The sequence below is a fragment of the Uloborus diversus genome, chromosome 9, assembly GCF_026930045.1.
Source record: "Uloborus diversus isolate 005 chromosome 9, Udiv.v.3.1, whole genome shotgun sequence".
NCBI lineage: Eukaryota > Metazoa > Arthropoda > Arachnida > Araneae > Uloboridae > Uloborus > Uloborus diversus.
In genome coordinates, this window is record NC_072739.1 from 63,442,013 (window position 1) to 63,571,880 (window position 129,868).

The 129,868-nt window shown below is 32.9% G+C and overlaps 5 protein-coding genes across 6 annotated transcripts; 2 read left to right on the forward strand and 3 right to left on the reverse strand.

Moving 5' to 3' along the window:
* Positions 1-421: 421 nt before the first annotated feature.
* On the reverse strand, positions 422-37,665 carry LOC129229549 (sorting nexin-25-like). The gene is made up of 22 exons (XM_054863872.1): positions 37,226-37,665; positions 35,770-35,988; positions 34,560-34,732; positions 30,914-31,045; positions 26,321-26,493; positions 25,056-25,242; positions 22,063-22,136; positions 21,376-21,452; positions 20,503-20,720; positions 19,604-19,643; positions 19,360-19,479; positions 18,885-19,032; positions 18,070-18,260; positions 16,973-17,104; positions 13,559-13,711; positions 11,796-11,903; positions 11,395-11,531; positions 9,216-9,287; positions 8,340-8,480; positions 7,824-8,005; positions 5,564-5,664; positions 422-673 (listed from the first exon to the last, which is right to left on the reverse strand). The coding sequence occupies exons 1-22, from the start codon at positions 37,241-37,243 to the stop codon at positions 611-613; spliced, it is 2,859 nt and encodes a 952-aa protein (XP_054719847.1). The 5' UTR covers positions 37,244-37,665; the 3' UTR covers positions 422-610.
* A 234-nt stretch (positions 37,666-37,899) lies between these two features.
* On the forward strand, positions 37,900-44,389 carry LOC129229644 (ran GTPase-activating protein 1-like). The gene is made up of 2 exons (XM_054863997.1): positions 37,900-39,051; positions 43,311-44,389. The coding sequence occupies exons 1-2, from the start codon at positions 37,962-37,964 to the stop codon at positions 43,964-43,966; spliced, it is 1,746 nt and encodes a 581-aa protein (XP_054719972.1). The 5' UTR covers positions 37,900-37,961; the 3' UTR covers positions 43,967-44,389.
* Positions 44,390-45,127: 738 nt separating this feature from the next.
* On the reverse strand, positions 45,128-47,059 carry LOC129230275 (piggyBac transposable element-derived protein 3-like). The gene is made up of 2 exons (XM_054864675.1): positions 46,871-47,059; positions 45,128-46,567 (listed from the first exon to the last, which is right to left on the reverse strand). The coding sequence occupies exons 1-2, from the start codon at positions 47,057-47,059 to the stop codon at positions 45,128-45,130; spliced, it is 1,629 nt and encodes a 542-aa protein (XP_054720650.1).
* A 7,608-nt stretch (positions 47,060-54,667) lies between these two features.
* LOC129229946 (WASH complex subunit 2-like) lies at positions 54,668-120,048 on the reverse strand. 2 transcript variants are annotated; one of them, XM_054864330.1, is made up of 27 exons: positions 119,805-120,048; positions 114,724-114,828; positions 114,486-114,578; positions 113,174-113,245; positions 110,539-110,595; positions 103,744-103,911; positions 102,007-102,100; positions 101,710-101,777; positions 94,321-94,636; positions 93,647-93,744; positions 93,397-93,499; positions 92,490-92,602; positions 90,180-90,352; positions 89,980-90,061; positions 87,046-87,114; positions 82,357-82,491; positions 78,527-78,616; positions 77,968-78,075; positions 73,924-74,043; positions 73,757-73,834; positions 71,193-71,327; positions 69,978-70,049; positions 69,786-69,884; positions 67,334-67,835; positions 65,012-65,055; positions 60,168-60,333; positions 54,668-54,840 (listed from the first exon to the last, which is right to left on the reverse strand). In XM_054864330.1, exons 1-27 carry the CDS (start codon positions 119,805-119,807, stop codon positions 54,692-54,694), a joined length of 3,312 nt encoding a protein of 1,103 aa, XP_054720305.1. In that variant the 5' UTR covers positions 119,808-120,048; the 3' UTR covers positions 54,668-54,691. The 2 variants fall into 2 exon arrangements, with proteins under 2 accessions (XP_054720305.1, XP_054720303.1); XM_054864328.1 differs by having other exon boundaries at positions 71,193-71,330; positions 119,805-120,021.
* A 7,201-nt stretch (positions 120,049-127,249) lies between these two features.
* LOC129229947 (major heat shock 70 kDa protein Ba-like) lies at positions 127,250-129,585 on the forward strand. The gene has a single exon (XM_054864331.1). It carries the CDS (start codon positions 127,435-127,437, stop codon positions 129,349-129,351), a length of 1,917 nt encoding a protein of 638 aa, XP_054720306.1. The 5' UTR covers positions 127,250-127,434; the 3' UTR covers positions 129,352-129,585.
* The last annotated feature ends 283 nt before the right edge of the window (positions 129,586-129,868 follow it).

Here is a 129,868-nt window from a genome sequence, read left to right on the forward strand (position 1 = left end):
TTGCTTTACAATCAGCTTTGGGATGGTACTCCTGTGAAGTTATTTTCCCCAATGAATTTTATTCTCAGTTCATCGGGAAACAGGTTAATGGACGGAAATTTAGAAGCATGTGTTCTTGTAAAAACAGTGAATTATCAACCAAATGTTTCAAACCTTACAGGGTTAATAAAACATCAATGAAGCCATTAAAATTATTAAGGTAAATTGGTATATTTACATTTGACTTCCATTTGTATTATGTTTTCATTTTTTGTTTTCGAAGATAATATCTAATCAAATATAGAAATTATTTAACCAAATGTTTATTTTTTTTTTATGAAACCCACTTAAAAAAACGTTGCCAACCACTGCTGTGCAGTAAGCCTGATATATATACATGTGTGTGTACGTGCAAGAGATAAACAATGCAGACACTAAGAATGGTGTAATATTTTATTTTTAGCTATGATTTTGGCTTATCAACTGCACTTATATAAAACAATAACATTTTGAACAAACATGAAACACTTATTCATATAAATTTTATCTAAAACATATATATATGAAATTGGAGAAAACTATGTATATCACAAATATATATATAAGCTCTATTATCATTGTCCATTTATCTTTAGAATATTGCTTTTTTCTTCAACTCTGGAGCATATTCATAGAGGAATGCTTCAAAAATTCTCTGGAATAAATAAATCTTGTTTAAATAATGAAACAAATGCGCAAAAAATAAGCAATGGCTAAAATTATTTCATACCTATATATATAAAATGCTTATGCATGGCGCAAGATGAGGCATTATTTCTTTCTCTCCGTTGGCAATGATCAGCTTTATTTATGTACGATCGTTTGTTTACATGTGCTGCAGACTCGTTTCTAGCGTTAGGATTTTGATTTTAGAATGAATGTTTTAGATCATTTGAATATAATTTACAAAGAAGAGAACAGTGGGCTTGGGAGTGCTTTGATGAAAGATATGATCACAGATCGGTCAGAATTGCTGCCGATAGACTTAGGCGTGCAAATGCACGCCATGAACCGCGAATTGCAAGTCGAGTGAGTTCTGTAAGTGTTTCCAAACATATTTGTGGAATGATCATGCACTTTACTGGAGAAAAGAGTTGAACTAACACTGAAAGAAATAAAACTGGAGAAAAATATTACTGTATCAAAAAAAAACAAAAAATGCTGATAATAACACTCATATCATACCTTGAATACCACTTATTTCATCCAATAGTAACGTACCTTTTAAATTCGTACGTAAACAGTTTCCTGTTAGATTAGCCTTCCCTATGACTATAAATAATGCACAGGGTCAAACTTTTAACAAAATTTGTTTAGATTTGACATAACCAGTTTTCAGTCATGGACATGTCATATGTAAGTCATTCAAGAGTCGGAGGTCATTCAAGAGAGGATTTGATTATTTCTCTATTGTATCTGAAAACTCAGAAATTTTCAATTGTGTATGTAGAGAAGTATTATGATTTTTTTTTTTTTTTAATCCTTTGCGAAGCTAATGTTGCTGTTGAAAGGTTTTTCCCTTAACCATAGTGCTTACAAAAAATGAAGTTCCCTACTTACTAGGGCTGCAGAGTCGGAGGAAAAATGTCTTACTCCAACTCCAGGATTTTTAGAGACTCCGACTCCTTTACCCAAAATTAGTCTTAACTCCGGCTGTGATTCCGCAAATATTGACAGAGTTGCGGATTTTGAGAGAAAAATACCAAGTCCTTTTCTTGAAATTTTAAACCTTCAAATTAAACTCCTTTACCAAAAAATCAGTTCAACTCCACAGCCCTGCTACTAACTGCAACCTGTAAATACTGAAGGGTTTTTTTTTTTCCAACCACATATTTGTATACATTATGTTATCCCACATAGACTAAATGAGTTTATTGGACAGTTCTAATTGCAAAACATGTCACTTAGTTTTGTAATGCACTGAAGTTAAGAACAATACTAATCTAACAGGAAATTGTTTACGTTTGAATTTACAAGGCACATTACTATCAGATGAAATAAGTGGTATTGGAGGTATAACATAAATATTAGTGTTATATAATAATCACTAATTTTTTTTTTTTTGTTACAATAATATTTTTCTCCAGTTTTATAATTATCAGTCTTAGGTCAACCCTTTTTCTCCAGTAAAATGCATGATTAATCCATAAATGTGTTCGGAAACACTTGCGGAATTATCTCGATTTGAAGTACACGGTGTGCATTTGTGCACCTTAGCCTATCGGTAGCATTTCTGACTGATCTGCCTTCAGATCTTTCATCTGAAGACTCCGTAGCCTATTTCGTAAATTATATTCAAGTGCTCTGAAGCCCAGTGGCTCAGTGGTAGCACTTCGTGCTTCCACGCTGCAGGTCCGGGTTTGATCTCCGGGTCCAGCATGATTGACTCAGTCGTTCATCCCTTCAGTGAGTCGATAAAATAAGTACCAAGCTTACTTGGGAACTAAACCCTGGGGGTTCCGTGTTAGGCTGACCTCTTAACCGGAACATCTGCCTAGCACCCTAGAGCCCTTGGTCAGAAGGAGTGAGATGGGTACAGTAGGCCTTAGCCCTCATGAGCTGTCGTGCCACTGTGGGTTTGGTTTTTTAGCTTTTAAAACATTCATTCTAACATTTTTTTACTAAATCATTGATTTCAGAGAATATCAAAAGTTGCTCTTTGCAACTGTTAGACATTTTAAAACATATATACACACATAGTTTGATATTTTGACACTGAACATAGTGTAATTAATGACCATGAAATGTTTTTAAGCTGCTTAGTCTTTACAGTGTGTAAACATTGTAGGGTTTTTTCACTGCAATTTCTTTTGCATTCAGTAAATGTAGAAAAGAAAAATTATATTATATTTGTAATTTTAGTACAAAAATGTTCCCTTGCATACTTCTCTCAAAACATAATGAAATTGCAAACTTAGGCATGTCAAAGTAATTGTCCCCTTTAAATGTACGAAAATCAAAAGTGTTATGAGATTCATATAAAAAAACACTACCCTTTTTTTTAATACGAATAAAGCTAGACTAGTATTTTGGTGACCGGTGAGCGAGCTCGGATCGCGAAGCGATCCGAAGGAACTGCGTAAGCAGTTCCGGGGTTTGGCGAACGTTAGCGAGCAGGGGGCGACAGCCCCCTAGTTTTTTTTAATGCATCAGCCTCCGGGATTTAATTTTTGGAGGTAAGATAACTGGGGAATCTTCATATAAAATGCTAAGTACTCACATAACCTGATGTTTCTTAAAATAAACTGCAATTCAACAAAATTTGCTAATAATATTTTTTATCCTATGAAATATTTTTAAATTATGGGCAAAGTGCAGGGCTGAATTTGCACTTGTTTTTATTCAATGAGCTTTTAGAAATAAGACTGTAAGTGGTGGAGCTCATCGGTACTGTGCTCCAAAGCTCACGAGTATATCGATTCTGAAATTGATGAATAGCAATTTTCTTTTGTAAGAGAAATATTTACATTAGTGGCATACTTTGGAATATAATGGAAAACTTTTTTCTATCACTCAATAGTTTTCTCTACCCGTAAGAGCAAAGCAGCAAGGTTTTAGTTTCTTCCTCAAGTTCTATCCCTATTTTTTAGATATTCCTATAATTTTGCTTATCAAATTTCTCTTTTTTGTAATCAGTGTTGTTTCTAGTTGAAACATCTCTTTTTTGTCATCAATGTTGCTTCTAGTTGAAACATAAGAAAGCAAAAAATATATTTCTTTTTTTCTCTCTGATGCCAAATCAAAAACATATTGATTAATTTAATTATGGTATTAAAATAATGTGTTTTTGTCCTAATAAAGCTGCCTGGGTTCGGAATTGAACCGTATTCTTGCAGCCTGCTTGTTAACACTAGAACCGCAGATGGGGTCATTTTGACCCAAAAGCAATTTTGTTTCCGATTTCCTCAAAAAGTTACGAACAAAATTGAAAAAAAATTCGTGACTTTTCCTTTTTTTATACCAATAATAATCTGTGAAATTATGATACGTTAAATACTTACCACTTTTTTGATTTTAATACTTATACCTAAAACCGCGAAATGGGTCATTTTGTCCCCATTGTAATCACAAGCACTAAAGTTGCAGTTCAACGTTTCCTAGAATAGGAAAAGCTTTTTCAGTTCTCTCTTCATTTCTCAGATGAAGGCAGAACAATACTTCAAGGTCAGTAAATTGTTACTGATAACAGAAATGCAGGGGGGAGGGCGTCTGCAGTAGTAGTAACAAGTGTTGCAGACGCCCCCCCCCCCCTCCCCTAACGTTATCGTTCCTTGTGGGAAAAATGAGTCTGGTTAGTGTATTCAAGGAATGTTTTCTTTCTGATGTTTTTTGTTTCAGCATAGAAGGGAAAGTGGTGAACTAGCGCACATCCGGTTCTTTATGACTTCACAACTGGTTGTTCGCATTGCCTTGGATAGTTTGATTGTACCAGTCTGTTCGATTTTTTGGCGCCTTGTTTACACAGAGATAAAATTGATCTGATGTGAAAATGGCTGGAAGAAATAGGCGTAAATTAACAGTTAGCGAGGCCCTCGAATATATGCGACAATTATCGGAAAATGAATCCGAAAACGCTAATGATGAAGAAATTGTTTTCAGCGATGATGTATATGTGCCCCCAGATGAGGACAATATTTCCTCGGATGAAGATACCGTACTTAATTTTTCTGGATAATGTACTAGCAGAAAAACTACTTCTGGGAGGAAAAGACAATATATATATATAAACGAAAATAGTTGTCAAATTCAAATCCAGATGAAATAAAATCTGGAACTTTTGTTACAAATGACGAGGCCCTCGAATATATGCAACAATTATTGGAAAATGAATCCGAAAACGATAATGATGAAGAAGTTGTTTTCAGCGATGATGAATATGTGCCCCCAGATGAAGAAAATACCGTAAGAATGAAAATGCCGTATCTAATTTTTCAGGACAATGTAATAGCAGAAAAACTACTTCTGGGAGGAAATTTACACTACAAAGTGAAATGAATAAATGATTAAAGTTAATGGGAGAGAATTTTATATCTAACTATTATATTGTATAATCTTAGTATTGCTCTTGTTCATCAAAAATATTTTTTTTAACCTCTTTCTAAACATCAAAGAACCCATTTTAAGCTTTGGGTCAAATTGACCCCTGCCCGCGGTTTTAGGTATACCGAAATTTCGGCGGTTCTAGTGTTAATAAAAGATTGAATGTTCTAGCACTGAAAATTATGAGGGCTCCCCTAAAAAAACAATTAGCCACTTTTTTTCTTTTTTTAATAGTCAGAACTCAGACTAATTTCAAAGCAATTGTATTATGAATATATTTTGTGAAGAATATATGCCTGCCCTTTTCTCTCTCTTTCTTATTTATTTAATTATTTATTTATTTGTTACAAATTAAGCCCTGGCAAAGAGAAATTTTAAATACTATCCTAATAACATAAAATCTACATTCAATGTTTAAAATGAAATTTTTAACTGGCACCAATTTATCAGAACAAATTTTCAAATTTCAGTGTTTCAGTCACTTGAACACAAAAAAAGTACTCACATAAAACAACTGTTTGTTGAATGTCTTATTTTGAAGAGCTTCAAATATTTTTGACATTCCTTTCCTTGCATTCTGCTGTCCAATAAGATTGTTTAACAATTCTAGAGAAGAATTAATATTATCAAATTTGTTAGGTAATATGAGAACATGCATATGAAATTAAACATATACATTTTGAAAAGTAGTTTCACTGTCGCGAACTTCATTGAGTTGGTATACAAACATTTATTAACTCAAAAAAATGCATTTTTTAAATACTCTTATTGTCAACAGAAAATGGCTTAGTAATATACACCTGTCTCGGATTAATGTAATCCCTTTGGAACATAATGATTTTTAAACAATATGTGAATCACAAGATTTGACAAACCTGGACTACAAATACTGAGTTTAAAAACGAAATCATCAATAGAGTCGGTCCCTAGAAAAAGGGCATATGTTAGAAATTTTAAAAAATTATTTTTAATTTATTTACATATGCCTTTTTTCTAGAAACCCATTCAATTGTTGATTGTCTACAATTTGTCCGAAGAAGATCATTTACACATTTCTCATAGTCAGGTCCGGCTCCTGGGGTAGGCGGCCACCTAGGGCGGCAGATTTTTAGGGGCGGCAAATTTCGAAGGTTTTTTTTTTTAAGTATGAATATCTGTTTCAACACCATAAGATTCATTACTTCAATGCTAAAAAAAAAAAAATAAATAATTTAGAGTGTGTACCTACATGCAAAGCATAGTTCGGAATTTTCCTAGAAATTAAATTTCATTTTAGAGGCAGCAAATTGCATGATTTAAAAGTCTTTTAAAAATATTAATATCTGTTTCAATGCCATAAGATGCACTACTTTAATGTTTAAAGAGATAATTTAAAGTGTATACCAGTGCTTGGATATGTAAACCCAGTTTGGATTTTAACTAGAAACTCACTTCAATTCAAAGCACTTTACTATTATTTCTATTTTATTAATATATTATTATTTTATAATATTATTACTATTATTATTATTCATTGGGGGAGGCGGCACTTGTCAATATTGCCTAGGGCGGCAGAGCTACTAGAGCCGGCCCTGCTCGTAGTCAATGTTTTTGGTGTGCATCGCTGGGGAACACTTTTTTAAGAGGACGAAACATTTTTGATGTAAAACGTTAAAAGACATTTATTTAATGAGAACAGGTAAATGCTGAAATCATTAAACACAAGGAATAGTGGCTGCGGACATTCTAATTTAAACATTTTGCTCTGAGCGAGTGCGCAGAGACATAACCAGCAGTAAACGTGTGAAAAAGGGAACTGACTGAAATCAATGGCCGCCGTTTATCTGCCGCATCTATGGGTTTAAGTGAAAGTTCTTATTTTTCGTGGAAGTTGAGAGCTCGTATTCTTGGTAGAAGTTCAAGTTCATATTTCTACCAAAAGTCAAAGTTTATAATTATGAGTCCACCACATGTTTTTTGAAGTCATTGGAGTGGTGGTGTTTGTCATCCACGGTTAACCACTGTCAATACATTCCTTATTTTAGCATTTTTAGGAGGTATCTCAATAAAAAGGTATTCTTATCTGCCTCATCAGTTCTATGCTTCTGTTTTCCAATAACAATCTGGCACAGTTCTGTTCATGTTTAAGTGGAAACTATAGGGATATTTTGAACAATTTCCATCCATGACTCAAACTCTTGAGGTGTTATATCTAAAGAGATAAAAAGTTGCTTAGACAAAGCAGGTTCTGACCTTTTTAGCAGATATCCTACACCATGAAGTTTCTAAGTGCACCACATCTAGAATGTCAGTTTTCTTGACCACTTGTCAGTAAAATTTTGTGTGTCTTCTTCTATCTCTTCCAATATTCATCTGTCCACATTTCGTTTCAAAGAAAGAATTTTATTTCTTGAAGTGTTATTTTACATTTAAACCTATAACCTTCTGCTCATTTACCAAATGTCTCTAAAAGGGCTATTGACCACTGTCAGGTGTGTGTATCTCTATAAATTCTTGAAAAGTTTTATTTCACTTTCCTTTGTGCAGCAGCAGAGGGGGGGGGGGGAGGCTCCTCCCAAAGGAATACATTAATTTAACTATTTTATTTATTATTTTTTAATGAAATGTCTTTTTCTGAACCCATGAAACCAATTAGCAATTTTCATTTAATTACTTTGTACATACATTGTTCTTTAAAATTGATATTTAAAGCTAGGTATTTGTTTTCATTGAATTTAAATAAAATCAGTGGTTTGACACTTAAAAAAGTATATATAAATGTTTACCAGGAGTATTGTTAAGAAACATTTGCTTAGCAAGTATACGGTCCTCTCGTTTTTTCTCTTTGGTTCTCTCTTCAGCAGGATCCGCCAACTGACCACTGGGCCACATAGTATCCCGAAATAACTGCAAGTAATAGAGCAACATTGGCTCAGATAAAATCCATGATACTGTTTCTCGCAATTGTCTGAAAATAAATATAATGCACAGTTTATATTGATTTTAATTCATAACCAGATTTATTTATTTGTTTATTGAATAAAAGTTATACACTTAAGACTAATGACTGAACATAAGTCAGGAGTGCCCCCCCCCCCTTAAATACCATGAATATCCCCAAAAAAAGAAAAATTCCCCTAAAAATTTCAATGTCACAATCTGCTTCATACATGATTGCAACTGACATGGTGTAAAGTATCTTGGCAGCATGAATTATCTATGAAACTCGATACATTTTTAAAATTACTAAATCAATAAATCATCTAAATGAATAAAATATTTTCCCTACTGAAAGAACATACCTGTTGATGGTTTGACCATAGGTTATTTGAACAAATATGATTAAAGTTCGTCGTAACCAGTTGAAAACTCCTTTCAGTTCAAAAATTTCTCCAATGAGTGTGTATAATGGCTCTGCTATCGAATCTTTCTTATCATCTTTGCTATATTGTTCAAAAACAAGAAATAAAAAATTGAATATTAGTGCAATGAAAGTAATTTTGATTTTATTTCCTTAAACATTAATGCAGACTTTAAACAACTCAAGCATTTTACAGAAAATATATTACACAGTATTTATTGTATTCTTGCTTAGTAATAAAAAACATTACTAATACTTTAAGAAAAAGAAACTGAAAAGTTATACTCACATTTAAAAAAAATGTGTATATATATATATATATATATATGTGTGTGTGTGTGTGTGTGTATGTATATAAACATGTAAAAAGACAATTTTACCTAATAGTCACGACTATGGTGGGGGAGGGGGGTGGCAATAACTTAATCTAAACAGCAAAATAATTTTACTTTTACAAACTAAATTGAAATACTTCAGTTCAAGATCACAGCTTGCTCAAGCACTTTTAAATAATAGTTTTTGGGAACAATCAGTTATAATACATACTGTTTGCGTTGAAATACAACGCCATGAAGTTTAAAAAATATTTTCATAAAAAGTGAATTTACAGAATATGAACTTGCATACATAGGTTGAAACTGATGATAAAGTGAAGTTATTTTCATATGAAGTGCAAGTGAACAAAAACTCATATAATCTTTTGAAAATTATTTCAATTATTCTATTTGAACTGAATATCATAAATACTTAACTAACTTGATTACATTCTGTGTATTTTTTGTGTTGTTTTTTAAATATGTTTCAAAGCATACAATACCTGTCAGAGTCATCCAAAAACAATAGTTCATCATCTTCAGATTCATCAAACTGACCCAATGTATTTTGAACCCTATACAGAAAAAAAACTTTGAGTACATCGTGATATAAATACGACAAATTAAAATTGCTTTTGCCACATTTATTCGCAGAAAGCAAGGTTGGAAAAAAGTAATGTATCTCAGTTGGTTTAAAATCTTTAGCATGATCTGAATTTTTCCAAGCGGTGGGGGGTGGGTTGCAAAGGGTATCAAAGGGTTTACTCAAAGTAAATTATACTCCAAAAAAAAAAAAAAAACATGCCTATTTGTGTGAAAATACATTATTTAACTAAAGCCAGGAGGGAAAGGAGAAGACAATTGACCCCTGAGCTCCTAAATGACGGATTTGGTTACTGTTGCCACCTCTTCAGTAGAATGTGTTTGAACGGTGCAGCAACAAACCAAACTGAAAATGCTCTCCAGAATATGCAATACAAATTTACGTTGTACATGCAATAAATGATCGCACAATATTCTGAAGAATAAAAACAACACTTCTTATACAATATTTTATGCTGATTCTGATTTGTTTTAAAGTTAGCAGTTTATCTGCAGTTGTTCTGTAGCTGTAGCATAATTGTTAGTTTTGAGACATCAATCACACTTTTACACATTGTTTGCTCCCTTACTTTTGTTAATGATTACTGATAGGTGAAACATTCCTTTTTTGAAGTCACAATTTTTGCTAAGGGTTCATTTTGCAGCCCTAAGAGATTTTATATAAATCCTAGAACCAAAAGCATAAAGGATTATTTTAAACTTTTGAAGCTTTCTTTTTCTCAATTTATTCTCCCTAAAAGGCTTCAAAATCTTATTTATAGCTGTATAGCTGTTAGAAGTTGCGAAAAACAATAAATTTTCCAGCATCAGAATTCTGCTTTGAGCTATTTTTTATTCTAAACAGATGGCACACTTTTGAACTATTAAAAAATAAGTTAAAAATAGTTTGCTTCAATGCAGCATAAATAAGGATCAATTCTTACTTTTTGATACAATAAAGCAGCTTACAAGTCATTTTAATATATGGCTCATCGATGACAATTTTGGCATATCTCAAAAAAAAAAAAAAACGTCATTCAAGAAAATCAAGGTTTCAGGCAAGGGTTCGGCAAGTAACTTTAGCTGAGGTCCAGATACTTTTCAAAAAGTTTGATTGAAGTTCAGAAAAAAAAAACTCATTTTTTACACTAACCATTCGTGCAGAGGATGTCATATGGCTGATGAAAGCTCAATTCATGTGCTATGTGAATGTGACTTCTACTCTGCACAAAGATTTGAGCACTTGGGATACCACTACGTAGATCCCTGGGAACTGCCCAGAATTTCGGTTAGGCAACTGCTGAGATTTATTTCTGTTACTGGGCTTCTTTAGTAGTCTAAGCAGGGAGAGTACAATAGACCTATGGTCTCAGTGCTCGCGCTGGTTTCACAAGCGCCCCCCCCCCCTTTTTCATTTCATACTCTAACCATTAAAAATTTAAATCGGTCACATAATTACTTCAAATGAGTTTATTGTGTTTTTTTTTTTTTTTGATTTTCTGCAGACGAAACTGGGACTGCTCTTACTTTACTGTTCAGCACAAAGGTATTTATTTATCTTAATGGTGTACAGTTCAAGTTTGAAAAATTTTCTTCTAAAATTTGAAGCCCGCAACTGAAAACATCCGGCCCGCGAAGCTGATCCGTGTGGTCCGTTGTTTTCTTCAATGTTAATAATTGAATAGCAGGATTAGTGACAAAGGCACAAGCTTGGAGCCAAATATTCTGAAAAACATGCATTTAATAAAATAAGCATCAATTAATTGATAATAACAATTATTTGTTAGTATTTTTTTTCCTTTTCCATATTTTCCATGATATTTAGGAGAGAATGAAATATTTTGAAGTTTAATACATCTTCTGGCCCACCAAAATGAATTCAATATGATGCTTGGTCCTCGAGCAAAAAAAGGTTGGGCACCACTGGAGTAGATTATTTATACAGCACCATAAGTCAGTTGTGTTTCAAATTAACTTTGTAAGAGCTTTGAGGTAAGAAAGAGCATTAAATTTATATTTTAAATCAATAATTATTAGGGTTTTTTCAAATTTTTAAGATGAACCTTTACTATAGGCAGTGAACAGTCACAGAAAACGTACCCCTTAAAGAACTGCAACAAATTAAATTTAAATGGTTTCTTCTGAGGCCCTGAGGGATGTTTCATATATTCTGGACTTGGACTCAAGAAATCATAGAGTGCTTCACTTTTATTTAATCCATCATCTTTTGTAACAGCCTGAAAATAAAGTTGAAATTTCAAGGATTTCAAAGTGTTTTATAAATCCTGGTTCAATGTTTCAAACTTTAAAAATATAATATAATAAATAGTACATTCATGATAAAGAAAAAAATAAATAAATACATTTTTTAAAAAGCATGACAATATGCTTTTAAACATTTTAACAACATTTGAAATTTAATTTCAGTGCACGAACTGGACTTTTAAACATCATACTATTAGAATTTTAGCAAACTGAATACACAAAATAAATGAACTTACTGAAAGGAAAGTCTGTAAAGAAACTTTGGCTTTTTCTAAATAATTTCTGTCGAGACTTTTGAATCTCGGTTTTGTTGGCAAATCGATTTTTTTCAACCAAGATGCAGCCTTAAAAAATACCAACATTAAAATTTTAAACCACAAAAATGTATTTAAAAAACATCTACAATATTAAAATGTTAAACTACAATATTGTATATATATTAGTACATTGAATACCATCAATTTGAATAATTGCAAATTATGATCAGATAAAGAATGATAGGCAAACAATAAACAAAGAACAAGATTATAATGTACAAATTGGTTGAACATTCCGACAAAATTTTCCAATCAAGGAACCTTTTCATGAATTCACAGAGACTTCCCGTCAAGACTTGCCGACCCTTTCGCATTTTGTGGAAGCTTTCGGCATTTTAGTCCTATCTTCTGCCTGTTCCCCTTTAGAAAAAAAATCTCCTGCATTTTTTTCTCATACTATGGAAAAAATATATTACATAATTATAGCTGTTTCAAAGCTGCCCTCCCTGTCTAGTGGTCAGAGAAGTCTGACTGCGATGGGGAGGTCCTGGGTTCGAATCCCGGCTCGGGCATGGATGTTCTTTCTCTCTTCTGTCCTTGTCCTTCCTTTGTCTGAATGTGTTGTTATGCTGTCAATGGTTGCCTAAACGGGTCCTTATGGCATGTGTGTACTGTGAAAGTTGAACTTCACACCAAATTATGGTACAGTTAGAAAAGTGAAGCAGCGCATCCCAAATTGCACAGCCTAGCTGTCACACAACAACAACAACAACAGTTTCAAAAGTCAGAGCTGTTCATTTTTGTTTTGAAATGATGACGTCATGGTGGGTGTGAGCCTCTCAATGATGTTGTGAGCTCTGCACCAATCAAATCTTACTTTGCTCTTCAAAAGTGCTGCCAATAAATTTCTTCATTTTCGGGGCATAGTGTATCAAACAGTCCATCCAGACCAGATGTTTATTTGTAATTCTAATTCAGATTCACGAGATGTTGTTTCTTTGAAATTGATCAGGATTTTATTTAATTTCAATCATTGTATTTTATTATCTTTGTCGCTTTATTAGTTCTGAAAAATATGGATAACTTCATGGTCATTAAGAAACGTTCTGAGATAGTTATAGAAATAATTTCATCACATAGTTTAATCAAATCTCGGCATCAATGATCCCTACACTTCATTATGCAAAGTATAAATTTGTGAATTGTGAACACATGGTTGAAAGACTGAAATACACAGCCATATACACTCATTTAAACATAAAAAGATGCATGGGTCTGTATCTATCTTTGATGCTCAAAATTAAAAGAAGAGCTCAAAGTAGGGGTGCAGGCTTTTTTTTTTTTTTTTTTGCATTTTAATGTTGCTGGCCAGGTTACAATATCATGACCACTATGTGAGATTAGCGATAAATAATAGAGCTTTTAATGTTATTTAATTTAGAGGGCAGATTTATCTTTTAATCTTGTTCCCAGGCTGGTTTCCTTTTATAAAGTAACTTAAAGCGACAAAATAATATTTGACATAACCAAAAAAGTAAATAAGTTAAGACCTACCAATGCCTCAAACTTGAAGCAGAAGGATTTAAGATGCATTTGAAAAAAAAGATCCGCCAATTTTATATATTTCTTAATGTTTTGACCTAGCAACAGCCCTGCCAACCAGATATTTTCTCACACTAAGATTTTTGAATGAGTACCACTGATCCATCAATATGAAACACTATCACATCAACAATACTTACAGGAACTAATTTCTGATGAAGACTATGAAATGAGTTTAGCGTTCTTGATACGAGCCATCCAGCCATTCTATTTGTTGGCACTATGTCAGCATCACTAGCCAAATGAACTCGAATAGCAAAATATGGAACAAGTTTGTCATTTTCCTTCTTCTCCTGAAATGACAATTTTGTTACATGCATAATGTAAACATGAAATTTCAAAACTCCAACATGCATCTACAGTTAGTTTCAATTGTGATACATTTAAAACATAAATATCTACCAGGTGCTAAAACTAAGGAAAAATTTCACCTCAGATTCCCTCCATAAAAATTGTATAGGGAGTGACTACCACTCATGCAGAATAAAAAATCTTCTGCAAAAAGCAACAACTGTTGAGGATTCGAAAACAGCTGCAGAAAAAAACATGGCACATCAAGAGAAACAAAAACAGTGTGGTAATATGCAGAAGGTTTTAATGGGCAAATAATATGGTTGTATTTTTCTCCTATCTGAAAATCATGCTCTAAATACTTCAGGGGAGAGGAGTCTTCCATCCATTTATAAAATTGAGTTTTAAGTTCTGCAACATCATTCTAGTTTTATCAAAATAATAAAACAGAGTACTGAGGAAATCAAAATCCCGATAACAAAGTTATGCATTTAATTTTAATGACTACAAACTTATTCATAGATGCTAACTTCAGAATGGCTTGAAACACTTTTAGCAGCAGACAAATTGGAATTTTTTAGTAGCTTGGCAAAAGTTAAATGACAGGACCTCTACTTATTTTCATATGTAAGCAGTTTGAATTTCGCCTAATATATAGAAATTCTTATATAATGCAAAAGAGGTACCAGAGCTGAGTTTCCGCACAAATGAAGCACAGACCATTGACTAATATAAATCAATTATTAAACAATTGATGGTTTTCTTTTATCACCAAAAACAATTTATATATAAATCGTAATTTATTTCACTTTCAAAATTATCTTAACGTTTAAGCACTTGAACGAGGAAAAGTAAAAAAAGATTAAACAAATTCATCATGAGTCACATTAATACATTAAAATACCACCTATTTTTAATTCAAAAGGGGAAAATTATAAAAATATGATGCTTTTTTTTTCATTATAAGGCCTTACTTGCAAAGCCTATGATTAGGTATCAACATTCCTTTTTTAAAAAATCCAAGACCCTCCCCAGGTAAAAAAAACACAAAATTCCAAGATTCAATAAATGACAGATTTTGAGCAACTGAATTGAAACATCAAAAAATTTTAAACTATGCTTGGTTACTATTTGATTAACTGACAACAATTTGAAATATTCAATTGCACAAATGCTCAAGAATCATGCATTCAGAATCAAAAACAAGTGCAAAAAAGAAACTGCTCAATTTTATGCATGATTATTATACATCTCTAGTGCATAATATATGTTTTCAGAATTACAATTTTAGAAACATCAGGAGTTTGGTTGATTGATGCAATAATGCACTACTTTTTTCATTGAAGTTGTCGAAAATTTACTTCCTAGAAAAATAATCTAGAGTTTTTTTTTTAAAGCAGTTTTCTTTCCTACTCTTTAACAATTAAAGAAAAATTTACAAAGGCAAACTGTTATTTAGAACTATTTTTTAAAGAAAATTATACCAGCTTCCAATTACTCTTTATGCTTTTTTTTAATAACTATTTCAAAAAATGCAAAATTTATACAATTATAGATCAAAATCATTAACCACACTTTTCATTTTTTTACTTTCTTTCACGAAAGTTTATGCTTTCTTTTATCTTCAAACTTTCTCACTTTTGTTAATAATTAACCAAGTTATAAAAAATATTCCTATTTTAAAGTTACACTCCCATTTATGAAAATTGCATTATCACGAAGGACTTACGTGAGTGAGCTGAAAATTGCAGGAAATGTAAAGTAGGGCATGATATGCAAATGATTAGAATTGCAGAGGGGTAGCGCAAGCGTATGCTGAGCAGCGCCCTCTGAACCGCGGATCGAACTGAATATAAATAGATGGCTGTAGCGAGGGGTGTATGATTATCGGTGGTCATATGCTAGAGTAAACGTTAACTGAATCTTTACTATGCCTCTTCGACGAAAGAAAGAGAAATTTGAGCAAATTTCGGAGTTTGAAGGAAGCAAAATCGTCGGCCTTCGTGATGCTGGATTGGCTAAACCTGCAGTAGCCGCTCATGTGCAGCGTAACAGCAGCACAATCATGCGTGTTTGGAAGCAGTGGACTGACAAGGGTCCGACAGATTGGAAATCCGGGAGTGGACCCGAAATGTGACGTCATCTTGCGATGAGACACCTGGTGCGTATGGCGCTGACAGACCGCATAGCTTCTTCTAGACAATTACCAGCACAGTTGTCAACAGCTACAGGTGTTTCATTGTGTGCTTCATCAGTTCGGAGACGTCTGCTGCAAGGATTCCTTTATACAGAATTCCTCTTACGCAAAAGCATCACTGCCTGCAGCGCTGATTGGCAGCAGGTTGTTTTTCTGATGAATTCCGCTTCAATTTGTGGCACCATGATGGTCGAATTCGTGTTAGGCGCTATGCCGATGAACGGCACATTCCAGAGTGCATTATCGAACGCCACAATGGATGAACACCCAGAGTTATGGTCTGGGATGCCATAGCATATCATGGTCAATCACAATTGCTACGAATTGTGGCCAATTTGAACAGTACCCGAAACGTAAACGAAGTTTTACAGCCCCAAGCTCTTCCTTTTCTGCAAGGATTGCCAGGGGCTGTATTCCAGCAGGATAATGCCCGTCCACATGTCGCCAGGACTGTCAAATCCTACCTTGATTCGCAGCAGGTAATGCTTCTTCCTTGGCTTGCATATTCCCCGGATATGTCACTGATTGAACATGTGTAGGGTTTCGTTGGGCGGCGTCTCGCTCGTGATTCTCGTATTGTTGCTTCGACAGACCAACTTTGGTTGCGCATTTAAACCATATGGAATACTCTTCCGCAGGCAGATATTCAAACTTTGTTTCACTCCATGTCAAGTCATGTAGCAGCTCTTATTGCGGTACGTGGTGGCCACACAAAATACTAATTTCTATATTTTTTTATTGTTTGTTTGGTTTGAAAACTTAATCATTTATTTGTACCATTACCACTGAACTGAGTATTAAATTTCATTCAGCTATGATGCTTCCTTTATGGTGTTGAAATTTTCACAAACAGGAGTGTATATTCTTCATTACTTATGAATGTTATTTCAAAGAAGTTTGCACAGTATAGTAAACAATGAATTCAAAAATCAAATACAGGATAATCATGTTAAGTTATATAATCACTGATAATTTTGTGGATAACTGCAGTCATACATGATAAAATAAATTTCAACGCATGTTTCTTCCAAAAGAAATTCAGTTATACTTTTAAACTTTAAATTACCATTGCATCTATAATGGTCGCCTGCCAGATTCCTAAGTATTCAATCCAAAGTTCTGTTTTTTCTATGTGGTTTTCCAGCATATGCTGCTCTTGAACTAGATCCACAATCTCTTTTTCCATCATTACGATGACCTAGGAAAACAAAACACAATTAAAACAAGGATCAGTTGCATCAATTATTATCATTATTATATCACAAATAAAAAAAAAGTGCTATGATCCAGAAAACTGCACCCTGCATTATCAAATATAGATTGTCTCTAAACCATTTAAATGGGCAAAGTTTTATACAGCAGTAAGGGTAGATCCAGAAAATTTTCAAAGAGGGGGCGATTGTGTTTTACTCTTTGGAACTCCAATTTCAAAAAACTTTCAAAGGAGTGTACTAAACCCCATTGCTTACCTTTATGTAATCAAAGGGGTCATACTGTCTGTCTCCTGTGTCATTTGAAAAATATCCAGGGGAGCTCTTGAAAATATCTCTAACTTCACCTAAGATTGTGTAAAATTGAGATTTTGGAATTTCAATTTCCAAAACCGTCCTGTAGAAAGTTCCGGTAACTATCCTCAAAGCAATAAAAGATGGGCTATGATTGCATTTTCAAGACTTCAATTCCGGAAGAATTCCGGGAAAGAGCCCTCTTTCTCCTAACACCATCAAAGATTACGTAAAATTGCATTTTTGGAATTTCAATATCGAAAATATACCCGAAGAAAATTCTTGTATCTCAGCTCAAAGAGGGGGTGATAACCCCTCCCTTGCATCCCTCCTTGCAGCAGCGTGATGAATACCATGTATAGAATTAATAAGGCTATTCAGCTCTGAGTGAGATTTTGCATATTTGTGACATTGACCGGCCAATTACAACTGTACATTGCATTGATTAATGGAGATTTCTACTTGTTGAGTTGAAACTCTTTATTTTATTCGGAAACATACAACACCTAAGTTATCTGATATTGATGACATAGATATACCATTAAAATTCTACTGAATAAATTGACACTGAGCATTGCTGAAAAGTTAGTGTCTTTAAACTTACTCATAACTAATCAACTACAAATAAAACAAAGCCATAAAAAGAAAAGATTTGCACCTTTTTGTCACATTTAGGATTATTTCTTAATGCTTGCAAAGCTTGTCTCTTGTAACTGAGTTTTTCAGTAAGAATTTTTAACTGAGATCTAGCATAACTGGAATGATCAAACACAGAAACGTCAGAAGTTTCAGTCAACTTTTCAACTGGAATATCTTCTGTAGGTGTATCGATTTCTTCTTCAACATCATCTACAAAAGTTAATTATTATATTTATAAAATAAGCTTTTTGAACTTAACATTAAAAATAGCATCACATTTAAGTCATAAAATCAAGTATTTCAACAGGGGTGCCCAACTAGGGGGGTCATGGCGCAGATTGCGCCATTAAAATTTTTAGCGGGATTGATTTGAGGTGTATTTTTGTTATTTTTAGAGGGGGAGGCTCTTGCATTTGGGAGGTGAGTCTTCGCAATATTTAGGGGGTGCGTCCTTGCCCTTAGGGGAGGTGGGCACCCCTGTTTTCAATAATGCATTCCAATAGCGTAGCAACAAAAAATTTCAATAAGAGAAGAAATTGATTCCTTAATAAAATTGTTCTATTACTACAAATGAAATTATCAACATTATTTAATAAATACATCCTTTGTTGCTTTTGCTTTAAGACATAAGGAATAATCCAACTATCCAGGAAAAGGTTGAAAATAATTCTAGACACAACAATCACAAGTTTATTATACATTTACCTGAGTAATTTTTGAATGATAACTGCTTTTTCAATAAAACCAAGGTTTATTGAATGTCAAAATTATAAAAAAATAAAATGTTCACAATAAGCAATTTTTTTTTAAATATAAATCAATTAAGTCATTTACCAGGTAATTCTTGCATAAAGTCGATGCCTTGTTTTTCTACATCTCCAAGCATTTTGTGATATATATCGCTCACAATGAAAGATGCATAAAATTTTTCTTCTAAAACTTTGTAAATTTCTTCTTGTGCTTGAAAAAATGCTTCAGGGCCCTTCAAAACATTACAAACACCATATAAGATTAACAACGTTTTAACACACAAAATTAGCAGATTACTGCATACAAGTGTTTCTAAGTTACAGGGAACCCCTTTTTCAATACAAAATAGTGAGCTTTTTGATGTAAAGACAAAATGGAGTTTATTGTAACTCCGAAACAGGTGCATGCAGTAATCTGTAAATTTTGTGGGGTAAAGTGTTATTGATTACTTCCCTACACAAAGTTATTTCCAATATTAAAAAAACAAAAATAAGAACATACTATTTACTATCGGGAATTATGTAATCTATTTTAGGTTTCAAGTGTATATAAAAATTACTTTGTTGGCCATCATAAATTCTTCAATTCCTTTAAGTGTATTCTTATTCAGACGCACACCACTGGTTTGGTTATGAACATACATCTGAACAATATCATTACCCAACTTGTGCCATATTTCCTGAAACCAAGACAACAATAAAAAATAATCTACGAAACTTCTCATTTTTTGTATTAATATTAAAATTTTGCAAGTTGAAGGAAAAATAAATCAATTCAACACTTGAAACCTCAAGAAATTTTACCTTATCCGCATGTTTCATATCTTCAACTGCTTCCCAAAATCTGAAAAAGAATAAAGCATACACTAAGACTAATGAATTCTACTATACATGGAATGTAGAAAAAACTGTTTAAAAAAATGCTTAATCAAAAAGCCATAGCTTCTATGATTGCAAAACGAAACCTAGGGATACTTTTGCATCAATAAATCTCACAATAAAAAATTAATTCTGTACTTTTTTTTTTATTTTATTAAAAAAGGATTTTTTAAAAGAATCTTTCTACTAAGGAAATATATATATATATATATATATATATATATATATATATATATATTTCCTAAGTAGAAAAAATAATAAACAAAAATAATTACAAAAATTAAGATAAAAATTACTCAAATACTTGCTTTAGTATTCACCAATACTAAAATATATTTTTGTATTCTGTATGAACACTTAGTTTTCAAAAAAAGTAAATTTTCAAAAAGAAATTTTTTGAAATTTTAACTGCAGGTATTTTTCTTAGAATTCCTAAATTTTACAAATTTGTCTTTTTAGTGAGTCGCTTGACTTTTGTTAAAAATCTAGGAAATGTTCGGAAAAAGCATGAAAATTCAAGAGTCTCCTGAAAAAAAATGAATTGAGTAGAAAATTATGCTAAATCCATATACAATTCTTAAAACTCTGGACTCTTGAATCCCAAGGGACAGTACGTCATCTTTAGTCCTGACTTCGGAAAATAAACACTTCTGATACAAAGGCAGTACAATTCCAGGATAGAAAATTAAGTCAAATTTTAAATTAAAAAAAAAAAACTTTACTGAAAAAGAAATAAGAACATGCAAAAACATTTAATACAGAATTTGCATCCATAGAACTTAAGCTATTTATAATCAAACTACAATCTAAAAGGAAAATTTTACCCTAAAAGAGAATGGACTTCTTCTTTCTGCAAAAATTTAGAAAAATGACGTCGACATAGACTTGATTGCATGATGACAGACATGGACAAAACTTTCTGCCCAGGTATGTAGCTACTATCTTTAATGAGGGTATCAACACCAGCACGAGGGGAGGATACGTAATCTGGACCACCCACAGATCGCAAACGTTTTTCACACTGGCTTTTGGCAAACCTCAACTAAAATCAAAGAACTCCTTTTTAAAAAGCAAATTTTTGTAGACCAGTTAATGTTTTTATTTTAATAAATCTTATTAGAAATGGGGAAAAAAAATAATCCCATATTTAGTTGTTTAAAAAGGGAATTTAAGGCAATTTTGCAATAAACATAAAACATTTACACTGAAAGGAAATAAGATACATGCTAGAAACACACCGCCAGTTCAGTCAATTCCAGCTGAGGACTGCAGTTTCGTGCTTATTAGCACTCATCAGCCTGTCATAGGAAAGTGACTGAGCTAGAGGTGGAAAACCTCTTAAGGAAGCCAAGAGTGCCAAACAAACTGGTAGCTAATACAGAATTAATGCTAATTCTGTATTAGCTACCAGTTTGTTTGAGACTTTAGGCTTCCTTAAGAGGTTTTCCACCTCCAGCTCAGTCATTCCTATGCCAAGCTGATGAGTGCTAATAAGCACAAAACTGCAGTCCTCGGCTGGAATTGACTAAGCTGGCGATGTATTTCATGCATTTCTGCCTTAGCCCTGGTTATAGGGCAGTAACTTACTGAAGATGCATACTATTCAGAGCAAAATTGTATCATCACTATTTGTTCTACACTTGTACAAATTTCATTTTTTTTTAAAATTAAACAAACTAGTATATTTAAAATATCACCTGGTTCAAATATCGAGATAAATTCCTGGCTTGTAGTAAATCTCCTTTATTTGTCTTTTGAGGATTGAATTCTTTGTCTAACAATAAATTCAAAACATAAAAATTTAAAAAGTTGTTCATTAAATAAATGAATTATTCACTACAATAATTTAGCAATAGAAAGTAATTTTTACATAACAAACTTTTTCTCTTTTTACACTTTTGGTGTTTAAGTTACACATAGTTATAAGTATTTTTATTTGATAGAAAAAGTTTTAAAAAATAATAATAATAACAACATTGCATAAACCAGTCGGATATTTTGAAACAAAAAGTTAAGTTACTGATACGCAGAGAGGCAACATAAAAAAGTTTTCAACAAAAAAATACAAGCTTTAGTAGAAATATTACATAAATTATATCAAACAAATGAAATAAGTTACCATATCAGTTATAATTTACAGCAATACATCACATCAAAGGATGAAAATAAAATGTTTAAAAGCATTAAAAAAATTTAACCAATATTACCCCCAATTAAATAAACTTTTAACAAACAAATGGAAAAATCACACTTAAAGCTAAGAGTAAAAGCTTTCATATCTTCTCCTGAAAATAGTTGATGTCTAAAATTCATTCTTTTAAAAAAAAAAAAAAAAAACTTTGGGCAGTAAAAATTAAAGGACAAAAAAGCTGTGATTAACTCACCAGCATCCATGCCCCTAGATCTTTTTAAATTACTCATAGTTGTGGCTTGCATGATTTCCGTGACAATGTAATACCTAGAAGTTTTATAAAAATCCTTAATTTTATGACTAAAAAAATACAGCTAAATGTAAAAAAGAAATACAGTGAAATTCTTGAATTTGGTTATATATATATAATGAAATTCCTGTTACAAAGAAAAAGTTTTGTGGTTCCATAGTTGGTTGTGACAGGATTTCACTGTATTACAATGTTAAATCACCCTAATTTTCAGAGAACTGCATGCATGTATTTCAGGGTTCTAAGGAACCCCCATCAAATAAATGAGCTTATGGATGAAAAGATATGGTTTCTATTGGAATATACACTTTTCACTTTTCACTCCATGGTCCCCCATACCTATCACTGTTTGTGGTTAAACCAGTTGGATGGGACCCCAAGGACAGATACAAGGGAGGGGCGATCGCCCCTCCCTTGAGGGACCTTGCAAAGACAATTTTTACCAATTAGAAGCTCTAAAATGCAAGTGTAGGTAGGCCCTCTTTTATAACGTTAAGGAAAGAATGGGGTTCAAATCTCCCTCCCGGAAACTTTCCGAAATTGAAGTTTCAAAAAGACAATTTTAGAAGATCTTTTGCAATGTTAGGAGGAGGCGTTTAGAGATCTTTCCCTGGACATTTCACAAATTTTAAGTCTTAAAAGACGTGACTGCAGACACCTCATATAGCCTTTGGGGAGTAATGGGTTTTAGTCCTCTGGTAATTTCTCGAAACTGAAGTCTCAAAAAGTATAATTTTAGACGGTTTTTGATGATGTTAGGGGGAGGGAGTTACGAAACTTTCTCCAGAATTCTTAAGAAATCACAGCTCAAAAACGCAATTGTAGAATGCCTGAAAAGGAAAGGAAGAGGTTCCAAATTTGTCCTTGTGGGACCCTGAGGACAGTTCTGATTTTTTGATCCAGACCAGAAGCCAAGCAATCCCTGGTCCAGCACCCCCAGAGGTATTGTTTCACTTGGAGAACTTTGTGACCACGAGCATATTTAACGTTCCCCAGTCGCCATTATTGAAGACAGTGTATCTTCGACCAGCTATTATCAAACCCAGGACCCTCTGGTCACAAGTCCAATGCCTTACCCATCAGGCCACCACGGCCCTAATTGGAATACACAGGACTATAGTAACAATTTTGTTTGTAATATATAGTGGTTTTTCTATTTAAAAAAAAAAAAACCAAGAACTTTAGAATGCTAAAAATACATAACAATAATTTTTTTAGTAAGGATATGTATCACAGATGCCAATTTTAACAAGAAAACATAAAGAACCATAATGTTTATCAAAATATATGATGTGAAAGGGTTTTATGAACTGACAAGAAATCAACTAATAAAATCAAATCTTAGCATAAAACAATGTATGACATAACAAGGGAATTGTGATAAAAGGCAAATCGGCTAGTTTCCGTAGACAGCTATTAGCTATATAAAATTACAAAGACATATTCTTCATGAGTAAGCTCAACTCACTAACCTTGAGCACAAATTGTTGACAATGACATCTGTAAATTTTTGTGCTGTTTCTCATTTTCTGATTTTCCTACTTCCAATTCTATAATTTTACACACTGTCAGTCAAACTTTGCACTTCTGCATTGCATATAAATATTGGCGCTTGAATTTTAATAGTATAGAAATTTCCTTAAATGCATTCTACAGCTGAAAAATTAAATAATTGAAAACTGATTTGGTTGGGGGGGGGGACATATAGCAAACATAAAGTTAACTGCTTTATGTGTAGAGTATTTCTGAGATTCAGGAGAAACCATTCTCAAACAATGCAAATCTATTTTGGAATGTAAGTAAATTAAAATTTCAAACCTTTCTTCTGATAATAGCAACTGAACCTTTCTTCTAATAATAATTATAGATGTAAGCAATTGGTTATATTGATATAAAAAATTTAAAATATTCTTTTGTTCAATAATCATTTAAAACTAGTGAACTCCATTGAAAACATTCCGATTGTGTTATCTTCATGTAAATGGCAGCATTGGTTATATATTTTTTAAAAGGCTATTCTCAAACAAAAACAGCAGCTTTTAACTTCAAGAAAGCTGGTTTTTCTTGTGGTGTAAAACGTTAAGTTGTTTTCTTCCACTCTGAATTTTTAACATTGAAGTTTTTTATGTGTTAAGCAACTTGAAATTAAACTAAAAAGTTTACAAACAGACCTTATTTTTTTGTTTTCTGTTTTCAAGCCCAAAAAATGTTACATCATTTCCGCAGTCAAAATAAAATACATATTTTCCCAATTACTTTTGTGCTGTTAGAGTCACACAACGACAATGTACAGTAAAACAATAGTATTTTTCAGCAATAGTTTTTTCTTGGGTCTAAAGAAAATAGAAAAGATAAAAATGTTTACTTGGAGCAGTTACATATTCGCCTTTTTCAAGCAAAACAATCTTATGATAATTTTGCAATTTTTTTGGGCCAAAAGTTTTTCACTGATTGCTTATTACAAGAGTCAGAAACAACGCTTTGAAATCACAGTACTAACCCTTACAAAGAAGAAACAGCAGGGGCTAAAATTAAAGTGTGCATTTAAGCAAAAGCTAACCTCCAAAGAACAGGCAAAACTGGCTCCAGCTCTTTACCCACCCTTTGAGAGTTATAAGAATAGCAAATGGACCATTCCACGAGAAAACGGATATTTTGTCTGCACCAGACAGCTCATTTATTTCATGTGGAATAGTAATTTTGAAAAGGGCAATAAAAAAATTTTTATTTCTTAAGAATGAAATCATGAAGTCAGTTGTGATTTCGTAAGCAAGATAATTTTGTTCATTACCTTTTAAAACTGATTTTTACCAAAAAATATGAGTAGTTATGTTCCCACAAACTGCGACTTTTTCATGGAATGGCCCAAATAACTTTTGAAATTTCTAGCAGCTAATAGTGCACAAAACTACACAAAGATGATATATTTTCATCACCTCATTCGCTGAAGATCTTCAACAGTAGTGCACTCTTGAATCAATTTAATAAAGTCTTCATATGTCTCAGCATATGCATAAGTTCGACTGTGCTTTTCAGCTTGCTGTTGCTGATGCTTTAAATAGTTAATAAGTTTTGTATTGATCCAATCTGGATCACACAGCCAATCTATAACACGATCAAACACTGAAAGAAATGAGAGCAATTAAGAGAGTTAATCGAAAATGATTTTTAGGAACATAAACATAATACAGGAAGAAAATTTTACCTTGGATGTTTTGACAACATAATCAAGTTTACAAATACAAATGTATTCACCAGCAATAGGTTCTGGACGCAGTCAGTTTATTAGTCCACAGTGAAGATCAATGGCCCTCTTAAAGCTATCCAACCCTTTGCTTATTACAGCCTCTTCCAGTAAGCTGTTCCAAGTGCCCACAACGCTACTAAAGTAGTAACTTTTCCTGATTTCCAGGTTAGCCTGGGATTTGAATAGCTTAAAGCAATGACCCCTTGTCTTGCTTTCCGTGCAAAAATTCAACCCATTAACATCTTTCATTTTGATAAATTTAAACAACTGAATCATGAAGTCTGGTATCATAATCTAAATCTGAAAGTCCCCTTACTAGTCTAGTATCCCTTCTTTGAACCCTTTCCAATATTCTCCCGACTGCAAGTATTATTAGTAATGTTAAAAAAAGTGTAAAGACTAGTCTTGAATTCAAACTGCCAATGACCCTTTTAATTCAGGTTACTTACTTCCATAGTAGTTAAACATTTTAGAAATTATATATTGTAATGGATGATTCAAAGTTAGTTTTAGTCATTGTTTATACCTTTAATTTAACTAAATTACAGTGCTTACCCCCCCCCTTTCAAAATGTTCCTTAAAAGGGAAGAATCATTGCAACTATTAGTTATTCTAAGTTCTGCATTTTCAGTTTGGAACTGTTAATTTACGGAGAAAAGGGGACAAAATGATATTTTGTCCGGCATGTTTTCCATGGTGGAAACACCAGACAGCCTTGTCTATACTTAAAATTGCTCATCTTTTATTTACTAACGTGTGAGTGAAGATTATTTTGCACATTTAAGCTTTCATAAACATGTGAACAAAAAACATACACACGTCATTTGCATAATTTCTAGTCTACACTGTATCTAAAATTGTCGTGATTGGGCATCATACGAGTTTTTATGCAGTTGTACTATACTCTATCTACATTAATTTAACAAGATCTATTTGATGCACAAAATACAATACCTGCAACAGCGAAAATCTCACGAAGAAGACATCGCAAAGCATTATTGTGGCTATGTTCTGGCTCTAATAAAGTAACTAGTAGAAACTCACAAAGAAGTCTCAAATGCTCTAGTTCAGATTCTTTATCTGATAAGAACTGGTACACTTTGTAAGGTTGTATTTTCTCAGCTGGGCTGTGAAAAGTAATGATCCGACAAAATTAGCAAAGACAGTTTTGAAAAAATTTGCAAATATTTTTGAGTAACAAACTTGGATAGTACAAAATTGAATTCATTAAAATAACAAAACAAAGGTCAGCAAATGGTGGACTCCAGTCCAGATCCAAACTTTTAAAAAGTTTCATGAATGTATTAATTATTTAAGTAAATTATTCAAAAAATATTTATCTGCAGATATCAATGCCTTTGATGGGAAAGCCTTGTAAAGTTTCAAATGATGGATTTTTTTTTTTTTTTTTTGGGCTAATAAAAGAACTTCCTCCATATAAAATTTTGAATTACTAGCGAACAAAACCTTTAAACATGCACAATACTTAACCTCAAATAACTTAATTATGTCTAAATTTATATGTGGTCTCATACAAGGTGTATTTTCTTTCAGTCTTAAGCTGGACATGTTTGAAAAAGATATTGCAAGTCAAGAATTTATTCACATTCAAACAATTTGCAATCAAAAAATATTTCTGAAACATACAATTCAGTACTGAAGATGGAATTTGCAACATGATTTCTAGACTGCAGAAATACTACAATGTAACTAGAGAGGGCAAATGGAGTTTCATGCTCCGGGTACCAGATTTAAGGAGCACTAAACTAAGCAAGCATATTTTTTCCAACAAAACTAGGGGAATAAAAAGAAAATTATGTGAAGCCTACCAAAGAAAAGAGAAATAACTAAATACAGAATGAAAGTTAGCATGGGTTTAGCGTAAATAAAGCCATGGGATCAGGTCCGGATCTACATACATGCAGACCCCGAAGGAGGGGGGGGGGGCACTGAGGGACCCATGACTTAAGGGGGAGGGGAATCAATTAAAATAAGCAATATACAAATTTTAAAAGTCAAAAATATTTTTATAATGTTTTAGTAAACATTTGAGGAAAAATAGAAACTCAACGCATATTACATAAGAACAACAGTGAATCTTAATTAATAGAATAACAAAATAGGAGCCACTAAATATGAATTTCAGACAATTTTTTTTTAATAGAAAAAAGTGTTTTAGGCACAGAAAGTATTAAGAATCCCCAAAGTTTTTCCAGTTTTAAAAATTTGAAAGGTGAAAACAAAAATTTAACTGAATCAAAAGATTGAAGTTCATGCATTGTAACAGAACAACATAAAGTTATTGGAGACTTGTTTCCTTGCTGACATATCTTATAAATGAACTGAGTTTTAAAAAATAAGGATTAAAAAAACCCACCTGAAACTATCTAGAATTGCATAAACAAGTAAGTTACAAATAAGTTACAAACCTTAAAATAATAATTAATAAATTAATAAAAATATTTAAAAACAAATGAATTCAATACAAAGTATAGGTAGAAATATCAAAGCAGTCAAAAACAAATGACAACCACTCTTTTAAAAATTCATTATTTGGCGGGGGGGGGGGGGGGTGAGCAATCTAGTAGGCGGTTGAGGGACCCAAAGTTTATAGATCCGAGCCTGCATGGGATAAATGTGCCAAGAGGGAAAGGGCGGCAGGGGGCGCAGAAAAAGGCGAATTTTAATAAATATCATTTCAGGGGTTCTCAAACTGGGTGCTGCAGCACCTTGGGGAGCCATAGGTAAAAGTGAGGGGTGCCACGAAATGTCCATTGTATCCATATAAATGTGTACAATAGAGAAACCAGGGTGCAGTGGTAAAATTTTAATTCTTCAAAGGGTGCCACAAATCTGAAAAGTTTGGGAACCCCTGAGCTATATCTTATTTAGTCACCCCACTTGGAGGAATATTCTGCGAACAAAGGCACTTGAAAGTAACATTACAAAGCAACTCATATACTTTTAAATAATCTTTTCCCACAATAAAACTATAAAACTTTCAGCACGATGTCTTCCTCAACTTACTACAATGAGGAGATTAATTGTTTATCCTTCTGGTCTAAGGAAGTATTGTTAGGGCTTTCATGGCAGCTAGCCCTGTCAGATACTGCAAACTTGTTAATATGAATCCTGTATTTACAAACTTATTTTAAAAATAAAAAAATGTCAAAAAAAAAAAGGTATTCGGAAAAGATTATAAAAAGTTTACAAGAGTTTAAGAGCAAGAAAAATAAATATCATACACTTCACTTCGTTATTCACTTTTGTTTCATGTTGAAGCTGCAAAAAAAAGTAGGTAAGACATTGTTTATCTAATTGGAAGCAAGACAAATTTGTTAAATGTTACTTTTTGTTTTCTTGAAGAAAAGTATTACACAATAGTTAAGGAGATTCAAAGCTCTGAAGTCAGTCAGTTTTTTCAGGGGAAACCCAAAGATTGTTTCTTATGCAATAAATAAAACTAAAATGAAAGTATCGGCAGTTTTAATATTTTTTCCGGTTAAAAAAACTAAAAATATGCTTTAAGCACGTTACTGTGTTACATACACATATTACAACTGCTGCTAATTACAAATTCAATGTTGTATTCTAAGTTCTTAAATATAATTTTTTGCATCATTTTTAGAGTGTGATAGGGAGGGAGAGAAAAAGTCTAATGAGCACTAGAAAATGGAAGATTTTTCCTATCTAGCCAGAAAATTAGAAGATTAGTGAAAAAAAAAGGAAGAGTAGGCAGTAGGGGAAAGTCGTTTAGTATTGGACAGCAGGTAGTATCGGACAAGGGCTGCTTCTTAATTCCGCTGCCAGGGGCAGCACGTACTGGGTCAACACAGTGTGCCGTATTGGGGATGAAAGCCACAGACATCATATTGGTTCAAATCAACCATTCTTTCTGGTGTGTAAAGCTAGTTGTTTGTTTGTTGAGAGAATTGCAGTGCTCGAACTTATCTTCTGGAGCATATATTTACACATAGAGTAAGTTATATTGTTTCATTGTTATACCTTTAGACTGATAGTATATTAATCTAAGTATTATGGGCTATAAAAGTGTCTAGCTTAAGTAATAACCTAATGGTGGTTAAACAACTAGCTTTACAGTCGGGTTGCATCGAACAAACCAGTTTCGGGTTGTATCGGACAAAGTTACTGGCACCAAAATAAAATACTGACGGTGTTTTTCTTTGTCCAACAGGTTAAAATGGAAAAATAAAAACATAAATGGGATGAAACAAATATGAAAGAAGCCATTGAAAAAGTTGGACTTAATAAAATGACAATTAGAGAAGCTAGTGAAAGATATTTTGTCCCAAAAAGTACTTTTGGTGATAGGATCAAAGCTTTACGGGAAACCAAAGAAATGGTCATGAAGCCTATCTTAGGAACTCACTAAGTTTTCCCAAGAGCATTCACAGATGATCAAGAAAAAATACTTTATGATCATATTAAAAGTTTAGATAGTCAACTTATGCCTTTGAGTAAGAACGAGTTTTTAGCTTTGGTTTACAAATATGCAGAGCAACTAAATATCAAGCACAGTTTTAATAGAGAAACCAAGAAAGAAGGTAAAGACTTTTAATATGAATTTATGAAAAGACATGAAGATTTGAGTTTAAGAACAGCTGAATCTACAAGCTTACAAAGAGCAGCCGGCTTTTATAAAAAATTACTGCTTATTTTCATTTTTAGACTTGTATACTATTCTAAGTAACAAACTACTTTGTTCGTTTCATTTTTTTGCACATTAAAATGTTATTTTTGAACTATTTGTTTTTATTTCAACATTTTAATATTTTGTCCGATACAACCCTCCAAAATTTAAAATTGGCCAAAAATAGAGTCTGATAAAAATTTGTTTAAAAAATACGACTTGATGTTTTTTTAGCCAAAGTTTACAATTTATTTTAGGTAACTTAGTACAGCATAATTTAATGTAAAAACTTATTCTTTACAGATCGGACACCTAAGCCATTTCATTAAGTGTTATGATTGAAATGGCTTAGGTGTCCGATACTACCTGACCTTCCCCTAATGTATTATATTTTTAAACTCTTAATTTTTGCATTATAAATCACAATATAAATATGAATGTTTCAGATGCATAAAAAGAATGTAAAAATTATAAAAAGATATATGAAAACCTCTCATGACCAACCTAAGGGAGAGTCGTGGGAGGTCACAAGTGATCTGCCAAAAAATTTCCTTATTTTGCAAATTTTGCTGATGATTCTGTAAATTTGGAGACAATATAACAACATTGAGATCCTTTTTTTCATTTTTCAATTTTTTTCATGATGCCTAATGTCTCTTTTCATCAGATGTTATATATGTGAGGGATGTGTGTAAGATCGCATTTTATTACCCAGTAAAATTGGAATTTCATTTCGCAAATTAAGAATTTTTTCCCATGCAAAAATTTTAGCTTGGGGCACTCATGTGTGCAAAAAAAAAAAAATTTTTTCTTAATTTTTAAGTTGAAACAATTGAATAAATCAACAAAATCAAAAATTGGAAATAAAAATAAATCAATATAAAGAAAATAGTTACTTTATAACAGAGTATTTAATACGTTGAAGATGATCAGTTACTATGACCACAATGTCACTGGTAAACAATTTAACATCATCAATTTTGCGGCACCTATTTCTAAATGTAAACAGCATTTCTCTAATAGGGTCTCTGAAAAACAATTTTACAGCATTATTAAAACAGTTAAAATTTAAACTACAAAAAATATTTAAAGTTTAATACAGAAGAAAATTAAAGAAAAGAAAAATTTATTTAAAAAAAAGATCACTGCATTTATGGAATAAAAAATCAAAACAACTAAACATATTTAAAAAAATTTAAGTAAAAAAATATAGACAAAACAAGCTTGATTATCTTTGACTGAAATTCATACTAATACTACAACACATTTTCTCATTCATTCAGTTAACCACTTGAGTATCTTATCAAAAGTGGACGGTTTCCCAATACCAGGCTTTGCAGGAAAGCAAAGACATTTCAGGGAGAAGGGCAGATACAAAGCCCAAAATAATAAAACTACGAACGCACTGCATGTTAATTAACTTTAATTTTCGCCACCCATATTTCACTCTAATTCTTAAATACAAATACAAATACAAAAGTGACGACCAGCAACAGGCTCTGGGCCCAGCTAGACTGGTTCCTAGTCAATTTATAATCCCCAGGGAATATCAATGGCACTCTTAAAACTGTCTACCCCTTTGCTCATTACCACCTCTTCTGGTAAGCTGTTCCAAGGTTTCACTACCCTGCTAAAACAATAATTTTTCCTAATATCCATGTTAGCCTGAGATTTAAATAGCTTAAAACAATGACCCCTTGTCCTGTTTTCAGTGCTAAACTTTAGCCCCGTAACATCTTTCGTTTTAATAAATTTAAACAGCTGAATCATGTCCCCTCGGTCTCTTCTTTGCTCAAGACTGTACATTTTTAGCCTTCTAAGCCTGGAATCATAATCTAAGTGGGAAAGTCCACTTATTAGCCTTGTAGCCCGCCTTTGAACCCTTTCCAATACATTAATGTCTTTCTTAAGATAAGAAGACCAAAACTGAACAGCATACTCCAAGTGGGGTCTTACCAAACTTCTATATAAGGGCAGAAGAACTTCTTTAGATTTATTTGAAATAGATCTATTGATAAACCCAAGCATCTTATTGGCTTTGTTGCTAGCAATGCTGCACTGTTGGCTAAACTTTAAGTCCTGACTTATTAGGACCCCCAGATCAGTAATTTTGTCTGCCTGACTAATGACTGAACCTTGCAAATAATAACTTGTACACTTATTTCCATGCCCTAAATGTAGCACTTGACATTTCCCAACATTAACAGCCATACCCCATTTATCAGCCCACTCCGTAATATGATCTAGATCCTCTTGCAGCTGATTTGCTTGTTCTTCATTTTCTACAGTCCCCATGACTTTGACATCATCAGCAAAACAATTCATGTTCCCAGAAATATTTTTGTGAATATCGTTCATAAAGACAATGAACAAAACAGGCCCTAACACTGATCCTTGAGGAACCCCGCTTAAGACCTCACTCCAATTAGAATAATTTCCCCTTGCAACTACTCTTTGTTTCCTTCCGGTCAGCCAATTTTTTACCCAAATGAAAGTTTTCCCTCCTATTCCTATATCAGCTAATTTGCTAAGTAGAGCAACATGCGGTACCTTATCGAAAGCTTTTTGAAAATCAATGTAAACAACATCTACAGGCTTCTTATTGTCCAAAGCCATGGTAACTTTGTCATAGAAATGTAATAAATTAGTTGCACAAGATTTACCTTTCCTAAAACCGTACTGAAAACTAGTCAATAGATTATTAGTCTCTAGAAAATTTACTATCTTAATTTTCATCAATGTTTCAAAAATTTTGCAAATCACCGAAGTTAGACTCACAGGTCTATAATTTCCCGCACTCCCTTTAGACCCTTTCTTGAAGAGCGGTGTAATGTTAGCCAGCTTCCAGTCCTCTGGCACTGTCCCCGAATTATAAGAAGCATTGAAAATGTTTGCGATTACATCTGCTAATTCCTCTGCACATTCAACTAAAATTTTCGGATAAATATTATCTGGCCCCGGAGCCTTAGTCTCTTTAATTTTTTTCAAATGAAGTAAAACGTCATCCCTGGAAAATACAAAGTCCTCAAGCTGTACTATAGCTTGTGCCTTGTTGGTGTCAACTGTTAAGTTACAGTTATTGTTAAAAACACTCGAAAAAAAGTTATTAAGAACATTAGCAATATCACTATCGTCCTGAATTAAAATTCTGTGCTCATCAACCAGTGGCCCAATATGACTATTTCGAACTTTCCCCGAATTAGCGTATGCAAAAAACCTCTCGGGATTCCTGTTTATGTTATCTGCCAGTCTTTGCTCCAACTCTCTTTTCTGAATCCGTACCAAATACTTAAATTTACGCCTTGCCTTACAATATTGGAGCCTATCTGCACTGTGACCTGTTTCTCTAAACCTATGAAAAGCAGCTTGCTTGTAATTTAGAGCGTCTTTAGTTTCCCTGGAGAACCACATTGGCCAAATTTTAGTGTTGACACCCTTTCTCCTAAAAGGAACATGATCCCTAACCGTATTCGCTAGATTTTCCTTAAACTCTGCCCACTGAAGATTCACATCGCTATTGTCCAATCCAGAAGAAAAAACTGCTTTCAAACTCTGCCGAAGTGCCACAAAGTCAGTATTTCTGAAATTGGGCACAAACCTAAAATTCTCTACTTTGTGCATATCAAATTTAATCCCAAACCTAATACTGTTGTGGTCACTATCTCCAATGTGTTCCCCTACACATAACCCCTGAACAGAGCCTTCCATGTCGCAGAAAACTAGATCTAAAATCGCGTCCTGTTGAGTACCCTGAGTTACAATTTGATCTAAGAAACAGTCACCAATTACTTTCAAAAAATCCTCTTCTCTGCTATTACTATGGTAAAAATTATTCCAATCAATTCCTGGAAAATTAAAATCTCCCATTATGATGACTGACCCCTTGCTGATAGAACCCAGAACAAAAACTTTAAAATTTCTAAATCACTAACAAAAGCATGCACTTGTCTAAACATTAACAATGTAACATAATGAACAAAAATCCTCTTAGATAATCAGTTCTGCTGCCCCTCCTACTTGGACCGAAAGCTTACGGTATGCTATTGGTTTTAAGTGTCGACGTGATCCCCATGTGGCAAAAAAATCTTAGCTCCCTACAAGACATAAGAAAATTTTATGGCTTGTACAATGATATGGTTGTCTGTTGTGTATAGTGAAGGAAGGCAGGGGTGTGCACACTGCACCGGGTGGGGGGGGGACAGCTGTTGGTCCAGGCCCGAGCCTGAATGGGGCCCCGAGATTTTCAAAAAGAGGTGAAATCTATGCAGGACGTAAGACTAAACAATATGGTTGATGGGTCCGTAAGCGTCGTTTGTGACCCAAAATTTGTTAGCCATGGTTACGCAACATAGTACAAACTACATATACATTGTACATTGCTGTAGTCAAGTGGTATGTTGATAATTAATACCACTTCTATTATAAAAACAAAATATTTACCAAAAAACGTTTTCACGTAGCAGAAGATGAGAACAAATGCATAAATGATAAATTCTAATGCAAAATATACAAAGATTACTTTTTATAAAAGGGGATATTTACTTTAGCCGTTTTGAAAAAAGACTTGGATGTTGCACCAAAAATCCATGCCAAGATGTGATGTAATCCCGAAGAAGTAAGGTAATTAACTCATCAATAACATCATCAACATTTCGAGATACTAAAGGTGTATTTTTAACTTTTCCAGGAGAATACTTCAGGTCAGAAAGATGTTCCTATCAAAATCAAAGGAAAACAATGTTTTGCTTTATATTATATACTATCTTACAATCATTGCAATGGCAAAACATCTACATTCAAGTACATTTTAATAAAATATCTCTTGACCAAAATTCTTTATAAAATAATAAATGTGAATCCAAATTTAAAAAGTGCAGCTTTAAAAGTACGGCTCCCAACTTTATAATTTTTGGAAAAAGTTTTGAATTTCTGGAAAATAAGATTATTTACGCATACTCCATTCATTACTCCTTTTGCAAATTTTCAGAACAGTTTATTGAGCAGAAATTAGCTCTTGCTTTCAACAAAATTACTGAAAAAAGTCAGCAACAATTAATAAAAATCCTAATTGCAAAAATGAACCCACTACAAAAATTTAAACCTTTTAGTAGGAGAGTATAAATATTTGACATTTCTAATTGCAAATATATCAATTATATTTCCTTTTCCTTCTTTTTTAGAAGTTTATTTTCAGAAAATGTGGGAAAGGTTCTTTATTTTATTTTTTATTTATTTTATTTTATTTTTTTTTTTTTCATAGTTTGGGATTTGACTTACAGCAGGCTATCAATTTTATTTAGGACTAGTGGTACTTGCACGGCTTTGCCCGTAGTAAAAAATTAAATTAATCCCGTAGTAAAAATGAATTGATTCGCCAGTATATTTAAATAATGGATGATGAATTTCTCAGTAATTTGCTATGTTAAATGGCTCGCCCATGTTACTGTTCCACGTTATGATAATTTTGTAATTTATTATTCCACTTTGTGATAATTTGCTCAGTAAAAATGTCTTAAAATTGGAATAGAAAAAGAACAAAATCGAATTTTTGAAAAATTGCTTCTAGGTGCACATCCCCATGCTACAAACTAATTTTGTACCAAATTTCATGAAAATCCGCCGAACGGTTTAGTCGCTATGCGCGTCACAGACATCCAGACAGACTTTCAGTTTTATTATTAGTAAAGATTGCTTGCTCAAAGTAGGGGTACCATAGATACTTTAGAGAGGTTTCATTAGATGCATTACTTACTTTTGTTTTCTTTACGATGTTTTTGACAGGTTCCAACTTTAACCTTCTTGGAATGTATGTTTGCGAGTCTAAACTTGCAAGGATAGCAACTGTTATTGCAGTTAAATATAATAATGATTTTCCAGAATAATAGCAGAAATAATAAATAAACTTCACAGTTGGAATAAAATAGCCAAGGATATGAGCAACCAGGCAAAAGCCACATAGAAGCAAGCCAACCTAGAGGGAGAAAATTAGTCACATTTAAAAGTAACTTTCAGATATATAGTTTACAAATCTACTAAAAATATTATTAATAAGGGGAGCGAAATGTATGTATAGTGAAAAATACTTTTTGAGCTGATGATGTGAATGAAGAAAAGCCTCAACACTTGTACAATATGAAAAGTTTCAAAAGGCTAAAATCGACTTATCTATGTGTGCTTAAGCCAAATACAAATGTGACAACCAGCAATAGGCTCTGGGCCCAACTTAGCTGTTCCTAGTCAGTTTATTAGGTCCTAATGAAAATCAATGGCCCTCTTGAAGAACTATCCACCCCCTTGCTCATTACTACATCTTCCAGTAAGCTATTCCAAGTGCCATGACCCTACTAAAGTAGTAATTTTTCCTAACTAAAGGTGTGAATCCAGTCCCCCCCCCCCTCACTTGGACTGACCGGACAGCCTAGCTGCATTTTTAGGGCTTATATTTTGAAAAAAATGAGTCTTTTATACGAGTCTTTTTTCAGGACATTTTTGTTGGAAGTGCCCATCACTGGTGCCGTGCCAATTACTGGGGGTGTTACCCTACTTTTCCTTTTTCAGAAACTGAGATTCAACAGTGGCTTCATTGAACCAGCTTTTTAAGTAACAGTCATTTGTAGTTAATAAAATTGATGTGCATTATATTGTTTGGCATTTCAATATTCTGCATTCACAGCAAATTGGTACACTATTTTTGTGAGTGTGTTGTAGAAATAAAAATCTTGTAGTCTATCATGTATGCCCATGAAAATTAGTAAGGTTTCATCCATTACTTCACTCGCTAGAGGACTTCAAGTTATTCAAATACCTCCAAGTTATTTTACAACCCCCTGCATTTACTAATGGATGACATGCACACATTGCAGCAACCCTCACCTCTAGCTGCAGCACCTACTTTTTTGTTGTAACATTATTTTCAATTCTCTTAGAACAATGAATACAAATGGAAAGTTACTAAGAAATATATTACGTATACAGTTTTAATATGACATTAAAATGCAATTAACCTTTGTACTACTCTCTTTAGTGGATACATTTTTTTCTTCAAAAATCACGTCTAAAATAATTTTATAAAACTGGTTATTCATTAATATTTAATTCATTAAAATAGAAGTCTTTTAAAAACAGCAGGGTCTGACACATTAATTAATTTTACGGAAATTTTGAGCTTCATCCATTATTTACACCATTGGTAAGAAATCAATACTTACTACTGACCACTTCTCCATATCAATGTGCTTTAAAAAAACAACATAATTCAACCAACCCAAAAAGTAACTACTTTTCTTCAAACGCTGCACCGAACTTCGTACTTATGTACATTTATTGTATTAAAAAGGATCTTCGACAAAAAATAAATTTAAAAAACAAAAATAAAGCAAAGCTGTTAGAGGGAATACTGATTCCTAAGGACGGCTCAGATCTTTAACCGACATCATTTGTTACCAACATTTATTAAGTCTCTGAAAGGGTTTAAAAATTCATCGAGACAACCTTTGATTTTTTACAAACAGAACTGAATTGTTCGAACGAAGTTTAACAACTGTCAGAAAATTGAATAGATATTTTCAGTTCACAGCTAACTAAATGCATATATTTTTTGCAGCATGCAAAAAATTGACATGTTTACAAAACGAAACTGCACTAGACTAATGTAAACACGGCCACAGTTGTCACTACTTTTTTTTTTCTTTAGCTATGATTGCAGAAATAAACTATTCTAGGTGACACATAAGTTTTAGGATAAATATTATGAAACTTAAAAACTACAAAAAGAAAAGTTTGAAAGCGAATTAAGAAAAACACAAATGTTTTTCAATAAGTTACTATTATTATGTTTAGAAATGGCAATGCAAGTTCGGAACGGCGACCTTAACGGTTTTGCTCTACATGTTGTTAAAACGCCGTTGTTTTTATTAAATTTTAAATATTTCTAAAGTTTCAAATATGAGTGGAATTGATAATTTAATCGAACAGTTGGCTTCTGCAACTGTGGAAGATGAGAAAGAAGAAAAGTCTGTTATATTTGCTAGCCGCGGCTTAAAATTGGATACCGAAGCAGATGCAAAGGAAATTATTGACGCTTTAAATGATTGTCCTGGTATGACAACATTTAAGCTAGAAGGTAACACAGTTGGAGTTGATGCTGCCAAGGCAATAGCAAAGGCTCTGGAAACCCAACCTAAATTTCGAAAAGCATTATGGAAAGACATGTTTACGGGACGTGATAAAGATGAAATTCCCAAAGCTTTGGAGTACCTCAGTAATGGACTTATGACATCACAAGCTAGGTTAGTAGAATTAGACCTGAGTGACAATGCCTTCGGGCCTCGTGGATTGGTTGGACTCGTTAAACTATTGGAATCGCCTTGCTGTTATACATTGCAAAAATTGTTGCTGAACAACAATGGATTGGGAATATCAGGAGCTAAAATGTTATCAAAGGCTATGTGTAATAGCATTGAGAACAGTCGCAGAGATGGATCTCCTTTAGCATTGAAAACTTTTGTCTGCGGTAGAAATCGACTTGAAAATGAAGGTGCTACAGCCATTTCTAAATTTTTAAAGCAGCTAGGTTCTTTAGAATCTGTTGCCTTGCCACAAAATGGAATATACTTTCCCGGTGTAAAAGAACTTGCAGAAGCATTTTCTTCAAATCCAAATTTGCGGGTCATCAACTTGGAAGATAACAGCCTCACTGAAAAGGGTGCAAGATTCATTGCAAGTTGTCTATCATCATTACACAAAATCCAAATGTTAAATTTTGGAGACTGCATCATTCGTAATGGAGGAGCCTTTTCGTTAGCAGCTGCCCTAAAAGACAGCTGTCCAGATTTAAGAGAATTGTACTTAGGCTTTAACGAAATAAAAACGGAAGGAGCAAAGGCCATTATTGATGCTGTTGGAAACAAAGAAAATTTGGGAACGTTAGTTTTAAATGGCAATCAATTTGGAATATGTGGATGTGAAGAAATTTCATCTAAAATGGCTGCAATAGGCAAAGAGTCTGCACTTGGTACTTTAAGTGAAGATGAAGGTAAATATTTTTCCTAATTTAGTTAGAAATAAATTAGATTGTTATTTTTTTCATTAAAAAAAGGTTATTTGTTATATTGTGTAGAACTGCTTGTGTCATTGATCAAATTAGATGCAACATTTTATTCCCATACTAATACCTTTAATGTAGATCTATCATCTAAACTCCAAATTAATATCTACTAAAGTTCTCACGGATCAGCCTAATTCTGTCGATTCTGTTCATTATTTTTTCTTATATATATGTGTGGCCATCACAAAACTTTCTTCTGTATCTTTCTTATGAATTCCGATCCCTCCCCATACTTGACGAGGAAGCAATCTGGCAATATTCCCCACAGAAACAAAATTACACACGCAAAAACTGGACGACCATTCCAATTTCCTAATTATTGTAAAGCAAAGTTCAAAGTTTTTTTTAAATCCTTTCCTGAATTAATTAATAATATTTTATTTGTTAACAAGCATAAGATGGCAGTTAAAAAGGTTTTAGGTCCGTGAAATGTTATTTCTGATCATTCAACAACAATTAAAATTACGCGAAAGATGCAGACAAAAGTGTATTACAATTTATCGTTCTTATTGTTGCATTAATGAAGCTATTCTTATTCTCATACAAAAAAAAATATATAATGGTTTTGTAAAGTTTGAAATATTAACTATCTAAACTAATATTAAATATTAGTTTAGTTGCCTTTAAATTAATATAATTATATTCGTAAATTAATAACCGAAGATCAGATTTTTTCAAAACAAAGTGTGCGTTTTTTTTTCTTTTCGTTTTTATATATTTTGTGTAGCATATAACTCTATTGTAATGTGATTTGCAGGGTGAAAATCTTCCGCGGATCAGCGATTTTCCCCTTTTTGTATTTTTTTTTTTATTTCTGCGATTTTTAGGTTTTAAAAACCAATTTTCAAAGACGGCATATATCGGGCACATCATCGGTGAGACGACGTGAAATGATATGGGAAGATATCAACTGTTGGCTAAACTATTACAAAATATCAGTGTTAAACAATAACGGCAACAGCACAGTATCGGTTACGTCGTCGGTACCAGGGATGAAAATTTTTGGCGAATTTGCGATTTTCTCTTCTTTGGATTTTTAACATTTCCTGACCGAGGGTTTTCTAGCGATCGATCTCTCCCCCCCCCCCCTCCACAATTTTTGCTGACTCACTTATTCTTTCTAAGGTAGAAAGAAGAGAGGAACTTAGTTTCCTGAGTGGGGAGAGAGAAAGGCATGAGAATGACATAGCAATCGTCAGTGTTTACGCATTTTTGAAATCCGATTGCATCCACTTCCATAACACTCGCTCATTTCTGTCTACTATGCCATCCTACCACTCAGAGCTTTACAACGTTTTGTACACTATAATTTTCATCCCTTCTTGTATTTTATTTTATGCTGAAGACTTGTATGCTTATTGTTTTACCACACCCATTTCACAGTCACTTTCAAACGTTCGATTGCGCAATTACCCCCTCACCTCCTTTCTTCCCCGACCTTAAGGAAGTAACTTGCTGTTGGTGGGGAAATGCTGGAGAGTGATGGTGCAATCGTTAGATGTAGCTTTTGAAATCCGAATTGCATTCGCTTCTTTAACACTCTCTCATTTTTATCCTCTATACCATTCTACTGCTTAAGACATTAATACCTTTTTGTAGACTTATTTGCAACCCTTCTTATATATTTCCTGAAGACTACCAAGCTCATTCAAGCGAACATCATTTGTCAGATTTAGTTTTAATACTTAACAGAAATATAGCTCTTGAAGATTTTACTGAATTCTAATTTATTTTAGTTATATTGTGCTATTTTATTATGATATGCATGTAAATATAGAAAACTAAAGATGCATATTCTCTCGAAGCATGACATAGTGTTTAAAGCTGTTTTATTAATTTTAAAGTAATTATTTTTATGCTAATGCTTAAAATGACCATCAAAGCTCAGAAACAATTTTAGATTGGATAAATAAATACCTTCGTGCTGAGCAGTAGAATAAGAAATAAACAACGTAAAAAAATCCCAAATTCACAGATTACTGTGACACGTGTTTCGGCGTTACAGGGAACGCCTATTTCAATGCAAAAAGTAATGAGCTTATGGATGAAAAGACATCTCTGTAACGCCAAAACACGTGTCTGCAGCAATCTGCAAGTTTTTGCTTTTCTGACGTTGTTTATTTCTTATTCAAATTTTAGATTGGTTTTAATTTTTTTTTAATTATTATTAATTTTTATACAATATACCCAGCTGCTCTACAAAACTTCAAAATGCTTCTCAAAATTACCACGGGTGCTTCTTAAATTGTTTCTCCAAGGTTGACAACACTGATAATGTCATTTTGTAATTATGGTGTCTAATGATTCAGCTGGGATTGAGTGTTTAATTATACTAGGGGGCTATCGCCCCCTGCTCGCTATCACTCGCCAACCCCCGGAACTGCTTACGCAGTTCCCTGTGGATCGCTTCGCGATCCATGCTCGCTTCGCTCGCTCGCTGTATGCCAATACATTAGCCTAGCTAAAATTTTCCGTAAAAATTAAAGTTGGTAATTGCATTTAGGTCACCATCCATTTAACCAATATGAAAATTACGTTCATAATGTTAATTTGTCTGCTTTAGCCAGATTTTCGACAGTTTAACTTTGCTGTATGTAAGATGACTGCCTTGGCAATGTGCACAACTTTACCATTATAGATACAAAAGTGTCTGTCATTGCTTTGGAGAGATTGCACTTCTACCTGTTGGTCCGCGGAAGGTATTTTATTTCCCTTCTACCACCCATTGGAAAACCAATGAAGGCATTCCCCTATCCGCCACCTGGGGACGCGCCCTCTAGGGGTTACAGGCTCCCCCGAGGGATGTATTTACATTATTTACACTCTTATATATATTTACATATTTACACTCTTATATATTCTAATCTGAGAAAACTTCCTCATATACACAATTAAAAATGTCCCGTTTGGGAGCCACAACTGACACTGCTTCAAAAGATCTTGTTCTTGATAATGCCACATAGAGCTGGCCATGACTAAAAACAGGCTCAGAGAGCACCAAACATATTTTCTCAAACGTTTGTCCTTCTTGTTGTTATTCTGAATCCTTGCCACGTCACGAACAAAAAATGGTTTAACTAAAAACGCGAAAACTCGCCAAGGCTACTTTGCTTGCACAATACTAAAACTACTATAACCCTAAACAAATTTGGCGAAACCTTTCAGCTGAGAATAAAAGGAATAAAGTAAATTCTTTCTCGGTTATTCATTTTGAACTGAACTGTCGTACTGAAGCAGAGAATAGACGACGCTCAAAGCGCCTACGCGTTCAAAACAACATTGCCGATGAACATGATTGTGGAGCAATGTGTGAAGAATGCGAATTTTGTGGTGCTCTTTATTGGCAGAAAGAGCGTAATACTGCAAATAAATATACTAAATGTTGCCATGACGGAAAGGTGCGGTTACCGGCATTGTGTGACGCACCTGATCTGTTGAAGGAACTGCTGACTGAAAATTCCCCAGTCGCTAAAAATTATCGGCAGCGAATCAGAGAATACAACTCTGGAAATGGCTCGTCTTAAATTGGATTCAAGAACGGTTTCCTGCCTTCTTTGAGCTTTTCTTTGCTGATTAAGGTTGAAATGGGCCACAGCCCGACTCAAACTCATCTCAAAAAAAAAAAAGTTCGTTGAGTATTCTGTGATTCAAGATTTCAAAACAACGTAGAAGTTTGTTTACATGATTTATCGGCGAAGTGTTGCCAACAGAGGTTTAGAAATTCACCCCTTCATTTGCCGGCACGTAAGAGAATTATATATATAGATGGAAGTTTTAAAGCATTTGACGTCACATTATAAAGTTTTAATTTCAGCTAATTTGCGGGCTGTGGGAGATTGAAAATGAAAAAAATTTAAATATGTTAAAATCGTAAATAAATGCAAGCTTTTTTTATATACTAGCATTTCTACAAGTAAAAAAGAATAAAACAATTTTTTTCTATTAATATTTAAAAGACAGCGTAATATTATATATATGTATAGTTTCGCGTAACATTTTTTAAAAAATCCAAATTTTATGCCGTGCAATTTTTCTTCTTTTTTGACTTTGGGCTGTTTTCATCCCTGGATTTAAGGCTCATTTATTTTCACATTATAATGTTATTGTATGTATATGTTATGATTCATGGCCTATTAGGAACAGAAAATATTTCCTTATACTCATTTTTTAATTTTGTTTTCATGCAGAAGAAGACGATGATGATGATGAAAATGATGATGACGAAGGTGATGAAGAAAATTGTGAAGATGAGGAGGAGGATGACGAGGATGATGATGTTGACACAGATTCACAAGATGAAATTGATATCAAATCAGATGAAGACATCAACCAGAAAAAATCTCCACACCGTAGCCCTATGTTCAAAACAAGCCCAAAAGATTATTATTCAAATCCCACTCCTGAATCTCTTATTAACTTACACAAAACAAATGAAAATATCTTAAGTGCTCTTCCTGAAAACCCGAGTGTAAGCGATTGTTTTGATTTATTTCTAAAGATAAGCATGGCTGTGAAACCAGAAAATGAAAAAGCAAAATCCGCGGCTTGCAAATATGCTGATGATGTTTTGTCCAAAGCCTTTGAAATTTGTTCAGACGATATCTCTCAGTTCAATAATAATTTCCTTGTTTACCTTGGACTCATCAAAGGAGAAGATAGAAAAAAGGGGAAGAAAATTGACATTACTGGTGCTCTTTTGATTCTGTCTCATTCTGTGAAAATGCCATACTTTCATTCCTCAACTAAGGAATTTTTACAATTTTTCCTTTCCAGGCCTCTCACATATTGTACTGCTTCCAGTCAGTCAACACATGTATTGATGCAAAGTCTCTTTCAGGCATGATCTGAATAAACAGGCCTTTTTTTACTGTCCTATTCGTTTTGAGTGAATGATATTGACATAATGTAAGTGCATCATTGTGCATAATCCAAGAAAAGTATTCCATAACGTTTAAAAGCTGGCTTTTTTGGAAAACCTGTTTTTGTGTGAGGAATATTCAAAATGATTCAATATATCCTAATTTCTTGCACTTTTTGAGTGTCTTGTTAGTGCAGTATAACCCCGATTTAACAATTGTCAAGAGACTGTAATAAGTTATTGTTAAATCTAGGAGCATATACATTCAATGCAGTTAAATCTGAACCAGGGAAATGTATCATTAAATTAAGGAAATCCTTAAATCGAAGTTATACTGTACATCATTCCAAAAAGTGAGAAGTCTTATTCAATGCTATTTTGAAAAATAAAGTTGAACTTTTTGATATATATATAGGAGTCATCCTTCCAAGATAAAAGCATAGGGTACGTTTTTTCAAAAAAAATTTCCTTGTGGTTGATAAACATCTAAATCTTTTTGTTTTAGAAAGGATTCTAAGCCAAAAAAATTTTTGATGCTCCAGCTGTGCTCCTAGGTGCTATAGTTCCAGCTCTGGTTTCAGCAATTTTACTAAATATTTGTGTACACTTCAGATTCTAATTTGCAATTTTTATTATAAAAGGGGAAATTAAAAAAAAATAATGTACATGGATTTAAACAAAAATGTTTTTTTCAAGCATTTTTATTAACCCATTAAACGCCACTATCTAAACTACATAAAAAATCTAGAAAAAAATTACTACTTTCATAAAAGGTATATATTTATTGTACAGTGCAGTTGAATTTTTAAAAAAAACTGCAATTGTTTAGAAATTATCGACTTCCCGTAGTGGGAGCTTTGGCGCTTTTGAAGGGAAAACATCCGCTGTCTCAACAGCATTTCTTCCGCGTTCGGTTTCGTTAGTACTTCTTTTTCCGATCGCGTTTTAAAAGAGCCGCGTCTGAAACATTATATTCTTGTTCTTTTATGAAGAAACATGTAAATCCATCGCAAAAATTACGTACATATGTGTATCTGTGCTTATTCTATTCCAAAATGGGAGCTATATTTCATTTCGCACGAAAAGAGAAGCACTAAAAGTAAACAAACTTATAAAGAAAAAAGAACTTGCCCATTTTATCAATCTTCAATTCCTTTTATGAAAATATGTAGTACAATTTTGATGCAGCATTACATCGCATTTTTTACTCTTGGTTCGAGTGTTCTTTTTACAGTATTTACATGGAGATTGTTTTTCCGCACTTATAATAAAATGGTTTACTCCATCAAAACGTACAGAAGAGTTCACTGGTCCGCAAGGCCCTGACTGGGGATTTACGAAATCTTCTTTTGAACTTTTCATTAAGGCTGTAGTTACATCCCTTAAAAATGTTAGTTGTTTCATTTCGCCCTTGAGCTCTCTGTGAATCCTCCAGGCTGCTAAAACAGCCATGTTCAATGTATTTGTAAAAAAAGGCCACCACCATTTTTTCCCTTTTATACGAGGTCTGTACGTGCTTAGAAATCGATCTAAGAGATCCATACCACCCATATATTTGTTATATGAGGAAATTAAATGTGGTTGAGGCAAATCTTTTCTCTTTTTTTCTTCAGCATACCATCTTTTGGCTGTTCCTAAAGAAGCTTCTGTCTCAAAATTTGATGCTAAGCATAAGTTCTTAGTTTGTATGGATTCGAAACACCCTCTTTCAGTTTTTACTAGTAAAGTACTTTTAGTGAGAGGGCAGTCTTTTAGTCTATTTTCTCTTATAGTTCGTGTAGCGCGAAACTCTCGATTTTTTATTTCTTCCAGCAATTCTATGGAAGTAAAAAAAATGTCCATATAAATTGCATGCTTTTGAGGATTTTCGATACAGTGAATTAAATCTAAAACAACTCTTGTTCCCAGAGGTCTACTGTCCTTCTTTGCTATGTTTTTTCCAACATAAACTTGTAAGTTTAGTGGATAACCTTCTGCGGTCGCCAAAACCCACAGCTTGTATCCAAATTTTATTGGTTTACCCCACATGTGCATTTTCGCTGAATGATGGCCAGTGTAGGGTATCATCTCCTCATCCACACTTAAATTTTCCGAAAAAGCTCCAAATTGCTGCAGTTTTTTGCAGAACATGTCAAGGAAACCCCTGACTTTTCCCAACTTGTCAGTTTTGTCTATAATATGATTATTGTACAGGTGAAGAAACTTTTTAATATCCCTGAACCGCTGTCGACTCATTGCCGACTGAACAAATGGTATACTGCAATCTTCAGAATTGCTCCAGTATAAGTCCTCTTGCGGTAAGGAATGATAGCCGCTAAAGAGTATGATGGCAAGAAACTTCCTCGTGTCATTTTCCGATAACGTGAAACCGGTAGAGTTCTTCTGTGAAGTATACCGCTGTGTTTCCTCTATCAAATGTTTCATTATTTGCTCATCAAAAAACATCATAGAAAGTTCATATGGCGCCTTAGTGGCAATTTCAAGAAAAGTTTCTTCCAATTTGGAGATATTTTCAAAATTAATAGGCAAGAGATTTGAAGCTTTCCACTTTGGATCACAAATGGTTTCTTTTGACTTTTTTTCACTCTGACATTTTCACTCAATTTATCATTCTTTTCATTGCATTTTTTGCTTTCATGGATTTTTTTTTTCTGTGGTTTTAAGGAAAATATTAATTTTCTTTTTTGAGCCTTCTTAATAGAAACTTCAGCTTCTCCTTGTATTGGAGTGTCCACATTAAGCATGATATCATTATCTGCGGCATCATTAAAATTACAGCTCGACTTTGCTCCGTCTACATTGCGTTCTGTTTCTGCTAGTAAAGTTATCTTTCTTTTTTTAGAATTTAGGGCCCGTTTTTTTTCTTCTCAATTTTTTTTTAACTGTTACTTCTACATCTCCACAAACGTCTTTAGGAAAATCCATATTTAGAATTATTTCATTTTCAGCTACATCCCCTTCATCTGTCACAAGGCCAGGGGGCAAACATACAATACTACCTTCATCTGAATACTCAACAGAATCTAGGGTATTAAAATACTCCAAAGCTTGCTGCACTGTTAAAAATTTAACAGGCATTGTTTTTCATATAGATAAACATCTCAAAATTTGAAAGCTAATTCTGGCAAAAGGAAAAATTTGCAGAGCTCATTTTCATCCTACTTTTCCTACGTAAGTAGGAATTGTCCTACTTTTCAGCAAAAATTCCTACTTTTCAGCAAAAAATTCTTACTTCTCCTACTTTTTAGCTTGATTTTCCTTTAGAATTTAGCTTGAAATTCCTTCAGAAGACTTTGAAATTGATGAGATTTCAAGAAATTTGCATTCAGAAAATGAAAATTTTTTGATTGTAAAGTGTTCGTATTTAATATTGAATTTATTTCACAAAGTTATACATGCTTGCAATTTCTTTTGAATTCTACTGCTTGTATTAAGAAACAACTTTAGTTTTAAAAAAGTATAAAAAAATCCATCAATGTAAAAAGAAACTTTTGGTAATTACACTTGATTATGTATGTTATTCTTTTTTTTTTTTTTGCTGGTATGTAACGTAGTTATTGTATTTGAATTTCAATTTGAACTATAGTCAAAAAAACTGAATCCTCCCCAACCCCCCCTTTTTTTTTGTTTCTGTCCCATTTTTTTAAAATTCAAGAGTTTTGTAAAATAGATATCATTTTCAGTCTGATAGAATGAAGTTTACTTAAATCGGAGAAGTAAAACTTTCTTTTTAAAGTGAAAAAGTTTTAAATTAAAAATATCATGTTATTTCTTACCTAAAATATTTTGTTGCATAGAAAGTACTGAAGTAGATAGGTCTTTAGATATAGTAGTACATATAAACACATAAATATAACTTATAATAAAATAATAGTTTAAAAAGCTAAAAAAAAAAAAAAAAAAACACTCTTGTAGCAAAATGAACCTTATCATTCAAAGTTAATTTTTTACTTTTCAGTTCATTTGCTGCAAAAGCTTTTTTTTTTAGTTTTGAAAACTATTATTTTACTTTTATTTATTTTTCTTTTTCTCTGTTTAGTTCAACTTGTTTAACCAAAAAATATTCATTTCAACATAATTCAAAATCTTTTATATTCATGGAATTTGGCCCCAAAAAAGCGACAATAGGCCTCCGGCAGCATTCAAAACGTGGTCTCTCGAACTCCAAAAAGAATAATTATACTCCTTAAAGTGTAATAGCCGAGCTCTAAAAACATTCAACTACGCCGTTAAATTGCCTGTCGAGTAATTGTCTAATCCAGCTAATCCATCTCAGTCATCAATGTATGTGTGCAGGTATTATATTTATATTACTTTGAAAATTTGAGATACATTTTATAAAAGCCTTGTTCAACAATGACCTGATCAAAAATGAATTGCCAATTGAAGGCTGACCTAAATTTTGGCATGAAATTAGTTAAAAACAATTGTAACTCATGTTCTAATTATCTTGAAACGTTGAAACAAACATTGTCGGATGCAGAAAAGTCGAAGGTTTTTTTATAGCTATTTTAAATTATTTTTGCGAGCATTTAAAATTTTTCTTCACACTGTTGGATTTATGACAAAGTATTGATTAAAATTTTTTAAACTAACAATTAATAGTTAATTAATTAACTTCATTATAGAATATTGCATTGTCTGTTCTGAGATCGCGTGCCAAATTTCAGAGGAATCCGGTGGCAGGAAGTGGGTGAAATTTGAGTTGCAAGATTCCGTTACAAGATACATACATATGAAGCTAATAAAAGTGTGTTAAAAAGAGACAGTTGCGTAGAAAAGAATTGCAGTTTTGTCCCAAATTTCCGGAATCGTTAAACAAGATTCGCCGAATAAAGACATTTTTGGAAGATCACATCAACCTCCCACTGGGGCACTCTTGGCTTGGCTGCACAATAGTAGATTGTGATTAAATTTAACATAAAGGGTGATATCGATAACACATAAAAGTCTTTAAAAACATTTCAAAGTATTCATCCATTTTGTAAGTATTCATCTATTCATCCAAAGTATTCATCCATAGCAATGTAGAAATCCAAAAAAACATCAATAAAATTTGAAGGCTCAGTATCCAAACTGTTTATGAAATTAAAATTTAAAAAAAAAGTCTTCTTTTTCCAAAATGCATCTCTTCAGAAAGTTTAAAACAAAAAATGTATGAATTGAAATGGCATGTATCATAATGGGGTTCATATTTAAATGTAAAAAAAAAAAAGCTTTTTATGAATGTGTCACCCCTCTGCACCAATTTCATTGAAATCCTAAATGATAACATAAATTTTAGTAGAAAATTGTGTTCGTTTTACATCCAATGACCCACACGTTTTTGAACTAATTCCTGAGTGAAAAAATTCTTGTTGACTTAAAGGATTTTTCTAGAAGTGGTGCAACAAAAATATTTGATTTAATGTTTTAATGTTGCTACTAGTGTATTGAACAAAGTCTCCAAGAAAAGAGAAAAAAAGGGGGGGAGGATAGGTTCTGAGAAATAGAATAGCATTTGGCTTTAAATAAGTATGTTACTTATTCTTATTCGGGGTGTCCACCTAGAGGTTTCATGGAGTAGATTGCGGCGTTGATTTTTTTTTTGGGGGGGGGGGTTAAGGGGTATTTTTGGGGGGGAGGAGGCTTACTATATAAAAAAAAATTTTTTTGGTATTTAGGGTGGTGCGCTCTTACTTTTGAGGGGGGTACCCGTTTCATTTATTCTTGCTCAGTGATATAACTTGACATATTTGTTCATATTATGTTCAAGATACTGCCTGTCAACCTGCAATACTGGATGATTATGTTTTTCATATCTAATTCTACCGGTAATAGGTAAACTGCTTTGAAACAATCAACTCAAATTTCCTATTACAGTGCACAAACTATTGTATTTCTTATATTTCTTTTTAAAATTATTTGAGTGCTTTTGGCTAGCATTTTAAAAGTATTTAGTTAAAATTTACATATTAGTATTTAAAAAAGGAAATTTACAATTTAAAATTAATAAAATTTTCATTTAAAAGAATCATTTTAGAAGAAATGTAACTGAGCTCTAGGATAAGGCATTTAACTAAAGATGTAGCTTTTAAAAATAATAAAATTAAAATAAGAAAGCTTTATGCACCAACAGCTCTAAAAAGTTGTAAATTTTACTAATAATTTGAAGTTTCTGGAGTCTACAATCTAATATTGCTTCTACATCAGTATTGTATGCATCTTTTGATTTCATGCTTATGAATGATATTTCATCTAAACTTCGAAGAAAAAAAAATCTTCCAATTTCTAATAACTCGCATAAGAAGTTGAGTTGACCTAAAAAGTGTATAAGTATAATTATGTTTTTATTTGATTTGTTTGTTCATTTTTTAAAAATATATTTTGCATGTAAGATATGTACTGGCAAGTTAAAAATATGAAAGGAAGAAATATTGCTCAATTACTTTTTAATTGTTTTGAAAATTTCCTATTTTTGCATTAAAATACTGGTCCTACATTTTCTTACTTTTTTGTAAAAGTGTCCTACTTTTCCTACATTTTTGCAAAAATATCCTACTTTTCGACCATCAAAATGCGCTATGACCCCTGAATTTGCAAGAGAAGGAAAAATATAATACTGTTCTCGGTCAAACGATCTTGAGAATGGTAGAAACATTCACTATTCACAAAACAAAGTTCCAAGAATCCTTTTTCAAAAGACCCAGAAAGGGGACCGCACGTGCTTTGTGACATAGGTTGCCCCTTTCTGCCTAGCACAATTCCTTTCTTCTTTGTAAGCCCTTGCGCATAAGAGAGGAAAAATGCTACCGGTTCCCGCCAAAGCTCCAACTCCGGGAACAAAAACTTTAAGTGCTTCTAGCATTGCTTTAAATTAATAGTTTCATTCCAGGTTTTTCGTGTATTATTTGTTAAAATATCTTCTTTAAATATGCAGAGCATTTGAAAAAAATTAAGAATCCATTAATTTAGTTTTTTACATCTGTATAATAAAAGCAAAGTTCCATCTTTTGAAAAAATGTAGAAAAATTCATAAAATTCAATAATTCCACTGAATTTTTTTAATGATATACTCCATTTTGTTAAAATTCACATGGAATTTATTTTTTTATAAATAACTCCAATTTCTGCAGAGAAAAAAATTTTGAAGTAGATGTTCCCGCAATGGCAGCTTTGGCGCCTTATGGGTTAAATAAAACATTAGCAGGGTTAATACAATTTTGGTTAAAAAAAGTTCCCTGACTTTTCCAGGTTGTATTTTAGAAAATTCCAGGTTACTCGCTTCATTCAAAATAAGTTTAAATGGTAATATTTTAAAAATAATTAAAATTAAATAAAGTAGCAATGCAGAAGAACTGAAACTTCTCCCCTTAGATTAAAAAGAAAAAAAAAACTTGGAATTTTTTTCCCTCTGTTTTCTCTGTCAAAATTTTAAGTTTTTTTAAAACATTTTGTTCAAAATTGTTTTAATTTGTTTACTATTTGTTGAAAACAGAGTACTTTCAACTTATTTTAGCATTTCTTTGATGTCACGTGTAATATTATAGCGTTTTGCTGTAGTTCTGCAGCAACCTTTTAGTATCCGCTTTTGGTTTACAATACTTCTTTTTATTTTCTTATTAGTAGGTTACACAAAACATATAGAGCAAAATGCAAAACTAAATTTCAGTATAAATATGATTAACTTGTTGCATCGATCGGCATACCATGTAATAATGCATAGTAACAAAAATCAACATCCGCCGATCATAGGCCAATACCAATAATCTTTTTTTTTCACATATTAAAGGACGCTTACATTAAAATTTCGAATTTTCTTTTCCAGAAAGTAATAGTTAATTTTCAAAAATTCATAACATTTTGCACATTTAATGTTATTTTCAATAATTCACATTGATATAAACATCCAATTCTGTTTCTGGAAGTTTAAGTCTACTTCCATAGTGCAAACGATCAAATATGGCGACAAAGTGAAAAATTTAAAATAATAAGATTTTTGGATTTGTAGTATAAAAGTAGTAATAAATAGTTGATAATCCTTAAAAAACTACAATAAAAGCAAAATAGTCAGTATTTAGCACATAAGAGTCTAAATCAATTAAAACAAAAAAATGTTATGGAGATTAAATTTTGCATTTTTCCAGAAGATAATTACAAATTATCCGGAAAAAAAAGGCACAATTTGTGTTGTTTTCAATAGTTTGCATTGCAAGTAACATCCAATGCCGTTTTCGGGAACTTAGGCACTTAAAAAGTCTTGTGTACTTCCATCTTGGAAATGACCAAATATGGCGGCTATGCCCAAATATAAGAAATGACTTTTTTAATTTGTCGCATGAAGACAATTAAAAAATAATTAAATCTTCATGAAACTACAATTCATTGAAAAGTTTTTATCACATTTACGTCCAAGGCAGTGAGGATAAGATTAAGTTTTAAGAAGAAAATTGTTTTAAATAATAATAATAATAGAAAAACAATTTGCAGACCATTTTTTGTTATTTTCATCAGTTTCAGTTAAAGAAAACATCCAATTCTGCTTTGTTTTTAGAAACTTAGGCATTTTAGGATCGTATCTACTTCCATCTTGTGAATGACCAAAGATGGCGACTACGTTTCACACGCAGCAGAAATGATTTTCCCCGATCGACCCCCTCATCTACAGGTTGTGCTTCCGAAGCAGTAAATTGTCTTCTCTCCTGTTGAGTTTGTGCATAATTCCTGTTCACCTTATTTTTTTTTTTCCTTGGGAACTACTGAGAGCCAAAAATGGCGGCTGCTGAAGATTTTTTGGGTCACCACTTTTTTCATTGCTTTAAAATTGTTACAATTTTTTTTAAATACATCGATAAAAATGAAGATTAGATCTCACAAAACAAAATTCCCTGGTGAAAAAATGGGAAAAGAAAAATTTTGGGGACACATTTGGAAAATTCCCTGACATTTTTGACTATGTCATTTTCCCTGATAATTCCAGGTTTTCCCGGAGCGTACGAACCCTGAAACGAACAGAATGTTGTGGCAACCCATCTAAAACTTTAGGCAGTAGAAAGAAATGCGTTCCCCTCACTGACTCCATGTAAGAAAATTTTCACTCTTTTGGCGCATTTTTCGTTGTGAAAAAAAACTTTCATTTTTCGATTGCAGTTTTTAAGTGCCAGCGTCGGTTTAGATAAAAATTTACAATTTTTTTCGTGAAATCACAATAAAAACGAAGACTAGATCTCATAGTACTTAATTCCTTGGGGAAAAATGGAAAAAAAATTTTTAGAGGACAAAATTTGAAAACTCCCTGACTTTTCCCTGACATTTTTGACAGTGTTATTTTCCCGGAATTCCCAGAGCGTACAAACCCTGATTAGGTTCCATGAGCAATTTTCTTTTACTAGAATTGACGGAAAAAGAAAAATTGAAAAAATGAATACTACTTCCACCATTTTGTAAAAATATGCATATGATGTAGCATAATGCGCTTATATTCCAAACCTTTTACCCGCACCCTGCATTTTAGTATTGTAGCTAAAGACTTTCAATGTTCTCAATAGGAAAAAAAAGCCCTGAATAAAGTAATTTACTAATAAAAGAGTGGATTCTAAATTGTAAGTGAATTTTTTGGTCAAATCCAGACTGCAAAAAAAAAGAGTTAAGGAGCAGGGGAAAATAAAGAGCTCCAGCTCCTTACATTTTATGGTGACAAATTACGCATAGTCTTGGTTATTATAAAAACTTAATTCTATCACTGCATCCAACTTTTAGAAAAAAAAAATTTCAGTTAGATGTTTTAATGTCCAAATTTCCTAACTAAATCGCCAAATTTGACTCGAAACATTTTCCCTTAATCCCTCTAACCCCCACAGTGCACTTTTCTTGGAGTATATTAATATCTTTTATTGTAGTTGCACATAAATCGAGAATGTCCACATAAAAGGAGATGAAATTGCTAGAATGGATATTCTGCATGCTGCAAATAGTTTTATCCATGTATTTCATTTGTTTTTTTTTCCTTAAACACGTAAAGTGAGGGGGAGAAATAGTTGTATTTTGTGAGAAAAAGTTAAAAATGTGTTTTATAATCTTTAATTTAACATTCTAACAAATTTATTGTTTTTTTTTTAAATTATTTCTTTGATGCATGAAACAATTAAAGATTTGGTAATAAAACTAGTTTACACTGCAAAAAAAAGACAGTTTCCATTCATTATTCAGAATTTTACCGCTATTAACCATGCTTTGAAAAAAATGTAATCCTGGCATTTTTTCTGACACAGCAGTTTACATTGTTTATCAGCCAGGGAGTCAAATTTCGATAAATTCAAAGGCTGATAAATACTTTCTTTAATGTATTTAAATTCTAAAAAAAATAATTACAAAAACACAGTGTAAATTTATAACGAATTTAATATTTTCATATTATTCACAATTATTTATATACACCAATTCCATTTACAATATATTACACTGCTGCCTCTTGTAAAATTATATCCAGTTATATGGTCTTTTGCTTGGCTATCACTCTCGGAATTGCTACCGACACTGCACGCTTATCAGTAAAGAAACACATTTCAATTATATCCAAGCTATGACACATTGAATGCAAGTATGTCTGCACTTGAAAAATTTGTACAAAAAAATTAAAAAATTGCTGTTTTGGTCCCTATGTCTTTCAGGCTCTGGCTTTGATTGATATATCAACCTTTTCTTAAATTTATTTTTTTTTTTTTTTTGACATCAATCTTCACTAAGTAATCCTGTTAGAGGGTCTTCAAAAGCATCAACCTTTTGGGTTTCAATTTTCTTTACAGTTTTGTTTTTGTTTGTTGCATTATCAAATTTATCATTTGTTGTCGGTTCTATGCTTCCAAAAATATCATCATCATCTGAAAAAAAAGCAAATGTTTATACAAAGAATAGTCGCATACATTTTATAAATTTACCCTCAGCCTGAACATAGATTACATACTATTAATTCAGTGTAATACAGCTCTGTGAAATTTCTCTTTCACGCTCACAATATCTTGGTATTTAAAATGTAGGCAGGGTTTTTGTGATCCGAAAATTTTGAGCAAACAACACATTCTAAAACTGCACGAATATTACAAAAAAAGAAAAAAATACTCTTAAAATGTTTTTTTCCAATGATTTTTGTATGCATATTTGAAGTTTTTACTGGGAGGGGGGGGGGGTGAAGCTTCCTCATTGTTTCTGAAAATGTCACACCGTCTTCAGAAAATTTTACTTGAGTTCACTATTACCCCTGAATAAAGGTAAAGAAAAAAAATTTAAAAAGGAAAAGCTAGCCACCTATCAACTATACATAGCATTTGAACTACATGTAACACCTACATACACAGGGTGTCCATAAAATAGCTCCAGAGTTGAGTTGACAGTATGAGTTAGGTGGGAGAGTTCAATTCAAGAAATCAGTAGCTCATCCAATTTAATGCACACTAGTTTAAAGTCAGATTTTACAACACTAGAACAATCACTCGTATAACAAACTTTACTGCTTTCTTTGCCACAAAAAGAACTACTTCCAAACCTGTTTTTGTTTGGTGGATAAGGCAAAATTGCACAAAAAAAATCACCCCAAACTTCACGAGTAACTACTAATAATTGTTCTTGCAACACAGTAAAAAAAATACTTTTTAATGTGGTAGAGAGGGACCACATAAAAAAGTCACATAGAAAATAACCCAAAAACTAATGACATAACAAGGAATCACTTTTTTAAATAAATTCAAGACACTGCAGCTACTTGGAATCTCACCACACCTTTTATAATACAGTCAATTCATGATAACTCGAAGTTGGATAACTCTAATACTATACTAGAACTTGAAGTTTTTATCAAGTGCCGATCCCTTTGTCTTTAATTTCATCATTCTCAATATCTCAAAGTTACCTTCCTTTAACTTGAAGTTTTTTCAAAGATGATTTGAAATTTATTTCAAAAGAACGAAATAAAAAAAATAGGTAATTTTAAGTGACTATGAGAGAAAAATTCATTCACGTTCACTTGCAATTCCTGCACAATAGACTCCTCTAAAACATGGAGAACACTTGTGAGCCAATGTGCAATAAAGGAGTTAGTTACACATGTGGAAAAGAGTTAGCTTGTTTTTTTTTTTTTTTTTGTACTGTATTGTTTACACTTAGACATGTTGCTGGACTACGAATCTGCTTTGTTGCCAAGTCAACTTTTTGTACCTTTATTCAAAGGCTGACCAAAGTTAGGATGTGTTCCCCTTCCTCCTTTAGTGCGATCATTTGCTGATAAGTTCCCAAGATGGAGAGAGATAGAGTTTCTTTATTATTAAAGATGTCTAGGCGAAAGCTAAAAACCTTGGATTTAGAAAGTAAAGGGAATCTTATTTTGACACTGAAAGGAATCCAACAATCAAAGAGAAAGATATTGCATTGAAATATGGAACACTCTGTCAACAATATTAAAAGAAAAAGAGAAACTTCAAAAGTTCATGAATTTGAAACAAATGAAGATGTGCATCTTTAATAAAGTAGAATCAGCTCTATCCAAGTGGTTCCAGCAGTATCGAAATCAAGACCATGCCATTCCTTTAAGTGGGTCGTTGCTGCGTGAGAAAGCAATGAATTTTGCTATATTACTGAACATAGAAAATTTCCACGTTAGTGATGAATGGCTGGAGAAGCTCAAGACCAGACACAACTTCGTCTTCAGAACTCTTCATGGAGAAACTACATAGTGTGCAAAAAAAACCTTTTAGTTCTGTAATTCTGTCTGTTATGTGTACAAATTAATTAAATATTTGATGGTTTTTAATATTGAAATGTCGAAAACCAAAACTAGCAGTAAGTCAAACTTCCGATAAGTCGGATCGGAAGTTTTTCATCGGTCCCTTTAGATTCAAGTTATCGGAAATTGACTACAGTAAGCTCTCGATTATCTGCGGTCGAATTATCCGCAGGTCTCTTCACATATTTTTAAAGCTTATGATTGAGTTATTGTTCAATTTTAGATTTTATACATTCCTTTTTCATATTCAATATTAGCAAATGCAATGTAGCAATGTTTTTAGTTATAATTTAAGTGTGTGTGAGATGGATCTTAATATTTTTAGGCTATTGAATACACCCGCGGTTACCGTGCCAACCTATTCTGCAGATAATCGGGAGTTAACTGTATTTCTCAAAGGTGTTTATTCATGGAAGCACCATTACTTCCTTAATACGGCACCAAACTTTAAACATAAAGTACTGTTTTAAAGACCGCTGTGGGCAAACAAAAAAAAAGAAAAAAAAATCCCATTTTTGCTTATTTCCAAAAATTGAATGCTGAATAGATTTGATTGGTTGAATTACAAACTCCCACTTGCATTGCTTAAAGGGAGAGCCAGATGGTGCAGTCGGTAGAACATTTAGCTTGCAACTACAGATGCCAAGTCTCCTGTAACCTTTTTAGAGATTTAAGATTTCTAGCCCTTTATAAAACCATGTATTGGGTTGTTCGGAAAGTCATTTCGTTTTTTTTGGGGAACCTGAAAGACAGTTTTCGTATAATGAATAAATATTTTATTAAATTATATATTGGCCATTCTGGTCCAACACCTTTTGCCATCTTTCTGGCAGTAACATAATTCCCCTCTCATAAAAGTTTTGGTCCTTGCTGGCAAAAAACTGGTTCAGGTGGTTTTTGACATCTTCATTTGAGGTAAAGGTTTTGCCATCCAAAAAATTTTGCAGGGACCGGAACAAATAGTAGTCGGAAGGCGCCAGATCTGGAGAATATGGTGGATGTTGCAGTACGTCCCATTCAAGCTGTAAAAGTTTTTGGCGAGTGACCAAACTTGTGTGAGGTCTCGCATTATCCTGGTGGAACACTACACCCTTCCTGTTGATTAATTCGGGCCTCTTCTCTTTAAGTGAATCATTCAATTTGTCCAGCTGATGACAATAGACTTCTGAATTAATCGTTGTATTGTACGGCAAAAGCTCAAAAAAAAACGATTCCTTTGACATCCCACCAAATGGAGAGCATCACCTTTTTTTGGTGAAAGTTGGCTTTTGACACGCTTTGAGCCGGTTCATGTTTTCTGCTCCATGACCTCTTGCGTTTAACATTGTTGTATACAACCCATTTTTCGTCCCCAGTAATAATCCGCTTCAAAAATGGATCATTTTCTTGACGTTTGAGGAGCGAATCACACGCGTCAACGCGACGACACAAATTTCGCTCCGTAAGGACATGGGGCACCCACACATGGAGCTTCGAGGTTAAGCCCATGCCTTTCAAATGGCCATAAACAGTCGAATTCGACAAATTTAATCTCTCACCGATCTCTCGTGTGGTTATTCGCCGATTTGCATCAACTAATGCCTTTATCGCATCTTTGTCAGCTTCGACCGGCCTTTCAGACCGTGGTGCATCTTCGACATCAAAATTGCCGGATTGAAATTTTGCAAACCAGTTCTGGCACTGGCGTACTGTTAACACGCCTTCTCCATACACATCCGTCAATTTTTTTCTCGCTTGGACAGCATTTTTACCTTTTCTGAAGTAAAAATGTAAAATATGACGAAAATGCTGCTTATTGCTCTCCATATTTAAAAGGGCACCAACCAAAAACTACTGCGTAGAATTAATAGAACTTTTTCACACACAAGCCTTGCAATATCAGCTCTCAAGACATATAATGGTTATGCGGCTTAAGTGTGAAGTTGGTTTCGAGAAAACGTAATTAAGTTCTCTGACGGGAAAAAACGAAATTACTTTCCGAACAACCCAATATCTCACCTCTTTTAAAGTTAACAGTAAAATTGAAATTACATTCATTCAAAACTTGATTGCTTAAAATAATATATTTGAAGACCAAATACAGTTAATTTTCAATTATACGTTTGTATTTTTTTTTTCTTTTTAATATAAGTACTATTTTTGTATAGTGAAGTCCCTCTAAAATACCCCGAACTTGAAGGGACCACAAATTTTGTTTGTTATAACGAGAATTTCATTGTAATGGAGTTTAAATTAAATCGGGATGGAAAATTTATTTTGTTGAAATGGATATTATGTTGCAACACCGTTACCATTCCACCCAGTAACGGATTTGGGGAGGGGGGCGGGCATCCCCAAAAGGAAAAATTAATTTAACTACTTTATTTTTTTTTAATTGACTTATCTATATAACATGAAGAAATGTGTTGCAGTTTTTTAAGGGAACACATCTTATTTGAATAAAAGCAATTTTGTTTGCTAAAAAATTATACTGGAGTCAGAGTCCAGAGTGACAAAAGACAATTAACTTACTGGTTTCGAACTCAAAGAAATGTAATACTGTGATTTTACCGTCTATTAATTCTTCTTTAGTGGAATCAGTAATTAACTTTTTTTTTGTGGAGATTTGCCTAGAAAAGTCATTTCAATCCAGGAAGCTGTTAGCAAAATAATAGATTTTTTTTAACTTATGAAAAATTCAATATGAAATAAATCTCATGATAATCTCTTGGCCAAACCATAATTTTAATGAAAACGGCATGTAGGGTTAAAATTTCTGAAAACAAATCAGCAACTGCTTTGAAATTCCCAGAGATGTAGCTTCTGAATTCTTCAATAAAACTTATGTATATATAAAGCTATAATTTTCTTATTTTCAAAATATTTTATAGTAAAAATATAAATTCATTTTAGAAACTAAAATGAGGCATGGGTTTCTTTAATACCCTTGTCCTCCGGTCATAATCATTATGAAAATGTTCCTCGTTAAAACCGCTCTTGGTGAAATTATATTGTGTTTAGTGTTTAGTTGTATTGAAATTTTAAAGATATTTTACATCCACATTCAAAGTACAGAAGTGCATTGTTTTAATGTACTTAAAAGTAGATTAATTAACCTTGAGGGTTCTTGGGGAAAAAAACACTTGAAAATAAAGTCATTAAAACTTTGCCATGAAAAATTTAAAATGGGGGGTGGGGGGACAAGCTTTTCAATTTTTTGAGTCCCCTTCAAAAGTTATTTCTTTATCTGTCCCTGATGCTACCCTATTCTGCAAATAATTAGGAGTTGATTCTAAAGGATAATTTTTAAAATTATCTGAAAGTACTAGTGACTTGGGGGAAAAAATATGAATTCATTTTTTCCATACATTCTGCAAATTTTAGATTTCACCCACCAATTTGTGCTACAATCATATCATTAAAAGTTGATGTGAATTACCAAACAAACTTTACCTTCATTATCATACAATTGAGTTGGAAATAACTCATATTTCTCTTTTTGTATGTCAGCAAAAATGTCAGAATCATCTAGCAAATCATTCACATCATTCCCGTCTGTTTTTGCTTGAGGTATGGCACTGCTCTTGATAGCACTGAATAAATCATCATCATCATCACTCTGTAATCAGAAGAGAGAGAAAAAAGTTGTGTTAATTTTCAATCGTCGAAAAGAAAAAAACATGAAAATGTAATAAATATAATATACACTACAAGCCTAATAAACCTTGCATCTCCAATTTCATTAGGTGTTGAAAAAACTAGGGCATGATTCAAGAAAGTTAGTTCTTTCTCAAAAGGAGAAGGAGGTATTTTGCATTTGTAAGAAACATAAGATATAACTCCAGTTAATTTGTGCAAGTAGCAAATTAAGCTCAATTGGAGGTTTCAACTCCTTCCCCTGCACAAACTGCTGCATCTTAAAGAGTAAGGACTGGTCAACCACAGTCCTATGCTCAAGCAGTGCGTATGTTTAAGATGGCTGTTGTGAGAGAAACCTTCCTGTCGGAGAGGTTATCTCGCGATGACATTGAACATATTCAGCTTGTCTTTCTTTTTAAGGAGGACAGACCTGATTCTCTCTGAGGATCACATGCCGAAAATGCAGTAGGCTTCTTAACAAAAATAGTATTAGGAAGGCTTTTGGTCTTTTTACTGGACCTTGAAGCGGCACCTTGCTGTATTGGGTGTCAGTAATGATCCAATTTGCAGAGGTTACCTTTTTAAGGAGGAAACTATTACTCACACCCTGTGTGATTGTGAAGTGTTTTCTACCTATAGGTTTGAACACCATGGTCAACATTTATTAGAACCATGCAAGATTCATGATATTCCTATTAGGTGTTTGCTGAATTCTGCTTCAGCTACTGGTCTGTTTTAAGACTTCTGTTTGGGGACTAGTACAATAGACCTCTGGTCGCAGTGCTTGGTTCGGTTGAGCCCCCCTTTCATTCATTTTATCAAGTTGAACATGTTTTGAAAGAAATAGGTTTCACTAAATTGTTAAGCTCGGAACAAAAGTCTGGTTACGGCTCTGATATTTTGTACAGGTATAAATCATCAGTGTCTTTAGCGACCAGCTGGTTCACTAATATACACAATTTTCTTTTCATACAATTTACATTTTTATCTCAAGAAAATTGTCTTCAGTGGCTGTCGACAAGTTTAGTGGCAGTCTAAAAATTATTTTAATCTACATCTACCTACATATTTACATCTATCTAGACCAGTGCCCAATCTATGGCCCACAGGCCACATGCAGTCCCTGAAGCTGACTGTGTGACCTGTTTTGCTCAATATTAACACGAGAAAAAACTATATTAGTCACTATATCACAAGTTTGGAGTCAGATGTTCAGAAATTGGTTTAATGAAAACAGATGCGATTAATAAAATAAGCATCATTAGAGAGGCAGTGAGAAGAAAAGGAATGCAAATGCCAAAATCAAAAATGGAGATAACCAGTAAAAATTATAGGTGAAGCTCTCCTTTGTTTTGCTACAAGAGATAATACTAGTAGCCCTGGTAGGTGCTGCTATACAGCATGATTTAGAAAAACTTTTCAACGAAAGCCTGCCAAGAACTAGAACTTCTAACGTGTTTTACTCAAAACTGTCTACTTACTTCCCTTTGCTTCTCACTGCATCATGTGTGCTCTGACTGAACCATTTTAATATGAGGTGCAGTCCTCAGGTAAAAAAGAGCAGAGAACCACTGATCTATACTATCTACAGTGGCTCCCAAAAGTGTTCATACACTTACGACTTTCAATGAAATAGGCCCCTATGCATTGGTTAGAATTACTATTTCGGAATAGGTATTTAATTATAAGATCTATGATCTATTTTTAACAAAACCACACGAAAATGTTTAATAAAACAGTAAAACTTATTTTTTTTAAAAATCAAAAACCAAAAAGTGCCAGAAATTTTATCTCACAAAAGCCTTCGTACACTTTGAAAAAAATGTCAAAAAATTAGTAAATAATCTAACTTTTTACAAAATTATTTGGTAGAATATCATGCAATATCAAAAATAGCTTTTAAACGTCTGGGAATAGATTTCATTGTTTTTTCTTCCTTTTTTTATGCAATTTCTGAATAAGTGTTCAGCCGTACTTCAAGTCTTACTGTTTCTCGTTCGCTTTTCATTTCAATGGTGTATTTTCGTAATCTAGCCACCAGATATCTCCAAATATGTTCCATTAAGTTTAAATCTGGCGATTGAGGAGATATTTCTAAGTTTAAGGACAATTTTTGAAGCACCAAACGCAAACGTGTACTTCTTATCGTTATCTTGATAAAAAACAAAGTTGTTTCCGATTGCCAAACTTTGGGCTAATAGTTTAGATTGTTTTTTGAAATATTTAAATGAACAGCATGATTCATTATTTCATCAAAAAATTCCAAATTTCCAAGTCCTGATGCTGTTATGCACCCTCACACAAGAACACCTTCACCGTCCTGATTAACTGATCCAACTAAGTTCTTAAGATTAAATTCCTCATTTTTTCTTCTATTGACAATTATACAACAATTTAACCCAAAATATTGAATTAATTGAATTAATCTTAATCTATAAGTAAGACGTTGTTCCAAAACGTTTTGAGCTTATTTATCATTAATTTTAGGACGGAAAACGTAAGCTGTTTTTCGCACAAACAAGAAAATTTCTGAGGGAAGAGATCCCCTTTAATTCAGCTAATCAGAGAGCTTGGCGAACAATTTTAGGTGAAAATTAAACGTAAAATGTTTCATTCAATTCTGCAGAAACTTTTTCAGTTCTCAAATGTGTATTTTCCATAATTTTTTAAACTGTAAACCTCCGATCACGCTTTGTTAACTTTGCCAGTTTCAATCCGATTCTTGTCATTAAAGTATTTTATCAAGCACTTCACTATAGAATGGTATAAATTAACTAATTTAGAGACATTTCAAACCAATTCATGGTTACTGTGAGGGGGAAAAAATCAAACTTTGAATCGTGTTTGTTGTTTTTTACGCATACCTGCCATTTTAAAATAATAATACAGTGTCATTACAATGCAAAAATAATAAAAAAAAATTACATATGATAATTTAATCATGAATTATTTCGAAAATATTTCAGTGTACGATGACTTTTGTGGCATATTTTTTCTCAGTCTCATCGTTTTTTGACAAATTTCAAAAATAAAATCTGGCAATATTTTGAAAAAAAAAAAATACTAGGTTTTATTCAGAATGGCATAGGAATGGTGTGAAAAAAAATTGGACTTCATATTCGAATTCAGTTTTGCGTTATTTTGGTTCTACTACAAAATGTCAAGGTGTACGAACACTTTTGGGAGCCAATATATATCTACAACTATCAATCTCTGTATTTATATTCATCTCTGATATCCATATATTTATCTACCTCTTTTATGTATCAATCTGTATAAAGAATAATTTTATAAAATGTTTTGTAAAATATAATTTTTACCTCTGTGTTTTCCAAAATTTCCATATTTATCAATCTATATCTAAATGTATAAATATGTTGTTTTTTTTAAATAGGGAAAGTTAGTGATAATTAACAATTATTCCTAAATTACCAAAATGAAGTCATGTTACATCACTGCAAAAACCCTTTTGCCATGATCACAGTAACATAATTGATGATGTGAAAAATAGATAGGCGGAAGGTTTTCTTTTGGCCGGATGTGCTGAAGTTTGAATCTTGTTATGTATTTTTTTTTTTAATTATTGTATATCTTAGAACATATTTTTCTGAAAATGAGAACTGTTTCAAAATTATAACACCAAGAGATTGAAGAATAGAGCTGTATTTTTTTTTTTTTTTCTAGATGAGTTAAGGCAGATTAGGTAAAATCCCATTTGAAATTCTCTTTTCAAAATTTCAGAAATTATTTTTAAAAAAATGCTTTAATTTCAAAATCTTTTTGCATCATGTTTTAATTTTTTTTTTATAAGGTCAAAAATATTTCTCTGGTGCAATTAGTTTGGGGTCTGTGGAAATAACTGCTACAAATAATATAAACACTAAACAGCCTTAAAAATAAAAAATAAATTTTAAAAAAATAATTAAAAATTAATTTGAATTTTGACATTTTGAATTCAAATTATGTTTTTCGCAATCATGAGTGTTTGTGTCTGTGTGCAGGCATGAATGTGTGGGTATGTGTGTGTGTGTAGGTGTGTATGTATGCGTGCGTGTGTGTGTAGGTGTGTGGGTATGTGTGTGTGTAGGATATGGACACAACCTGGAGACGGTTTTCACAAGAGGAGCAGCATCGTGAGACTGGTCGACGGTGGTGCTGCAGAGGGATGCGGGGGGGGGGGGGGGGGATAAAATCAAAGGACGCCAAAAACAGTCAAATGAGAACAATAAGCAATGTGATTGCTCAAAAAAAAAAAAAAAAAAAAACTGGCATTTAGCTGCACAAAGCACAATGTAGACAAAAAGTACATTTAAGTGTCTTTACTTGTCTAAAACAGTTGACTTAGAAGGATGCTGATTGTTTTCAGGCAATGTATCAAATCATGTGTTCCCCCTCCCCCCCCCCCAACAATAAAAAATTATTTTAATATTATTTAATATTAATTAATTATCTTCATATAATATTTAGGTTTGGATCTTGGGCAAAAGGTAAAACTTCATTCAAGAAAATAAATTTCTAAAGTGCACTCAGATAATTAAATGTGTTAAAATTGTGAGAGAAATATGTAAAGATTTCTTTTTAACTATACATATATATTTGCTTCAAATCAAAACATTTTTAAACTGGATAACATATTGTACTCATAAAAAAATTCTTACCATGTTTAGCACTGAATCTGCACGTGACACACTGGATCTGAAGGCTGAGGAGAGGAGAAAAAAAAAGTTTTTTATTATAGTCATTTATCCACATGTACATGAATTAACAGGAATATAAAAGCAGTAATTAATCCAAGAGAAGTCAGAGGAAAACTTGAAAATCATGACTACACAGTTCAATAGGCACCAAAGAAAGTCCTCTAATTCTGGTAGTTAACATAACAGAGGAAAAAACACATCAAAGGAAATTTTTAAATAAAACTTGAAAAATCCAAAAAAAACCTCGAGCCTTATCAGGGAGGGGAGCTCCCGTCGGGTAAGGATTACATGAGATGTTTAGTAATAACATGAGACCAAACATCTCACCTGAACCCTTCTATCTCTGCCTGAATATTATACTTACAATTAGGTTCCATGTGCCCGTATGTAAAATTGTAAGGGGGGGCTCAGATATTTTAACCATGGTTTAGCAGGATATTTTCCCCATGGAAGCTGATTACAGAACAGATTAGTCATTAAAATTTGACATTTTTAATAACTTATTCATTAATGACCGGAGAAGAAATGTTTTTACATTTTTGAAAAGAAAAAAGTACTAAAAGGAAGGAAGTTCTAATTTGTAAGGGGGGTTTCGAGCCCCCTTTGCCCCCCTACATGGGTGCCCTTGTTAGGTTCATATTGTCATTTTTAAAATCTAGTTATGGCTCTCTTCAAACCAGAAACTGTGAAACCATCCTATCTCTCTCTCTGTAATTAAGGAACATTTGAAGTAACTAAGGGGCCAAAAACCTCCCTCCTCCTAATTTTTTGACATTGCGAGGGCTCTGATCAATTCTTATAATTTTGTCTCCTTTCTGCTGTTTTGAACTATTAGCATATGATTTTTTAGCTTTTCGTTCTTCCATTTCATTTACTTCATCTACATATTGCCATACATAAGCTTTTTGCATTTTTAACAAGAAATAAAATTTTTGCCTTCAAATCACTTAGCAGTCGTGTCTAAAATGCATGACTTTTTTTCCCCCTTTTTTTAGATTATTCACACACACACAATTTAAATTTAAGAATTTTACCACTAAATGCAAAACTTCAGACAATTTCAAGTGTGACTCAGAAAATTTCATTTGCTGTTAATATCCCTAGATAGTAGATAATGATAATAGTTTTTAAAAAGCGCTTTCGTTTACTCAAATGAACTTTGGTGCGGGACATAATTTTCAAGGGGACATAAAATGTTAATGACCTCAGCCGCCCCAGAACAAAACCCTTGATTTGTCACTGTAGATTGTTATCATTTATTTAATCTATACAGAAGGTGTACATTTAATTGAAATAATGGTAGCTCAAAAATCCTCTCTCTCTACCAGAGTTATTGGTTCCAGCCTGGAATTTAATGCAGTGATATACTGTACTTACAACTTTAAAATTAAAATTGCAATTATATTATCCCAAAAAATTTCAAAATGATTCTCTATATCTGCTCCATTCCAGTAATACATTCGAAATTTTGAAATTTAAGCTGGTTAGGATGGCTGAAGTATTGAATGAAAATATAATTTTTAACTTTATTTTCAATTCATTATTATTCAAACACATAAAAACAAAAAATTAAATGCAAATTAATTTGAGGCAATCTAGGGCCCTACTCAAACTAAAACTGAAATTATTCATTGGGATGATTAAAATTCAAAGATTGAGACATTTAGTATCAAAACCAGCTCAGTCTATTATTATTTATCTTTTTTTTTTAATTTTACAGGTGAGACAAAAAAAAAATTCATTCTCTACATAATTTCTCCAAAAGATTTTTTCTCCTTGGAATAGCCTTTAGCATACGACTTCACATTTGCTTTATTTTTTAACTCAGCAGTTCTATCTAATTATTTAAAGATAAAAATTGTTTGGATTGGGCTAGTTTTGAAGTAAATAGCCCCCCCCCCCCTCAAATCTAACTACAATTGGTAGAATCAAAATTTTATGACACATACTAGCCTGTAAATAAAAAAAAGGAAGCAGATTTAAGCAATTGTAATAATATTGATTTACTCATACATTTTTTACAGTGGTGATATGGTAAAGCACGGATTGAGCAGGATTTGAAGTAAGCTGGATTTTTGGCAGCTGTTTTTTACCTGATTGAGAGGGATTCCAAATCACCTTCCGGTGTCATAGTATAAGATAAAGTATCAAATTATGGAGAAAAAAAAACTTTGAAAATTCATGACTTCAGCTGGTTTTGATACTAAATGCCTCAATTAATATAGTAATCTATTAAAAAGTTAAAAATAGGTTATAAACTAAACCAATTAAACAATACATTACTTTTAAATGAAGGCTCAACAAAAAAGTCATCATTTTCAGCATCATCTATTTCTGTTGTGTTTGATTTAGCTTCTGAGCTTCCTTTAGTTTCGTTAAGGAAACCAGAATCAATGCTATTTTCTTTGGGAGGCAAAAACGAGAAACTTTGCTTTTTAGTTTGGCTCCGATCGGCAGCCTCTGCAAAAATATCCACTTCTTCTTCATCATCTGCATCGTTTTGGAAAAGACTCTTTTTACCAACTTTTGAAGCACTAACTTCACTGATCAACTGAGACATGATATCCATCTTTTTCTTTTCTTCGACTTTGTAACTAGTACCTGTAGATGGCGGTGCTGCCTTGGGTGGTTCCGAAAACAGTTCATCTTTTGGTGGGATAGGATTTTTTTCTGTACTTTGAGGTTTTGGTTCCTCAATCTTCCTTTCCTGTTCTGCAGTTTCTAAAGCTGCTAAACGTCCTTTTCTAGATGGCAATCTCCTCTTCACAGCCACTTTCACTCTATCCTGCAATATTCTTGAATTATTTGGAGCCAATCTTAAGACATGTATAAAATTCAATACACAGTGCAAAATGTTTTTTTTTAGCTCATAACAATAAGTATAAAGTGATTTAATAACATTGCTATTTAAATATATTTGAAAGTTAAAGGAATAAATAAATAAGAGATACAAAAATTTAAAAAAAAATACACATATACATGCAATGAACACAAAACTGTAAAACCTTTTATTGTTTTTCAAAATTTTCTTTAACCCTAGAACTACAAATCCACTTTTTTCCCTGCAATCTATATACCAAGGGATATATTTACTCCATGGGTTTTGCTAATAAAAGTGTTCTAAGAGTTTTAACCTACTTTATAAGCATATGGTTTTTTTTATTTTTTATTTTCATGCCAAAGAGAATGATAAAGGGCAAATACAATTTTATCCAGGTTTAGTTGGTGAAAATAAAGTTTGAATCGTTAAAAGTGCTGAAAACCCAGTTTACCAAGAGTAGATATCTACCCTGGTATGCAGTTCTAGGGTTTAAACACATTTATAATGACGAATACTTGAAGGAAAAAAAAATATACTAGGTATATGCTTTAACTTTTAATATAGTACATGCACTGTATTGGTTTTCTATAATATCTAGCCTAGGCTCAATACCTTTATTAATACATTATTGCAAATATTTACATATAGATAAAGTAACTGCTGTAAAGAGAAAAATACTAAAAAAAAAAATTAATAAGCTGTTCTATATCAAGTAAAAGAAGTATTAAATCAAAATTAGGGGCAGTTTGGAAAAATTGGTTCAAACTGCAAGTTAAAAAAAAAAGATATTTTTTTAACTAAAAGTTTTTAAATGAGTACGGTAATAAGTAGATTTACTCATTTTTTATTCAGTTTTGATTTATTTCAACTATTGAATAATATATTAACAATAATATAAAAGATTTCGGCTGTTGTGCCATGGTCCGAGTCCGAGTGTAACAACTGCAAATGTTTCAACTGCATCTGCGGCAGTCACCATCAGTGACAGCATGGATGAAGCCAAAGGCGTCCATATAGTGGGGCAAGGGGACTTGAGCCCCCCCCCCCCTTTAGAAATTAGAACTTGCTTGCTTTTAGTGGTTTTTTTTTTTTTTTTTTTTTTTTGCAAAAATATAAAAACATTTCTTTTCCAGCCAATAATGAATAAGTTATTAAATATGTCAAATTTTAATGACTCTAATCTGTCCTGAAATTGTTTTCCATGGGGAAAATATCTGAGCCCCCTCCCCCTCCTTACAATTTTGCATATGGGCACCCATGGACAAAGCTACCAGAGAAGCAACTTCTCGGCAACTGACAGATGTCGAAGTGTTGCCTGTATTTATAGTGGAAGCCTTGGTGTCCTCTGTTTTCTGGTTGGAGATTGGCTGATGAATGCCCGTCCACATTTCTGGTTGGCTGAAGGTTTCTCTCTGGATGTTCCTTCTGAGTACAGAAGTGTAAATGCAACAGAAATCACTCGACTTACGAGTAAATAATAAGGGGAGCGCAATCCCCATCCCACGGGATCGTGATCAGGAGGGATCCTACACCCATGACATCAGGAGTGCCCACCTTGGGGGGGAGGGGGGTCATAATGCAGACTGCGCCACTAAAATTTTTAGCAGGTGTTTTGAGGGGCAGTTTTCTCTTTTTAGGGGGGATTCTTGCTCTTGAGATTTTCTTTGTGATGTTTAGGGGGAAGTGCCCTTACTCATGGAAGGATAGGCACCCCTGATGACATTGCATTTATTTCTGATCAATGCTCTAGCAGCAAATTATTTTCTTTTTTAAGTTTACTTTTTCAATAGTAATCTATTATGATTCTTTGCAATCAATTTCAAATCCAAATTTCAAAATACACCCCTCCCCCAAAAAAAAGTAGTTTATGCAACAGTGCCTTTAATAATAACCATTAAACATTCAAGCACTTACTTTTCCAATGACATTTAATGTTTTGCTGCTGTCAATAGGTGTATCAAAATCAACACCGGAATCATCTATATTTGATGGTGCTGATATGGATGTACTTGGCTAGTAAAAAAAATATCACAAATCAATAACAGCGTATAATTACCAGATTATAAATACTTACATAAATGATAAGAAAAATGCAAAAAAACTTACTTTAGATTTTAAGTCGGATGACTCAAATTCATCGGTTTTTTCTGGAAGAGAGACTTTATCAGGTTGCGGCAACTGAAATATAATAAAATTGATGATTTAATGGCTATATTGTATTATTATTGCAATATGTTATGTCTTTTTCAAAATGTTAACAATGAAAATTAATATAAAATAAAAAGCAAGATTAGGAAAAGACCTTGAAAAAAAAAATAATAGAAATAAATAAAATTAATTTCTTGAATGCTCAAAGCAATTATATACAACAAGAATTTTGTCCAGAGCTAAATGCAACTACTTCTCTTTTCCCAAAATCAATTTTATAACAATTATCACTTAAAACAACTATTTTATACAAAAAAGAAAATAATTAGTTATTAAGAAAATAGATTGAAATTCATTCTGTTAAACTGTCAGGTATCATGCTTTAGTAAATACAAGCTTTCTACATCAGAAAATTGGTGATATTCAAGCACGGTATTTTATTATTAAAGGCATAAATATGGAGGGACAATTTGGCAATGCAATATGGTTTAACTTGTTTCTATGCAGTACACCCTCCCTTCTTTTTAAAAATTTGTTTGTTCATTTTATTTTTGTTACAAGTTACAAGTAATCTGGAAATAATTTAAAACAACAGAAATCTATATCTTTTCTATCATTTTAACGTGACGTTTAACAGTTTAACTAGGCAAATACTTTTTTCGTTTTACCACCATTTGAAAATCATTTTTCAATTGCTGCTTTGCATTGGACTGCAAAAAGGGATATTTTCTATCTGACTCATTTCATGATGTGATAATAAATAAATAAATTAAATAAATATAAACATTAAGTTGAAAAAAAAAGACCTGAGATTTTTTTAGGGGAAGGGGGGAATAGAAGCCATTAAAAACGAGCATTTCAATTAAACTTTGTTCCCATAAAGTAATTTAAAAGAAATATAATAGTACATACAGAGTCACAAGTTGAGGGGGGGATAAACCAGAATATCAGCTGTGATTTGAACTTTTAAGGTTTAGATCAGACTTGGGGGGGGGGGGGGGTGCTAGTTCTGAGCTTTGTAAATGTCTTTCAAACAAAAAAAAATCACCATACAGATGCAATCAAAATTCCTAGCTAGCAATTAAAAATACACATTTTCAATGTAGAAGCTATAAATACGTATAATCAACTTAAAGAAGAAACAAACAAATATCTAGTGAGACAATAACTGACCTGCAAAGTTTTATCAACTGGCTCTGTCTTCTTTTTAGGGCTTTTAGGAGCAAAAAGGTCGAAATTGTCACTATCCTCAAATAATGATTTTTTAGTATCATTTTTCTTGTTGCTTGCACGTGAAAACTCTTCTTTCTGCTAAAAGAAAAAAATTTTTATTAAATCATTAACAAAACAGTTTGAACAGAAAATTTCATAAAACTCTTATTTAAAGAATTCCCTTTATTTGAACATTTTTAGCTTTATTTTCATATAAACTCATGTAATACTTGTGCATGAATACAGTAGAAGGTTGTCTTAATGCAGGTATTGGGATCAGAGGTTTTTTTGTTCTATAGATTTTAGGATATACATATATCATTTTTAGATCTAAAACAATGATCAAAGTATATCAAAATATTTGCACATCAGAATAATTTTTGAATAAAAGTATTACAGAACAAACAATGATACTTAATAGTGTTCACAATGATTAAAAACTAAATATGCAACACTATTTAAAGCAACTCCATTTTTCTATATTTATCTTTGCTTCACAATTTGATAACTGCACTTACAAAGAAAATTAATACCACTTTTCACTGCATTAACTATTTTTCATTTAACAACTTAGAATGGGGTAATTTCCAAAATTTTAAAAGTATTTTTTTCTGAAAGAACATGCTTAAAAACATATGATCTAACCATTTTTTAAATAATTTGTTTAAGTTTAATATTTTTAAAAAATTACTTAAATCGGTGCGCTTTCAACGTTTATGCTTCTGTTCAATGACATCACAAATGATGAAATGCCATTCTGTGTTGCCATTCACAGAGCAAAATATTTAATTTGCATCTTTACTCACGTGTATTGGCAACGATATGGTTGATAGCAAGCGTAGAGTGGAATTTTAATTTGCTTCTTGATTATCATAACATTGAAATGGGGTACAAAATGTGCCCAAGAGCATCATTTGTGACGTCATCAAGACCACGCCTTGTATGCAAAATCGGACATTTTTAAAAATTAATTAAAAATTAACTGTTGGGAAAATGAAAGAATTTTCTGGGTTCATGTTTTTTTTTTTTTTTTTTTTGCTAATTCTATCAATTTCAGTGACTAAAAGTATTACTTTTGACTGAAGGAAACAACCCCATTAAGAAATAATGAAAAACTGTTTTACATCTCAATTTTCTACTCCATATAATGCAACAAGTTTTGCAATGCACAACACAAAGGTTTCTTAACTGCACAACTTACTGTTTTTTTTTTTTTGTTTTTTGTTTTTTTTTCAAAAAGTTGTGTAATTTACAGAGAATTTCATTTTACAGACAAGCAGTAGGTCTGCTACTGTATTTGAGAAAACAAACTTTTAACAAAAATTCAGTTAATTAAAAATGTAAACAAAAGAACTTGATATATAACTTAACAAGTAAAATATATTTTTGTCAGTCAAAAACATGCAAATTTGTTGATAAAATCTGTTATAATGTAAAAAATTTGCTGAACTTCTCATGGTTCATCATCAATACGCTGGATGTTAACTTTAGTTCACGTTTAAAAATATTCATTCAACAAGTTGAATCTAATTGCTGTTTGTCTATTTATGTATATCAGGGGTCTCCAAACTATGACCAGCATTTAGATCCACACATCAATATAGTTATAATTACTAGGTAAAATTTAATACAATTGTGATAATGTCTAATTTATTTATATTTTGTGAGCTTGTAAGGGCACGCATTAGAATAAATGCAATATCAATTGTTAAAATATTCAATACCACAGTGTAATCCAGCTCCTATATTCTATATTAATATAACATTAAAAAATAGTTTTTAAATAAAACTTAGTGCTTTGCTTCATTAGAAATTAAGGGTAGTAAGATTAAAGAAAGTGAGGATAGTAAGGATTAACTCATAAAACTCTCTTTTAAAAAAACTGGAAAAAGATATTGGCGAATACGCCTCAGTCAAGAAGGGACATAATAAGGTTACACAAAATGTTTCTAACAGGTAATGAATGGAACACTTTCATGAGCAATAATGTATCAAGCAAAAACATTAGAAAAAGATCGAATATTTCTGGTGAAGCACTGGTGAAAGTCAAAATTCTCTGATTTTGATCTTTCATGGAAATCTATAAACATACTCTTAGTTGACACACAGAAAAAAAAAACAAATAAAAAAAATGACTTTCTCATTGTTAACTGCCAATGCCAACTACAACTTGAAGTTAACTTCAAGAAAGCTAGCTTGAAGTAAGCTAGGAATACTTACTTCAGTGCAAGAAGTACAAATGAGGTGGATTTTTGATGGAAATATTGAGAGAGGCTGAATTTTAAAGAAGAGATGCTTACTGACGAGGCAAGAATAGATTGGTGAAAAGAGATCTTACAGTCAAACACATTTAATCATTTGATTTATGTAGGGGAGTAATGATGGATACATGAGAACATGCTTTCTATTCATTCACAATGAAAGCAAAACAACAATAGTCAAATGGATGTCTTGAGCAAATACAAATATAAACAAAAAATTAAATTGCACTACACTTTGTTTCCCTAACTTATTAAGAAAATTACCTCAACTGGTACATTACCAAACAGTCCTACATCACCGGATTTAGGCACTTCATTTGAACTTGTGGGCTTGACATTTGTCTGGAAAAAAAAAAAAAATAAGTTATTGATGATTTTGAAAACTATCAATTTTGATAAAACTAAAGGGATGATTACAGTTAGACACAGACCTTTAATGATTCATCAAAAATGGAATCAATGGGTTTTTTTGTGACCGATGTAAGTTTCTTTGAATCTTCCTGCTTCTTTTCTACAGGCACAGTATCCTTTGAAGTAGGTTTTTTGCTAATCTAAAAGGAACAGTTTACAGAGTTTAATACTTCATGCAGTCTGAATGATTTATTTTTTAAAGCATTAACTATGAAAGTAAAAAATTATAATGATTGAAAGATAATTGCAAAAACTAGAATGATGTGGCCAAGACCAGTGACAGCGCTATGTGCTGCCTTTGCTGCAGACCCTGTTTTGATTCCTGGGTTAGGCAGTTTATTCGGCCATTCATCCCTTCAGTGGGTTGCTAAAATGAGTACCAAATGTGCTTGGGCTGAGGGTTCACGTTCGGCTGACCACCTACCGGCACATCTGCTCTTGAACCCCAGAGTCCTCTGTAAAGAAAACTCAGATGGGCAAAGTAGGCCTTGGTCCCCATGGGCTGTTGTGCCACAGACTTTGGTTTGGGTTTTCAGTATGATGGTCATCACAACTTTATGATATTAGCTGTTGCAAAATTTGCTTCAATATGTTTCATATGACTCTATATCTATGTACTGTCACAAATATTAAACTTTGGTATCTTGGTAACATCCTGATGTACAAATAAAAGAAGCCAGGCTGTCACAATTTGAGAAAAATTCCAAATTGATAAAAAATGGCAACCGAATTGAAATGATTTGTGGCAGTAGTTCATATAAAATGGGGGGGGGGGGATTTGACGCTGGCTCCCTTCCCCCTTGGAAGGATTGGCACCTAAATCAAATCAGCACCTGTTTCTGTTGAGGTTCACATGAGTACAATGTAAATCCTGGGTAAATCTTCACATTCCTTCCCAAGATGTACCAGTCAACCTTAAGAAGTTTGATCGAGCCACTCTGTTTGGAGCAATTGACTTTAAAATGAACCAGCATCTACTTCTATTAAGGTCCACCTGTATGCCAATTTTAGTACCTCCTATTGCTTCTTAAATAATAGCAATCATACATAAAGGTGTAAAACATGATTGTACCACTACTCCTTGAAGAGATTGATCTCAAAAACTAAAAAGCACAAGGGGTACATAAGTGTACCAAACTTCAATAGATTCTATTTATTATATTTTGATCACAGCAGCCACAAAAAATTGCTCATATAGAGACAGGGATTTTCCAAAAATAATCACATGTTACCTTACAACAAGTAAATATGTCAAAACTCGAAAAATTTCCTCAATCCATTACCTCATTGCATATTTTGGTTATAGAAGAAATCAAAACAAAGTAATAAGGGTAATAGACATGTAACTTTAAAATAGGATATGCCATGTTTTAAGGAAAAGTTTTTCTAAACTTCATGAAAAAATCAAGCTGAACATTATCCGTATTTCAGAGGCAGGGGTAGAAGTGACCGACTTGTCACATACAGGACATTTTCCACAAAAAATATAGGACAAATATACGACACATATGAATAATTTTGCTATGAAAAAAGAAATAATACATATCATATATTATTCAGTTACTTTTATCAATGATTTTGTTGAAAAAAACCTCAAACAAAATATTTTACATCTATAATGACTTTCCTGTAGTTGAAAGAATAATTTTTGAAAAAAGTGTACTTTATAGACTAAATAACTAAAGAAAATTTGAAGAAAGAAAATTTTTATTTTTTTTTCCTCACTCATGACCCAAGTACTAATTCCACTGCTCTTAGGTTTTATATCTAAACTGAACCCTTTACCATTTGCATTAAGAACAAACAGAGATTGAGAAGGATCCTTCTGACGTTTTTCAGAGTTTTCTTTATGCTTGAATGTTTTAGCATGCTGCCTCAATTGCGAAAATCCACTATTGCTTATGGGCACTGAACAGGGTTGGCAAGTTTCTGCCGAGGCGGTTAAAACCACCGGTAGAAACCAGTTAAAACCGGCACGGCAAAAACCACTTTCTGCCACGTTTGCGGCAGAAACTGGCAAAAACTCGCAAAATGAAAATTTAATTCTTGATATACAACAGAAAATGCATGGATAAAATAATTAATTGTTAACCGAAGCACTGTAATTTTATTACAAAATTATCCCAATTCAAAATCAAATATTACATTGTTGGGACCCTGAAATTGTCTCTTTGAAAAGATGGTTTCAAAAATCTAAACAGGTTCTCAATTTAATATGCACAAATGAGAAATTTTAGAATATTCTTGAAACAGAAGAGCTAGCAGACAATGCATCAAGGAGCAAGCAATGTTTGTGAAACTTTTATATATTGCATAACTGGAAACTGGGGGTTGTGGTAAAAATTTGACTAGAAAAATACGTTTTGAGTAATGGAGCCAATTTGTTTTGCAAAGCTGTGACATTAGGTACAAAATTCTAGGCAAGTAAAATTCTGGCACTTTCTTCTTGAAGCACATGACATGATAATTTCAATCACAAACAATTTAGAGGAAGCATATAAGTAAGCAAATTTAAATCAGTAATGCCCGTTTAATTCTGTATGTCCCTCCTCTTTCCTAAGCACCCCCGTATGATTTTTTATCCTTTGATAAATTAATCCAAATACTACGAGCCTCTGCAATTGAAAAGTTCCCTTTCTGAACTAAATCAAGGGCACTAGCAATGGATTTTATTTTTTTAAATGATGAAATCATGTTTAATTTTTTAGTTGACTTAAACAAATATCATTTACTAATTACTTGAGTTATTAAAGACACTTAAGTTTTTGCCAGTTCCTGCCGGTTTTTACCGGTTATAACCAGTTTCTGCCACTGGCATGGCAAAAACTAGTTTCTGCCGGCAGAAAGCCAACCCTGGCACTGAACAGTTGCAAAAATGACAAAAAGCGATAAAATCATCTTTTCCTTTAGTGCACCATGCACCAAAATTTGTAGAATTAATGTCCTCCTGGTTCAACAACTCCACACGAAATGTTGTTAAGCGATGCGATTTCGCCATTATAATTCTACTTATTACAACAAACTACGTTTTAACATCATAAGGAACTAATTATTCCACGATCCCAAAATTCCACAAAAAGAAAAGATTGCAAAAAGAAAATTAGAACATTCCGATCAGAAAATGCACTGAACACAAAAATATACCAACAAAAACCATGATGGAAAACAAAACAAACGGCTGTTGCCCCCCCCCCCCAATGCAAAATTCTAAAACCAACTTCAGCATTAGTACTCAAAACTCCACCCACTATAGAGTGACGTCACATTGCTGTAGCTAATGAGAGAAGATGCCTGTTGCAGAATTTAGTCAGTTGAGTTTTTTAATTTGAAATTCGTTTGGGCACGTACTTTCAGCGAAAAATCCGATGTCAGAAAGTTTATTTACCGTTCTTTTTAAAAGATATATATGGTATAAAACGGGAATATAGGAAATATAAGACATTTTTGAAAAATATAGGAAATATAGGACAATTTTGATGCTTTTTTTGAAAATATAGGAATTATAGGATATATAGGACTACTTCGACCCCTGCAGAGATGACACCCCCCCTCCCCTCCCACAGTGATGGCGCACTACCCTAAAACATTGCTGAAAACCACCCAACAGGGCGCTGAGTGTCAAGGGAGTGCCAGTTTATTCACCAAGCTACCCTCTCCCACAAAACACTGAACTCCTATTCCGAGCTGAGCACCCCAAAGGCTGGACCCCTAGATTCCGACTAGACTGACATAGCCCCATGCCGACCCTGCCACCAAAGAACGAGAGCCCTCCTAAAATGGAGAAGATCTTCTAAAACACACTAATCTAAAACTTTCAACAGCCCAGCCTATGCCATGATCTCTACATGTGGGCATCTTTGCATATTTTATAATATGGCTGAGCGTATGGCTTGTATGCTATTCACTCATCATAGAAAGCTAAAATGAAATGAAGAAAATCATGGTACAATGAAAGCATTCAGCTCAGTAAATATGCAGCTAAATACATTGCTAGATGATCAGAAACTTTTTTCACTACATAGACTTTTTCTTGAAACCAAGTATAGATAAAGTAAATTAATTACTTGGCTAAATATATTGACATCCTCCTCATCATCATCATCAAATAAGCTTTTCTGTGGCACTTTTGAGGTTACATTTGTTAGCACTGACTTAGGAGCTGATATAGTTTCCTATAACCATAAAGAAGCAGATATAGATTCCAAAAAACATAGTAAATGTACTTACAGTAATTACATAGTACTTACAGTAAAAAAAGTAATGATTAACTGAAAAACAAATTAATGCTTTAAATAAATAAAGTAAATTATTCAACCTAACCTTTTTCTTAGCAATAACAAAACTATTAAGTTACATAACAGTATACATTTTACATCCTAAAAAAGTCTAATTTTATTTTTCTAATAAAAAAAGTATTAAATAAATTAAAACTAAAAGACTATAAGTTTTAAAAAAATCTTGTGTTTTAATAATCACACATATCTTTTCTCACATGTTTTCATAATTCTAAATTGTGAAAGTGCTATGCTATTGAAAGTATTGTCACTTGTTCAGAAATACATCAGTTAATGTGGGAAATAAAATGCCCATTACATTCATATTATCATTTAAATATTTTCTCACCTGATCACTCCCACTATCTTCAAAAAATGAGCTTTTAACTTTCTTTGCTTGTTTTGAAGGCATTGGTTTTTTGACGTCATCTGTAGATTGCTGAAATATAAATTTTTAATTTAGCAATTTTTCTTTCAAAAGTGCTTGTAATCACAGAAAGCAACAGACAAATCTAAAATCTGATTTTTTGATTGAGTAATACATGTTTGAAATGTGAAGTTGTTACATAAACTACAATTAAGGCTGAAGGACATTAGTTTTCTAGTCTAGTAAAAAGCAACTACCTTTGAAAAATATAGCCCCATACTATGATAAAAAATAGTTTCACTAGATCTTTGGAAACAGCTATATCTAGTTTCCAAATTTATTTAATACTCTCAATTCTTAAGAGTTTGATTAAAATTTAGAGCTTGTGCAAAAGCAAATTTACTTGTTTGTTTACAAATCATTTCTAAGCAAGTGGTGAAAATGGGAAAAGCAAAATTTAGAAGAAAATTAATTCCCATCAATCGTGGGGAAAGGGTTACGCCTGTTTCTAATCATGAATGAAAAATGATAAATTCTGCATGCAAAAATATGAGCAAAATGGCAAAACAATGCTTAAAACAACTTTTTTCTTGATAATTCTCACTTTATTGTAGTTGATTTTTTATTTTACTCATGTTTCTGATCATGTTTGAAAGAACAATAAGTACAGTTCTTTAAAAGCTTTTTAATAGAATGCAGCTAAATAATTTCAAGTTGTTCATGATAATTTTGTCTAAATAAAAGCTGAAAAAATCTTTGAGAAAAAAATACTGCTAATATAAATCAATGAATTTTTAAATTTCAAAAAAGTGCAACATGCTGTGCCAGATCTATGATGCTTCCAAGCCTGGACAAAAACTTGAAACTGCTATCATCAGCCCTCTTCCTTCATGTTTTTACATCGAGTTTCAAAAAAGAAATAAAACATAAAGAAATAATGGGAATTTGCTGCCCTGAAGAGGTTGCTGACCAGGGCAAGAGTCCCAGTTTGCCCCCCTTTGATCTGGCCCAAGCAACATTTACTAGCTTTGAAGATAATTATGAACTAATTACATGACATGATGATGTCAGAAATCACAGAATTGAAATTATTTAAAGAAACTTACAAAATGCTAAATGAAAACATAGCAAGAATTGATTAAGAAATTTTGGCTCATTCTTAAAGTGGAGGACAATTTTCAATCAACAAAATATTTAACAGGAAGAAATGTTGCACTTTTTCTATGATAATAAAAAAATAGATATAATTAACCCATTCTTTGCCCCGGCCGATACAGGATCGGCCGCGCAGTTTGTGTTAATACTGCCCCGGCCGATTCAGGCTCGTCGCAAGAAAATGGTCCCTAACTGCCTTCGACGAACCTGTGTCGTCACGGCGTTTCTAGCAGTTTTTGCCTCGGCCGAATATGTGTCGGCGATCCTTCCAGGGGCAGAACCCTGTTATTGCGTTTCTCTGTTGGGTTCTGGTGCATTTAGGGGAGCGGTAATCAAGCTCTTTTCCTTAGACAAAAGGGACGTAACTTATAGTATTTCACGAAACTTGTTGTAATTTATTTTATTTTACTAAGATATTAATCTTTCAAGTACTCCTGTGATGTATGGGACACGTATAATGCTTCAAATAATCAGGCATTATATTTTTATCTTTTCGTGGAAGCTTTGTTTCTTAGCATTCTATCATTTGAACTCCTAATGAAGTGTGAAAATATTTCCTTACACATTTAACAATATTTCTATGCCTGAATAAAGCAAATAAACAGAATTTTTTTTTTCTTGTTATTAAAAATCCACCTTCTTACACAAGCAACCTTCACTAAATTGTTCAAAATCCTCAAATTTTATAATTTATTTTACACAACATTTTTTAAAAATTATCTTACACATATTAATTTTGTACGAGTATGTTTTTTTTAAATTATAATGTGTTTACTACGCTTTTTATTTATTTGTATACTATTATTATTTTTTATTATTTATTTATTTTTAAATCGTGATAATTTCAAACTTAAATTTTAACTTTTTATATTCACGGCATTCTTTGATGGGTTTTTAGTGATACAGTTTTGAATATTTTTAATTTCGCAAACAAAAATTATGACGACCGCATTGATTATATGTAATAGTTGACCCTGCAAAACATAAAATATGTACTACAGTAAAAATGAAATAAAATATCTTGTTCTTTTCGTTTTACTCATACGAAACGAAACATTCCTTTTCTCCCTTTCTTTTTCAGATTTTATTTACTGTTTTAAAATAGCTAAAATGTTTTAACTGCACCTTCTTTTATGAGATTTTAAAAATAAAAATAAAATATTTGGTTTCTTTTCAATAATCAAGTTGCCTTAATTAGTAAATAATCCTATGAAACTAACTAAAATTTATCCAAATATGTTTTAAAATAAGAAAAACAATCCGACTCGATTTCAAGCAAGATTTTCTTTTTTTTTCTTCTGAAGACATGTTCTCAAATACAAGCAGTAAAGCTTGCTTTGAAATTCCTTTCTGATTCAAACTGTTTTGTTGTAAGAAAATAATGTGGAAGGGTTGACCGCAAGACACCAAGGGGGACATCTCCTTAGGGAATCCGCCCAGGCAGTCTCTGTTATTCCTCTCTCAGCTGGGGGCTTTTAGTTGCATGCACAAAAGTATCCTTTAGGGAAATAGGGGATTAGCCGCAAGTTTTGATCTTTTGTAGTCATTTATCTTTAAAATACTTCCCACGCTTGAGCAACTGATATCTGGACACTCAGAAGGGATTTAAAAGTCATCGCAATTACGGTAAAAGAACCGAAAAGCAGAGATGTCTCTGTGTTTATTGGTCGTTTTGAAGGGTCACAATGTATCAAAAGGCACCGAAGAATACTTTTTATCCGCTTAGAAAATCATTCCCACAGTTAAAGCGTTTTTGTCCATTCAAATGCTCCCCTTGCTCACAGGTTGGATCAATCAGACAATTGTTTGAAGAATGTTTTGTTAAGCCCTTTTGAAAGGTATATCATCTTACATTTAAGAGTTTTGATTTCTTAAGTGTATAAAAAGAAAAGAATGATATACTGAGATAAAAGCAAAAAGAAAAATAAATCAATAAAATAATTAGTGTTATAAAAATAATTGCTTTTCGTCCTATCCTCTATTGTTTATTATTTTCCCGTTATGTACTGTGTAAATTTAATGAATATTTCAGCACATATTAGCAACCTTGTATTTTATTGCACTATTTAATTTAGTGCCAAAAAACTAATAAAGTGAAGCGATTTTCGAATGCAAGCTGAACAGCAAAAACAACATTAAAATCCCGAGAGCAAAATAGGGAGAAAAGCGCTATTACAACGTAGCAAAAAGCTACTCCGTTCGTTATCTGCGGCATGCGCGTTAAGGGGTTTCTGGCTGAGCATGGAGTGGGTTAAAGAGTTAACTTGAATCAATCCTATGACAGGATATTAAAAAGATGTTTCATGATTGGGGGACTCGCCAAAAGAAAAGGTGGTTTGAAACCAACTTACGTTACTTTTGCATTATTTTTAGAATAAAAAAATATATTGGGGCATGTATCTCTCCCCTCCCCCCAAACACAAAATGGTTATAGCACATGAATTTTCTATGCTACAACATATTATTGCATTACTTTTAAATTTTTTTTTTTTTTTTTTTTTTTGCTATCATGACTTGAAAAAAAATAAATTAATAAAAAAAACTTGTATATACTTGTATAAATTCCTAAAATAGGCACAATTAAAACTCTAGTAGAAATTTGAAATAAAACTACGAAGGATCACATTTAAAACAGTGTTTTGCACCACAGAACTTACCTTAACATTATTGTCTTCAAATAATGATACAGTTTTAGTTGAAGGCTGTTTACTCTGACTAGATGGTTCAAAGGAATCACTATCTTCAAACAGTGATATAGGTTTATTAGCAAAAGGCTTACTTTGAGTATTTGTCTGCAAGAAAACAAAGAAGATTAGTTTGAGGAAAATATCAGTAATAACTGTAATGAGCTATCTTCAAAACCATTTTCTTAGACAAGTCTCATGAAGAGAAGGGCTAATTTTCAAAAAGGCTGCAAAAGTTTTGCTACCAATATCATCAGCAGACACTAGTGCTTATCTAGGCCTGGACCTACCTACATGCAATGCAGGGGTGCCCACAGCACTGACGAGCCCACGAACCAAAAAAAAAAAAAATACAGTTAAAAAATCTATACTCAAATTTTGAAAGTTAAAAACATTTTTGTAATGTTGTAGTAAAAATTTGAGGAAAAGTAGAAACTTGACACACATTACATAAGAACAACAGCGAATCTTAAGCAGTAGAAATAACTAACTAGGAATTGGAATGTTTTTTTAACTTGGATTGAAATTACAAGATTGGTTGAATATCGCGTGATATAATCAATTTTCTGGTTCTAAAATGTTGTGTATAAATTAAAGAACTAAAATGAAATCATTAATGATTAATAGATTCATTTTTATTATGAGTACTTAGCTATTTACTGCAGCATATGATTTTCTAGAAAAATCTTGAGACTCTAGCAAAACTTCCTCGGAAAAGGTATATTTCGATTTAAAATTCAAAAATATTTTTTCCCTGTGCTAATAAAAGTTCAAAAAACATCTGTGGGAAATTACAGGAATGTATCTTAATTACACGATTAAAAAAATTTTTTTTTTAATATAGCGGTCTTAGCAGGGCTCGAAAATTATAATGCCCGACATGCCCGGGGCATGTAAAAATTCTGATTTTGCATGAATATTTTACTTTTACATGCCCGGCTGGACATGGGTACGTAATTATCTTATATCTTTAAACGAGCAATTCTTGTGGGTATATATATATTTCTTATCTCGGAAACGGCTCTAACGATTTGGATGAAATTTTGGATTTAATTGTAGTTTTGCATTATCTACATCAGTGTTTTTTCTGTAAAAACGCGATTTCTTACAAGAAACAGTTTTTTAATATAAAGTCTAATTAAGTTAAGCCTTGAAGTAAACTGAATTGACGCATCAGGCAGACGATTTGCAACCATAACAATGAAAACTTGTCTCTTCTAGCTTTAAAATTTTAAACTTGCTTAGGGTTGCCAGGCTCAGCTGATATTAGACACTTTGGCTCATTTCAATCACACTTGGCTAAAAACAAATTCAAAAACACTATGTAAGTCAATGTAAGACTTTTTTTAAGCAAAACTATTACTTGACCGTCCTATTTTATTTTAATTACTTACGTATATTCTTTTTTACACTTCAAATAGTTTTATATTATCTTATATCTTTAAATGAGCAATTCTTGTGGGAAACAGCTCTAATGATTTGGATGAAATTTTGGATTTAATTTTAGTTTTGCATTCTAAGTTCATCTACATCAGTGTTTTTTCTGTAAAAACGCGATTTTTTACAAAAAAACAGTCTTTTAATATAAAGTCTAATTAAGTTAAGCCTTAAGTAAACTGAATTGACGCATCAGGCAGACGATTTGCAACCATAACAATGAAAATTTGTCTCTTCTCGCTTTAAAATTTTAAACTTGCTTAGGGTTGCCAGGCTTGGCTGATATTAGCCACTTTGGCTCATTTCAATCACACTTGGCCAAAAACAAATTCAAAAACACTATGTAAGTCAATGTAAGGCTTTTTTTTTAAAGCAAAACTATTGCTTGACCGTCTTCTTTTTAATTACTTACGTATATTCTTTTTTACACTTCAAATAGTTTTATATGTTTTTTAAATCACGCATCTAAATTTTATTTCGAAAAACATATGTCTAGAGACTGTTTATATTTTGTTGTTATAATTTGTTGGAGTGGCTTGTGGATTATCGGTTTTTATGGATAGCATACTGTATGTAACATTTTCTGTCGTAAAGTGACTAACTACACTAAAAATACTTATTCCAAATAAAAATCTCGTTTGGGATAAAATTGTGAATCGCGACATAATATGTAAGGAAGTTTGGGTTAAAAACCGATTTACTCACAGTAAAATTGGCTACAAGTTCAAAGTCTTTTTACAGTGGAAACAAAATGTAGGGGAGGCCGGGGTAATAAGAGACGCAGTCAAAAAATCACAAAAAAAAAATTCTTAGACAACTTTAAAAATATGTAATATAAAGAACCATATGTATACTTTACTACAATACACTTATTTAAAAGTTTCTAACATGTTTTGAATTTTTTTCATGCAATGAAAAAAACCTTCACATTGATCTTACCTTAAAAGTTGGCGATATTTTGTAGGTGAAGAGTTAGGAAGTTATTAATGTGTAAACTTCTGACCAGTACCATTTTTTGAAATCTTGAAAGTCTCCTTTATTTACAGGTTGTGGGCCAGTCTCTTATATCCCATACTAACAAATTTGTTTTAGGTAAAATACGATGAGTTTGATGGTTAGTCTAAGTTTCGCAAGTTCATAAAATAGTTTTTTTTTTCAACATAGCCTAAATCTAAAATCAGCTATACTCATCAGAGTAGACCATATTTAGATGTTATAAATGTATGATTTTTTGCATAGAATGTCTGTAAGTTACTAATTAATTACTACTGCTTCATTAGATAATAAATAGCCTAAGTTCATTTATACTTAGGGACTAGAAAAAAACTCGAATAACACATACTTTAAGGACACGTTTGTTACATATTTTCGACTATACTTCAGAGAAGTTTTAAAATATTTTCTGGTCACTTTAAATTAGATTGATGTTTTTGATCGATCCCTAAGGTTATGTTCATCAATTAGAACTATCATTAAGTCTAATATTATGTTATTTAGGACCTAGAACTATAAGAAATGAATTTCACAAACACATTTGTAAACATTAATTTTTGAAGAAAAAAAAAACATTTTTGTAACGGATATAAATATCAAATATTTTAAAATATTGGCAGATTCAGAATTGCTTGCAGATGTCCCACATTACTACACAGGATTTTACCTTGCTATATTTGAAGAGTGGCAGCCTTCATCTCTTATTACCCCACATGGGGTTATTTAACAAGAATTTATTGAAATTTTTGAACATTTTTTAAACCAAAATATTTAAGTTAAATAATCGCCTAAAAATCAAGAAGTCCACTTAATGCAGTTAATATGAGATAGTTGTTTCAAGTTTTTTGGAATATTAGTATACATTTTATTTTATTTTATTTTATTTTTGTCTCTTATTACCCCAGCATCCCCTAACAGATAGTTTAAAGCAAAATGTTGATTTAATTGCATTCAGAATCTTCTTTGTTTGGTACTTTAGTATTATAAGAAGGTAGCGGCGCATTTTCAATCATTTTTTTCATATTTATTGTCGCCACGTTTGGTCTTAGAAACTACTTTTTTGGCAATACCGTGCGTTAAATATTTATACGCAACCAGCTCCGAGCTTCTCTAGGTGGATGACTGTGGGGGAGAGGAGGCCAATATTCAGTAGTAGGCTTCTTATAGCTGAAATGATTATAATGCTGAGAAGTGTTTACATGTATATCTCTCGTTTCTCGGAAACATCGAGAACCTTAATATTTCGTTAACGTGATGTTTTTCAAGTATATTTAAAAAGTATCGAACCTTAGAAAAACACGAGTTGACAAAAAATAATTCTTTTAAAGCCGAGCGAGGCTCGGTCGTCCAGGTACTTTTACTTTAATTAAGTATTGGTAATTTTAATGATGAACTTTTATGCACTATTTATTTAAACTTTTTGTAATGTTTTATATTGAAATAATTCTTGATTCAGGTAGGAAATTGTTAAATTAATTCTTTGATTAATGATATATGAAAATTTAAATACTTTTTATCATTATACAAAAAAAAAATGGGCTTGTAAAAACTTTATTCGGGAATGTATTTTTTAGACAAACATGCGCGGGAGGGCAGGTAAAAACTTAAAGATTTTTCTAGCCCTGGTCCTTAGAGACCTCTTGTCCTCTGTTATGTCTTACTTTTTCACTTCCCCTGTTATGGGTTAAGATAAATTGTCATTCCTAGCATACTATTATATATACATGTAAGGTCTGTTTGACCAACCTTGGTCCTAAGGAGAAACTTTCAGCTTGTTATACAAAAAAAAAAAAAAAAAAAACAGGAGAAAATTCTGACTGTTCAAATAAAGGCAGTATTTCCACTTGTATGAAGACCTTTTGATGCTGTCTATGTCTAGGCTAGCCAGACGTCCCGATTTTCAGGTGAAATTCTGGTGTCCCGGCTGGTTTTCTTCGTGTCCCGGGAAAAAAAATTTGTTACAGATAACCAAAAAAATCCATAAATTCACTTATATTTTCTTTAGGAAGTTTCATTTTACTTAGCTTAGCGTTAGTTACGTTACTTAGTTTCTTTTCATTTATTTATAATCTTTATTTATTAATTTTTTCCCCAGCAGACCTTTGTTGTGATGTAAAAGTCATACAACTTTTTTAGCTCTGATATTTATTTTTTTTTTTTTGGTTTTCAAAGACCATAATAAAACTACAGATGTTTAAGAAAATGTAAATATGTATTGAAAAAAAACATTACTTCATCAAAAGAATCACTGTCACTAAATAATGATAACTTCTTTTCTGTAGGTTTGCTTGGCTTCTTGACCTGCAAACAAATCACAAACATTTGAATTCTATAAACTCAAAGTGATATTTTGTCCAATTGTTAATTCATTGGTTCAAGGTTGTTTAATTTATAACAATTTTCTTCTTCTACTCAATAAAAGCTGAAAACTTTTACAACTCATTGAAAATTTTGAAATGACTCTCATTATAACTAGCTTTCCAGATGAATACACTCCTTAAAAGTGAAATCGCAAAACCAAGAAGGAATGCATAGCGTATTGAAACTGTCAGAGTGATAGTGATGAGATAGATATGCAAATTGTTAAAAACAGACAAAAATAATTAAAAAATTAGCAGTTTATTCAGTAAATATTGTGTCCACCTTGAGCAGGCCTCAATCCGGTGAGGCATGATTTCAATGAGTTCATTGGTGGTTTCTTGAGGTAACCTCAGTCAAATAACATCCACTGTTGTGTTCAGATCTTTAATGATTTGTGCCAGTAGTCCTTGGTTCATGTTGGATTCAATCAGATTCTACAGGTGCTTGATGGGATTCAGATCTGGAGAGACTGCTGGCCAGGGGAAAAAATTTAATTTGGAGTTCGCAGTACATGTGGCCTGGCATTGCCATACAGTGTTGGGTGCAACTTGAAGCAAGAGCTGAACAACAGAACCCACAATTTATGGGGAGTAGTGGTTCACTATCAAACTGGTGCCAAAGTCTGCAAGGGGCACTCCAAGATCAAACTTTATGCTCCCCAAGCCATGATGCCCAGGCCAGGGCTAGAGTGACACTTGGCGAGATGGGCTGGCTCGTAGCATTCTCTAGTTCGCCACCATATTCGTCAATTGGTGGTCATTTCGCTATAGACAGAAATGAGATCCGTGAACAATAACCCTGACATCATGCTAGGCATCTAGTCATGTTGAGCAGCCAATGGTAACCCATGGCTAGTAGTCACGCACATAATTGCACCGAGCATCATGGTTTGGAGTGACATAATGTTTGATCACAGGACACCTATGGCAACAACTGTGTGTCACATTGAGAGCAATTTGATAGTGGACTGTGGTGTCACACAAGTTGTGCAGCCTGTTGGTTTGCTGCTTCTCCTTATTTTGGATGTACCCAACACGGTATTACTGCAAGATAATGCCAGGCCCCATGTCACAAAGCAAACTTGTAACAGCCTGATCAGAAATTAACATCCTCCTCTGGCTGGCAGCTTCTTTAGATCTGAATCCCATTTGGAACCTGTGGGATCTCATTGGATGTGACAAGAACCGAGGACCACTGGAACAGACCATTAATGATCTGTGCAGCGCAGTGGATGTGGCTTGGCTAAGATTACCCCAAGAAACCATCAACCATTTCATAGACAGCATGCCTCAATGGATTGAGGCCTGCATAGCTGCCCGAGGTGGGCGCATAAGATACTGGATAAATTGGTTAATTTTTAACCATTTTATGGTAGCTACTGGATGTGTTCTATAGTTTAGAGAGTTAATGGTTTATCTGCAAGTTAATGGTTTATTTCACTCGATTTTTCTTCTTTGGTCTAGTGTATGTTTTAAAGATGACTGGACACCGATTGGTTTTTTGCCTGGATCTTTACAAGTGTTTTTTCTCGGAGAGGAAGCTTTGCTACCTTTATCCATTTGGATGAAGCAAAAAGGACGAAACCCCCCATTCATCCCCTTTGTAATGAATATGCAGAGTGTTTATTTTTTTAAAAATTGTAAACTATTTTTTTTGGCATTTTTCTTTGGTTTTGTGGATATTAATTGTCTCTACACCAGACATTGATGTATCCATTACATTCTCTCCCTGATTTTTTTGTCTTTTCTAAATTTGGCTGCCTCTTCAAAGTATATATTCTTGGAACTTTTAGTGCATTGACCTAACTACCCATTTAGTGTTACTTTGATGATCTGGAACTTGATACTTTCAGACTTCCAATGCTAATGAGATCCATCTCAAAGCAGCTTCTCCTTTGTTTCTGACAGTTGGAATTCCGCCCCTCCCTTTTTGTGCTCTTATTGTTATTAGTTTTTTACTCTTTATATATATATATATATATATATATATATATATATATATATATATATATATATATATATATATATATATATATATATATATATATATATATATATATATATATATATATATATATATATATATATATATAAAGTATACAAGCCAAATAACAAGTTTTAAACTTTTTCAAAAAAATAATAATAATAATAATAATAATGAGGAGAAGGAAAATACAAGCAGCAATTAATAGAAAAAGTTGAAAGGTTAAATCCAGAGATCATCAGTTGTGGATTCAATAAGTATGGTCAAAAAATTAAACTACAAACTAAAAGAGTGTTTAAGCTCCAGTATATGCAATATCGAGGAACAAAGTTCTCAGTACAGTGTGAGACTGCAAGAATTGTTTTCAAAAGGAATCTCGCAGAGAAAAATCTGAATCTGGGACTATATCATGATTTTATCATTCTTATTAAATTATTAATGGTGAAGATTTAAAAATAAAACACATCAGTGGTAACACTAAAGAAGCTACACTAGCAATTTTCAAATCCCCCAAAAGCAAGGTTTTGGGGCCCTATTTATTGTTGTAAATTATTGCTATAGAAAGATATATGTAAGACGCATTGCTTGACATCAGAGAGAGGAAAAATCATTCTTGTGTTTCAAAAAGGTTTAAAGGTACAAAATCAAGTTCAAGTCCAATTAACATTATACCGTATGCAAAATTACGGAAAATTAATTTTACTGAAAGATGGTATTTTAAAAACATTCTGAGGAAAAAAAAAATATTAAACCTATGGTAGAACATTGAAAGTTTAATTTCAGTTTGAGCACCTATTTTTAATTAGAAACAATATAAGTTACCTCAGGTTTTTTTGCAGTTTTATTGCTAGTTATTCCAAACAAATCATCATCATCTTCAAAAGCATCAAAATCAAATTTTTTCCTAATGAAAACATAAATAAAAAAGTAAGTTAAAAAGAAACAGACATGACAAGTTACTGAAAATGCAAATATAATTATTATTCATTAAGTTGAAACAAAAAATATAAGTGTTTACTCACGCTTGCTTTTTCTTCGTAAACAAATCATCAGCATCAGATTCATCTCCAAACAATGAATCAGCATTGCTATCTCCTGTTGCAAAGTCAAAAGCATTCCCAGATGGCTTGGTTGATGGTGCAGATGAAGGAGTGGATGAACTCTCTGCTTTTTCAGATAAGTCTTGACTCCCAGCCTAAAACACATATGTTGCCAAAATTTCACATGCGAAAATTATCCTTTCATGAAAGAAATACAAAATGAAGCTTAGTGTGTGTTCTTGTTATAAGCACAACTGAAATTTTAACAGAACTGATTTATACATCGTAATGAAAGTTGTTTTGGGAAGCATTCAACCAAGTTCAAGCTGGAAAGAAGCTACTACACATTTTCAAAAAAGAAAAACTTGTCCTAAAAAGCATGCAATATTAATGCATGATACACAAAATATTTATTAACTAAATTGAAGGACTCGGAGCAGAAATGTGACAAGCCACAAGGAGTGACTTTTGGATCAAAATGATTGTTTCTCACAACTGAAATTGAAATGAACGTGACAATGGATTATGTCATTAGGAGAAAAACATATCTGGTTTTAGTACAGTAGCCCGTCGTTATATAGCGTCATGTTATATCGCTCATTCAGACATATTGCTCTTTTCTTCTGTATCCCGAAATATTAAAGCCTAAAATAAGAAAAAAAAAACTTTGCTTTAAGTTTGAAACCATTTCTGAAAACATGTGGTATTGCTCAGAGAAGGTCTCTTTCTTCTTTATGTTGTCCAATGAACAAAAAACGGAAGCTATTCTGAATTCGCTGGAAACGCAGCAACAATTCCTGTCATCTAAATGCACGTACCCGTGCAGTATATTTCAGTTTAAGATAGTCTGTAAACTACTTGACATCTTCTTTTGTACTGATACATTTCCTTCACGATGAGTGAGAGACATCAAGCAGGTGTCATACTTGCCCATGTAGAAGAGAACATACACCCTTCTTTTAGTAGAGAAAAGATTTGTGATTGGTTGCACAAACTGGGATTTGCATCAAAGAAAGGAAGAATGATCTGGACAGGCAAAAGAGTTTCCTGTAAACAATGTGGTTACTTTTACTTTTCGCATCCTCCCAACAGCAAGTCAAACAGATTAGAAAGTCTATTGGGAATAAGAGAGGTATTGGAATGCTCACTCTTATCTCGCCGTGGCTCAAAAAGATCGTCTTCATTCGCCATTTGATGTTTTTAACTTTCTGATGGTGAAAATTTACTTAAATTTCAATCCTGTTTAAATTTTAATAGGTGTGATAGTACATTCGTGAACTACATCGAAACGATTAGAAAATCATGTCAAAAAGAACAAATGCTAATTTACTTGTGTATTGGACTCATAACTATTTTTAATGATCTCCGCACTTTTGGATATATCGTTCTTTTTCTTTGTCCCCCGAAAAGCGCGATATAACTGTATTACAGAATATGGAATGTATAATAACTTTAAAAAATTCTACAAATATTTTTTTTATAAGTTTGAAATTGGCTCCAGAAAAATTAACATCATGTGGCATATCACATTCTGGCCCCGAGCCCTTCAATTGTACTTAATTATGTTTTAAAGAAAATTGAAGCATGCTACTATATTTGTATTTAAACTTCATGTTACTAGATTTGTAATGAAACCATGAGTGAATGCAAATTTTTATTTATATCAAAACAAAAACAATTGTTAAGATTTAAAATCTAAAGTACCGATCGACTTTTGCAGAGTATTTTTCTATACAAGCTATTAATATAAGATATAACTGTACACAGCATGTATTGTTCTTTCCAAATAGTTAAAATGCTTTTGGTTTAAAATAAACATATACTGTTGTTGTATCTAAGTTTGGCTCTTACCTTTAATGCCGCTCTTTAAATAAATAAACCAACAGACAATTAAAGCCAAAATTAAAATTTAGTGAGAAACAAAGAACGCTTTTCACTTATTTTTTTTTCCTTTAAAACAATTTGTGATAAAAGTAACAATATGTAAAAAAGATAAATTCTCAAAGGAGTAATTCAAACATAAAAGGACTGCTGGTTTCTGTAAGAGCTACTAAACCGAACTCAAATAATTAATTTTAAAATAGAAGACAAAATACCTAAATATTGTAAGACTTTATAAATTAACTTAAAGTTTTATTCATTCATTTTTTTTTTTTTTTTATGCTCACATAAAATCTCAAAATAAAACATCAAGCCTTGGTGCTGTCAGAAGTGTAGGTAGGAAACCATATGAAAACATAATTTATTCAAAAAAAAACAAACACATTATTTAGTTTAAAAAAAAAACATTACATTGCTTCCTTTTGAAGTGGGCTTCTTGGTCTTCATTAGTGTATTAAAGATATCATCTTCACTGTCTTCATCATTTGCGAACAAATCCAATTGCTTAGCCTGGGGAACTGGAGCTGAAATAATAAATACACATTTTTTTTTTCCTTTTTTTTAAAAGGAAAATGGAAGTAAAGTAAAACCTCATTAGTCTGGATAATTATAAAATCCAACTTTGCTTAATCTGGGCAGCCATTTAGATGCACATACAGCATAACAAGTTAGGGAAATAACATCTTTTTTAGACCAGCAAAATAATGTATGTACACATTATACTTGGTTATCTCTTCTACAGTTTTATAGTTCACTCTCTTTAATTCAAAATACAATTTTTACAGCATACAATAGTTTGCTGTTTCAGATTTAGATAATGATACTAGACTTAAAAGGCCTCATACGTATAGCCAGGAGAAAAGGGGGGAGAGGGTCATGGTTCAGTTGTTTAAATTTATGAGAATGGAAGATGGTAATGGGTTAAAATTTTGCACCAAAAGCAGGACGAGGGGTCACTAATCTCAGGCTAACCTGAAAATTAGGGAAAATTACAACTTTTGTACTGTTGTGGGCACTTGGAACAGCTCACTGAAAGAGGCTGTCATGAGCAAGGGGGTAGATAGCTTAAAGAGGGCTACTGATCCTTATTGAGGACTAATAAATTGACTAGGACCAGCCTAGCTGGCCAGTGCTTGTTGCTGGTCGTCACATTTGTATTTGTATTTGTTCACACATCTTGGGCCAATTTATAAGTTATTTTGTTTATATTTTCATTAATTTGGACAACCTGGATCGCCTATAAGCATGGATTAATGAGGTTCAACTGTATTTCAAGTTATCAACAGAAAATAAAGAAAAAATTGAATGTTTTACTCACGAGCGCTGTTAGGAATGTGAGATACTTTTGGACTTTCAGTTTTTTGAACTTTTTCAGTTTTCTTAATACTTTCACCAAATAAATCCCCATCAAACATATCATCCTTGAAATTAAACAAAATAGTTGATTACCATAATAATTATGATTATTAAATATTTAAAAATATTTGGTACATTATTATTTTCAGTTGTGGCTACTGGGCAAAATTTCAAGAAAATAGTTTTTAAATAGGCAAAAAAATATCATTTACTTTTTCTCCCCCAAAGTTGACATCAGAAGCAAATAAACTGCTTTTTTTCCGAAATGGTGACTCTTCATCAGAAATCTCATCATCTTGAGCAAAAAGATCTACAATTAAAATAAAAATTTAAAAAAATCAGCTAAACTTGATTAAATTTAACTAAACAAAAATTCATCACATTCATCATGTAATTATTTTTATAATTATTTCAAATTTCAGCCAATGTTAAGGAATAGGATAAATACTAAAACACTCCAAAATTATACTTTTCCAAAAAAAATATTTATTTCTTTACAGTAATAGTGTTTAGATGGCTAAAAGAAATTACATTAAAATCAGAAAGAAAAAGGAAAGAAAAGAAAAAGACTTAGCTTACATTTGTTCTGATCATGATACATTGCCAAAAAGTGTTAAAAATATAATGTATATATTCCCAGGTAGCTTAAACTTTACATTATTATGCTATTTGCATGAGCAAGGGTAATATGTTCAAAAAATAAGAAATTCTTATTTCCAGGATGGCATGGTTTAAATCCTTAACACTCATAATTTCCCACCAAGAAACACAATTTCACTTTAAAAATATTAGTTTAAAGTTCTCCAATTTCTTAAAACTTTCATATCTCAACAAACATAATAACAGCAGTTTGAATGAATTCAACTGATGCAACACACATACAGACCTTTTTCCTTCTGTTTCACCGGTAGCACTTGTGGTAAATTAAGTTTAGACTGCAAGGAAGAAATGGAATTTTGTCTAGTTTCCTTCTCTTCAACTTTAACCTCAACTTTAACTTCAATATCGGATCGTTGTATGTTTCTCCCTTCTTTCTTTTTACTCTCAAAAGAAGAATCATAAGCAAAATCATTGTCCTCCTTTTCTGAGCCAAAAAGCTCAGATTCTTCACTAGAAGAGAGTCTATCACTAATACTTTGAGCAGGGAACTTATGATTTCGCATGTTAGAAAACTTTTCATCTTCTGCTGGCAGTGGTTCTTCCTAGAAAAATACGAATGTTTCATGCACAATAACAAACTCAATATAAATTTATGGGGGGAGTATATTAAAGTCAAACAAAATATAATACAACTTGTGGCTGCATGCAAAAAATACTACAAGATAGAACTTTTAAAATGCAAAACAAGCAAGGCTTTAAAAAGCTGCTGGTTTGATTCGGCAGGTGGACTGCTTGAAATTTCTGACAGTCAATTAAGTCAATAAAGTGGCGAGTTGGTATTATTGAATTCTGAGAAAGAACATATTTAGCTTTTTAAGCTTTATTGATTTTAAATGTACAGGGGCAGATCCAGAATTTTTTTCTCACTACCTATTTTTGTGAAAGTATTGTATCAATATTCTACTTTTGTGAAAGTTTTTTTTTTCTATCAGCATTGATTTTGTGATCTTTTAAAGGCACATTCTAATTTTTGTCTCAGAAAATTAGAGCAATTTAAACGTTAGTTTGAAAAGTGCAAATGTCATTAACTAATATTTCGAACGTTTTTTTTGGGGGGGGGGGGGGATCTAAGAGGTAGGGAGAATATCATTATATCTCAGCTCAATAAGCTTTGTACTGTGTATTTGTACCGTAGGGATGGTGATTCAGGAAATCACCATCCCTAAAACTGATGCTAAAAGATTGCTTAAAAGCAATTTGGCAAAAAACTGAAATTTGATTTTAATACTATGAAAAAGTTGTTACCTAAGCGACTGTTCATGTAAATCATCTTAGCATTTTATTTTATGAGTAAACTATGTTTTAAACAGAAAAACATGTTTTCTATTTTAAAACACAGGTTTTTGTGAAACTTTCGTTTTTTAAATATTGTTTCTAGAATGTGTCGATTTTCAAAGTTAGTTTTGTGAAGCTGCTGATTTTATAACTTGATTTTTGTGAAAGTACCGATTTTAAAATAAAATTTTTGTGAAAGTACCGAAAAGGGGTAGTAAAATCAACCTGTATTGGGCCCTGATGTAAAATCTCTTGTTAGAAATATACCTTCCTTACCTGGTATTAGTTGTTCACAAACTATTTACATTGCACTTAAAAAAAATTGCAATATTAGTACAAAATAATAATCAAAGAAAAATATGGTAGAATTATTTTACTACCTATTATCTTAAATCAGGTTAAACATTTTTTTCTTTTTCTTTTTTTCCCAGTTTATTTTACATTGCATAAAATACATACAATAGAACGTCAAAACTCCAAACTAATCAAAACCATAGCTAGATTAGATTTCCAAATTGAAGAAAACACCCTCAAACTGAGAAAATACCCTTTAGGAAAACAGCATGTTGTTTAATTTGAATGAAGTGATTATACAATATCGCTCATGGGGTGCAAAGTGGCCAACTCAAAAAACACCAGTTTTTTACTAAGAACAGGTGTAAATATGAAAATACACATTCTTTTCAGCAGTAATACTAGCGCAACTCATAATTCAATATTACGCCTCAAGATGGCAGAAATAAAATGCATTTAATATGCATTTTCCTCAGCAATGAAAGCTTTAAACCCAGTTATCTCAAAACAGGATGTTTTGAGTTGTGCCGCTATTGCAGCCCATGAGCAATATGTATGTACATAATATACAACAAGGCTTTAATTTGCATGAGAGTTTACCAGAGTTCAGCTAATGAATTCCCCCCCCCCTTAATTTCTGCAAATTTTTATACATGATACAGAAAGGTAATTTATCTACGAAAATAAGTCCTGAAGACTATAGAGCTCCCATACATTTTTTTCGTTAGAATTTAAGCCTTGCATACAATACATTACATAATGTTACAATATCTAATTAGTTTTTTTTACAAAATCGACAAAAGTTAACTTTTATTGTTTACTGAACATAAAGAAAAATTCATCAAAACATCAAACGAATGACTTTGGATTTTTTATGTCCAATTGTATACACCTATATATATAAAAATGGACTTTGGTAAATTTGTTCCCTAAGATCTCAGAAACTACCTGGCAGATTTGGTTGAAACTTTCACCGTTTGTTCTTTTTGGTACTGGGGAGGTTTGCAGACCAGTTCGATAAAAATCCGATTGATAGTTCCTTTTTTATTTTAATTTGTTCAAATTTTCGCATAAATGCCCCAATATGACCGTTAAAAAATACGTGCACATATTAAAATTACGTGTCCATCGAAAGCGCTTATTTTTCTGCTTCTGTTAGAAAGTTCTAAGTTGTATGAAAAACGAATTATGGGCTTTTTTTGTTCCATGTTCAAAGGCTTTCCTCAACCCAATTCATTATTTAGTGTATCATCGCAACTTCCAGTTCATAGTTAGAATTGTTGAATGTTTTTGTGTTTTGTCTGACTGTTTGAGGCTTTTCTCAAGTCAAATCTTAAAGTAACGTTTTTTTCCCCCAAGATTGGCTAATAATAACTATAGATTTGGTTGATTATTTTCCATTTAAACGGAACTTTAGTGTAATTAATGGTTTTTTTATTATTTGTGCTGATTGGATTTCTTAATCAGTATCCAATCTAACAGCAGAAACCTCGCCAAAATTTATGCAGAACGATTTTAATAGCGGATGCATTTGGCAGTTTTTTCAACTGTCACGGTTTCTGAAATCAAAGACTAGGTAATAATGTTTGTCAGCTTTCACCATGTAAACAAAATATCGTCAATCAAAGAATCTTTAAAAACTTTTTTTACTGTAAAATAATCCAGCAACTAAATTAGGCAAATCCATAAACAGCACAAAAACTTCTATTAATGTGACTTTGTGCACAAATTCAAACCATCGCCAAATTTTACTACCTATTTTGGAAACATTACGGATGAAATTGTTTAGCGCCATTTTATGGTGACCAAGAGTATCTTAGCATATGGCGACAATATCTCTTTAACAAAAATTAGTAACATACCGTTTTACAAAGTAAGGAGGGGGAGCATTATCCAAGGTAACCCAAAACGATATCCTCAAATTCAGTAATATGTTAAATCGCACCAAGAACCCACAATAATTGAAATTTTCCAAAATAACTAAAGCAAGTTTAAGGGGATCACGGGCGCGCAGCTACATTTTTTTAAACAGTTCGTTCTTCAATAGACATACAGAGAAGGTAAGACTAAATGTAAAAAAAAAAAGTATTAACTGATAAATCTTTTTAAACATGTGAAGTTTAATTTCATATTTCGGAAATTCTTCAAATTTGTATGAGCTTAAATTTTGTGTTTTCATTTCTAAATAAATACTATTTTGCTCTTTTTACTTACTGCTACTTTAGTTTTATGAGTAGGGAAGAAGCTAGATTTCAACTCACGTCAAAAAGGTGTGTTTTAAGTTCTTTCACTTAAAACAGAAAACAAATGCAAGTAACGATTGTTTCTGATAATTATTGCTAACCCAGGCAACGGCAGGTATTTTTGCTAGTATTATATATTGTTGCTCACCTTATAAACAAATTACTGTGCCAACTGTTTGAAGAATAGTTCTTAAAAATGCTTAACCCAAAAAGTAAAACACAAATTTGAAAAGGAATACAAGTCAGCCAGCCCTAAATGTGGGGAAATTAAAAATAGTTTTATGCAGCATTAGACTGATATACTGCCATGAGCAAATAAAATTCAGTAACTGCAAATTTTTCGTTTTTTTTTTTTTTTTTTGAGCAATCACGATTGCTTATTGCTTTTATTTGACTGTTTTGATGTGCTATCATTTTATTTTACCGCCAGCACCCTCTGCAGCATCACCGTCGACCGGCTCCTCACGATGCTGCTCCTCTAGCGAAAGCCATCTCCAGGTTGTGTCAATATCCTACACTTACACGCATCCATACATGCACGTACACACACACACATACACACACTCAAACACATACACACATACAGACACCTACACACACACAACTACCCACACACTCATGCCTGCACACAGACACATATGGCTACACACATACACATTCCCCCTACACAAACACTCATACACACAACTACCCACACACTCATATCTGCACGCAGACACTAACACACATGCCTACACACATACACATACCCCCCACACACACCTACATACACACACACACACACACACACTCGTGATTGCGAAAAACATAATTTGAATTCAAGATGTCAAAATTCAAATTAATTTTTCTTTTATCTTTAATTTTCCTAAGTAGCTTTTTTTGCATTTTTGTCATCAACTGCAAGTTAGCTTTATTGTGCTTGGTTGCTTATTTGGTTTCTGCTGAAAAAAAGTCTTCTTCCAACATTTCCCTGATGTTGGTAGAAAATCCAAAAAGCGTTTCCTCAAACACCTCAAAAAATCATTTCTGCAGATTTTTTCATTTACTAAGCCATGACAGTATACAGTTACGAATCTAAAAACTTTAATATAGGGTCTCTTGAGCAGTTCCCAACATGAAATTGAGAGAGAAAAAAAAAATCGAAGATCTTCATATGCAATACTTAGAGAAAATTGAAAAATGTTTGTGCATATTAACTGGAGTACACGTTTGAAAAACTGTCAATGTTTTGAAAAGACTGGAAATGAAGTAGTGAATATGTTTTTTAAGATTAGAAATGTACAAATGAACTTTCATAATTATTCATAACTACGTATGAAAGCACTTTGTTTTTGTGATCCAAATTTTTGAAAACGTTTCATTTCTACAGTTACAACTTTCATTAATTAAGGCTTAAAAATAAAATTTTGCTGTTTTAAATTTTGGTATCTTTATAATTTTCATTTCTTTTTAAAAAAGATCAAACCCAAAATTCATTATCTTATATAATTAAAAACTGAGCGTATGTATCTATGTATGTCCAAGCTTCTTGTCCCGAACTGACCATCAACCCAGGTATCAATGGATTCATAATCTTCCTGTCTTCATGTTTGGCTATTTAACATAATCCTCCGATAATAATTAGCGGAGATATCAATTAAAAACTATTAATTATGACTTAGATTCTGACATAAAATCCCTATTTTTCGAAGGCTTTCCTCCATTGAAATTATTATTCAGTGCTTCATCTCAACTTTCCGCAACAATGCTTTTATTAAAATGTATAGCATGAAAAAAATCATTGAGATGAGTGATCTAGTGCCTTTTTTTTCTCAAATAAGAACAGGTAAAATTCTTATTTTTGTTTTGAGGCTTTTCCTATAATCAGAGGATTTAAAGTGTTTACTTTTTGGGGAGTTTTCCGCAATCTGTCGCAAAATTTCACTGACTTTTTTTTTTGTTTGTTTGTTTTGGTTCAAGCCTGAGTGTTGAACACGCATCACTTGACATAACTTTTATTTTCAAGGTGGACCATGCAAAGCCGGGCGATGCAGCTAGTGTACTATACTTCTGAGTACCTACACTCTCTAAATTCAAGAAATTTAAAGTCTCTTAAATAACAGTGAGGCAGTATAAAGTGATAATGGAATGTCAGAATGAATGCTTTTAGTGCTTAGTTAAAAGGGTTACGTCAAAATCAGGATCTTTAAATGCATGAAATGAACTCTTAATGATTGAGTGCAAACAATTTTTTCATTTTTACAAACTATAAGTTAAAGATTCAATCTTACTACCTTTTTTTTTTTTTGCTCTAAATTACTCGAGTTATGCATGAATAAGTACAGCATTTTTTATTTTTTTATTGCACAAGATCAAAAAGTAACAGTGAAGGAAAAAATGAAATCTAACAATATTATTGTGATATTTGTTTCCCCCCCCCCATGGCCTTGACTCCAGACCCCTGACACATTTCCACTAACATTTGTACCACATACATGTCTTTAAAATATTTTTTTTTTAAAAATTAAACTAGTATGTTGTGGCCATCACGAAACTTTCTTCTATATTTTTCCTTTTTCTGATCCCTCCCCATGCTTGACGAGGAAGCAATATTCCTAACAAAAACAAAATTACACATGCAAAAACTTGACGACCATCCCAATGTCTGAATTATTGCAAAAGCAAAGCAAAGAGCGAAAATTGAAAGTTATTTTAAAAGCCTTGCTTGAATTAATTACAAATATTTTATTTGTTAACAAACATAAGATGGCAACAGTTAAAAATTTTAAATCATTGAGATAATATTTCCTATCATTTCGATACAATTAAAATCACGAGAAATACGTAGACGACAATCTATTACGATTTATCTTTCTTATTGTTGCATTAATAAAAACATTTTTATGCGCAAAAAAAAAAAAAAAAAAAAAAAATCAACACCTCTTGGAGCGATTGGCGTCAAAATTAAACCAGAGCCTGTTTACATATGGATTCACATATATTCCAAATTTCAACCAGAACGTAGCATTACATCTTGAGACAGGGCACTCAAAATGGAAAAAAAGAACGGGTGATTGCGCTACCCCATTTTTAGCTGTTGACACAAAAATAAAATCAGTTCTTATACCCACTAAGGGCTACTTGCCGATAAATTTTTCTTTCATTCCGTTCATTATTTCTTGAGATACAGCAGTCAAAATTGACGACAAAAAACGTTCTATAGCTCAACCCCCGTTTGAGTTATTGACACCAAAATTGAATCAGCACCTGTTCCTGTTAATACAAACATATGGACCAAATTTTGTTTGATTCCGCCAGTTACTTCCTGAGGAATGGCAAGCACGCGTAATTCGAAAAATGTCCCATTGCTCCACCCCCCTTGGAGGAATTCGCGCCAAAAACTAATGGGCACAAGTTCACATAGAAACACATATGTGTACAAAATTTCGTTCGATTTCATGCGGTAGTTTTTGTTGTAGAGCGGCCACAAAAAACTGGTCACACACAGACGTGACACACATACATACACACACACACAGACAGACAGACATTTTCCAAAAATGGTCGAAATGGACTCAGCACACCTCAAAACGTACGAATCCGTCAAAATTCGAAATTCGAAAATTTGCACGAATCCAATACTTTCTTCTATATATTAGATATAGAAGAAAGTAAAAAGAGCAAATCATTGAAACGTAACACAATTAAATCTGAAACAAGTAATAAAAAAAAAAAAAATTCTTTTTAGTTGCAATGTCAAATCCTAACCTTCTTTAGTAATAGATTTAAAACTTTCATAGTTATATAAAGTGATTTGTCAATACCTCATCAGAAGATGTTTCATCTGTTTCAGAAGATATGCTACTTTCCTCTCCAACAGAAGATTCAATTTCTGAAAAACAATGTTTACATACTTACTTTTATAAGCCTTATACATTTACTTTTAAAACAGTTTCTACAAAAACCTCTATGCATAGTAAAAGATTTAAAAAATTTAAGCAAATGTCATTAACTGTTTGAAGGTTTTTTTTTTTTTTCCCCAGCCAACTTAAGTCAATCTTGGTTAATTTAAAGGAAAAAAATGGTGGCCTTAAAAGAATTTGATTTTTTATTATGCATACCTTCTTCAATTAACTCTTTTAGACCAGCATGATCACAGTTTTGAAATTCTGTTGAACCAATAATGAAAGGCAGAGGTCTGTGCTCATAAGGATCCTAAAGTGAAGACATAAAATTTACTATATATTTGAAAAACATGTGTCGGAAATGGATATTAATTTACGTTGAATCACAAACAAATCTATACCGCATACTACATAAAGAAAATAACATGCACTTTTTATTTATTTCTTGGACATTTCTAGCCTGACATGTACTTGAATTAGAATTTGAGTAAAATATGTAAAAAAAAAAAAAAATCATTATGTATTTTCTTAAAGTAAAAAAAAAATATTTTTTTAGCAGCCAATGCAAGTACAAATGAACTAGACTACAAACATCTTAATTACATACTAAATAGTGAAGAATAAAGGATTTCTATTTAATGTATCTTATTTTCAATATTTGACACTTTAGGATCACACTAACTAATGAATCTTAAAATAAATGTTTAATTACAGGATGTTGAAGAATTGAACAAATAATTACTCCTTAAAGTTTAGATTACTAAGCATAAATTATCTCCCAAATCAAATTAAAAGACAAAAATACACAAAAGCAATGATAAATTAAAGAGAAATTCTTTAAAACTTTAAAAAAAATGTGTTAAGAAAGTTTATAGGAGTTATAGGTTTGAATCAGTGCAGAAATCCAAATATTTATTGAAAAATTATAAATTTCAAAATTCTTTTTGAAAAACATATGCATAAATTAGGGGGAAAGAAGCAATATATCCACCAATTTTTAGTCCTAGTTATTTATGCTTCAAATTTTTAGATTCTCCTGAGGTGTGAAAACAAAATTTAGTATTTTTAAGGAGCATAATTAAGCTCAGGAACAAAAAAAAAGCTGAAAGATTTTGTCAAATTCCTCGCAGCTGAAGATTGAAAATCCCAGAATTCCACAAATTAGGGGAAAATGTATTTATTGCATTAATTTTTAAACTTTGGCAAACAAATATGCTTTAAAACCATCTTTTTTTCTTTAGCACCAGCTTACTTATTAGGAACTGCTTCCTTTTGGCTTACTTCTAATCTTGGTTGTTTAAATAAATGATTTACTAGCTTTTTTTTGGAAAATAAAGCGAATTTTTGTTTTCAAACAAAATTTTCAATAAAAATAAAAAATAATTTTCTTTAATTACTTAGTCACAAATTTAAAAAAATCGGTGGATCGAAAAAATCCGATTCTTGAGCTGGATGCAAAAAGATTGTGAACTGAAAACAGCAAATGCACTCTTTCACATACACGCAGAAAAGTTGACTTACATTATTATACGGCAATTGGTAGTAATCTCTAAATATCTGACTTTGGTTTTCTACATATTATTTCCAAAACAATAGACAATGTAAAGCATACTAAGCAAAGATAAAAGATTAGTTTTTACAAGAGTAGGGTTCTTTTTTTTTCAAATTCTTGTTTTTTTTCCTTAAAACTTTTCAAAAATGGGATAACCATGAAAATGGAATTCCACAAATCTGAAGATGAAAATATGTGGAATTTAGCAATTAGCGGAAAAATCACATGTGTGAACCTAACCAAAACACATGGATGCACAAATAACAGCTCAGTTTCTAGAATAGTTCAGAAGTACAACTTAACTCCTAATAATTCAAGTATACTAGCTTTACATGACAAACAATCATGCTTAAATTAATAAAGTACTTCAGAAGAGCACAGAAACAGAAAAAACAATATACCTTAGGCTCAAGAATAGTTCGTCCTTCAGAAGATAAGTCTTCATCATCACTGTCAGAAATTTCATTAACATTAATTTTATCAAAAGCTTGATCTAATACAGCTAAACCTAGTTCAACTGCTCTTACAATTTTTGGCAACATTTCAGCTTCCTTTTGTTCCTTAGTTTTCTAAACAAAATGTTGAACATTAATTATGTATATTTAACACAAAAGTACAGCACATAATTAATGCAAATAACAAATGTGAGTTAAAACATAAGTACAGATCGTCAGCTGAGTACTATAACTAGATGACTGCAAATTTGGAAAAAAATGAATTTTTCACTTATGTTGAAAATTTTTATTTGAAGGAAGACATAAATATCTCTAATTAATTAAAATTTAGAAATGGCAGCATAATAACATTTAAATCAAATCATCACATTCCCCAAAAAATCATCAAAAAACATAAACCTTTTGAGTTTTTCTCGAAGCAGTACGAAAAAAACTGAATTGTAGTTACCCACCTGTCGCATTCTTTCAACGATATAGTACATAGCGTAAAGTTGAACACAAAAATATGAAAAATGATTTTAATATGTTCTACGATAAATGCAATGAAAATCATATGCGGCTTTAAAATTTGATAAGCACTAATTAATAATTATGTATCCTGATGCTCTTAGTTATATTTCAAGCATAAATTAAAATTTATGCGAAGTAACTTTACAAGCAGATGAATTTAACACCTCACTCACATTTCATTTATTATCTAGTGAAGCTCTGGTAGGTATATGCAGCAAACTCGACCACCCCAGTAAGTCAACATTTATTTTTCGATTGTTTGGCCCAATGCTAATTTCAATGGCCGATAACCTCTCTACATTGACTCATGTTTAAAGGAACCTCTTTAAGTCAACTTCCATTTGCTATACTCTAGTTCACTTTTGCTACCGATATTCTTTCACATTAGCAATTTCTGAAAATTTACATTCGAGTTTCTTGACCAGTCAATCCAGGGGTGCCCATCCCCCCCCAAGCTCAATGGTACAAATTCCCTCCCAAAAATTTTCTCGCTTTCGAATCGGGTTAAACATAATAGTTTTTAGAGTGTTAAATTTCTAGTCAAATTCACGGGAGGGGGGGGGGGGAGCGCTAACAAATTCCATTTGAACTGAAATATTGTTGGATTGTTGATCCGCCTTGTCTTCCCAATTTTTACAGTGTGGACCTTGAGTAAACAAGTTTTGAGTACCCCTGTATTTTGCTACACCTTTTTAACGTATGAATAATTACAGGGAGAGTGGATTCAACTTTCTGGCTTAGAAGAAGTCATTACTAGATGTATGCAATATGAATCTTGAAAAGGAAATTTATCATCACTTAGATAGGGGGTCCGGGGGTTTCTCCCCTGGAAAATTTTCGACATTGTAGTTTTAAAACCAGTTTTAGACGATCGCTGATGTTAGGGGGATAAAAGGTTTGGTGGCCCCTTCCCGGTAATTTTTCAATATTGAAACTTTAAAAGCGCAATTGTAGATACTCTAATGTTGTGTTAAGGAGGGCTCTCCTTTGTTTTCAAAACTGTAGTTCTAAAAACTGCAGTCTTAGACTATCTGCGGTAATGTTAGAGAAAGAAGAGATCCTAGGGCTCGCACCAGGAAAATTTTCTAAAAAGAATTAAAAAGAAGTTAAATTCTTAACTTCGGAATGGAAATCTTAAAAACGCTATCTTTGGATAGGGGGAAAAGCAGTTTTCTGAAATTGAAGCTCTAAAATAGTAACTGTAGCCGACCTTTGTGACGTTAAGAAAAAGAGTTTTCGGCAGCTCTCCTGAAATTTCCTCGAAATTGAAGCCCTGAAAACCAAATGTAAGACGATTTTTTAATAATGTTGACAAGAGGGGGTGGAAGGGGGGGGCTCCACTTAAATTTTTCAAATTTTAGGTTTAAAAACGCAGTTTTGATAGATCTTTATACTGTTAGTGGAAGGTGAATTTCGGTGCCTTTAACCCGGCAGTTTTTTGAAATTGATACTCCAAAAATGCAATTCTAGGCTAGTCTTTGATCATGTGAAAGAAAGAAGGGAGAATCAGGCACTCTCTTATATAAATTTTTCAAAATTGCAGTACTACAAACGCAGTTTTAGATGATTCTCATCACTGCCACACGTATTCATGCAGAATTGTGCTACTTCTAGAAAATGCATAAAATACTGAAAAGAAGTCAAACTGTCTGTTCCAGCTTTGAAACGGACACCAATTCCATGCCGTCTGTGATGTCTTCCCTTCATTGAAAAAGAGACACGATCATTAAATTTTGGAAAGAGTACCAGGGTCGTCACTAGGTCAAACAACTTCTGGGTGGGGGTACGCTTTGGCAGGTCCTTAATTGTTTCAAACGCATATTTTAATGTGCAGAGAGAGAGAAGATTTAGCTTCTGGGGTTTAGCAGGGATAGTCATATTGCTATAGACCTTAGTACTAGTAATATAAGTTTAATCGTAAGGATAATATTCAGTCAAAATTAGGGGGTGTGGGAGGGCTACCTTCCTGCATTATTTCGAAATTGAAGACATAAAAATACAGTTTTAGACTATATTTTAAGTTTGGGAGGAAAGGGAGATGAGGTCCAGCGTAGCATCTCCCGATATTTTTTCCAAATTTAAGTTTCCAACACAATTGTACGTTATATTTAATTATGTTCAGAAGAGGGGATCTGGGGCATCTTCCCCGAATATTTTCAAGATTGTTATCTGAAAAACACAGTTTTAGACTATCTGTGGTGATGTTAAGGGAGGAAAAGACTTGGGGTCATCGTTCTATAATTTTTCAAAATGCAAACTCCAAGCACGCATTCCCAATTGTGAATTATTTCTTATTGTGACATGTGTAAGGGGTGGGGTCCGGGGGTTCTACCCCGGGAAAAATTTGAAAATTGTAGTTCCAAAAATGCAGTTTTAGATGATCTATGGTGATATTAAGAAAAAGAGATGCGCCCTCACCCCCGAAATATTTTGAAATTTTGAAGCCTTAAAAACGCGATTGTAGACTTTTTTTGTTGAAAATTTAGTGCACCGGCAGTTTCTTGAAATTAAAGCTCCGAAAACGTAATTTAATCCAACCTTTGATGAAAAGGGGAAGGGGGGAGTTTTGAAGGTGCTCGCGACCAGTAATGTTGAAGCACTAAAAGCGAGATTTAAGACATTTTTCGATGATGTTGGCAAGAGAGAGAAAGGAAGGGGGGGGGAGGGGGCATTCTCTCGAAAAAATTTCGATCTGTTGAGACCGCAGTTTTAGAAGAGTTTTGGTAATGTTAATGGATGGAGAGATTGGGACTACTTCCCTGGCAAATTTTAAAAATTGAAATTCAGTTAACGCAAACATAGACGATTTTAAGTAATGTTAAAGGTTTTGGACATCTCCCCCGAAACATTTTATGAATTGAAGCATTTTACAATGAAATTTTGGAAGATCTTCGGTTACATTTGGAGAACGACGGTTTCGGGAAACGTCAGCGAGTTTGTTTTTTTTTTAAATTAAAGTGGAAAAGACGAAATTTATTTGGCCTTGAATGATGATGAATGATTAATTTAGAGGGCGTTTCTCGGAGGTTACGTTTGGAGCACTCTCACAGTTTTTCGAAATTGCAGTCCCAAGTTCTCAGGTGTAGGCCATCTTTAATGACGTTAGAGTAAGGGATGGGGCTTGAGAACGTTTTCCCGGGAGTTTTACAAAACCTAAGTTTTAAAAAGTCACTCACAGGCCAGCTTTGGGGACGTAAAAAGAAGGGTTTGGAGTTCCCCACTCTTCTTTTCAGTTTGGCTACATCTCTCCTATCTTCATTGTAAATTTTAATTATTGGTAAACATATTGTGTTAATATTTCCTTCCAATTTTCCTTCGCCAAACACGATTATCTGGTAGGATTTTCCATAATAAAGTTTTCAATTTCTCGCTTAATAATTTTGTTTACTTGCAATACAAGCGTTTGCGGCCTTAGGAAAAGGACTTTTAACATTTTGAACGGATGTGGTAATTTTCTGAGATACCTTAGGTCTCTATTTTATTTTAAATATAATTAAATGCACACTATATTAAATAAATTTAAATAAAGTGTGCAGTGGCCTCTTCAGTATGACATTTGGTGCAAATTGGGAAAGTCCTATTACCATGGGAAAATCTGAGGGTTTTTAAATGACCTGTGCTCAAGCGAGCCAAAGCAGTTTCATCTCTCCCGTCACCCTCAAATCCAAGAGAAGCACCAAGATCCTCGCAAAAATACCATGGATGCTCAGGAGGACATCTCCAAGAGCTGTTTATAGTAGCTTTACATCTGGAGTATAGTTCATGGTACGTCAGAGGATCCCCACTATTCTGAGTCATAGAAGAGCCCTCTTTCGCCAGTCCATCAGCAATATCGTTATATCTCAAATTCACATGAGATGGAATCCATTGTAAATGGAGGTCACAAGAACCGGACAGACTCTTAAGCTTTTTAACAATTCTTATTCCCTTTTGATCTGCAATGATTCTCCAATTTTGCAAGTATTGGATTGAACTGCGGCTGTCTGATAGGATCCATGTCTCTCTAGGGAAACGTTGCTCAGCAATATAATCCAGAGCCATGTCAATGGCGATCAATTCAAAGCAGAACATGAAGCAGTAATCAGTATTTCTACGTTTAAGAGATATTTCTTCATCTCCAGACTTAACAACTCCACTTCCAGTGTTCCCTTCAATTCTGCTGCCGTCTGTGTAAATCAGAACAGCCTCAGTAGGAATACTATTAATCACTTCTAAAGCAACCTGTCTTAAGTATTCAGGATGTTGAGATGCCTTATTTGTGCGGCTAAATAACTCTGTATGAAAATAAACCCCAGGCATCTGGTCCAATGGGGATATGATGGGCTTTAAAGAATTGAATTCCACAGTAAGTTTTAATACGTTTAACTTCTCAGCACTGCTGAGAGGACTATTCCTTTTCAATCTTTGGTTATTTTGCCATCCACATACAAAGTTTGCAGTACGATGCTGATCACGGTAACTCATGAGCTTGCTGAAGTATTTTGTAAGGTTAGGAATACTTCTTAACCACAACGGCTGCAAATCAGCCTCATAGAGGACAATATCGGTTGGGGTGCTTTTTCGCAGACCTGTAATTAAACGTGCCACACTCAGCTGTACCCTTTCTAGCTTTTTAAGATTTGTATCTGATGCGACATGATATATTTGATATCCATATTCAAGAATAGGTTAATTAAGGCAATATAAATTGTTTTCAGTGTTCTGGCGTCAGCGCCCAATCGCAACCGGAGATGAACTTTAGTATATTAAGTCTCTTTCTAGTTTTAGTTACAATCAAATGAGAGAAAATAGACTAACTTAGCTATTTTACATAGAGCAGGAAATGTTAAACCACGTCGATGCTAAAAAAAATAATTGCCGATAAAAAATTGATTTGCTACCAATAAAACAACCAAAATTCATATAAGGTACTAAAATAAAAATAATTGTGTGACGATATTGCCTTACTTTTTGGTTATACTTTATTTTTTATTTTAATGAAACCCCAAAATTTTTACCACTTATGGTCCCCACTTCACTTGATCTGCCTCTGAGTAAGCTGACACCCACTTAACTTGACATGTTTTCCTTTCCCTTTGGGGTGTCAAGTTATCGGGTTCCACCATACCGATGGCATATGCAAGGGGACAGGGGTGCTTGAAGCTTAAATTTATTAGAAGGGGGAAAATTTTCAATCTACCGAATGAAACTGCAAATTTTATCGGATGTTAAAAAACGAGGATAATATTATAATTTTTGTTTTATTAACTTGCAACTTTGCAATGCTGTTTAAAAATTTGCCAAATAAGGAAATTTTTGGTGGGTCGCAGTAACCTCCCATTGAGGCACCCCTGCAAGGGGATGGTCCTTAGGACTAGACCCTTCCCATGAAGCTCAAAACTAAACTGCTATGATGAAGATTAAAGTTATTAGCTCAAGTTTGAAAAATATTTTCTTCCTCTAAGAAATTTTTGTATCTGAGTAAAATTAAAGAACTTCATTTTCTTTTTTTTTTTTTCACATTCTCTAATATCAACTATCATTATTCTTTGTTTACTATTCTTATCAAAAAAGTTCTTAAAGGAAATTCTTCAATTCCACTTTACAGAATTTGCTATGAACAGGAGCACCTCAAACTAAAATTTTTGAGAGGGGGAAACTCTCAATTTACCTAATACACCTGATTTTTTTTTTTTTTTTTTTTGAATGATAAAATACCAGCTTGCTCACATACCTGTATCAAATAACAAGAGACATTAGGTGTCATTAAATTTTCTTTTTAAAAAAATTATAATGTTGCATTACAGTCTTCAAATTTGAGGATTCAGACAAAAGTTGCAGAATGAGCATATTTCTGGGGAGTCACCTCCTGTGATCTCTCCTCATGGCTGTTGCCCGGCTATACCTCTGACATTCACAGAAATAAAAATTAGTTTTATTTTTAAGTAAAATAAAACATCTAAAAAGAGGGTACGCTAAAAACAATATTATTTCTTTTTAAATTCGATTTTTATCAAGTAAATCAAGACAAAAGCTAGAGGTTTTATAGGAATATTGAGCGGTATGGTACTGTTAAAAAATAAAATCAACAAAAAATAAATACCTAACTAAACAGCACCAATAAACACATTTTCAAAGAAAAAAAGCATTTCAATTATGAAAAGAATGAAAAAAATACACTGATAAATAGGTAAACACAAACATCTTATTTTGGCATGAGCAAAGCAACCTAACAAAATATAAAAACTTTACTTCAACTACAGGTTTTTCTTCGGGAACTGTTTCTTGTACTTCCTCATCATATACTCTCTACAAAAATAAATATGAAATAAAATGAAAATAATAATAATAAATAAATAAAAAAAGAAGCTATAGACAAGAAATAAATACTTTTGAGTTGAAACATAAAAGATTAGTGTACAAAATAAAATGCAGGGAACTGCAAAAAATAGCAGATACGTTTTGGGGCTACAAGGAACACCTTATTCAGTTCAAAAGAAGAGAGCTTATAGGATGATTTTCAAATGAATCGACACATTAGGTTTGATAAAAGTTAGAAATTTTCGCTGTTATAAACAATAAAACTTTCCTAGGTTCAAATTCCTGGCAATTTATGACTTTCTAACCAGGTGATTATTTGTGAGTTCCTTATATTTTAGAAATTCCAAAAAAAAAAACCCTTTGGCAAGTCACCGTTTTCTCATGAGTGTTACCTTTAAAAAACATTCTGTAATTTATTTTCTAAAAATAAATAATGTAACAAATCTTTATTAAATTATCTTAAATATTTAGAAATAAGTCAAAATGGTATAATTATTTATTTATTAAGAAATTTTAAACATTTGTAAAACTGTTTTTCTCATGAGTGTCATTTAGTTTCCAAAACAAAAGGTAAAGTTTACGATAAAACTATATTAGTGTAAACATTAAGTGTTTTGATTGCAATTGCCATGAATAGCTAATAAATTTCAATACTGAAAACAATTTTCAAAGATTAAAGAAAAAGTTTATTAATAAAAATGCTGAATTTTAGCTAGTAATACTCATGAGAGAGGGTAACAAACTCATGAAAGATGGACTCATGAAATAATTTATTGTAGAGTTTGGGGTTTAATCCTTCGAAAATATGTAGGTCAATTTAAAATAAAAGTGAATTTATATATGCATATAGGTGGGGGGGGGGGAATCTCTTCGATAAAGGTATAAGTTAAAGGTTTTTTAACTATGGATCTACTCATTATTTAGGTCTCTTTTATCATTGTTCTCATGAATGTTACCATTTAAAAGTAACACTCATAAGCGGTAACACTCATGAGTTTCATAGAAGAATTCTTTGCTGGAATAAATTCTATCAGTGTTGTTTAAAATTTAATTAGGTCTCTTGTTTCCTTAAGACAAAATACATTCATGCCTAATTGCATATTTCTAGACTTAAAAAAATATTACAAAATAAGTGGGTACACTCATGAGAGATGATTAAAATACACTTCACATTGAATTGTACATTTCAATATAGGTACAACAGATAAGGAATAAATATATCCAATTTTTGATTTACACATTCCAAGAAAAGAAGATACAAATATGGCTTCCCTAACACTGTTGCTAACTACTATAATAAAATATTTTGCACATAAAAAATATTAAATTCCCTGGGGTAACACTCATGAGTTGCACTTAAGGACACACAATGCATTGAAATCTTAAAATGTTAGATGAGCAATTCTGTAAAATCAATTTCAGCTGTAATTAAATAACACATATTATTTCTTTTTTTAATGCACAAAAAATAAAATAACTGCTTCAAAACGTACAAAAAAGAAAAAGTTTATGCAAACTTTCTAGTCAGGACAAAGAAATTTCGATTACTAGCTAACTAAAGTAATAGAAAAGGCTTATAAATTTACAATCATGAAAAAAGACACTGAATGCAAGGAATTTAATGTAAAACAATGCTTTACTATCTGTTTTTGCAACGCCAAAAACATTTACTTCAATGGAAAAAGTCAGGACACCAAACTGTCAATCCTTTTGAAAATCACCCTATAGTTGAAACGACATCTGACTTGGGATGGAAAGAGACTAACATTTTCGGCCATGCAAAAAATATATCAAGTTTCGGGTTGAAAAATTTTGGGTATCATAAAAAAGCATCAAATTTGCCAAGAATAAGGCACCTAGTAGGGTATAAACATTATTATTTATTTAAAGGAAGTATGATCTCAAATATTTACCTAAACAAATCCATATAAATACAGCAGAGAATATATATAGCTTATCCCCCTTTATCTGTAAGACATTCCGCAATAATCAGTCATTTTTAGTGCTTTTGCCTAATAATCCAATTAATGATGCTTTGTTGGTCTGGTCCAGATGCTTCGATATTTCTACTGCTGAAGATTTCAATCTCAAAGCAGCTATTTCATTTTATTTTGCTCTTTGCTTTAATTTCTAATGTTTACAGCAATTTTACATTCATTTCTTCTGTTTGGTATGTTTCATAATCCTTATTTACCGCTACTCATATATACATCACCAAGTTAAAATGCTTGGTCAGTTTGGTTACAACTATGCCCACATTAACTCTTAAACTTCAGATATCACTGTCTCTGCCTTAAAGTTACACATTTTATCAAAAATGAATATTATTTGAAAAACAAATGCTAAAAGATTTTATATTTAAAAAAGGCCTGCATAGCCTTTTTTTCTGTAAAACATGTCAGATACATACATGTCATAGTAAATGACAGAAAATCACATTATTTAAAGCAATCAATATAATAAATCAGGAATCTATCAACATTCTATTATTGGCTTTTAATCTATCCTAACAAGATTCATTAATGGATACAACAAAAATGAAATAAGTTTTTCGAAAGATACTTACATTTTCAACAAACTGCAAGTTTGACAGCATATGAAAATCATTTATTACGTTATTGATTTTAACAGATGCCATCTGGAAATGTAACAAAGTGATGACACATTTGTAATTATTTTAAACCCATCATGTTTACAATGAGAAAGAATGTAACATAAATAAAACACTTAGGATAACAGTAAAATTATTAGAACAAAATCAGAAAACAAAATATAAAGGTGAAACTGTTTTATAAGACTCAAACTAATTGCCCAGTTAAATAAATAGTTTCTAAATACAACTCACAATAAATAAATCATGCTCCTTACAAAAAAAAAAAAAGTTTGAACAAGGAAGAACTTTCGATTACACCACCCTCCTTTAAGATATTGGTGCACAAATTAAATCAGCTTTTGTACCCTCTAAGCTCTACCTATGGATCAATTTTTGCTTGAATTTGTTCATAACTCTCAAAATCTAGCAGACACAAGTAATGAGAAAAAACTTTTGATTGTTTTACACCTTTTTGAGCTAATGACACAAAAATTGAATCAGCAGCTGTACCCTCAAGAGTCAGCATATGCACCAAATGTTATTTAATACTGCCGGTTACATCCTGAGATATAGCAGGCACATATATCAGAGAAAATGTTTGATTACTCCACTACCCTTATGGGAATTGATGCCGGAAATTAATGTGCACCAATTCACATGGGGACAGGTATGTGTATCAAATTTCATTCAATTTCATGTAGATTTTGCTCTAGATGGCCACAAAAAAACTGGTCACACACACACACACAAATAGACATTTTCCAAAAAAGGTCTAAATGAACTGAGCACATCTCAAAATGTACAAATTCATCAAAACTTGAAATTTGAAAATTCTTACAAAACCAATACTTTTTTCTATATATAGGATATAGAAGAAAGTAAAAAAAGGGGGGGGGGAGTCACATAATGTTGAAAACTTCTTTTTACTCATTTCTAGTAGTCTAACATGTTAAAATTTACAAAAAGATGAAAAGAAGTAATCAATCAGGATAACTTTGAATCACAAACTTCTCTATTTTAATCTGTCCCACCCAAATTTTTAAAGTCGAAATTCAAAAATTTTCACAAATGGAATATTTTCTTCTATTTAGATACAGAAGAAAGTAAAAAAAAATTCATTGCATCAATAAAGCATAAAATTAGATGAAATCTTGAAATTAGCGCATGAAATAAACAAGTCCTTGTACGAAACAACTAAGTTCAGTTTCAATCACGGTTACATACATTTTAGAAGCTGAATTCAGTTTACTTGATACACACAAAACAAACTTCTAACTAAAATTACCTTAGTTTGATGGACCAATGAATCAACAGCATTTTCGACTTCATGTGTTCTTGATATAATGTTGTGAGAAAATTCATTGAGCAAGTTGAACAGCTATATATAGAATTGAATGAAATTAATTTAGATTGAAGTGAGATGTCATAAAATTACAATATTTTCAAGGAACTTAACAAAGAAGAAAACTTAAATTTCCCATCATACTATTTCATTTATACTTTAAGCTCAGTATTTAAATTACCCCAACATCCCCAGCAAGAGTCCAATTGGCACTGTTTTTTCGAATTTCATCAATTGTCCAGGCCCGTTGTTTCTCATCTTTGCTTTCAAGGTTTTGTTCACCATCCTATAAAAAAAAATTTTAATCATACTATTAAATTTAGGCATAGTCATGAACAAATACTCTAGTAACACTCAACTTTTGAAATTAATACATAGCAAGAACCTGAAATGATTTTGAATGGTTGAACCAAATTGTTTAAAGTAAGTACATTTATGCAGTGGAATCAGGGGCGGCAAATAGGGGGGTCAAGAGGGGGCGGCTGCACCCCCAAAGTTTTGTGCAGAATGATAGAAAATGGATGAATTCAATTTATGTAAGGTCGGAAATCAATGTTCATTAAAAAAAATCTCGCTGGTTCTCAGTAATTATTTGATGAAACTCGACACATTCCCAGACTATAAGAAGTGTGTTTCGTTATTTGGATGATTATTTAGAAATTCATGAAGCATTTTCCGCCCTTTTCAGAATATTGAAAACTAATAGAGAACCATGTTTAGTTTTAACTAAAGAAGACATTTCCTGATATAGGCTAAATATTTCATACTTGTGTGCTCAGTGTAACAACGATGGAGTGTCCAATAGGAGAGGCTCGTGCAAAGTGGTGTGGCTACATGGTTTTCAAAAGAAAATTCCCTGATATTTTACATTCACTTTTACGCTCATTTTTTAAGTGTATATTTAATAAGTGTTTCTCGTTTTCTTCTGCTAGAAACACGTTTCAGCTGCTCAATGCATTTATATGCTTTCATAGAAACTTCTTAAAAATGCACGTGGTTGTTGAATTTAAAAATATATATATCAACAAATACCTGTTATGAGGCTCTATAATTATGCAATCTCGGAGTGACACAAAATGGTCATCAAGAGTTAAAACTATAAAAACATTTCTCTACAACTTCAAAGCAGTGATTTGACGACTGGAAGAATTATTGCAAAACGATTCTTGCAATGGTGACAAAGCTCATGCCTTTTAGCATGTTTGACTTCGTTTGAATGTTTGTTCTATTTGTACTGAGGAAAGTTCTTGAAAAATGCTTTACTCTGTCAAAACATCTTCAATCAACTACCCTTAATTTTCGGACTGTTCAAGCCACAGTTCAATCTACAACTGATCTGTGCACCATACTACCATACTTCAATCTACAATTGAAACTGGAAATAGATTTTGCATAGATCTATATTTCAATCAAGAGTTTGAAACTTTTCAAAAAAAATTCTTCCTCCGAACCAATTTTAAAAAGGCGAAAAAAAAAGGGACAAAAATCCACATGATGATGTGAAGTCAAGCATTGATTTTTTAACATTTTGTATGAAGTAATAGATTCAGTTTGGAATGAAATTAACACAAGATTTGATGATAATTATTTTTCTGTATGGTTGGCTCTATATTATCTGGATTGGATTTTGAAAACGAAAAATAAAATGTTTCAATTATGAGTAAAATTTTTAGCATGAGTCAAGAAAAATTACAAGCAATGTACCAACAGACCAGTTATCACACCCAGAGACTGCAGTTTCGTCCTTGTTATGGACTTATCGGGCTGGAATAGTGAATAACAGAGCTGGAGGTAGATGACATCTCATTGAAGCTGAGAGCGCCGACCAGACTAGATTATTCAATGATGAAAAATTGAGCTCCGCACAATTTTTGTAGTTGCCTGGGTGATTTTGAAGAGAAAGGTATAAAAAGTGCTTCCTTACATAACTTTGTTACTTCAATTATTTTTTAACTATTCCAATCAGCTCAACTGGTAGAGAAAGATTTTTTTTTATGTCTCAGGAGTTTAGAGAATTATTTTCGAAGCACAATGGGCAAAAGAAAAAAAAATCTATTTAGCTATACTGGCAAAACAGCACGATACTGGGCACTGACAGATTAGTAACACGATTCCGAATTTCAAAAATCATGCATTAAAACTTTTCCCAAAAGGTATAAAAACTTAAGTATCGAGATGTTTTGTATGATAACTTATTAGAAAGTGAATCAAAATTTTAATTGTTTCTAAGCACAAATTTTTATTCATATTAAACCGATTTTATGACCACTTCCTGTTTGTTAATGTGTGTTTGGTACCACATTGTGGTAATACATATTTAAGAAACTTGACCCCCCAAATGAAATGCTGAAATGGCGCCCCTGAGTGGAATAAAAAGATAAGTTCAAATATGCATGTTTAGCTATGAATTGATAAACCCATTCATATTGTTCTTTGTACAATATGAATTTCGCAAGAGGATCTAGATCATATTACGGAGTGGGCTGATAAATGAGGTATGGCTGTTAATGTTGGGAAATGTCAAGTGCTACATTTAGGGCATGGCAATAAGTGTACAAGTTATTATTTGCAAGGTTCAGTCATTAGTCAGGCAGAAAAAGTTAGTGATCTGGGCGTCTTAATAAGTCAGGATTTAAAGTTCAGCCAACAGTGCAGCATAGCTAGTAACAAAGCCAATAAGATGCTTGGGTTTATCAATAGATCTATTTCAAACAAATGTAAAGAAGTTCTTCTGCCTTTATATAGAAGTTTGGTAAGACCTCATTTGGAATATGCTGTTCAGTTTTGGTCTCTTTATCTTAAGAAAGATATTAATGTATTGGAAAGGGTTCAAAGGTGGGCTACAAGGCTAATAAATGGACTTTATCATTTAGACTATGATTCCAGGCTTAGAAGGCTAAAATTGTACAGTCTTGAGCAAAGAAGAGACCGAGGGGACATGATTAAGAAAGATGTTACGGGGCTGAAGTTTAGCACTGAAAACAGGACAAGGGGTCATTGTTTTAAGCTATTTAAATCTCAGGCTAACATGGATGTTAGGAAAAATTATTATTAAAGCAGGGTAGTGGAACCTTGGAACAGCTTACCGGAAGAGGTGGTAATGAGCAAGGGAGTAGATAGTTTTAAGAGGGCCATTGATCTTCACTGGGGATTGTAAATTGACTAGGACCAGTCTAGCTGGGCCCAGAGCCTGTTGCTGGTTGTCACTTTTGAATGGGTTTTGTGATGATCATACTAGTTTCATAATATTCTTGTCACATGGACAGTGGAGAGAGAGAGAGAATATTCTATCTCACAAGGCAGGGAGTTTTTTGATCAACATTTTTTCTTTTCGCTATGGCAGATAACACAAAATTTTTAATTTACAGGATGAAAAAACCACAACCCTTCTCACTCAGTCTCTATATTCAGGTTTTTATATCAAAAGTCATTTTTTCATGATCATTATATTGATTGCGAAATAATATTAACCTTAAATATAAATTAGTCAATTCATCGTCATAAGTAGTTAACATATAGCGCCGATATAATGATAGTCAACTGTATGTATATTTCATATAAAGGGTGAAATCGATCCTCCCCCCCACCTTCAAAATCAAATTTACAATTTTTAAATAGGTTTAAAAAATAATTTTAAACGATTTTTTTACACAGATAGAACAATAAAGTAACAAACCAATTTTGTAAAAACTTTTTCCAGATTTTAATGTGTGTGTGTGTGTGTTTTTTTTTTTTTTTTTTGCGAAAGTGAGCATAGAGACGAGTCCTTGTTGTTTATATTGATTTTCAAAAAGCTTTCGATAAGGTACCGCATGTTGCTCTACTTAGCAAATTAGCTGATATAGGAATAGGAGGGAAAATTTTCATTTGAGTTAAAAACTGACTGACAGGAAGGAAACAAAGGGTAGTTGTAATGGGAAATTATTCTAAATGAAGTAAGGTTTTAAGCAGGGTTCCTCAGGGATCAGTATTAGGGCCTGTTATGTTCATTGTTTTTATGTTGATAAAAATATTTCTGGGAACATGAATTGTTTTGCTGATGATGCGAAAATTATGGGGATTGTAGAAAATGAAGAACAAGCAAATCAGCTGCAAGAGGATCTAGATCATATTACGGAGTGGATTGATGAATGGGGTATAACTGTTAATGTTGGGAAATTTCACTTGCTACATTTAGGGCATGGAAATAAGTGTACAAGTTATTATTTGCAAGGTTCAGTCATTAGTCAGGCAGACAAAGTTACTGATCTGGGGGTCTTAATAAGTCAGGATTTAAAGTTTAGTCAACAGTGCAGCATGGCTAGTAACAAAGCCAATAAGATGCTTGGGTTTATCAATAGATCTATTTCAAACAAATCTAAAGAAGTTTTTCTGCCCTTAATAGAAGTTTGGTAAGACCTCATTTGGAGTACGCTGTTTAGTTTTGATCTCCTTATCTTAAGATATTAATGTATTGGAAAGGATTCAAAGGCGAGCTACAAGGCTAATAAATGGACTTTCTCATTTAGACTACGATTCCAGGCTTAGAATGCTAAAAATGTACAGTCTTGAGCAAAGAAGAGACCGAGGGGACATGATTCAGTTGTTTAAATTTATTAAAATGAAAGATGTTATGGGGCTAAAGTTTAGCACTGAAAACAGGGCAAGGGGTCATTGTTTTAAGCTATTTAAATCTCAAGCTAACATGGATATTAGGAAAAATTATTATTTTAGCAGGGTTGTGGAACCTTGAAACAGCTTACCGGAAGAGGTGGTAATGAGCAAGGGAATAGATAGTTTTAAAGAGGGCCATTGAACTTCACTGGGGATTGTAAATTGGCTAGGACCAGCCTAGCTGGGCCCAGAGCCTGTTGCTGGTCGTCACTTTTGTATTTGTATTTATATTTGTTACACCAAGATACGATTCTGCACTTGTCTTTAGGGGTTATAAGGAATCTTGTAACCTCAAAACCCATTCAGCTCTCCAAAGTTGAATACTTGTCTTTCACATTTCAACAAAGAGTTTTTTTTATTTTTCAGGCAGAAATGTTTCCTTTAATATTTTTTTTAAAGTAGACAATGATCTATAAAATTTCCTCGAGATGATCATAGATATAGCTACTAAAGCTTCAGTTTTAACGTTAAAACCTTAATTTTATTTTCATGAGTACCCACTTTAACCCATAATGATATACTTTCAAAGCAAAATAAGGCATTGTGTGTTCCTGTTTCTAGTTTACAACAACATGTTGAAACATATTAAATGAAATGGTGATTAATTACCATGATTTCTTGCACGAGGAAAGTATAATGATGCCCCAAATTCGGGAAACATTGCACAACTTCGTATTAGAAACACATGCTTTCTATTTGCACGATGCAGTTAAATCACCAACAGAGCTCAGTCAATAACTCCAAAATGCTGAAAACATGTGACTATCTGAAGTGAAAAGAATTACAAGAGTGATTAAAGAGGCGTATCTTGAATACTGATGTCTTGTCTTGACACACTCCCCTAAAACAGTGTAAAACAACTAAAACAGAATATCAACTTCCGTTAGTCGCTCTGAAACAGGAAGTTTAAGAGAAAAGTTTAGTTGTCTACCTATTTTATGGCAAATCATGGAGGAAATAGCGCAGTTTCAAGGGGATATTCTTTAAAGAAACCAAAGGTTCTGGGGGATCCCTGTTGATCGTAAAAGCTTTTTCTTCTAAGCTGGAGGTCGTGGGTTTGATTCCCGTCGGTACCCTGGGTGTTACATCATTCTCATCTGTTGTAAAACTTTCCTGCGTGTGTCCGGAGGTTAGGCACTTTGTACGCAGTCCTCAATAAATTAGAAATATCCAAATAAGAATTAAAATAATCCCAAAATGAAATACTTGCATATGAACTAAAATGCACGCCGGCAACTGTTGGTGTTTTTCTCCTTGTAGCTTTTGGATCCTCCGTATTCCTTCTGTAGTGGAAGTGTCGCTTCGTATTAGCGTGATGTATGACAAGGGGAGAGGAGGAGTAAGGTGAAGTTTGACTCTTGGAAGGGAATCAAAAATGCTGATCCATGCATAGGCAAATCTTGGCAGTAGTGACTACCTAAGTATCGTACATTGATATGAAAACAAAGGAAAAATGTTACCTAATGGGCACAAACCACAATTTAGAGAGAATGATTATAAATTAAATATACATAAAATTGTTTTTACTTCGCTTTCAGGCATATATCTTTCGTTTATTTATCTGATAATTATTTCGTTTAAGCCCAGTGGCTCAATCGCTTCCATGCCTCAGATCCCAGGCTCGATTCTTGGGTTGGGCACGGTCTCAGCCTTTTAGCCCTTCAGTGGGTCTATAAAATGAGTATCAAGAGTGTTTGGAAACTAAACCCTAGGGGTTCCACGTTCGGTTTTCACCTAAATAGAACATCTGCCTTGCACCCCAGAGCCCTCGATATCCTAAACTGAGATGGGCACAGAGGCTTTTTGGCCTCCATGGGCGGTTACGCCACGACTGAGTTCAGTTTTAAAAGGAATTTAGTTAGTATTTAGTCTTGAAAGGAAAGTAGTTTTTTTCTTTTCTTCAATGTTTTTTGCTGACTATGCGTGTTTGATCGCAACGATATTGCAACAGAGTCAACGTTGTTCGGGTTTTGCTCAAAAGGAAATCTGCATTTCACAGAAACGTATCTATTTATAATCATGTTTAAATCCGTTTGCTAATATGACTGAATATAAGTTCAGGGAATATGTCAGCTGGAAGAATGATCTGATGTCCCCTAACTTTGTGTCATATTTTTTAGAAAATAAGTGTTAAGAGCAGGAAATAACACACAAAAGCCATCAGTGGGTGAATCGAAACCCACAAGTTTTGGCATAATTTTTCATAAACATGTTCTTAAAAATAAAAATTTTAAAAAAGCGTGATTTCCCGTTGTTTACACCACTTTTCATTTGAATCCTTGTAGTACTTTAGAGCAGCATTACAATCAAAGCAGGAAAATGTTTGATTGCGCCACCTTTTGGAACGATTAGCGTCAAAAACTAATAGACACTAATCGACACTAGCTTCCATCAGGGTCAGGTCGTGTTCATGCATCAAATGCATTTACCAGAAAAATTACGAATCTAACGATTCCTAGTTCGATGCTCAGTTTTCTGTCGTTCACCAGGAGTAGCAACACGTACAAACATACCATCAACTTTTATTGATTTTAGATCAGTAGCAGCAAAGTTTTTCTAACCATAAAATATTTTTCCAGCATTTTTAATCCCAAAAGAATAGTTTAACTGATGTCGTCTCATTTTTTTCTCATTTTTGATCGTGTCTTACTTAGAGCAAAATTTTACCCTACCTGAACTGAACTAATTGAAAGTTATTTCTTCACTATACAAACATTAATTTCATAAATCTCTCGGTTTTATATTAGGATACTTGATTTTTGTTACAAGTTACATTATCAATTTTAATACAAAACATTCTCTGTCAAGTCAGTTCCTCCCTAGTCATCTAGTAAGGGGACTCTCAGATTTAGATTATGATACCAGACTTAATAGGCTTAACATGTATAGCCTGGAGCAAAGGAGAGTCAGAGGGGACATGATTCAGTTATTTAAATTTATCAAAATGAAAGATGTAAATGGATTAAATTTTTGCGGGGAAAGCAGGACAAGGGGTCATTGTTTTAAGCTATTTAAATCTCAGGCTAACTTGGAAATCAGGAAAAACTACTACTTTAGCAGGGTCGTGGGCACTTGGAATAGCTTACCGGAAGAGGCGGTAATGAGCAAGGGAGTGGATAGCTTTAAGAGGGCCATTGATCTTCATTGGGGACTAATTAATTGACTAGGACCAGCCTAGCTGGGCCCAGAGCCTGTTGCTGGTCGTCACATTTGTATTTGTATTTGTATTTGTAAATTTCAATAAATACGAACTATAGTGTACCAAAAAGGTAATAGTAATATAAAAGTATACTTGAAATAAAGAATTAAAATATGGATTTCAAAAGAGATTTGTATCGTAAAATTCATTTGTATAAAAACACAATTTATATTTTAAAAAAAACTTAAATTTTAGACTTTAGAGCAAACTTTCATTTAGTTCTTAATTTGATGCGGAGGGGGCATGTCTGAAGGACTCGGTGTTGCCCTCCACTTTTGCTGTAAAATTAATGGAAACTTCGGCGGCAGCAATTTTGTACGCACTGCACTATTAATACTTCAAACTATAGGGAATTTTTTTTCAAGGTGTGAAAATTCCCCTTGAAATTTTTCAGAGGAGTGAAATTTATTCCAGAAGAGGATGTAAAGACAGCGATAAACGTAATAGGGCCATCAGGCCCGCGCCAAGCCTGATCGGCGCCATCGTGCAAATGTATTTTGAGCGCTTTTAAGCAGTGGCGTTTGGCGAAAATATAGTCAACACCTGGAATCAGGTTTTGTAGACAAATATGACGCAGAAAAAATACGTTTGGCATTTAATTAAAAAAAAACAATGCAAAAATGTAATGTGTGCTTAATTTTTAATTACAGTGCACGATTTCACTTCATAGCTTGAAGTTATTTGGAGTTCAGTTGGTCCTCTGATATGCAATGCGTTTTGAAAAAAGAAAATATTTTAAATATCAAAGCTATAATGTCGTTCTAAATATCTCTCTAATACCTAAATGATGAAAAACCAATCAAAATTTTATGCCAGTTAAAACATGGCAACAGGGTACTCATTATGTTTCTAAATGGAAGTATAAAGGACATCTCAGCTTAAAAATCTAAAACTGAAATTCCTTCCGGTAAAACCCATAATTTTAAAATACGGAAGGCATTGAATATGATATCTAAAGCAAATACATTGTCCAAAGCTTTTTTTTTTCTTTTTTTTGACACACAAATACTTAAAGAAAAATAAGGGGGGAAAGGGAGGGGAATCGAGTAATTATAGTCAAGTCGTTACTTTTTGGAACTAAAAAGTTAGCCAAAATTGTTGTCTACAATATACAAATATTACGCACAAGTAAAAGATATGCAAATGGGCTTACAATATTTTTTATGTATGATAACATGAAATAGTTGATATTCCACGAATAATGGAGTAAATTTCTATTTTTCTTCCCTTTTCTGAAAACATTCACATGAAAAATGTGCAAATTTTTTTCTAAGAGGGAAACCGAATTTTACCAGGGCCCGGGTATCACTTTGGCTTGATCGGACCCTGGATATAATGATAAATTCAGTTTTGTTTTGTTTTGTTTTTTTTTTTATTATTATTATTAAAGAGATCCCCCCCCCCATTTGGAGCATTTTTGATTGTTAGAACTCGGCGCCTTTTTGACTCTGGCGCTGTCGTGCACCTCACGACCTCGCACATAGGGACGGCGCGGCCCTGAGAGCCATTCCACGGAAAACGGTCATTTTATTACGCAAGTGACACCTCAAAAAATTCATTAAAAGTAATACTTTAAAATATCAATGAACAATTTTTTTCTGTACAAAAAATAGACTTGTGTGTGATTTCTTAAGCAAAAAATTTCGTTATTACCCTTTAAAATGATTATTTTTTAATGAAGTATATGAACCGTCACGTGCGGGACAAAGGGTTGACTTTTTTGCGGAATGGCCCAATAGTAAGGAGAAAGGATTTTCTAAAAAAAGTAAAATAATTTGAATTCTGAAATTTTGAATTCAAGTAATGTTTTTCACAATCACGAGTTGTGACAGGACCCTACTCATTGGAGTTATTGTTTCTAGAAACAGCTCATGTCCCCCCCCCCCCCCACGCCTGCCCATCCTCCTGGGCGGTTACATGTGTATAGTTGTGTGTGTGTAAACCAGTGTGTATGCACGTAGGCGTGTGTGCATGTGTATGAGCGTGTGTGTGTGCAGGACATGGACGCCACCGACCAGAAGAAGCAGATTCCGGGGGACAGTGCTCAGGACCAGAGGAGTCGCGCCTGCAGAGGACGGTGGGCGGGAGTGCTGCAGAGGGTGGAGGGGGGGGGGGAATTAAACTAGCGTAACGTCAATGACAGTCAAATGCGAACAATAAGCAATCGTGATTGCTCAAAAAAAGGGGGGGGGGGGGAGGGGGGGGTTAAAAAAAGAGATCTATTTTGATTTTGACTTTTAGAATGCTTGACATTTTGTATTTCAAAAATGTACAAAATATGCGAGGAAATATACGGTAGTAGATGAGCTAAAAATATTTCTGCTACAAACTATACTGTAAAATTCAAATATTTTTTCAGGACCACATCTAATCTTAAAATTAATTCTCGGCCCCTACCTATCGGAAAATGAAACTCTAGGACAAGGGGTACATCAGGGGAAGTATTTTCATTCAGTATTCCTACATTGATAGATAACAAAAAAACATGTCAGATATTTGTAGTTTCTATAACTTATTCAAATACGGAAAAAAGATTTTCGGCTTTGTAAAGCATAATTACTATGTTAAATAAACAAAAAGTTTATAACACATTAAGACCGGACTCGGGGTCTAAACCGAGGGGGGGGGGGAGAGCAACTTTGGCTCCTGGTGCCATAAATAATGGTGTCCCAAAGTGGAGTTTTACACAGGGGCAAGCCTAACCTGGCAGTATCGTAAAGGCATCACAAATCCTAATCGAAGCATCTCGATGCTACCAGGTTAGGCTTGCATCAATATGAATGATAATTTTTTCCAAGTCATAATGTGATGCTAGGTTGTTGAAATTACAGCAGGAATTAATCTTCATAATCCCATAATTTAGAAATCAATGTATTTTTTATTTCCATATGTGTGAGCATGTTTTTGTAGTTTTTCGGTACAATATGCATTATACACCCTTTGCCCTCCCCTCCCCCGGTAGAAAGTTTGGAAATGACGGGCTTGCTTTCATATTTATATGAAACTGAAGTTATGTTTTCTCTGTTAAACATTACTAAGAATAGACAATGCTTTCTTCAGGGGTGCCCCCCCCCTCGAAAAGTAAAAAATGCCCCTCAAAACACCCCCCTAAAAATTTTAATGGCGCAGTCTGCGCCGAGGCCCTTTTAGGTGGGCACCCCTGCTTTCTTGGTATAAGCGAACCAGAGTGAATACTTATCATCTGCGAGATAAAGTTGATTTTTTCTGGATAATGTAAAACACATTTTTTTTAAAGGTGTAGTGCAATATTTAAAAAATGTATAACTATAAAAACGTATAAATAAATAAATCTTATAAGATGAGACGTTTAATATTAAAACCAGTTCAATCCACTCTTTTTAAGTTCTATAGTAGAAACAAAAATATTCAACGATCCCCCCCCTTGAGAACCGATTTTTCGCAGTATTTTCCAACCTAATGAGCAGGATGCGGGCCAAACTCCAAATCTCTTGATAATATCCACCAAGAAGTTTCAAATTACGAAGAAAACCACTTATTTTGGAAAATCATGGACTAAACACCTGACACAATAATAATAAAAAAATTTGTTTGAATTGATGAGCTTTAAATGTTTATTGCAAGATTTCTTTTGATTGTTGAAACTGTTTTATGTTTATTGCAAGATTTCTTTTGATTGTTGAAACTGTTTTCATAGGCTCGAATTTAAAATGTATTTTAAAGTATGCGTAAGTAAAAACTATTTTACCTGCATTTTATTATGTAAATTTTCATAAATTCTGAAAATTGCAAGTTGAGAAAGAAAATTAGGAGTAAAATCAAAAACGAACTCACATCTTTTATTTCTAAACACATGTACGCGTACAAAAAATGAATTTAAAAACAAAGTGGCAAGCATAAAAACACATATTCAGCGAAAACGTTTTTCATGCCTCTACCCCCCCCCCCCCCTTTTAGGTATCCCAATTTTAACATTGCATTCATCGAAAATATCACATGTATTATTTGGAGATGTTATTCAGTAGTCATGTTATACAGTGAAATTTTTATGGGAATCTGAGGAAAAGTTTAATAAAAAGAATTTTTCCGCTATTGCAATTAAAATTACATTTTCTAAAATCATGTAGAAATTTTGGAATTTGCTTTTTAAATGAAAACTAATTTAATTAATAATACCCTCAGTATTTTGCATAGGTCAAGATGTTTCATTTGTCACTGTTTATTTATAAAATTAGATTTCAAAATGTATATAACAATTAGTAAAATAATCAGTCATTTCACAACCGCAGCCCTACACTTTCAAACCATTTTAAGTATTTTATTTCATTTACTCGTTTTTTCAAGGATGCACCGAACTTTCATTTTCGGGAGGGGGAGGAGGTTTCCCAACTTACTGAATAAAACTCTGAATTTAATCGAATGGCGAAGCACGACGCACTTATATCTAATGACAAGAAGCGGCAGACGTCTTTTTTTTTTAATGTAATTTCGTGTCCAAATTTATCGAATACCAGATATGCCGAATAAGGAGAATTTTGGGAGATCACAATGACCTCCCATCGGTACTCCCCTGCTTTCCTTTTCGGCGCCAAAAAAAAAAAAGAAAAAAAAAACGCATGTGTTATTTTTAACTCACCCGTCAGAGAAAATCTTCACTTTTCTTTTTCAATATATGTTTCGTTTAAAATGCTTTTCACTAGATGGCAGCATTGAGCCACCAATTGCTTCGAGAACGTTCCAGCAAAATCTATAATGGAAACTTCTAGAATTTGCGCTAACAGAGGGCAGCACCACCAATGAGTCATGCACTTCCTAGCGTAGAAATTTCCAGCTGATTCTAGAAGGCGGAGTTAAAAGTATAAATACGTTAGGGAGAGCAGTCGCGGTAGATCATACTGATACCTACTGCGATTCATAGATTACGAGTTTTGTGCTTTCTTGCTCATAGAGCGCTATTTGAACTATTTATCTGCGTTGAAATTTTGAGTTGTGAGATTGAAATTGAACTGTTATTCTGCATCGAGATTCCGAATTGTGAGATTGTGTACTGAAAGATCCAAAATGCCGTCTGGTAAAGCTCCTGCTATTGGAATCGACTTGGGCACGACTTATTCTTGTGTTGGTGTTTTTCAACACGGAAACGTCGAGATCATCGCTAACGATCAAGGAAACCGCACTACACCGAGTTATGTTGCGTTTACGGACACTGAAAGGCTGATTGGTGATGCTGCTAAATCTCAGGTTGCCCTGAATCCTGAGAATACCATTTTCGATGCTAAGAGACTGATTGGTCGAAAATATGATGATCCCAAAACCCAACAAGATATGAAAAACTGGCCTTTTAAAGTCGTCAATGAAGCTGGTAAACCAAAGATTTCTGTGGAGTTTAAAGGGGAAACGAAACGCTTCAATCCTGAGGAGATTAGTGCTATGGTTTTGACAAAAATGAAAGAGACTGCAGAAATGTATCTGGGACAGAAAGTGGTAGATGCTGTGATTACAGTTCCTGCATATTTTAATGATTCTCAAAGGCAAGCTACCAAAGATGCTGGTAGAATAGCTGGACTTAATGTGCTAAGAATAATTAATGAACCTACTGCTGCTGCGCTAGCTTATGGACTGGACAAAAATCTCAAAGGTGAGAAAAATGTTCTTATCTTTGATTTGGGAGGAGGAACATTTGATGTTTCAATTTTAACCATCGATGAAGGCTCCTTGTTCGAAGTGAGATCTACTGCCGGAGATACTCATCTCGGAGGTGAGGACTTCGACAACAGGATGGTTGCTCATTTTATTGAGGAGTTCAAGCGCAAGCACAAAAAAGATCTGCGATCTAATCCTCGTGCACTCAGAAGGTTGCGTACAGCTTGTGAACGAGCCAAAAGAACACTATCCAGCAGCTCCGAAGCTAGCATTGAAATTGATGCACTTTTTGAAGGCGTCGACTTTTATTCCAAGATCAGCCGAGCAAGGTTCGAAGAACTTTGCATGGACTTGTTCCGGTCAACTTTAGATCCTGTAGAACGTGCTCTGAAGGATGCCAAACTGGACAAAAGCAGCATTCATGATGTAGTTTTAGTAGGTGGCTCTACTCGAATACCCAAGATTCAAAAACTTTTGAAAGATTTCTTCCATGGCAAAGAACTGTGCATGTCCATCAACCCTGATGAAGCGGTTGCCTATGGTGCAGCCGTGCAAGCAGCGGTCCTTACTGGTAGTACAGACGAGAAGATTCGAGATGTTTTACTCGTCGATGTGGCTCCACTCTCTCTGGGTATCGAAACGGCTGGTGGTGTGATGACAAAGATTATTGAGAGAAATTCTCGCATTCCCTGCAAAACTTCTCAGACTTTTACAACTTATTCTGACAATCAACCTGGAGTTGACATCCAAGTTTATGAAGGAGAAAGGGCCATGACAAAGGACAATCATTTGCTCGGAAGATTCCAGCTGTCTGGTATTCCACCTGCTCCCAGAGGTGTCCCCCAAATTGAAGTGACTTTCGACTTGGATGCTAATGGAATACTTCAAGTATCTGCACTGGAAAAGAGTACTGGCAAAACTCAGAGTATCCGCATAACCAACGACAAGGGCCGCTTGTCGAAAGAAGATATTGAAAGGATGTTGAATGAAGCCAAGCAATACGAGAAAGAAGATGCTGAACAAAGAGAAAAGGTTGCTTCTAGAAATTCCCTAGAAAGCTATGTGTATTCTGTGAAACAAGCTGTGGAATCTGCTCCAGATGATAAACTGTCCTCATCTGATAAGAACAAAGTGAAGCAAACTTGTGATTCTGTTATCCAGTGGCTGGATAATAACACATTGGCAGAAAAAGATGAAATAGAACATAAACTGAAAGAAGTCCAGTCAGAACTTTCACCTATTATGACAAAAATGCACCAAGGTGCAAATGGTGGTTCTAAACCGGGATCAACCACTACTGCAGGCAGTGGACCGACAATTGAAGAAGTAGACTAGGGACTTCATAATGAACTATTAGTTTTTCAGGACTGGTTTTTTATGTAGATATGTATGAAAAACACCCAAGTTCCAGTAATGTTGGTTCTAACTCAAAATGTTCTACTGCAGGCAGTGGTCCAACAATTTAAGTAGATTAGAACTGATTATATGGTCTTTAAATGGTAAATTATTCTGTGATAATGTGTTTCGTTTTATTTATTTTGTGTGCTTGTTAATCTGTTACAGAATTCTCTGGTGACTTTTCAATAAAAGTAAGTTTTTCTAATTGTGTTTTTATTTAAGATCACATACATTTAAGATTTTGATTGTAACTTTTCTGTTATATATTATGCTAAGAGTTGAAACATCTGATTAAGTAAAATTAAGTATTTTGATTCATTATATTAAGAATTAAGTGAAAACAAATAGATAATTTGCTTATGTTGTAAATGAATGTGTATGAATGAAATATATTTCAACAACATTCATAAATTCTAATTCACCTTTCTTACCTTCTCTTCAATTCCAAATATCT

Coding starts and splice junctions, on each gene's coding strand:
- LOC129229946 (XM_054864328.1), bottom strand. Junction 103,912..110,538: donor AAGAAAAACCTGTAGTTGAA/GTAAAGTTTTTA, acceptor CATTTTGTTTAG/AAAACTAAGGAACAAAAGGA. Junction 78,617..82,356: donor TTGAAGACAATAATGTTAAG/GTAAGTTCTGTG, acceptor TTTATATTTCAG/CAATCTACAGATGACGTCAA.
- LOC129229947 (XM_054864331.1), top strand. CDS start 127,435: ATGCCGTCTGGTAAAGCTCCTGCTATTGGAATCGACTTGGGCACGACT.
- LOC129230275 (XM_054864675.1), bottom strand. CDS start 47,059: ATGCCTGTTAAATTTTTAACAGTGCAGCAAGCTTTGGAGTATTTTAAT. Junction 46,568..46,870: donor ACGTTTGTGGAGATGTAGAA/GTAACAGTTAAA, acceptor TGAAAATGTCAG/AGTGAAAAAAAGTCAAAAGA.
- LOC129229549 (XM_054863872.1), bottom strand. Junction 31,046..34,559: donor CTTTTTTCAAAACGGCTAAA/GTAAATATCCCC, acceptor ATTGTTTTTCAG/AGACCCTATTAGAGAAATGC. Junction 20,721..21,375: donor TATCTCGATATTTGAACCAG/GTGATATTTTAA, acceptor CTTTGATTTTAG/TTGAGGTTTGCCAAAAGCCA.
- LOC129229644 (XM_054863997.1), top strand. CDS start 37,962: ATGAGTGGAATTGATAATTTAATCGAACAGTTGGCTTCTGCAACTGTG. Junction 39,052..43,310: donor TACTTTAAGTGAAGATGAAG/GTAAATATTTTT, acceptor GTTTTCATGCAG/AAGAAGACGATGATGATGAT.